Source organism: Jatropha curcas, chromosome 7 (genome assembly GCF_041381405.1).
Source record: "Jatropha curcas cultivar XTBG-Jc1 chromosome 7, XTBG_Jcur_1.0, whole genome shotgun sequence".
In the NCBI taxonomy this organism is placed as follows: Eukaryota; Viridiplantae; Streptophyta; class Magnoliopsida; order Malpighiales; family Euphorbiaceae; genus Jatropha; species Jatropha curcas.
This window is the reverse complement of record NC_143157.1, coordinates 23,219,838-23,344,686: the sequence shown is the minus strand read 5'-3', so window position 1 is coordinate 23,344,686 and position 124,849 is coordinate 23,219,838. Positions and strand designations below refer to the sequence as shown.

At 32.9% G+C, this 124,849-nt stretch overlaps 18 protein-coding genes, 3 long non-coding RNA genes and 2 pseudogenes across 29 annotated transcripts; 16 read left to right on the top strand and 7 right to left on the bottom strand.

Annotated features, from left to right (window-relative positions):
* The first annotated feature begins 3,070 nt into the window (after positions 1-3,070).
* On the top strand, positions 3,071-7,149 carry LOC105632843 (G-type lectin S-receptor-like serine/threonine-protein kinase At4g27290). The gene is made up of 7 exons (XM_012215300.4): positions 3,071-4,333; positions 4,892-4,993; positions 5,209-5,357; positions 5,657-5,867; positions 6,189-6,426; positions 6,517-6,667; positions 6,750-7,149. The coding sequence occupies exons 1-7, from the start codon at positions 3,118-3,120 to the stop codon at positions 7,053-7,055; spliced, it is 2,373 nt and encodes a 790-aa protein (XP_012070690.3). The 5' UTR covers positions 3,071-3,117; the 3' UTR covers positions 7,056-7,149.
* LOC110009340 (uncharacterized) lies at positions 4,469-8,195 on the bottom strand. The gene is made up of 3 exons (XR_002284246.3): positions 7,406-8,195; positions 7,166-7,285; positions 4,469-5,074 (listed from the first exon to the last, which is right to left on the bottom strand). It is a non-coding gene; the product is annotated as an uncharacterized LOC110009340 (long non-coding RNA).
* A 1,654-nt stretch (positions 8,196-9,849) lies between these two features.
* LOC149495008 (G-type lectin S-receptor-like serine/threonine-protein kinase At4g27290) lies at positions 9,850-13,709 on the top strand. 2 transcript variants are annotated; one of them, XM_089723731.1, is made up of 8 exons: positions 9,850-10,140; positions 10,920-11,708; positions 11,857-11,988; positions 12,166-12,311; positions 12,415-12,625; positions 12,763-13,000; positions 13,091-13,241; positions 13,315-13,709. In XM_089723731.1, the coding sequence occupies exons 2-8, from the start codon at positions 10,922-10,924 to the stop codon at positions 13,588-13,590; spliced, it is 1,941 nt and encodes a 646-aa protein (XP_089579857.1). In that variant the 5' UTR covers positions 9,850-10,140; positions 10,920-10,921; the 3' UTR covers positions 13,591-13,709. The 2 variants fall into 2 exon arrangements, with proteins under 2 accessions (XP_089579857.1, XP_089579858.1); XM_089723732.1 differs by lacking the exon at positions 9,850-10,140 and having other exon boundaries at positions 10,498-11,708.
* Positions 13,710-16,899: 3,190 nt separating this feature from the next.
* Positions 16,900-20,267, top strand: LOC110008633 (G-type lectin S-receptor-like serine/threonine-protein kinase At4g27290). Of its 2 annotated transcripts, none has more exons than XM_089723722.1 (7): positions 16,900-18,231; positions 18,381-18,512; positions 18,687-18,832; positions 18,936-19,146; positions 19,284-19,521; positions 19,612-19,762; positions 19,855-20,009. In XM_089723722.1, the coding sequence occupies exons 1-7, from the start codon at positions 16,947-16,949 to the stop codon at positions 19,873-19,875; spliced, it is 2,184 nt and encodes a 727-aa protein (XP_089579848.1). In that variant the 5' UTR covers positions 16,900-16,946; the 3' UTR covers positions 19,876-20,009. The 2 variants fall into 2 exon arrangements, with proteins under 2 accessions (XP_089579848.1, XP_089579847.1); XM_089723721.1 differs by having other exon boundaries at positions 16,904-18,231; positions 19,836-20,267.
* A 994-nt stretch (positions 20,268-21,261) lies between these two features.
* LOC110008713 (G-type lectin S-receptor-like serine/threonine-protein kinase At4g27290) lies at positions 21,262-25,165 on the top strand. Of its 3 annotated transcripts, none has more exons than XM_089723714.1 (7): positions 21,262-22,554; positions 22,668-22,796; positions 23,368-23,525; positions 23,665-23,875; positions 24,193-24,430; positions 24,518-24,668; positions 24,744-25,165. In XM_089723714.1, the coding sequence occupies exons 1-7, from the start codon at positions 21,285-21,287 to the stop codon at positions 25,047-25,049; spliced, it is 2,463 nt and encodes an 820-aa protein (XP_089579840.1). In that variant the 5' UTR covers positions 21,262-21,284; the 3' UTR covers positions 25,050-25,165. The 3 variants fall into 3 exon arrangements, with proteins under 3 accessions (XP_089579840.1, XP_089579839.1, XP_089579841.1); XM_089723713.1 differs by having other exon boundaries at positions 22,665-22,796; XM_089723715.1 differs by having other exon boundaries at positions 22,665-22,796; positions 24,845-25,014.
* A 2,113-nt stretch (positions 25,166-27,278) lies between these two features.
* On the top strand, positions 27,279-30,640 carry LOC105633219 (G-type lectin S-receptor-like serine/threonine-protein kinase At4g27290). Its single transcript, XM_089724294.1, has 7 exons — positions 27,279-28,577; positions 28,719-28,850; positions 28,951-29,108; positions 29,239-29,449; positions 29,707-29,944; positions 30,033-30,183; positions 30,257-30,640. The coding sequence occupies exons 1-7, from the start codon at positions 27,311-27,313 to the stop codon at positions 30,560-30,562; spliced, it is 2,463 nt and encodes an 820-aa protein (XP_089580420.1). The 5' UTR covers positions 27,279-27,310; the 3' UTR covers positions 30,563-30,640.
* Positions 30,641-38,078: 7,438 nt separating this feature from the next.
* Positions 38,079-41,753, top strand: LOC149495007 (G-type lectin S-receptor-like serine/threonine-protein kinase At4g27290; annotated as a pseudogene). The gene is made up of 6 exons (XR_016321836.1): positions 38,079-39,129; positions 40,142-40,299; positions 40,431-40,641; positions 40,895-41,133; positions 41,222-41,372; positions 41,445-41,753. The product of XR_016321836.1 is annotated as a G-type lectin S-receptor-like serine/threonine-protein kinase At4g27290 (transcript).
* A 4,708-nt stretch (positions 41,754-46,461) lies between these two features.
* LOC105633218 (G-type lectin S-receptor-like serine/threonine-protein kinase At4g27290) lies at positions 46,462-50,042 on the top strand. The gene is made up of 7 exons (XM_037637552.2): positions 46,462-47,919; positions 48,071-48,202; positions 48,304-48,461; positions 48,592-48,802; positions 49,055-49,292; positions 49,381-49,531; positions 49,605-50,042. Exons 1-7 carry the CDS (start codon positions 46,617-46,619, stop codon positions 49,908-49,910), a joined length of 2,499 nt encoding a protein of 832 aa, XP_037493480.2. The 5' UTR covers positions 46,462-46,616; the 3' UTR covers positions 49,911-50,042.
* A 657-nt stretch (positions 50,043-50,699) lies between these two features.
* Positions 50,700-54,490, top strand: LOC105632844 (G-type lectin S-receptor-like serine/threonine-protein kinase At4g27290). The gene is made up of 7 exons (XM_012215301.4): positions 50,700-52,074; positions 52,404-52,541; positions 52,718-52,875; positions 52,998-53,208; positions 53,344-53,581; positions 53,675-53,825; positions 53,905-54,490. The coding sequence occupies exons 1-7, from the start codon at positions 50,784-50,786 to the stop codon at positions 54,214-54,216; spliced, it is 2,499 nt and encodes an 832-aa protein (XP_012070691.3). The 5' UTR covers positions 50,700-50,783; the 3' UTR covers positions 54,217-54,490.
* Positions 54,491-55,544: 1,054 nt separating this feature from the next.
* Positions 55,545-59,637, top strand: LOC105632846 (G-type lectin S-receptor-like serine/threonine-protein kinase At4g27290). Its single transcript, XM_012215302.4, has 7 exons — positions 55,545-56,814; positions 57,284-57,424; positions 57,605-57,762; positions 58,023-58,233; positions 58,607-58,844; positions 58,941-59,091; positions 59,168-59,637. Exons 1-7 carry the CDS (start codon positions 55,545-55,547, stop codon positions 59,471-59,473), a joined length of 2,475 nt encoding a protein of 824 aa, XP_012070692.1. The 3' UTR covers positions 59,474-59,637.
* A 3,525-nt stretch (positions 59,638-63,162) lies between these two features.
* LOC149495006 (uncharacterized) lies at positions 63,163-65,010 on the top strand. Its single transcript, XR_016321627.1, has 3 exons — positions 63,163-64,039; positions 64,232-64,394; positions 64,467-65,010. It is a non-coding gene; the product is annotated as an uncharacterized LOC149495006 (long non-coding RNA).
* Positions 65,011-69,521: 4,511 nt separating this feature from the next.
* On the top strand, positions 69,522-72,979 carry LOC149495005 (G-type lectin S-receptor-like serine/threonine-protein kinase At4g27290). 2 transcript variants are annotated; one of them, XM_089723704.1, is made up of 8 exons: positions 69,522-69,679; positions 69,938-70,971; positions 71,174-71,302; positions 71,395-71,552; positions 71,627-71,837; positions 71,928-72,165; positions 72,261-72,411; positions 72,476-72,979. In XM_089723704.1, the coding sequence occupies exons 2-8, from the start codon at positions 69,942-69,944 to the stop codon at positions 72,779-72,781; spliced, it is 2,223 nt and encodes a 740-aa protein (XP_089579830.1). In that variant the 5' UTR covers positions 69,522-69,679; positions 69,938-69,941; the 3' UTR covers positions 72,782-72,979. The 2 variants fall into 2 exon arrangements, with proteins under 2 accessions (XP_089579830.1, XP_089579829.1); XM_089723703.1 differs by having other exon boundaries at positions 69,522-70,971.
* A 31-nt stretch (positions 72,980-73,010) lies between these two features.
* LOC149495004 (G-type lectin S-receptor-like serine/threonine-protein kinase At4g27290) lies at positions 73,011-76,324 on the bottom strand. The gene is made up of 7 exons (XM_089723705.1): positions 74,925-76,324; positions 74,623-74,745; positions 74,353-74,507; positions 74,068-74,278; positions 73,733-73,970; positions 73,496-73,646; positions 73,011-73,425 (listed from the first exon to the last, which is right to left on the bottom strand). Exons 1-7 carry the CDS (start codon positions 76,189-76,191, stop codon positions 73,120-73,122), a joined length of 2,451 nt encoding a protein of 816 aa, XP_089579831.1. The 5' UTR covers positions 76,192-76,324; the 3' UTR covers positions 73,011-73,119.
* Positions 76,325-79,542: 3,218 nt separating this feature from the next.
* LOC149495003 (G-type lectin S-receptor-like serine/threonine-protein kinase At4g27290) lies at positions 79,543-82,890 on the bottom strand. Its single transcript, XM_089723706.1, has 7 exons — positions 81,630-82,890; positions 81,341-81,463; positions 81,071-81,228; positions 80,739-80,949; positions 80,404-80,641; positions 80,174-80,324; positions 79,543-80,093 (listed from the first exon to the last, which is right to left on the bottom strand). The coding sequence occupies exons 1-7, from the start codon at positions 82,888-82,890 to the stop codon at positions 79,788-79,790; spliced, it is 2,448 nt and encodes an 815-aa protein (XP_089579832.1). The 3' UTR covers positions 79,543-79,787.
* A 1,280-nt stretch (positions 82,891-84,170) lies between these two features.
* On the top strand, positions 84,171-85,113 carry LOC149495002 (uncharacterized). Its single transcript, XR_016321625.1, has 2 exons — positions 84,171-84,289; positions 84,862-85,113. It is a non-coding gene; the product is annotated as an uncharacterized LOC149495002 (long non-coding RNA).
* LOC149495001 (G-type lectin S-receptor-like serine/threonine-protein kinase At4g27290) lies at positions 84,454-88,112 on the bottom strand. The gene is made up of 7 exons (XM_089723702.1): positions 86,702-88,112; positions 86,415-86,537; positions 85,972-86,132; positions 85,682-85,892; positions 85,335-85,572; positions 85,103-85,253; positions 84,454-84,934 (listed from the first exon to the last, which is right to left on the bottom strand). Exons 1-7 carry the CDS (start codon positions 88,014-88,016, stop codon positions 84,629-84,631), a joined length of 2,505 nt encoding a protein of 834 aa, XP_089579828.1. The 5' UTR covers positions 88,017-88,112; the 3' UTR covers positions 84,454-84,628.
* A 1,258-nt stretch (positions 88,113-89,370) lies between these two features.
* LOC149495000 (G-type lectin S-receptor-like serine/threonine-protein kinase RKS1 pseudogene) lies at positions 89,371-90,124 on the bottom strand (annotated as a pseudogene).
* A 267-nt stretch (positions 90,125-90,391) lies between these two features.
* Positions 90,392-92,603, bottom strand: LOC149494998 (uncharacterized). The gene has a single exon (XM_089723710.1). The coding sequence runs from the start codon at positions 91,612-91,614 to the stop codon at positions 90,520-90,522; it is 1,095 nt and encodes a 364-aa protein (XP_089579836.1). The 5' UTR covers positions 91,615-92,603; the 3' UTR covers positions 90,392-90,519.
* Positions 92,137-92,581, top strand: LOC149494999 (eukaryotic translation initiation factor 1A-like). Its single transcript, XM_089724479.1, has 2 exons — positions 92,137-92,260; positions 92,388-92,581. Exons 1-2 carry the CDS (start codon positions 92,137-92,139, stop codon positions 92,579-92,581), a joined length of 318 nt encoding a protein of 105 aa, XP_089580605.1.
* Positions 92,604-92,790: 187 nt separating the features above from the next.
* Positions 92,791-93,285, top strand: LOC149494997 (F-box/kelch-repeat protein At3g23880-like). The gene has a single exon (XM_089724478.1). It carries the CDS (start codon positions 92,791-92,793, stop codon positions 93,283-93,285), a length of 495 nt encoding a protein of 164 aa, XP_089580604.1.
* A 493-nt stretch (positions 93,286-93,778) lies between these two features.
* LOC149494996 (G-type lectin S-receptor-like serine/threonine-protein kinase At4g27290) lies at positions 93,779-103,823 on the bottom strand. 3 transcript variants are annotated; one of them, XM_089723708.1, is made up of 8 exons: positions 103,568-103,823; positions 96,545-97,755; positions 96,332-96,466; positions 95,999-96,138; positions 95,714-95,924; positions 95,357-95,594; positions 94,519-94,669; positions 93,779-94,294 (listed from the first exon to the last, which is right to left on the bottom strand). In XM_089723708.1, the coding sequence occupies exons 2-8, from the start codon at positions 97,713-97,715 to the stop codon at positions 93,989-93,991; spliced, it is 2,352 nt and encodes a 783-aa protein (XP_089579834.1). In that variant the 5' UTR covers positions 97,716-97,755; positions 103,568-103,823; the 3' UTR covers positions 93,779-93,988. The 3 variants fall into 3 exon arrangements, with proteins under 3 accessions (XP_089579834.1, XP_089579835.1, XP_089579833.1); XM_089723709.1 differs by lacking the exon at positions 103,568-103,823 and adding an exon at positions 98,341-98,631; XM_089723707.1 differs by lacking the exon at positions 103,568-103,823 and having other exon boundaries at positions 96,545-98,298.
* Positions 103,824-113,467: 9,644 nt separating this feature from the next.
* Positions 113,468-114,242, top strand: LOC149494995 (Calcium-binding EF-hand family protein). Its single transcript, XM_089723686.1, has one exon. The coding sequence runs from the start codon at positions 113,739-113,741 to the stop codon at positions 114,096-114,098; it is 360 nt and encodes a 119-aa protein (XP_089579812.1). The 5' UTR covers positions 113,468-113,738; the 3' UTR covers positions 114,099-114,242.
* Positions 114,243-122,106: 7,864 nt separating this feature from the next.
* On the top strand, positions 122,107-123,354 carry BBX28 (B-box type zinc finger family protein). The gene is made up of 2 exons (XM_089724517.1): positions 122,107-122,772; positions 122,883-123,354. Exons 1-2 carry the CDS (start codon positions 122,242-122,244, stop codon positions 123,165-123,167), a joined length of 816 nt encoding a protein of 271 aa, XP_089580643.1. The 5' UTR covers positions 122,107-122,241; the 3' UTR covers positions 123,168-123,354.
* Positions 123,355-124,849: the final 1,495 nt, after the last annotated feature.

Below are 124,849 nucleotides of genomic sequence, written 5' to 3'. Positions count from 1 at the left end.
GTTTGCTGTCAAGGTTTATGAATTGTGCTAGTAAAGTTCATTTTGTAGCTGCTAAGCGTATTCTAAGATATTTGAAGGGCACAACCGATTATGGCATCAAATATTCTGGCCTTAAAAATTTTCAGCTCCAAGGTTTTTCTGACAGTGATTGGGCTGGTTCTACTGATGATATGAGAAGCACAACTGGTTTTTGTTTTAGCTTTGGCTCAGGTGTTTTCTCATGGAGTTCAAAAAAGCAAGAGGTTGTTGCTCAAAGCACAGCAGAAGCAGAGTTTATTGCAGCAAATGCTACAGTGAATCCAGCAATTTGGATCCGAAAAATACTTGAAGACTTGCAGATAAAGCAAAATGATCCAACAGAGATTTTTGTTGACAACCAAGCTGCTATTGCAATCTCAAAGGACCCTGTTTTTCATGGAAAAACTAAGCACTTTAACATCAGGCTCTATCACTTGAGGGAAAAGCAGAAAGATGGTGAAATCAAGCTAGTATTTTGCAGAACAGAGGAACAGTCTGTAGATATTTTAACCAAAGGACTTCCTAAAGCAAGATTTGAAGAGTTAAGGAACAAGTTAGGTGTATGCAAATACTAAGGCAAGGAGGAGATTGTTAGTAATTGCCTTTAGTATTTGACCAAGTCTTTACAGTTTTTTTTGCTTTTTGAATAAGTCTTTAAGCATGATTTACTTGTTGCTTAATTATAGGAGATTAGTTCAGTTTTTTTCCCGGATTATTAGCAGTAGTTGCTAAGTAGTGATGTCTCTTTTTCTCTATAAATATTCAGCAGTAAATAAGAATGATGTGCTTCCAAGTCCAATATATTCCAGTTTATAAAACATTTTTCATATAGCTTCATATCAGTTTTTTTACTACAGAAATAAACTCAAACATTTCTGGTATATATAAATGAATTATACACAATCATCTGGAATTAGTTTAGAATTTTATGTTTTCACGTTTGGTGTGAAAGAAACTGTTCATCTTCACTGCAATGGGTTCAATATAACTAAACCAAATTACAATGTTTATAGGAATTACACATTTAAAATCATTTGTACCAAATTGGGTGTAAAAGCTGAATTCTTAACTCTGTTTCTAAACCTTTTCGTGCATTATCTGTCAAGAATTCTTCAATTTAACATCTTCAATAAATTAGCCGCAAAACACATTGCAATCCCTTAATACTCCATACGTAGGTGGAAATAATCTTTTGTGCATAATTACTTCACAATTGATACTCCATTTGCAGGTGTAATTCATCTTTTGCTAGATGCAACTTGATCCATAATCAGAAGCTGATGTCATTCACCCCCGAACCTAAGAGAAAAGTGGAAAGGTCTAAAGAGAGAAGAATTAAACAAGAAGTAGAAGCTCCACCAAGTGCTCAAGCAACAAAGACAAGGACTATGAGATGTCACATCTGCAAACAGCTAGGTCATAACAAGGGATCTGTGAGATGGCACCTCCAATATGTAGGGTATAAGAAAGTGAAGCATATAGTGCTCTGAAGACTCATGTTTCTAATTAGTAATTCAACACATGGAAATATATATAAATGCATTTGCAGGGACGTAGCACCACAAGGAACATCTCAGGTCAAGTGCCTGCAATTAGCAGAGGAGGTGGTGGTCTAAGGGTAAACATGGAGCAAGGACAGTCTGCTCAGAGATTTTAGTGATGACTAAATTGAAGGCTTTTGTTTCTAGCTTTTGGTTCTTTTTGGGATTAGAACAAGATGGTAGTTTCATGTTGCAAAATATATTTGCTTCTATATTGTTTGCAAATATATTTTTTTTGGGTTCTTTTTTCGTATAGTGGAAAACAACAGATACTGGGATAGTTGTTTATAATCTGCAAGTTGTACTTTTCTTATAGTTATGTCATTAACATTTTTTATTTGGTAATGATACTTATATTTTATATATTTCACAGATTGTGTTTTTTTTGCCTTTTTTATATTGTTGAGGTAGTCGGCATAAGAATTGCTGCAAGTTCAGTGCATATGCCAGTTGAGCTATGTTGTAGGTTCTGCATTTTTCTTTGCAGATATCGCTAGCAAATATCTCCTCTGATCAACATTTTTTTTCGATATTATTACCATAGTCTCTGCTGTGTTCTGCATTTTTTTAGTTATCAATCTTGGGACATTAGTGTTAAAATTTTATAGGGAAAATTTGCACATATTTGAGAGATTGAGTAGTTCTTCATTGATGAAAATTACTGATTTTTAAGTAGAATATAAAATTATGTAATATTTGCAAATGCAATCTTAAAGCAGAACGCAACTTAGTTCTATACAAATATAGATTCCATTTCAGACTTACATAAACTACACAAACCTTTTCATTTTTTGCCACTCAAACCAAACCTACACCCAAACACATTACTTGAAAATGCAAGAAAAACCGTGACTATACCAGCAAGATACTAGCAATATGAAAATCGAGCACGAAATAACAAATATCTCGAGGCGTCCAATCACAGCATCTAAAACCTCAACCTTACCAACAAGCTTTCTAACTTCATTGTGCAAAAAAACATGCATTTATCTTTCAACTCTTTCAGCTCACACCCATTACTTCTTTCCTTGACTCACAGAATCGTTGGATTCCATTGTATTGTTTGTTGTCAGTTTAAAAAGGAAAAAAAAGTTTAAATTCCACTCACCAAATTAGTGTTTCAAAATTTTGCTGCGTTATTAAATACTTTTATATATTTATTATATAGATGTTGAAATGTCTTGTCGTTTTCAGTAATTTTCAAATGTGAAGTGTTGGAAGAGTTGACTTGTCGTTTTCTGCGTCAACGATACTAAAAAATTAGGCTACTTCCTCTAGCTTATTATTTGACCACGCATGAAAATTAAAATTGTTATACACGGTTTTTCTTTTTAATCCATTTCAGAGGAAAATATAATCTCATTAACTGAGAAGAAAGAAAATGAGGTCTGATACTTGTGGTGGAGACTCCATCTAACATTACAATATCATGATCCAAAATCAAACCCAAGCTTCTGAATAACGAAGAGAGGCTAAACAAAACAAACCATCAATGGAATGCATATCCATACTTTGCTGCTTCCTATTGCTGATCACAATTACCACTGCAGCTGACACCATGAATATAACTCAATCTATCAGAGACAGAGACGGTGAGACGATAGTTTCAGCTGGTGAAAGGTTTAGATTAGGATTTTTCAGTCCAGGCAACTCCAAAAATAGATACTTGGGTATATGGCACAATAAAGTACCTGAAAGTGCAATTAAAGCAGTTTGGGTTGCCAACAGAAAAACCCCCCTCACGGATTTATCAGGGATTTTTAAGATGACTGATCAAGGAATCCTAGTCCTCACTCAAAATGCAACTGTGATTTGGTCAACCAACTCCACAACCCCTGCAAGAAAACCTGTTGCGCAGCTTTTGGATTCAGGAAATCTTATAGTAAGAAATGAAGGGGATAATACAACAGAATATTACTTGTGGCAGAGCTTTGATTATCCATCTGATACATTCTTGTCTGGGATGAAACTCGGAAGGAATAGAGTAACGGGCTTAGATACATACATATCATCATGGAAGACAATTGATGATCCCTTTCCAGGTGATTACACATATGGTCTTGATCCTATTGGTTATCCTCAAATGATTGTGAGAAGGAATTCTACTAAGCTAAATCGTGTTGGGCCTTGGAATGGCGTTCAGTTCAGTGGGATGCCTCAACTAAGACCAAACCCTCTATATAAGTATGAATTTGTTTTGAATGCAGAGGAAATATATTCTAGCTATACTCTTCAAAACAAATCGCTTTTTTCAATGATCACGCTAAATCAACATGGAATACTCGAACAGTTGGCCTGGATTAACGAAGCAAATGATTGGGCGATGATCAGTATCGTGCCTCGCGATAAATGTGATATTTATGCTGTCTGTGGTGCATATGGTGTATGTAATATCAATTACACTCCAATGTGTAGTTGCATAAAAGGATTCGTATCAAAAGTTCCAAAAGAATGGGAAATGGATGATTGGTCCAGCGGTTGTGTTGTAAAGACTCCAGTAAATTGCTCTCAAGAGTTTCGAAAGTACTCTGGAGTGAAATTACCAGAAACAAGAACATCCTGGTTCAATGATGCAAGTTTTGTGATCGCAAGTATGTCTTTGGACGACTGCAAGTTCTTGTGCACAAAGAACTGCTCCTGTTCAGCTTATGCAAATTTGGACATAAGGCAAGGAGGGCATAATTGCTTGCTTTGGTTTAGTGAACTGATTGATATTAGAGAATTAGAGCAAGGTGGGCAAGATATTTACATAAGGATGGCTGCATCAGAGTCAGGTATGAATTTTGCCTGTGACTGGAAACTGGTGCCTAATTCTGAGATTATGGCATCTTGTCATCATGTTATAAATTAAGATTGAGCCAAATTATAATAAATGAAGCCAACATAAGAATATTGAGCAAAATTCAGAAAAAAAAAGTGCATTTTTCTTTTCCTCAGCAAGTTATGATTTAAAAACACCAAGTCATAGGATTTGATAATTAACAAGAATATCCATACATGGATTATGACAGTTCATGTGCAATTGTGCATATGTTTACAAGGCATACTATGTCAATAATTTTGCAGTTTGCACAACTAAATGTTCAATCTGCAAAATTATGGATCAATTTCCCTTACCTGAAGCAGAATTTATGACTTCTAAATCTAGAAACTTAGTTATCTACAGACAATGAACCACTTTACATATGAATTTGGATGCCACGGTGGTGGGACTTCAAAAAGCTTCTAAGTGTCTTCCAGAAAACATATATATAGAGCTTCAACTGGCTGAGTTTTCTATTATTTCAATATCTTAACTCCCAGTTTTCTGCTCTTAACTGCCTGACGTCCAGACTACCACATACGGATCGTTGTAAGCTGTGTGTTATCTGCAGGGCTGCTGTTCTTGGGCCTAGCCTTGGTCTTGTTTTGGAAAAGGAAGTGGCAGAGAAACAGTAAGCTATTCATTCCTTGAAATTCCATCTCCAAACCCCTTGTCCTTTTTTCAGTGAGACAATTATGATTGAATTCAATCTCTGTAAACAAGATAATCACGAAATGGCATAGATATTCTAATTTTGGAAATAACTAAAGGAATAAGAGAGTAGAGACTGGAGACAGATGTGTATTTTTTATTCACCTTATTTCTACTTTGTGGGGAAAACATCAGGTACCCTGGAAACAATTGTACATAACAAGGGCCAGACAAAGGAAGATCTTGAATTAACATTCTTTGATTTGGGCACCATTGCTAGTGCAACCAATAAGTTTTCTCCTACCAATAAACTAGGAGAAGGAGGCTTTGGACCTGTTTATAAGGTACTAGTATGAAAAAAATTGGTGTAATTTTTTGATGGCTGAGTTTGATTATATAGACTCTTGGCACTACTGCATACTTCTCAGATATTAATTCTCTAAAAACTAGCCAACTGATAGTAATTACAATGTTTATAGATAATATAGCAATTACTCAATATTTTGTATGTGTTCGACTTCAAAGATTGAAAAGACAAGTTCTTACGCGAAAAGTTGCAAATAGTATGCAGCATGAAACTAAAACCCTATCAGATTCACAGGTTATGGCATTATTTTGTGTGATATGGTATTATTATCTACAGGGAATACTGAAAGATGGACAAGAAATAGCTGTGAAGAGGCTTTCAAAGAATTCAAGACAAGGACTTGATGAGTTTAGTAATGAAGTCATTTATATTGCAAGACTACAGCATCGAAATCTAGTGAAGATCCTAGGATGCTGCATTCAAGCAAACGAGAGGATGTTGATCTATGAGTTCTTGCCTAACAAAAGCTTGGACTTCTTCATATTTGGTTTGAATCTTGTTTAATGCACATGAAACTACAATACATTTTACCCTGTTTTTTCAGTTTCGTTCATAGCGCATTTGACTTCTTGGTCTTTGACCCCTTCAGGCATTATGAACACCCCTAATCAATTCAATGTCGTGTGTCTATTTATCCATATCATGACTCAAATATGGTTTTCTGAAGAAGCAATTTCCTTACTTCCTATATGTTCCAATCAAAAACAAACCAAAGATTTGAATCGTGCTTTACCTACCTTTTTCTTTTATGCATATTGATGAATCTGATAAAAAAGAGAAATGAATTAATTTGGTTTAAAATTTGCAGATCAAAAACAGAGCATACATCTAGACTGGCCTCAGCGCTACCACATTATCAATGGGATAGCTCGTGGACTCCTTTACCTCCACCAAGATTCAAGACTAAGAATAGTTCATAGAGATCTAAAAGTTGGGAACATTTTATTAGATTATGAAATGAACCCAAAAATTTCAGACTTTGGTCTTGCTAGAAGTTTTGGAGGAAATGAAACTGAAGCAAATACAAATAAAGTGGTAGGAACACAGTAAGTATCTCCCAAAATGGTATACATGTATATATGTTGTACATGTCCACAATCAAATTAGAATTTAATTTAACATTGGAATTCATGCAGTGGTTACATGTCACCAGAGTATGTAATTGATGGTCGTTACTCCATGAAATCTGATATCTTTAGCTTTGGTGTTATGGTGCTAGAGATAGTAAGTGGGAAAAGAAACAGAGGATTCTATCATCCGGAGCACAATGGTAACCTTCTTGGACATGTAAGTATGACATTTTCAATATTTTCAAATTTCTTGGACAGGTGAGAAATTGTCATAGTAAAAATGTTTTCGAATTGTTTAGGCATGGACACTACATAAAGAAGGTAGGACTTTTGAGCTGATTGCTGCATCAGTGACAGAGTCATGCAATCAATCTGAAGTGCAACGATCAATTCAAGTTGGTCTACTTTGTGTGCAGCAAAATCCAGAAGATAGGCCAGCTATGTCAAATGTGGTTCTTATGTTAGGAGGTGAAGGTGCATTGCCTGCGCCTAAAAAACCAGGATTTTTTACTGAAAGAGATCTAAATGACCTCGAGTCTTCATCAAGCAAGCAAAAACCCCCTTCACTTAATTGTCTCACTATTACACTCCCAGAGGCAAGATAAGAACAGCAATGTTTTAAATGTTTTTTTTTTTTGTTGTATCTTCAAAGTTGTGACCTTTTCTCATAAAGTAATATTAGAAATTAAAAAAACTGAAGCTTGAGAGTTATTACCTTGAGCATTTGCTTTCCATATTGACATCCTTGTATTTGGTAGCTAGACTGGTAAAATTTCTGCTGTAAATAAGCGAAGAAAGCAAGTGGGCATTTTTCATTGGGAAATTCGTCGAACACCTGGATGCAAAAGTTAGCATGTTCAGTTTGCGAAGTTTGTATGGCATTTTGAAGGCAATGGCTTTTGTGAATTAGTATAAAACCAAGAAAATGACTTTGAGAGAAGCCTGACAAACATACCAGGTGGCAGGTACTATAGCTTTTGGTCTTATTCAATGAAAATCGTATGAGTTTTTCCCTTTTGCAATGATGTGTAGTCAGACAGAGTTTATCGCAATGGCACTCTCAATGCAAGCGCAATCTTCTCGTTCGGTAAAAGACACAGTTTATCACAATGGCACTCTCAATGCAAGCGCAATCTTCTCGTTCGGTAAATGCCATGCCGCGAGAAGATAGAATAAGAAGAAAACTTTTTTGCCGATCAAACTTCAATAAATCTCGTAAAGATGCAACTCTGCTTCCTCTGGCAAATCGTGATCCCTTTTCTCTCTCGAAACTGTTTTAGGGCTTCGTTTGCCAAGTCCACAATCTTAGAAATAAACGGTAACGAGAACCACCATTTCCTTACTGTTTCGACTTTAAAGATGTATAGCTTTTTTTTCTATTTGAAAACACTTGCTTTGTAACTATGGAACCCGAGCTTTGGTAAACTTACCTGATTCTGATCCTGAGCCAGAACAAAGACCGGCATGATTACAGGACAAAATTGGAAAGCTTAAAGAGTTAAGGTTGTGCATCAGAATATGAGGGTTGATGATGGTGCTGCTTCTCTGTTGGGAGACCTCGTGCCCAAAGTTACATATATGCTGCAGCCTGGTATTTACGCATTTTACTTGAAATTTTCTCAAAGATAGATCATATTACAGAAACTAAGTATAGAACTCTTTAAGATATATGGTAAGAATTTATTTTATTTATTTTAAAAGTTCATTTCATTAATTTGCTTCTCAATTTCTGTAACTTTATAGTAATCAAAAGATAGACTTGCATTGGAGACATGGGTTTTCTTTCAATCTGTCGACGTTTAAGTCAAATTGAAAACCATTCTTTTCAAATGACTATTCTTTCAAATGGAGCTTTCATAATTACTATTAGGCTAGGTATATCGATTATTCATATTGTTCCTTTATGAATATCAGTATGACAGACACCACATAAATTGCAATTACGTTTCAGAAAATAATAAAACTAGGGAAAACAATTAATTCATTTTTAGGTTGGACCAAACTAACTAAGTCGCTCAGCAGTTTGATAATATTAATTAATGGTTTTCGAGGTTTGTCTCCATCAAATCATTTGATAATACCGTCCGTTTTCTCCAGATTTATCCGTTAAAACCTTTAATAAAGACTAAAATACCGTGAAAGTTAAGAAGGGTAAATAATTAATTCGTCCCCGAGGTTTGCCAAACTAACTAAGTCATTATTGCAATTTAACAATATTAATTAATGATCTCCGAGATTTACGTATATCAAACAATTTGGTCATTTTGTCCATTTTCGCCAAATTTTCCATTAAAACCTTCAAAAAAAAAGACTAAAATAGCTTGACATTTAAGAAGAAAAAGACTAAATTAAACTATGTTAGAATTTCCATTTGTCGTAGAGGAAAAAGGAAGAGTCAGAATATACATTTATTATTTGATATTCATAAAAAAAAAAAAAAATTGATCAACATAAAGTGTCACTTTACTGTCTTGAGCCACCAATAAAAAGATGAACAAAAAAAATATACATCGAATTAATTTCAATAAAAATAATAGGCATTTAATTGTAGGTATCAATATTCAAGTGAGCAAGTTATTTTATATATTCCATCACAAACTACAACTAATAAAATGAAGGTAGGACCATAGGAATAGTAAGAATATTTTAGAAAATAAAAAAAAAATTGACCGTTTTTGCAGAATTTCAGTTGTAAATTTGATAAGACTTAATTGTCATTATGTTATAAAGCAAATAATCTAGGTTAGTTTAATCTTATTTCTTGTTAAGTGTAATGATATTTTAATTTTTTTTAAAGATTTTAACAGAAAAATCAAGAGAAAATAAATAGAATAACCAAATGGTTCGATAGAGTTAAACTTCATGGATCATTAATTAATACTATTAAACTGCAAAGATGACATAGTTAGTTTGGCCAAACCTCATGGTTGTATTAATTATTTACCATTCTTAAGTTTCCGGGTATTTTACTCTTTTTTAAAAGTTTTAACGGAAAAATCTGGAGAAAATCGACGAAATGACCAAGTGGTTCCTCGAAAGTAAACCTAGGAGATTATTAATTAATATCGTCAAACTGCTGAGTGACTTAGTTAATTTGGTCAAATCTTAGTGACAAATTAATTATTTTCCCATAAAATTAACAAAAAGGTGGGAAAAAAAAAAAAAGAACAAGATTTTGGTTGTGACATGGTGTGATTATTTACAGGGGAACTTGAAAGATGGACAAGAAACTGTTATAAAATTTGAATTGGCCCAAGCCCAGACCCAGGCCCATTCCGTCAAACAAAGTGAACTGTCACGTTTTCCAGTGTCGTTTACTGAACTTCGTTGACTTAACTGAAAACAATTAAAGAAGTCAATCGCCAATCGTTGAGTTGCTATCCAGCGCGGAGAAATTCAACCCCATGTGCGAATTAGAATTCGCGTGCTTGATTCGAGAATTAAAGCTCAAGAAAAATGGAATTGTTATTTCCCACTTGTCTTGTCAACAAGAAACTAAAATTTCACTGGTTCCAGACGTCAATGGTTACCGTTAGTATACTCGGAGCCGCAGCCTGCTTCTTTTTGGGTTGATGGAGTGGAAAACAAAATGGTTGAAATATGGCTGCTTCCACACGTCAGTGGTTCTTCCTATTCTTTGGTCAACATTGATACGCCATTGATTCTACCGCAATGAGGGAATTAGTTAAGGTAATTTTCCATTCTCATTTCTTTTTTAATTTGTGTTGAATAATTTATTCAAATTTTTGTGACTTTTGAAAGTCATAATGTTGAATTTTTTGTATGATAATTTGAAAATTAAACAATGTTTGATTAATTCTATTGATATGATGAAATGTCAGATGAAAATATCATTGATTACTAATCTATAATTAAGGAACTTCTACAAATTGTCATTCAACTGTAATAATTTGTCATTCAACTGTCATATTACAATAAATTAGAATAAATTTTTCAACGGTATTAAGAAATGCAACAAGATCAGAAGCTGAAAACACCCATGGAAAACTTTACCATACTCCTTTTCTGTGTCTTTTTCACCTCCACCTTCATAATATCCATGCCCTTGGATACTATATATCCAACTGAAAGTATTAGAGACGGTGAGACATTAATTTCAGATGGTGGCAGCTTTGAACTTGGGTTTTTCAGCCCTGGAGCTTCTAAATATCGATACTTGGGTATTTGGTACAAAAAAGTATCCAATGGGACCATTGTTTGGGTTGCCAATCGAGAAACACCACTCACTGATTCCTCTGGCCTTCTGAAGTTAAACGACACTGGACTTCTTGTTCTTCTCAATCAGAATAATACTATCGTATGGTCTTCCGGTACATCAAGTGTAATTAGTAACCCAGTTGTTCAACTGTTGGGATCAGGAAATCTTGTTATTAGAGATGAAAATGATGTTAACCCACAAAATTTCTTGTGGCAAAGTTTTGATTATCCTGATAAAACATTATTGCCAGGAATGAAGATTGGAACTACGGCTAAAGGCTTGGGTATACTTCTATCATCATGGAAGAGCTCAGATGATCCTGCTGTAGGAGATTTTACATATGAGCTTGATCACAGCACATTACAGATAGCTATCAAAGAAAATTCAGTTGTCAAGACTCGATATGGGCCTTGGAATGGTGTTCAATTCAGTGGGCGACCTTATTCAGAACTAGCCTCAATTTTTACTTTTTTTTCTAACCAGAAGGAGGTATACTATAGCTTTGATGGATTTGTAAACAAATCAATTGTTACAAGGATGGTTCTGAATGATAATGGAGTTGCGGAGTGGCTCATATGGATTTATCAAACCAGTGACTGGAGGAGATACATATCTGGACCGACAGACAACTGTGATGCTTATGCATTATGTGGTGCTTACGGTATTTGTGACACTAGAAGATCACCTCTTTGTAGTTGTCTGGATAGATTTGTGCCCAAATACAAAAATGATTGGGACGGAGGAGACTGGTTAAGTGGATGTGATCGAAGAATGCCGTTGGATTGCCAGAAAGGAGACAAGTTCGTTAGGTACTCCAATGTTAAATTGCCTGACATGAAAAATTCGTCAACCAATGCGAGCTTGACGCTAGAGGAATGTAAGATGCTATGCTTGAAAGATTGTTCTTGCATGGCTTATGCTGTTTCAGATATTAAAAGAGGGAGTGGATGCTTCTTTTGGTTTGGTAACCTTCTTGACATCAAACAATTAACTGAGGATGGGCAAGATCTTTACATTAGGATGTCTTCGTCTGAAATAGGTAATTCACAAATAAACGTTTTAACTTGCAACAGGGAAGAATTTGGTTAAAAATGAAAAAGAAAAAGCTATGTGCAAATAAATCTTTTGTGCATCACATTGCCTACATAATTTTTCTCTTTTAATGAATGTGTTACGTTTGTACCAAGATGACGAATATACAAAGATTAACGGGAAGTCAAAAATCAAGATCATAGCGGCCATTCTCTCAGTTACCGGAGCGATCGTCCTAGGCCTAGCATTGGCAATATTTGTTCGGAAAAGAAAGCAGCGGAAGTACAGTATGTCATATTTTCATTCAGTTCTTGTTATTTTAAATTCCAATCCAATGTTCTTTTTCAGCTAGGCCGTTGTGATGCAAATCTAATCGACCTGTGAGTTCAAATGTTCAATGAAATGAAGTTATGACTTGATTCTTTTTATTCTTTATGGTGCTACTTTCTCACGGATAATGATAGGCAATCTGGAAAGAAATGCAAATAACAATAATAAAAATGAAGACCTAGAATTACCGCTCTTTGATCTGGGCATTATTGCTTCTGCAACCAATAACTTCTCCTTCACCAATAAAATCGGAGAAGGGGGTTTTGGACCTGTTTATAAGGTACAATCTGATGCCATCCGCTTATAATAACTGAATTTGTTGTATTTCACTGATATTTGTTCTGTTGCTGACTACGTAGTTATTGGGTATTAACCATTTTCAGGGAGTGCTGAAAAATGGGCAAGAAGTCGCTGTGAAGAGGCTATCAGCAAATTCAGAACAAGGAGTTAATGAATTCAAGAATGAAGTTGTGTATATTGCCAAACTTCAGCATCGGAATCTGGTGAAACTACTTGGATGTTGCATACAGGCAAATGAAATGATGTTGATCTATGAATTTTTACCGAACAAAAGCTTGGACTTCTTTATTTTCGGTTTGTTCCCAAACTAAAGCAAATTGATTTTCCTAAAATTTTTTACCACAGAAACTGATCCAGAGCCAACATATCCTTTTCTGAACTATGCATTTACTAACAGCCAAAATATACTGACTAGTGTATGACATTGATAGATGAAAGAGACAATATGCTGCTAGATTGGCCTAAGCGCTTCCACATTATCAATGGAATTGCCCGTGGCCTGCTTTACCTTCACCAAGATTCCAGACTAAGAATAGTTCATAGAGATTTGAAAGCAAGCAACATCTTACTCGATAACGAAATGAATCCAAAAATTTCAGATTTCGGTCTCGCTAGAAGTTTTGGAGGAAATGAAACGGAAAAAATAACAAAGAAAGTGGCAGGGACATAGTGAGTTTCTCTTATGATGATGCAAATATTTGCGTTTATATCATTTTCTGCGCCTGTAAATTTGTCATAACACTTTGATATTTGCTCCAGTGGTTATATGTCTCCGGAGTATGCAATTGATGGCCTGTACTCGGTAAAATCCGATGTGTTTAGCTTTGGTGTCATGGTGCTAGAGATAGTAAGTGGAAAAAGGAACAGAGGATTCTATCATCCAGACCACAATCTTAACCTTCTTGGGCATGTAAGTCTCACATTTAGTTTTTCTTATTTCATGATGAATAGTCTGTGAGAATAATATGTTTTTAATTGTTTAGGCATGGACACTTCACAAAGAAGGGAGGTCTATTGAAATGATTGACACATTAGCAAGAAATTCTTGCAATCTATCTGAAGTGGTACGGTTGATCCATGTCGGTTTACTTTGCGTTCAACGGAGTTCAGAAGATAGGCCAAGCATGTCAACAGTGGTTTTTATGCTGGGCAGCGAAGGTGCATTGCCGCAGCCTAAGCAACCTGGATTTTTCAATGAGAGGGAAATAACTGAGGCGAATTCCTCATCAGACAAGGATACCTCATTTTCTACTAACTAAAAGTACGATAAATGCATATCATTTCTGATATGTTTTTGTAATTATATTTTTCGGACAAGGATTATAATTTTTTGTCCATAAACAACACACTCGTAAACAGTACTAATTTGTGTATCATATATTGATCTACAAGACAATTTCCTGTTGGTTATTAGTATATTAAGACTAATATAAACTGTTTGAATTGATTAAATGCTAATGGTGAGTATAAAAGAAAAAAAAAAAAAAAAAAGCTACTTGCATCCACAATCCAAAATCCAAAACCCAAGTAGCAAGTCTCTTGTTTGATTGATTCAATATATTACCTAATGGGTTGCTAAAATTTCAAGTGTGAATGAAAAGTAAGCAGTTGGTTCTTTTTTTCAAAGCCTGAGACAAATCCTTAGCTGGGCTTGACTTAATGGGATCGATTTGACGATATAATTTAATAAAAAATTTTAGAAATTCCTTGCTTTTTATTTTTTCATTATTGGTTTTGCTTATGTCTAACTTAGACTTAGAAGGACAATCGAATTAAGACCAATGTTTGATAATAATAAATTAATAATAATGTCGTAACAGTCGTATTAAAATTTGTTTGTCCACGCTTTGTATTTTCATTTGTTATTACAAGTTAAATTCTCAAGAGCTACACACTCCACGTATTCAAGTGGTTCCACCAAGTTTGAAAGTTTGATTTTGTACACGTAAGTTGAAAAGCAAGGGAAAATGAATTTTTATTATATAATATAATTTATTTGTAAATGAAATAAAATTTTATATTTCATCATTTCAAATGAATGTAAGAAACGTAATTCAGACCATAATCTTAACCTTCTTGGGCATGTAAGTGTCATCATATTTATTTATTTATATTTCATGATGAATAATTGAGTAGTCTGTTAGAATAGCATGTTTTTAATTGTCAGGCATGGACACTCTACAGGGAAGGGAGGTCTTTTGAAATGATTGACCCCTCAGTAAGAAATGCTTGCGATCTATCTGAAGTTCTACTGTCAGTCCATATAGGTTTACTTTGCGTTCAACGAAGTCGAGAAGAGAGGCCAAGCATGTCAAGTGTGGTTTTTATGCTGGGTGGTGAAGGTGCATTGTCGGAGCCCAAGTAACCTGGGGTTTTCAATGAAAGGGAAATAAGTGAATTGAATTCCTCGTCAAACAAGGACAGCTCATCGAAACACCCCGTCAAATAAGGGAAATAAGTGAATTGAATAAAATACTATTAAAAAATCCATTTTAATAGTATTTTATTCAAAATTCTAACTAATTTTTATTTTATTTAAAACCCTAACTAATTTTTATTTTAGAGTGAGCTTGGGTTTAATCCAAGCTAATTTGGTGGGATGCATTTCAATAGTATTTTATTTAAAACCCTAACTAATTTTGATTTTAGAACCAGAATATTACAAAATTTTTAAATTGAAGTATTAGGGTATAAAGATTGAAGTGTTTTTACAACAAGCTGCAAATCTCAGGGTTTTTTTATAGATTAAGTCTATCATTTTGTGATATTTGTTTTTGTAATTATATTTTCAGGCTAAGGGATACAATTTTGTTGATAAACTGGACATTAGTACTAATTCACCTCATGTATCAAAATTCCTGCACTTTGCAAGTGTTTACCCTATTTTGATCTTTCAGTCAATTTTATTCTAATTTCAATAGCATCATCAATTGTAATTAATGGTGGAATTACTAATAAAAAAGAATTTACATCATTTTTTAAAAAAAGTTAATAATAAAAATAAAGTTTACATGTTTTTAGGACATTTAATTATATTCATATTTAGTGAGTGGCATATATATAAATTTAAAAAGATGATATTTGAGACATGTGTAATTAAAATATTTAAGAAATTATTTATTTTTTATTAAATGATTGATAATTTGACTATATTATCAATAAAAGAATTAAAAAATTTTTATCGTAAAATATAGATAATATGAAAACAAAATATGTAATTAAAAATTTATATCCCATTAAATTAATTTTATACCATACTTTGAGATTTTTTAGGAATATAATTTTATAGTATTAAATTATTAATTAACACATTTATTTTAAAAATTAAAATTTTTCTATGCTACAATAGCTAGGTAGACTAGTGGAATCTTTTTTTAATTTTAATTTTTAAAATTTTTATAAATTTCACACAATGATTTAAAAAATGATAAAAATAATAAAGATAGCTAAGCCCAAACTCCCTTCTATTTCCATTTTATTGGATATTTGCATCAATTTCTTTCACCTTCGTTGACCTAATAACAATCAAACTTTTACTTTGGTGGAACAAATAATTTCATGTTTCAATGCCTTTTCTCGATCTTCATTGACCTTATAAAACTGGAATAGTTATATATTGGTTAAATTACTATTTAATCCATTTAGTTTGGTGAAATTAACTTTTTAATCCTGTCTTTTTAAAGATATATTAATGCATTTGCAGTTATTGTGAAAATTCCACTTTCTCTATGATCAGAAAGGGCCCAAGCTTCCCATAGTCCCCTTTCCTTCGCCTTATCAAAGTCTATTTCTTCTTCACATTGTGTGTAAAAATTGAAATTGCCGCTTCTATTTTGTGCTGAAGCACACTTTGATTTACTTGTTCAATTGATTGATTCCTTTGTAACTTGGAAGGCATGTGATGTGACTGCGGACAATAGTTTTTCAATTTCATGGATACATTTAGATTTTGTTTATTAGATGAGCATTGACTAATGATGTCAAAATTTCATGTCTTTTTCACGTTAATGTCAATCTTTACACATTATTATAATATTAATAAATGGGTGTAGAATCTTCAACGTTGGACTTGGTCCAAACTACTTGGATTTTCAAATGTGTAGTAGTTGTTATCAATCATCGTCTTTGAATAATTCAGATATAAGGATACGACAAAAATATATTGGATTAAGTGCTAATTATAGTAATCCTTAGAGTTGCTATAGTAATTAGTAATTAACCCGCAATTGAGATAAGAGTCCTCATATGCCATCAATGAATTCCACATAATGTGGATTCATTTCGGGTTTATATATGTTTACATGTTCGATACGAAATAAAAAAAAAAAAAAGTTGATTTTATTATTAGGATTCAATTCATGAAATTCAACGAATAAATAAAATTTTATTATACGTTAAATTGGGTACGGAGATCAGCAAAAAGAGCCGCTCAGAGAAATTTTATTATATATTAAATTTTATTAAATCGGGTTTATAATAAAATTTTATTATAAAATTTTTTTATGAGAAAGTTCCTAGACAATTAGGACCGTTTTCTTCTCCCAGTTTCACTCACATTATTCGTAACGTAATTTAGTTGTGTGTCCATTGTAATATCAAAAAGAAATCCAACAAGATGGGGCTGAAGATAGTACCGATGGAAAACTATATAACAGTACTCCTTTTCTGCTTTTCTTTTACTTCCATCTTCATAATATCCGTGTCCTTGGACACTATATCTCCAAATGAAACTATTAAAGATGGTGAGACAATAGTTTCAGCTAATGGCAACTTTGAACTTGGGTTTTTCCGCCCAGGAGCTTCTAAATATCGATACTTGGGTGTGTGGTACAGAAAGGTATCCAACGGGACCGTTGTTTGGGTTGCTAATCGGGAAACCCCGCTCACTGATTCATCGGGCCTTCTAAAGTTAAACGAGAAGGGACTTCTTGTTCTTCTCAATCAAAAAAATACAACCATTTGGTTTTCCAATACATCAAGTGTGATGCGTAACCCAGTTGTGCAGCTTTTGGATTCAGGAAATCTTGTTATTAGAGCTGAAAATGATCTTGACCCACAAAATTTCATATGGCAAAGTTTTGATTATCCTGACAAAACACTTCTACCAGGAATGAAGATCGGAACTACAGCTAAAGGCTTGGATATACGTATATCATCGTGGAAGAGCGAAGATGATCCTTCTCCAGGAAATTTTACATATCAGCTTGATCCCAGCGTCTTACAGATAGTTGTCAAAGAAAATTCAGATGTCAAGTATCGATATGGGCCTTGGAATGGTGTTCAATTTAGTGGGCTACCATATTCAGGAGCAGAGTCTTTAAATTACACTTTTGTTTTTAACCAGAAGGAGGCATACTATAGTTTTGATGAGCTTGTTAACCAATCAATTGTTACAAGGCTGGTTCTGAATGATGATGGTAAGAGTGAGCGGTTCATATGGATTGATCGAACTAGTGCTTGGAGTAGATACATATCTGGACCAACAGACATCTGTGACGATTATGCATTATGCGGTGCTTACGGTATTTGTGACACCAGAAAATCACCTCTTTGTAGTTGTTTGGATAGATTTATGCCAAAATACAGAAGCAATTGGAACGGAGGAGACTGGTTAGGTGGATGTGATCGAAGAATGCAGTTGGATTGCCAAAAAGGAGACAAGTTCATAAGGTACTTCAATGTTAAATTGCCTGACATGAAAAATTCATCAACCAATGCGAGCTTGACGCTAGAGGAATGTAAGATGCTATGCTTGAAAGATTGTTCTTGCATGGCTTATGCTGTTTCAGATATAAAAAGAGGGAGAGGATGCTTCTTTTGGTTTGGTGACCTTCTTGACATCAAACAATTAACTGAGGATGGGCAAGATCTTTACATTAGGATGTCTTCGTCTGAAATAGGTAATTCACAAATAAACGTTTTAACTTGCAACAGGGAAGAATTTGGTTAAAAATGAAAAAGAAAAAGCTATTGTGCAAATAAATCTTTTGTGAATCACATTGCCTACATAATTTTTTCCTTTTAATGAATGTGTTACGTTTGTACCAAGATGACGAAGATACAAAGATTAATGGGAAGTCAAAAATCAAGATCATAACGGCCATTCTCTCAGTTACCGGAGCGATCATCCTAGGCCTAGCATTGGCAATATTTGTTCGGAAAAGAAAGCAGCGGAAGTACAGTATGTCATATTTTCATTCAGTTCTTATTTTAAATTCCAATCCAATGTTCTTTTTCAGCTAGGCCATTGTGATGCAAATCTAATCGATATGTGAGTTCAAATTTTCAATGAAATGAAGTTATGACTTGATTCTTTTTATTCTTTGTGGTGCTACTTTCTCACGGATAATGATAGGAAATCTGGAAAGAAGTGCAAATAACAATAATAAAAATGAAGACCTAGAATTACCGCTCTTTGATCTGGGCACTATTGCTTCTGCAACCAATAACTTCTCCTTCACCAATAAAATCGGAAAAGGGGGTTTTGGACCTGTTTATATGGTACAATCTGATGCCATCCGCTTATAATAACTGAATTTGTTGTATTTCTCTGATATTTGTTCTGTTGCTGACTACGTACTTATTGGGTATTAACCATTTTCAGGGAGTGCTGAAAAATGGGCAAGAAGTCGCTGTGAAGAGGCTATCAGCAAATTCAGAACAAGGAGTTAATGAATTCAAGAATGAAGTTGTGTATATTGCCAAACTTCAGCATCGGAATCTGGTGAAACTACTTGGATGTTGCATACAGGCAAATGAAATGATGTTGATCTATGAATTTTTACCGAACAAAAGCTTGGACTTCTTTATTTTCGGTTTGTTCCCAAACTAAAGCAAATTGATTTTCCTAAAATTTTTTACCACAGAAACTGATCCAGAGCCAACATATCCTTTTCTGAACTATGCATTTACTAACAGCCAAAATATACTGACTAGTGTATGACATTGATAGATGAAAGAGACAATATGCTGCTAGATTGGCCTAAGCGCTTCCACATTATCAATGGAATTGCCCGTGGCCTGCTTTACCTTCACCAAGATTCCAGACTAAGAATAGTTCATAGAGATTTGAAAGCAAGCAACATCTTACTCGATAACGAAATGAATCCAAAAATTTCAGATTTCGGTCTCGCTAGAAGTTTTGGAGGAAATGAAACGGAAAAAATAACAAAGAAAGTGGCAGGGACATAGTGAGTTTCTCTTATGATGATGCAAATATTTGTGTTTATATCATTTTCTGCACCTGTAAATTTGTCATAACACTTTGATATTTGCTCCAGTGGTTATATGTCTCCGGAGTATGCAATTGATGGCCTGTACTCGGTAAAATCCGATGTGTTTAGCTTTGGTGTCATGGTGCTAGAGATAGTAAGTGGAAAAAGGAACAGAGGATTCTATCATCCAGACCACAATCTTAACCTTCTTGGGCATGTAAGTCTCACATTTAGTTTTTCTTATTTCATGATGAATAGTCTATGAGAATAATATGTTTTTAATTGTTTAGGCATGGACACTCCACAAAGAAGGGAGGTCTATTGAAATGATTGACACATTAGCAAGAAATTCTTGCAATCTATCTGAAGTGGTACGGTCTATCCATGTCGGTTTACTTTGCGTTCAACGGAGTTCAGAAGATAGGCCAAGCATGTCAACAGTGGTTTTTATGCTGGGCAGCGAAGGTGCATTGCCGCAGCCTAAGCAACCTGGATTTTTCAATGAGAGGGAAATAACTGAGGCGAATTCCTCATCAGACAAGGATACCTCATTTTCTACTAACTAAAAGCACGATAAATGCATATCATTTCTGATATGTTTTTTTAATTATATTTTTCGGACAAGGATTACAATTTTTTGTCCATAAACAACACACTCGTAAACAGTACTAATTTGTGTATCATATATTGATCTACAAGACAATTTCCTGTTAGTTATTAGTATATTAAGACTAATATAAACTGTTTGAATTGATGAAATGCTAATGGTGAGTATAAAAGAAAAAAAAAAAAAATGCTACTGTCATCCACAATCCAAAATTCAAAACCCAAGTAGCAAGTCTCTTGTTTGATTGATTCAATATATTACTATATGGGTTGCTAAAATTTCAAATGTGAATGAGAAATAAGCAATTGGTTCTTTTTTTCAAAGCCTGAGACAAATCCGTAGCTGGGCTTGACTTAATGGGATCGATTTGACGATATAATTTAATAAAAAATTTTTAGAAATTCCTTGCTTTTTTTTTTTCATTATTGGTTTTGCTTATGTCTAACTTAGACTTAGAAGGATGATCGAATTAAGACCAATGTTTGATAATAATAAATTAATAATAATGTCGTAATAGTCGTATTGAAATTTGTTTGTCCACGCGTTGTATTTTCATTTGTTATTACATGTTAAATTCTCAAGAGCTACACACTCCACGTATGCAAGTGGTTCCACCAAGTTTGAAAGTTTGATTTGTAAACGTAAGTTGAAAAGCAAGGGAAAATGAATTTTTATTATATAATATAATTTATTTGTAAATGAAATAAATTTTATATTTCATCATTTCAAATGAATGTAAGAGACGTAATTCTTTAGCTTCTATCTTTAGAAGCCTGAGTTTTTGCTGGCTAAGAAAGCTAAGCTTGGACCAACCCATTCTCATCCTCCGCTTCATTGGACATCTGCTTTCAATTTCTTCGCCTTCATTGACCTAATAATAAAACTTTGTTTTGTGGAACAAACAACTTCAAGTTTCAATGCCTTTTATAGAGCGTCATTGACCTCATAAAATATGATAATTATATAATTAATTTTAAACTTTACTAGCATTTCAAACGGTGGATCAAACCACTTGGTATTCCAATGTAGTCTTCTTGCTTACATTAATTTATAAATATGTTAGTTGTGTAAATTTTCATCCAACTGTAAGAAACTAATAATATGAAGAAATGAAACAAGAGGAAACGGAGTAATGGAAAAATATGCAACTGTACTCCTTTTCTGCATTTCTTTTACCTCCATCTTCATAGTATCCCTTTCCTTGGACACTATATCTCCAAATGAAACTATTAGAGATGGTCAAACAATAGATTCAGCTAATGGCAGCTATGAACTTGTGTTTTTTAGCCCAGGAGCTTCTAAATATCGATACTTGGGTATTCGTTACAGAAAGGTGCCCGAAAGAACAGTTGTTTGGGTTGCCAATCGAGAAATTCCACTCACTGATTCATCTGGCCTTTTAAAGTTAAACGACAATGGGCTTCTTGTTCTTCTCAATCAGAATAATACAATCATTTGGTCTTCCAATACATCGCATGTGCTGCATAACCCAGTTGTGCAACTTTTGGATTCAGGCAATCTTGTTATTAGAGCTCAAAATGATCTAAACCCAGAAAATTTCTTGTGGCAAAGTTTCGAACATCCTGACAAAACATTTCTACCAGGAATGAAGATCGGAACTACAGCTAAAGGCTTGGATATACGTCTATCATCATGGACGAGCGAAGATGATCCTTCTCCAGGAAAGTTTACATATCAGATTGTTTCCAGCGCCTTACAGTTAGTTCTCAAAGAAAATTCAGCTATCAAGTATCGATATGGGCCTTGGAATGGCGTTCAATTTAGTGGGATAATGTATTTGGAACCAGGCTCACTTTTCACGTATGCTATTGTTTTAAACCCAGAGAAGGGGGAATGCTATACTATTGATGAATTTGTTGACAAATCAGTTTTTACAAGCCTCGTTCTGACTGAAGATGGTGAGACAAAGAGGTTCCTATGGATTGATCGAACTGGTGAATGGAGAGTGCAATCATCTATACCAATAGACAAGTGTGATTCTTATGCATCATGTGGTGCATACGGCATTTGTGACATTAGAAAAACGACTATTTGTGGTTGTCTGGATAGATTCGTGCCAAAATACAAAGAAGATTGGGACGGAGGTGACTGGTTAGGTGGATGTGTTCGAAGAAAACCGTTGGATTGCCGCAAAGGAGACAAGTTTATAAAGTACTCCAATGTCAAATTGCCTGACGTGAAAAATTGGACAGCCAATGCAAGCTTGACGCTAGAGGAATGTAAGATGACATGCTTGAAAGATTGTTTGTGCATGGCTTATGCTGTTTCAGATATAAAAAGAGGGAGTGGATGCTTCTTTTGGTCTGGTGACCTTCTTGACATCAAACAATTAACTGAGGATGAGCAAGATCTTTACATTAGGATGTCTTCTTCTGAAATAGGTAAACTCAAATAAGCATTCAACTTTTGACACGGAAGAATTAAAAAAACAATGGAAAAGATATTCAAATTTAACATTGTCTATCTCACAAATTTTCCCTTTTTCATGAAGAAGATGAGGATACAAAGATTAATGGGAAGTCAAAAAAGAAGATCATAGCGGCCATTTTGTCAGTTGCTGGAGCGATCTTCCTAAGCCTAGCGTTGGCACTGTTTGTGCGGAAAAGGAACCAGCGGAAAAAAGGTATTTCATATTTGTATTTGTTTCTTATTCTTTTAATTTCTAAATTCCTATATCCAATTAGATAAAACTTTGCTAGATCCAGTCTAGGGTCCACCCGTTGACCAAACAAATTACATTAAAATTTTTTAAAAAATTGTTCCCATTTTATTTTTTTTTTATTCATTTATGGATACCTATCTATTGGCCTACTCATAGACCTAACCAATGAAAAAAGATATTTTATTAAACAGATGGTATTTCTTACCATACACTCGTAAAAAAAAAAAAGATAAAATAAAAATACCTTTTTAAAATTTTTATTTTTTATTGATTTGATCTATGGATGAGACTATAGACCGGTCTAGATAAATCTAATCCGGTTTTGTTTTAGTAAATGGTTAGAAATACATTTGTCTCCAGAAAAAAATACTTTCTGGTTTGATCTATGAGCGTGCCTATAGACAGGGTTTAGGTGAGTCCATTCTCTATGCATTGTTCCTTTTCTGCTAGGCTGTTATAATGCAAATCTCATGAACATGGGAGTTCAATGGAAGAAGAGATGGTTTGATTCTTTATGGTTCTACTTTTGCAGGGCTAATTGTAGGCAATCTCGAGAGAAGTGCAAATAACAAGAATAAAAAAGACGACCTAGAATTACCACTTTTTGATCTGCGCACTATTGCTTGTGCAACCAACAATTTCTCCTTCATCAATAAACTTGGAGAAGGAGGATTTGGACCTGTTTTTAAGGTTACAATCTGATGCTATCCACATAGAATACAAAGTCTTTAATGTTGTATTTTTTTTTTTTTTTTTTTTTTTGTCATTTTTTCTTTCAGGACTATCAGCACCATATGATTCTGCTTATTTATCGGTTAATCATTCTTAGGGAGTGTTGAAAAACGGGCAAGAAGTGGCTGTGAAGAGGCTATCAACAAATTCAAAACAAGGAGTTGATGAATTCAAGAATGAAGTTGTGTATATTGCCAAGCTTCAGCATCGGAATCTGGTGAAACTACTCGGGTGTTGCATGCAAGCAAATGAAATGATGTTGATCTATGAGTTTATGCCCAACAAAAGCTTGGACTTCTTTATTTTCGGTATCTTCCCAAACAAACACAAATTAAATTTACTTCAAATTTTTATCATAGAAACTCCAGAGCCTCGTTACTCAGTTGGGAGAATAATGTTCTGACCGAATACTTGAAATTAAGTTTTGATAGAAAGATCACTTAGCAAAACATGTATCAAGATAGAGGGGAAGAAAAGAATAAAAATTTTCCCATTTGAAATTGCTCGGTGAGGAAAAAGTTTATCTGTTTTCATTCGAATTTATGCTACCATGTTAAGTTTTGAAGTGTTAAACATGCATTTCCTAACTGGCAAAATGTGCTGAGCTGGTTATAATATTGGGCAGATAAAACACACAGCATGGCGCTAGATTGGCCTAAGCGCTTCCACATTATCAAAGGCATCGCTCGCGGACTACTTTACCTTCATCAAGATTCAAGACTAAGAATAATTCATAGAGATTTGAAGGCCAGCAACATTTTATTAGATAATGAAATGAATCCTAAAATTTCAGATTTTGGCCTTGCAAGAAGTTTTGGAGGAAATGAAACTGAAGCCAATACAAATAAAGTGGTGGGAACATAGTAAGCATTTTTAAAATTATATATATGCAATATCTATTTATGCTTTTGTTCCATGAACATGATTTAATATTTAGGAATTTCCTGCAGTGGTTACATGTCACCAGAGTATGCAATTAATGGCCTCTACTCGGTAAAATCTGATGTATTTAGCTTTGGAGTAATAGTCCTAGAGATAGTAAGCGGGGAAAGGAACAGAGGATTCAGTCGTCCAGAGCACAGTCTTAACCTTCTTGGGCATGTAGGTGTTACATTATTAATCTTCTGTTTCTGTCAAGGAATAATCTATTATACTAAAATGTATTTAACTGTTCAGGCATGGAGACTCCACATGGAAGGGAGGTCTATTGAAATAATTGATGCGTTAATAAAAAATTCCTGTAACCTAACTGAAATGTTACGTTCAATTCATATCAGTTTACTTTGCGTTCAACGTAGTCCAGAAGATAGGCCAAGCATGTCAAGTGTGGTTTTTATGTTGGGTGGTGAAGGTACATTGCCTGAGCCTAAGCAACCTGGTTTCTTCTTCACCGAAAGGGAAATTGCAGCGAATTCCTCGTCAAACAAGCACGACTCATCTTCTGCTAATAGTCTCACACTTACATTGATAGAAGGGCGTTAGATGCATATCATGTTTATGGAAGTATATTGGACGTGGTTCCGTATTTTAATTGAATTGATTCGATGTATAGATGAATTTAAATTGTAAGTTAAACTGATAAATGAATATATCACTAAACTTTGTGCAATTATTGAAGTTTAATATTTTCTTTTTACAAATTATTGAACATCAATTTAAAATAAGAGAATCAATTAATGTTCTCATTTTAGTAAAATTACTATTGCTTTTAATGCAATGTTGATCAAACTGCACTCAACTCTTCATATTTTGATTCAACCAAAGTTGTATTTTGATTCCATCTTTAATTCAATGTAATAATAATAATTATTAACCTAAACCATGATTCCCAAACTTGGAACAGATGGAGTGGTTCAATCGAATGAAAAGAGAACTAGCTAGATTTTCAATTTCGATTTGTCATTTGGATTTATCATTTACTCGGAAATTGTCAAATATGGTAGTTGACCGAGTTGATCAGCCACGTTTGACTATCAAAAAGATGTCCCATAATAAAAACTTTGTTTTGTGGAATAAAGAATTTCAAGTTTCAATGCCTCTAGCACAATAACACATAATTTAATGATAAGTATATATATATCTGATAATAAATTTACATTCCAATCACTTTTTTCTGTACTCTAAAAAAAAAAATTTCAATGCCTTTTATAGACCATTATTAAACCTTATAAAACATGATGATTATATACATTAAGATTTTGCTAGTATTTTATTTTAATATTCTATTTTATTTCGAATTAATTATATTTGTAGTATCTATATTTTTTGATTTTTTTTCCATTTTAATGTTTGAATAGATTACATATGAATTAATAATTTTGATACAATTACGTGCATTAATTGGAATTTCTCACTGAAATATTAAATTTTTTTTGAGAAATAAAAATAAAAATTAATTATTTTACAATTTAGATCATTGCATCAATTTATTATTTTCTAGATTATGACCTTTCGATCTCTCTCTCTCTCTCTCTCTCTCTCTCTCTCTCTCTCTCTATATATATATATATATATATACTTTTAGAATTGAAGGAAAATTAGAAGAAATTTTAGAGATCTGTTTTAGAATAGATATAATTAACCATTTTATTTTTTTATTGATATTAAGTAATTTTAATAGATATTTTTTTTTTCAATCAAATAATCATGTTATTCTTAATTATGGACGTAATTAACTTAACCTCCTTAATTATGGATATAAAGTGCCACATATAATGCTATCTAACTCGCTTCGTCAGGCATATATTTTCAGTTTTTCTTTTTTGTATTTTATATATTCAGCCTAATAATATTTGAATTCAAATTCACTCTCTTTTTAGACAGGACACTATTTTAGATTCTATTCTTAAAAAAAAAAAAAAAAAAACAGTTAAAGGAGGAATGTTATATCATGTTCTCAAATTTTTATGCTTAGAATACTTAACCTTAAAAGGAACTAAATTTTTTTTAATGATCTCTGATCTATGTTTTTACAAGACATCCTTTTTCTAACAGTAGTTTAAACAGTAATGCTAAGTACACTCTTTATTTCATAAAAAATATTATCAGAAAATTGCAAACAACAAATCTTGTAAAACAATTGCAAAATTAGTTAATTGCAAACAAAAATATACTCTTAATTGTCATGGTTTTGATAAAAAGTGTTTTTTCTCATAAAAAATAAAGACAGTCTACTTAAAAAACTGAAAATCTTACAAATTTATAAGGCTGGACAAAGCATACATTGAACTGTTTCGTCCCATAGGACACTTTCATTCACCTGATCAAATTGATTGATTTCTCTGCGACAATTGATTGATTTCATTTAACTATTCTTTGCTTGACAATTAGACAATAGCTTTTCAATTTCGTATTCAAGGTAGATATAATTGGAGAAAGAATGGATGAATTATGAATATTAAATGATGATGTCAATGTCATATCTTTCCGGTTGAAATGGTAGACCAAATTTCTTGGATTTCCAATATATAGTCTTCTTGCCTACATTAATTTAAACACGTGGCCTATATAATATTACAAGGTTCCTGCATTTTGGCCAAGTACGCCAAATTTGAAAATAAAATTATTCTAGATTATTGGTTTTATTGATGACGAAGTTCTTAGACAATTAGGATAGTTTCTTGGCTCTTTCCCATTTTCATACTGAGATGATTCATAAAATTTGTTGCTTGTGATTTTGTCATTCAACTGTAATAAACTAATAATATAAAGAAATGCAAACAGGGAAGAAGTAGAAAGTGCCAATGGAAAACTATGTAACAGTACTCTTCTGTTTTTCTTTTACCTCCACCTTCATAATATCCATGTCCGTGGACACTATATCTCCAAATGAAACTATTAGAGATAATCAGACAAGAGTTTCAGCTAATGGCAGTTATGAACTTGCGTTTTTCAGCCCAGGAGCTTCTAAATATCGATACTTGGGGGTGCGTTACAGAAAGGTATCCGAAAGGACTGTTGTTTGGGTTGCCAATCGAGAAATCCCACTCACTGATTCATCTGGCCTTTTAAAGTTAAACGACAATGGGCTTCTGGTTCTTCTCAATCAGAATAATACAATCATTTGGTCTTCTAATACATCGAGTGTGATGCGTAATCCAGTTGTGCAGCTTTTGGATTCAGGAAATCTTGTTATTAGAGCTCAAAATGATCTAAATCCAGAAAATTTCTTCTGGCAAAGTTTCGATCATCCTGACAGAACATTTATACCAGGAATGAAGATCGGAACTATAGCTGAAGGCTTGCATATACGTCTATCATCATGGAAAAGCGAAGATGATCCTTCTCCAGGAAAATTTACTTATCAGATTGATCCCAGTGTGTTACAGTTAGTTGTAAAAGATAATTCAGCTCTCAAGAATCGATATGGGCCATGGAATGGTGTTCAATTTAGTGGGCTAACTTACTCAGAACCCGGCTCATTGTTTACGTATAAATTTGTTTTGAACCCGGAGAAGGGGGAATGCTATGCTATTGATGAACTTGTTGATAGATCAGTTTTTACAAGGCTGGTTCTGACTGAAGATGGTGGAACAAAGCGGTTCATATGGATTGAACGAACCAGTGATTGGAGAGTGTATGTATCTACACCAATAGATGAGTGTGATTCTTATGCATCATGTGGTGCTTACGGTATTTGTGACATTAGAAAAACGACTATTTGTAGTTGTCTGGATAGATTTGTGCCAAAATACGAACAAGATTGGGACGGAGGTGACTGGTTAGGTGGATGTGTTCGAAGAATACCGTTGGATTGCAAGAAAGGAGACAAGTTCATAAGGTACTCCAATGTTAAATTGCCTGACATGATAAATTCGTCAACCAATGCAAGCTTGACGCTAGAAGAATGTAAGATGATCTGCTTGAAAGATTGTTCTTGCATGGGTTACGCTGTTTCAGATATAAAAAGTGGTAGTGGATGCTTCTTTTGGTTTGGTAACCTTCTTGACATCAAACAATTAACTGAGGATGGGCAAGATCTTTACATTAGGATGTCTTCTTCTGAAATAGGTAAATTCACAAATAAGCATTCAGTTTTGGACGGAAGAATTTCAAAAAAAAAAAAAAAAAAAGAAATTGCAAATTTTATGAATCACAGTATGCATCTAACAACTTTTTCCCTTTTCATGAATGCGTTTTTTTTATATGAAGATGATAAGGATACAAACGCTAATGGGAAGTCAAAAACGAAGGTCATAGCGGCCATATTTTCAGTTGCTGGAGTGATCTTCGTAGGCCTGGCGTTCGCAATATTTGTTAGGAAAAGGAAGCAGCGGAAATACAGTAAGTTCCTTTTCTGCTAAGCTGTTATAATGCAAATCTCACGGACATGGAAAGAAGAGATGGCTTGATTATTTGTATTTTTTGTGGTCTACTTTTTCAGGGACAATGATGGCCAATCTGGAAAGAAGTGCAAATAACAATAATAAAAAGGAAGACCTAGAATTACCACTCTTTGATCTGGGCACTATTGCTTCTGCCACCAATAATTTCTCCTTCTCCAGTAAACTCGGGGAAGGAGGGTTTGGACCAGTTTATAAGGTACAATCTGATGCGATCCACTTACAATACGAAGTCTTGAAATTGTTGTATTATTTTGTTATTTGTTCTCTTAGGAGTAGGACTGTCAGCACTGTATGACTCTATTTATTTATTTGTTAATCATTTTCAGGGAGTGCTGAAAAACGGGCAAGAAGTGGCTGTGAAGAGGCTATCAACAAATTCAAAACAAGGAGTTGATGAATTCAAGAATGAAGTTGTGTATATTGCTAAACTTCAACACCGAAATCTGGTGAAACTACTTGGATGTTGCATACAAAAAGATGAAATGATGTTGATCTATGAGTTCATGCCTAACAAAAGCTTGGATTTCTTTATTTTCGGTTTGTTCCAAAAACTTACACAAAATTTTTATTACCTAAAATTTTTATAACAGGAGCTCCAAATCCTCATAAGCCATTTCTGACAGTAATGGTCTCAGCAAAGGACAAAAGTCAATTTTGACAGCCAGATCAATTGTCATTTTGAAATGGCTTGATGAGCACAGGGTTTCTCTGTTTTCATTCGAATTATGCTACCTTTTGTTATTATGCGTTTGTTAATAGGCAAAATGTGGTGAGCTGGTTATAATATTGGGCAGATAAAACACACAGCATGGCGCTAGATTGGCCTAAGCGCTTCCACATTATCAATGGCATCGCTCGCGGACTGCTTTACCTTCATCAAGATTCAAGACTAAGAATAATTCACAGAGATTTGAAGGCCAGTAACATTTTATTAGATAATGAAATGAATCCTAAAATTTCAGATTTTGGCCTTGCAAGAAGTTTTGGAGGCAGTGAAACTGAAGCCAATACAAATAAAGTAGTGGGAACATAGTAAGCATTTCCTAAATGATATATATACGTTATTTATTTATGACTTTGATCCCATGAATATGATTTAATGTTCAGGAATTTCCTGCAGTGGTTACATGTCACCAGAGTATGCAGTTGATGGTCTCTACTCAACAAAATCTGATGTGTATAGCTTCGGAGTAATAGTCCTAGAGATCGTAAGTGGGAAAAGAAACAGAGGATTCAGTCATCCGGAACACAACCTTAACCTTCTTGGGCATGTAGGTGGTAACATTAATAATATGTTTTTGTCAACGAATAATCTATTATGGTAACATGTATTTAATTGTTCAGGCATGGAGACTGCACATGGAAGGAAGATCCGTTGAAATGATTGACGCTTTAATAAAAAATTCTTGTAATCTAAATGAAGTATTACGTTCAATTCATATCGGTTTACTTTGTGTTCAACGGAGTCCAGAAGACAGGCCGAGCATGTCAAGTGTGGTTTTTATGTTGGGTGGTGAAGGTGCTTTGCCTGAGCCTAAGCAACCTGGTTTCTTCACCGAAAGGGAGATAAGTGCAGCAAATTATTCATCAAACAATCACGACTCATCTTCTGCTAATGGTCTCACAGTTACATTATTAGAGGCGCGATAGATATATACCATGTCATGATTATGGAAATACTTTATCGATCTTCTTCCTTTTAAATGAATTTTATTGGTTGCTACTGAAGTTTAATTACAATATCTCATCAGGAAAAATTTTACTTAGACCAGGTTCATAGCCCCACTCATGGACCAAACCAATGAAAATAAGGTTTTTTTTTTTTTTTATTATTATTGAAACAAGAGTACTTCTGACTATATATCAGAAAAAAAGGGAATAAAATCAAAATACTTTTCAAAAAAAAAAAAAAACTTATTCTCGTTGGTTATGCTCACGAGTGGGACCATGGACCAAATCTAGGCAAGTAATTTCCATCTCACCATTTTATTTAATCTCTTGCAATTTATTGAAGTTCAATTTTTTTTTAAATTATTGAACTTCAATTAAAATTAAAGGATCAACTAATTTTGTTTTCAGTTTAGTAAAATTACTATTGCTAAATGGAAATGTTGATGAAAGTTATATCTAGATTCCATCTTTAACTCAAAATAATTATATTATTGGACTGAACCATGATTTCCAAACAAATTGAGTGGTTGAACCGGATGAAAAGAGAACCAGTTAGACTTTCAATTTGGATTAGTCACGGTCAAATCTGATAGTTTGCAATCAATTGGCTATATCTATGAGGATTTAGCAGTACGGAAGATGTTTACTATTGTCATACTCATACAAGAAAAACCAATAAGACAAGTCAAAGGATATATATATTCTTATTAATTTTTATCAAAAGATAATAATAAATATTAAATTTAACTTAATCATAACAAGCAAAACTGATATATTAATAATTTGATGGAGCACATTAATTACAAATCATAACAATTTAACAATATTGTATATTATTCTAATAACACATTCTATCTATCTTTGTTAAATACCTACGGCTACAACCCTAACACTCAGAAAATGCCATCGAAGAAGCATGAAGAAAAAATAAAATAAAATAATTAATGGATAAAGAACAGATAAACATATAGTCACACGTGTCAAAATCTAGAAGCGAGAAAAAAAAAAAAAGAGTCAACAGTCAATTGTTATTTTTATTTTTTTGTCTTCCAAATAATGTTTCTTTTCGTCTACGTTGAAGCAATCAAGCCAATAGCAATTCAGTACTAATTAAGTAGCTAATTGAACAATTTTTTTTTTATGGAATACTTCTAATTTAAAGTGTTATATAAACAGCTATTAACAGCTATCAGCTAAAAGCTAATAGCTAACAGCTAATTAGAGGTGTGCAAAACAATTGACCGAATCCAACCAAAAATTGAAGCGATCCATTTCAATTCGATTCGGTCTAGCTATTCAAAAGAGGTTCGGCTGGTTAGTTCATTTGGCTTGAATTGATTTCTAGAAATTCATCGGTCAGGTTTAAATCGAACCTACATGGCAAAAATTGACTAAAATCAGTCGAACCTATTGGTTCGATTCAAATGTCAAATTCGATCCAGTTTAGTCCATTGTCTAAAAATTTTGATTTGCATTTTTTGGCTTTGGTTCGGTTTGAACTGAACCAACTGTTTGCTCACCCCTACATCTACTAAAATAATTAACCGCTACTAAAACAGTTAATATAATGTTGTTTAAGAGACCCTTACTGTTTTTAGTTTTAAGCTTTTAGTCTTCTTGCAGATGGATGGATGGGTTTTGTTTAATAATGGTGGACAAAGCATACATTGCAACTGTTTGTGCCAAAGACCAATTTCATTTCTTGGTCAATTGCTTTGATTTGTTTGTGACTTTGAGGCTGAGGTTCCCAGAATATGCCTTTGCTAACCCTATTTTGACTACTCAGGCATTTAACTGTTCTTTGCTTGACAATTGCACAATAGCTTTTCAATTTCATCGTTATGGTAGACACAATTAGATAAAGAATGGATGACCGAGTAAATTAATATTAATTATATAATGATTTCTTTGTGACTTTCAAGTCATTTAATTATTAGTTGTTTGACAATTAGACAATAATTTTTCAATTTCATTGTTACGAATAGATAATTATAGTATTAATTAAATAATGGTCTTAATGTTACCATCTTTTCATTTTAATGTCATTCTGATTATTTACATATTATTATCATATTAATATTAATGAATATTAATTAAATACTTATATGATTCCTTTAATACGGCCAAACATACCGCATTTCAAAAGAAAAGTATCTTTTCTAGATTAATTGTTCACATCTCTTCTTGTGTTTTTGAAGAGAAAGTTCTTCATATCATTTATGTAATAATATAAAGCAATGCAACAAGATGAAAAGAAGCAAGAACCAATGGGAAACTGTATAATTATAGTACTCATTTTCTGCCTTTCTCTCACCTCCACCTTCATACTATCCGTTTGCTTGGACACTATATATCCAAATGAAACTATTAGAGATGATGAGACAATAGTTTCAGCTAATGGCAACTTTGAACTTGGGTTTTTCCGCCCAGGAGCTTCTTGAACAGGATAAGGCAAACTTGAGAAAACAATGGACAATCTCAATCATGGAGAACCGAAAAGTAGAAAGAATGAAAAGAAAGCAGCAGAGTTTTTAATTCTCAACCTCTGCTCTGAACTGTTATTTTCTTCATCTTGTTCTAGAACTGTTTTACACAAAAGTATATATGATCTATCTTTCGTAACTAACTGTAGGTTTTGGCTAAGTGTACTTGGCTGTGATGGTTATTTGTTAATGGTGCTGTGATGTTTTAATGTGTGAAGGTTGTGACTGAAGTAACGCTTATACCCCCTCCTCAAGCTGGCGTTGGGGAGAAGTCAACCAACCCAAGCTTGGAAGAAAAAGACTGGAATATGGTTGTGGAGAGAGGTTTAGTGAAAACATCCGCTAGTTGCATTGTTGAAGGTAGGTAAGGAGTGCTAATGAAGCCGGAAAGAACATGGGATCTGACAACATGACAATCAATGTCAATGTGTTTAGTCCTTTCATGAAAAACTGGGTTGGCAGCGATATGAATTGCCGCTTTGTTGTCACAGTGAAGAGGTATTGGTTTTGGAATTTCAACGTGAAAGTCAGAAAGAAGAGAATGCAGCCATTTGATCTCACAAACTGTTGTTGCCATGGATCGGTATTCAGATTCTACAGAAGATCTGCTTACGGTGGGTTGTTTCTTTGATTTCCAGGACACTAAAGCAGTGCCTAGGAAAATACAGTAGCCGGTGGTAGATTTTCTGGTATCAGTACATGACGCCCAGTCTGCATCAGAAAAGGCCCTTAACTTCATGTCATTTTGGGATGGCAGGAATAGACCTCTATAACTAGTGCCCTTCAAATACTTGATTACTTGTAAGGCAGCCTTAAGGTGTTGTGGAGCAGGTGTTTGCATGAACTGACTTAGCTGCTGGACAGCGAAGCTAATATCAGGTCTAGTTAGTGATAAATAGAGAAGTCTACCAACAAGTCTTCAGAAAACATCTGGAGTTTGAAGAGGGGATCCCATGTCGGAACTGAGCTTCAGTCCTTGAATGAAAGGACTAGGGCTTGGTTTTGCATTCTGCAATCCAGAATCTGTGATAATATCTGTGATGAACTTGTGTTGAGTGAGAAGAATGCCTTCATGTGATCTGGCAATTTCAATGCCAAGAAAATATTTCGCGTATCCCAAGTCTTTTATAGTAAATTTATGGTGAAGATAGTCTTTGAGGTCCTGAATGAGCTTTTCGGATGGTCCTGTTATAATGCAATCATCAACATAGACCAGAATAGCAAGAAAAAAATTCTCCTTTGCCCTTTGTGAACAGGCAGTTATCAAACATGGACTGTTGGAAACCTTGAGAAAGTAAGCTGGCAGAAAGTTCCTTATTCCATTGTCTCCCTGCTTGCTTCAATCTATAGAGAGACCTCTGTAATTTGCATACTTGACCTTTGTGAGCTTTGTTATAACCTGGAGGTACTTGCATATAAATAGTTTCATCAATGGATCCATGCAAGTAGGCATTGTTGATATCCAGTTGGTGAACAGGCCAGGTTTTAGTTGCTGCCACAGTTAAGAATACTCTGACAGTTACTAACTTGGCCACAGGAGAGAAGGTCTGGTTGTAATCGAGACCCAGCAGTTGGTTGTAACCCTTCGCCACAAGTCCGGCCTTGTATCTGTCAATGCTTCCATCTGATTTATACTTTATCCTGTATATCCACTTACATCCCACAGGTTTTACATGAGGTGGTAAATCAGTTAGTGTCCATGTATTATTGTTTTCAAGAGTAGTTAACTCTATATGCATGGCATCTACCCAATTTTTATCATTTTTAGCTTGATTATAGCTGCTAGGTTCCTTGATTTTAGAAACATGTGCAACAAAAGTTTGATGTGAGGGTGTGAAATAAATGGAAGCTGGTGTTTGACGGGAGGAGAGGTGAGAAACCACAAAGTCTTGTAGCCAGGTTGGTGTATGTTTGGTCCTTATGCTTCTTCTTAAAACAGGAGTTGGAATGTTGGGGTGCGTATTGGCTGGGTTGATTTGTTGATTTGGCTGTGATGGGTCTTGTGGGGACAGAATAGATGTTCTAGAATCTGAAGATGGCGGATTTGGAACATGTTCAGTGATTTGTGAAGTGTGTTGGAGTGAGTTGTGTGGAGAAACATCAAGTGTTGTTGTAGGAAATGAAATTGGAGATAGATATGCATCAGAAATACAAGCTGGCAGTGTGAAATTTGTTATGGTTTCAGGTGTTTTGTGATGAAAAGGGAAGGTGGTTTCAATAAAAATCACATCTCTGGAATGGAATAAGGTTTGGGTACTGAGATTGTACAATTTATACCCTTTATGTTGTTGAGAATAACCAAGGAAGACACAAGGATGTGCTCGGGGCTCAAACTTCAGTTTGTGTGGCAGGGTATTGGTTGAGTAACATAAACAGCCAATTACTCTAAAGTGAGAATAATCGGGTGGTTTATGATATAATTTTTCATAGGGTGTTTTCCATTCAAGATTTTCAGAAGGGACTCTATTGGATATGTAGGTGGAAGATAACAAGGTTTCAGACCAGAAATGGGTTGGGAATTTGGCTTGGTGAAATATAGCTCTAGCAATATTCATTAAGGTTCTGTGTTTCCTTTCCACTACTCCATTCTGCTGAGGGGTATACACACAAGTTCTTTGGTGAATAATGCCTTTGTCAAGAAAAAACTTCTGACATTCAGAATTTGTGAATTCTGAGCCATTATCAGATCTGAAGATCTTGATATGTTGTTGAAATTGGGTAAGAATTAGTTGGTAAAAGGATTTTAAGGCATATGGTACTTGAATCTTTGTTGTTAGCATGTAGGTCCAGCAATATCTGTTGTAATCATCCACCAAGGTCAACATATACACTGCATTTGTAACAGATTTAACTCTATATGGTCCCCATAAATCTATATGCACAATCTCAAAAGGCTTTAAGGTGGAAATTTGGCTAGTGGAAAAAGGTAATTTGGTTTGTTTAGCAATAGGACAAACAGGACATGCCATATCCACAAAATCACAGTCATGTACATCACTCACATTTTTCAATCTCTTATTAGAGATATGGCCTAATCTAGCGTGCCACAACATTGCTAGATGTTTATTGTGGCTATTACATTAAGCTGTCATGTTTTGGTTCTTATTTGGAATGAAAGAGTCTTTTGTCATGTAGTATAGGTCTTCATACACTTTTCCCACTGCCAGTAATTCCTCAGTCTGTAAATCCTGGAATAAGCAATAGTCAGGAAATGAGTGCACAGACAGATGACATGTTTTGGTGAGTAAGTTGACTGAGATGAGGTTACAGCTGAAAGAGGGAACATACAATACATTGTACAGAGTAATTCTATTGTTCAATTTGATGTTTCCAATGTGAGTAACTTGTCTGGTAGAGTTGTCAGGTAGTCTAATGGTTTTGGGAGGGTTCAGTTTATGTACAATATCAAAGAATGATAGATTGGCAGTGATGTGGTCTGTTGCACCTGAGTCTATTATCCAGTTACTTTTACAGTTAAAATCAATGCTATGAATGACAGAATTGAGTAAGGTACCTGCAAAGTGAACACTCCTGATGTCGGCATTAATTGGTTCCATCTGATAATCAGTTTGCTGCTGCAGAGGTGAGGGCTGCTGCTGCTGTAAAGGCGTATCATCCATATGAACTGCATTCGCCGTTTTTATTCCAGTCATATTGGCTCCTTTTTTCTTTTGTAATTCAATAAACCAGTCCGGATATCCATGGATTTTGAAGCAGTTGTCTATGGTGTGACCATTTATTTTGCATTTGGAGCAATACTTGTCTCTCTTATCTTCTTTTTGGTTGTAGTATGGTCTCCTGTTACCAATTGCGCCTAAGCTGTTGTAATTTTCGTTATAGTTCCTTCTAGCCAATAGTATTGTTGAATTTTCACTGGATTCCACATTCAATGTGTTTACCTCTCTTTGTTTCTCAACACTCAAAATCATGGAGTAAGCTTTATTAATTGAAGGAAACGTATCCATTAAAAGGATCTGATTTTTTACATTGTCATATTCATCACCTAGTCCCATTAGAAACTGCATTAGCCTTCTATTGTTGTCATACTCTGTAATTGCATTTGTTTGGCCACAACATGTAGGCAGAGGTGCCAAACACAATAATTCATCCCATTTCCTTTAGAGATTTGTATAAAAACTTGTTACGGACTCGTTTCCTTGCTTGTAACTTGCAATTTCTCTCTCAATCTTATATATCATCGGGCCATTACACTCTCCATATCTCTGTTTTAGCTCATCCCAAAGTATTTTTGTAGTTTTGCAAAATACAAATGCATCTGATATTTCTTTGGACACAGCGTTAATTATCCACGAGGCTACCATGCTGTCTGCTTGTAACCATCTCTCGAACTCCTCTGACTGTGGATTAGGTTGAGCTATGGTTCCATTAATGAACCCTAGCTTGTTCTTTGCCCTGAGAGCTACCATTACTGATCTGTTCCACGAAAGATAGTTCTCTGGTCCTTTTAATGGAGAGTTCACCAACCGGAATCCGGGAGATTCTGAGTTGTTTGCGTGTAAAGGATCACAATCATGATTCTTGCTAGTAACTGCAGCGATAAGCCTTGCCACATCTTCTGGAGTCATCATATTGATGTTCAACCAAATCTAAAAAAAAAATTGCTCTTGAATTGTAGAAATCCAAGGACAAGTCAATTTACCTGATACCGTGAACAGGATAAGGCAAACTTGAGAAAACAATGGACAATCTCAATCATGGAGAACCGAAAAGTAGAAAGAATGAAAAGAAAGCAGCAGAGTTTTTAATTCTCAACCTCTGCTCTGAACTGTTATTTTCTTCATCTTGTTCTAGAACTGTTTTACACAAAAGTATATATGATCTATCTTTCGTAACTAACTGTAGGTTTTGGCTAAGTGTACTTGGCTGTGATGGTTATTTGTTAATGGTGCTGTGATGTTTTAATGTGTGAAGGCTGTGACTGAAGTAACGCTTATACTTCTAAATATCGATTCTTGGGGGTGTGGTATAGAAAGGTATCCAACGGTACCGTTGTTTGGGTTGCAAATAGACAAACCCCACTCACCGATTCATCTGGCCTTTTAAAGTTAAAAGACAATGGGCTTCTCGTTCTGCTCAATCAGAATAATACAATAATTTGGTCTTCCAATTCATCGAGGGTGATAACTAATCCAGTTGTGCAGCTTTTAGATTCAGGAAATCTTGTTATTGGAGCTCAAAATGATCTAAATCCAGAAAATTTCTTATGGCAAAGTTTCGAGCATCCTGACAGAACATTTCTACCAGGAATGAAGATCAGAACTATAGCTAAAGGCTGGGATATACGTCTATCATCATGGAAGAGCGAAGATGATCCTTCTCCAGGAAAGTTTACATATCAGATTGATCCCAGAGCCTTAGAGTGGGTTATCAAAGAAAATTCAGCTGTCAAGAATCGATATGGGCCTTGGAATGGTGTTCAATTTAGTGGAATAAATTATTTGGAACCAGGCACGCTTTTTAAGTATACTTTTGTTTTAAACCAGAACGAGGGAGAATGCTATGTTATTGATGACCCTGTTAACAGATCAGATTTTACAAGGCTGGTTCTGGATGTTAATGGTAAGACAAGCCGGTTCATATGGCTTGATCGAGCTGGTAATTGGAGTGCGTACGGATCTACACCGATAGACGACTGTGATGCTTATGCATTATGTGGTGTTTATGGCATTTGTGACATTAGAAAAACACCTACTTGTAGTTGTCTGGATAGATTTGTGCCTAAATATGAAAAAGATTGGGATGGAGGTGACTGGATAGGTGGATGTGTTCGAAGAATACCGTTGGACTGCAAGAAAGGAGACAAGTTCATAACGTACTCCAATGTTAAATTGCCTGACACGAAAAATTGGTCAACCAATGCAAGCTTAACGCTAGAAGAATGTAAGACGTCATGCTTGAAAGATTGTTCTTGCATGGCTTATGCAGTTTCAGATATAAAAAGAGGGAGTGGATGCTTCTTTTGGTATGGTGACCTTCTTGACATCAAACAATTAACTAAGGATGGGCAAGATCTTTACATTAGGATGGCTTCTTCTGAAACAGGTAATTGATTCACAAATAAGCACTCAACTTTGGACAGGAAAGAATTTAAAAAACAATTGAATAAGATATTGCAATTAGATCTTCTGTGAATCAAAATGTCTATCTCACAATTTTTTCCCCTTTTCATGAATGCGTTATTTTTATATGAAGATGATAAGTTTACAAAGACTAATGGGAAGTCATAGCCGAAGATCATAGCGGCCATTTTGTCAGTTGCTGGAGTGATCTTCCTAAGCCTAGCGTTGGTAATATTTATTCGGAAAAGGAAGCAGCGGAAGTACAATATGTCGTATTTTCATCCATTGCCTTTTGTTTTAAATTCCTGTATAATGTCTCTTTTCAGCTACGCTGTTGTAATGCAAATCTCATGGACATGGGAGTTTGTTGGAGAAAGAAACAAAGTTGATGGAGCTTAACATGAGGCTCAATAAAAAAACAAACACAGCAGATTTTTACTAAGAAAATCTTGAACCACAGTCCAACAAAGATCATTTAAAATGTGATACCATTTGTTGGAGATTGAGAGGAGGAGATAAAACAGAGAAAGCAATATAGCAGAGTTTAATGAAGTAAAAAACAAAGTTGATGTAAATACAAATCTTTTTTTTTCTTCTTTCTTTTCTTCTTCATTTTTTCTACATAAATTAATATTCTTACAAAGCTCTCTCCTCTCAAACTCTCAGCTTTCACCTTTTTCTTTCTTACACTTTCATTAACAAGGGTTGCTTTATATAGCAAATTACACTAGCTTTCCACAAAGAAGTCAATACTAACTTCCCATGATTTAAAGAAGTTTGTCTCTTTGTTTGTGGCTAAATTTAAGCTCTATCACAAATTCATTCAACATTCAAATATTCTTGAGTTTTCATACAAAAAACGATTCATGAGAAATAAGAAAGCTAAGCTGACAGCACTTAGCATCACAGCACCAAGGGAATTACTGTCAACAGAGTTCAATGGAAAGAAGACATGGGCTTGATTCTTTGCATTCTTTGTGGTTCTAATTTTTCAGGGATAATGATAGGCACTCTGGAAAGAAACGCAAATAACAAGAATAAAAAAGACGACCTAGAACTACCACTTTTTGATCTGGGCACTATTGTTTGTGCAACCAACAACTTCTCCTTCATCAATAAACTTGGAGAAGGAGGGTTTGGACCTGTTTATAAGGTACAATCTGATGCGATCCACTTACAATACGAAGTCTTGAATTTGTTGTATTATTTTGTTATTTGTTCTCTTAGGAGTTAGGACTATCAGCATTGTATGATTCTGCTTATTTATTGGTAAATCATTTTCAGGGAGTGCTGAAAAACGGGCAAGAAGTGGCTGTGAAGAGGCTATCAACAAATTCAAAACAAGGTGTTGATGAATTCAAGAATGAAGTTGTGTATATTGCTAAACTTCAACACCGAAATCTGGTGAAACTACTTGGATGTTGCATACAAAAAGATGAAATGATGTTGATCTATGAGTTCATGCCTAACAAAAGCTTGGACTTCTTTATTTTCGGTTTGTTTCAAAAACACACAAATTTTTATTACCTAAAATTTTTATAACAGGAGCTCCAAATCCTCATAAGCCATTCTGACAGTAATGGTCTCAGCAAAGGACAAAAGTCAATTTTGACAGCCAGATCAATTGTCATTTTGAAATGGCTTGATGAGCACAGGGTTTCTCTGTTTTCATTCGAATTATGCTACCTTTTGTTATTATGCGTTTGTTAATAGGCAAAATGTGGTGAGCTGGTTATAATATTGGGCAGATAAAACACACAGCATGGCGCTAGATTGGCCTAAGCGCTTCCACATTATCAATGGCATCGCTCGCGGACTGCTTTACCTTCATCAAGATTCAAGACTAAGAATAATTCACAGAGATTTGAAGGCCAGTAACATTTTATTAGATAATGAAATGAATCCTAAAATTTCAGATTTTGGCCTTGCAAGAAGTTTTGGGGGGCAATGAAACTGAAGCCAATACAAATAAAGTAGTGGGAACATAGTAAGCATTTCCTAAATGATATCTATACGTTATCTATTTATGACTTTGATCCCATGAATATGATTTAATGTTCAGGAATTTCCTGCAGCGGTTACATGTCACCAGAGTATGCAGTTGATGGTCTCTACTCAACAAAATCTGATGTGTATAGCTTCGGAGTAATAGTCCCAGAGATCGTAAGTGGGAAAAGGAACAGAGGATTCAGTCATCCCGAGCACAACCTTAACCTTCTTGGGCATGTAGGTGTTACATTAATATCTTGTTTTTGCAGACGAATAATCTATTATAGTAACATGTATTTAATTGTTCAGGCATGGAGACTGCACATGGAAGGGAGATCGCATGAAATGATTGACGCGTTAATAGAAAATTCTTGTAATCTAATTGAAGTATTACGTTCAATTCATATCGGTTTACTATGTGTTCAACGGAGTCCAGAAGACAGGCCGAGCATGTCAAGTGTGGTTTTTATGTTGGGTGGGGAAGGTGCTTTGCCTGAGCCTAAGCAACCTGGTTTCTTCAACGAAAGGGAGATAAGTGCAGCAAATTATTCATCAAACAATCACGACTCATCTTCTGCTAATGGTCTCACAGTTACATTATTAGAGGCGCGATAGATATATACCATGTCATGATTATGGAAATACTTTATCGATCTTTTTCCTTTTAAATGAATTGTATCGGTTACTACTAAAGTTTAATTAAATATCTTATCAGGAAAAATTTGATTTAGACCAGGTATATGGCCTCACTTACAGGCCAAACATTGAGAATAAGGTTTTTTATTGAAACGAAGGTATTTCTTACTATACACCGAAAAAAAAAAAAGAATAAAATCGAAATACTTTTTAAAAAAACTTTATTCTTATTGATTTGGTCCATGAATAGAGCCATGGATCAAATCTAGGTAAGTAATTTCCATTTCACCATTTCATTTAACATCGTGCAATTTATTGAAGTTCAATTTTTTTTTTCTTTTTTTCAAATTATTGAACTTCAATTAAAATTGAAGGATCAACTAATTTTGTTTTCAGTTTAGTAAAATTACTATTGCTAAATGGAAATGTTGATGAAAGTCCACTCAGCTCTTCAGATTTTGATTCAACTACAGTTATATCTAGATTCTATCTTTAACTCAAAATAATTATTTTTGATAAAGAAGAGACAAACATATAAGTCACACGAGTCAAAATCAATCTAGAAGCGAGACAAAAAAAAAATGCCAAAAGTCAATTGCTATTTTTATTTTTTGTCTTCCAAATAATGTTTCTTTTCGTCTACGTTGAAGCAATCAAGCCAATAGCAATCGCAATTAGGTATTTAAAGTCTTTATTTGTTCTATTAAAATAATAATCGGTTTGTAATTTCTTTCCTCATTCAATTGTCTTTCTTTTTCTTAATTGCTATGTCATCCATTTCAATTTGGATTAAATCTGAATTTTAATTTTTTTATTATTGAAGAAGCACGTGTGAAATTGGGGGAAGGAGAAATTTGGACTGAACTAAAAATAACTTTTATGAAGAAAGGACTAAATTATAATTTTATAAAGAAGAGAGACTGAATAGTAATCCTTCAAAATTACTATCATTCACACAGCAAACACTCCACACTCACGGAGACACACAACATTGAACTTCCATGGCTATTTATAGCCAATACAGTGAAGAACAAAACAAGCATTTTTTTTTTTTTTCTTTCGTCAAATGGTTGGTATAGGCGGTTATGGTTCTAAAATCGGACCGAATGATCAGTTTAATCGGAAATCGGACAGTGGTCTGGTTCAGATTACATAAAAAAATGAGCACCTTTAAAAATCGGTCTAAATCGGTAATATAATAGCACCTTCAAAGTGCTATTATATTAATTAAAACAATTAAATTTCTCGACTTTAAAGCCAAATGTTAAAATTAATATTATATTTTATTGTAATTAATTAATTTTTTTAGTATTAAATTTAGTCATATTTTCTCTTTTTTTAAATTATTTATTAATTTTTTAATGCTTTTTTATAAAAACCAAATTTGAGAATTTTTTTTTATTTGATATCAAGTTTTTTTTTTCTATACTTTCAATTTTATTTAAAAATATTATACATAAAAATCCGGTTGAACCGTGTTGAATCCGGTTGAACTCTCCAATTTAGTACACTCCTATCTTCACTGGTTCATTGATCAGTACAGTTTTCAGAATACCCATACCAACCATTGAAGTTTTCTTTTCACATTTTATTTATTTCCTTGACTTATTTTTTTATTTCTTTTGTCCATTTTGTGGGATCCACCATGTTGGCAGGATCTCTATTTTTGACTAATAAAAATTTTTTTTTTTTTTTATTTTTTGTTGAATTTAATATCACATGTTGGATTTATGTAAGAACGTTCAATTTGCGTAATGTTAAATTTTCTCAAAAATCAACTTTTTTTTATGGTTTACCGTTCAACTTGCAATAAAAGAACAAAAAAGTCCATTTTTTAAAGAAAGACAATTTTTAATATTTTTTAATTAATAAATTTATTCAAAAATTTTTAATTTACAAGAGAAAAAATTCTTTTAAAAAATAATTACAAAAATTTATAGTGTAATTAAATAAATATTTCATTTAAAAAATTATAAATCATATATTGAATATTTGGTTTGAAAAATATTTATTATCTTTTAATTATATTTTATTTTAATCAAATATTCCATTATTTAATTGATTTCAATTAAAATATTTATTTTATTTAAAAATAAAGTTTTTTAGAAAATGAGTTTTTTATTTTTTTTTTTTACAAATTTAAGGAGTAAAGCGAATAAAAAATTAATTGTTGAGTAAATTGTATATTACTTCTAAATTTAAGGGAAAATGAGCTTAATTCCTTAATGAAATGAGCCTGAATTATTTGGTAACATCCATTTGTCATATCAGAAATATTTCGACATGTGTAAACTTGCTTGGCATTTCCTTGCAATGCATCATATTAATATGGTACTAATTAGTAATAATATTGTTATTTGTAGGAATAAAGCTTAATTTATCGTCTAAACTTAAAAATAATATTCAATTTACCTAGGAATTAATTTTTTTATAATTTATTTTTTTAATTTGCACTAAAAGAATAAAAAGCTAATTTTTCATAAAAATTAATTTTAAATATTTTTTACTAATAAAAATTATTTTAAAGTTTAAAATTAGGGAAAAATTATTTTAAAATGTAACAATAATTATAAAAAAAATTATAGTGTCTTGTCTTTGATTTAAAAAATAAAAAAATTTAATTTAAAAATTATAAAATTAGAAAAATATTTGACTATATGATTGGTATAAAAAATATTTATTATTTATCATTTAAATACTTCTTAATTGTATTTGATCTAAATCAAATATTTAATTATTTTTAATTTAAATTAAATATTTACTTTATTTTAAGTAAAAAATTGGATTATTTATTTTTTTATTTTTAAATTCAGGGGATAAATCGTACGAAAAGTTGATTTTTTGATGATTTTTAGACAAATTGAATATTGCTCTTAAGTTCAGGAAACAAATTGAACTTCATACCTTATTTGCATTTATTTCATTTTTATAAAGAAATAAACCATATATAATATTTAATTTTATTTATTATTTGATATAAAGCTGATTTTATGAATTAAAAAAACTCAATTCAAAATTTTCAAGAGTATAACTTAAGGATATTAATTTCTTCCGATTAAGGAAATAAATCTAATTCTTAGTTTTCTCTTTAATATTATACTATTAAAAGATTGTTGGAAAGCCCATTAAAATTTTCTTATCTCACATGGGAACCTTTTATATTTATCACCCTTTAACAACAGTGTGGTCATAAAAAAAAAAATTGCAAGATTGTAACTATTACTAAGGCTGTTCGGCAATAACTTTTAATTAATTTTTAGCATTTTGATAAAGTTTAAACTCTATTTTTGTTAATTGTAGCGTTTGGTAACAAAGTGTTTATTCTAGTAACTTTTAGAGGTTTGTTAAATACTCTAACATTTAGCCTTTAACATTTAACATTTATCTTTTGCATTTAATATTTAGCTTTTAATTAATTTTTTTTGACAATCATACTATTGTTTTTTTTTCTTTCGAATTCAGCTAATTAAACAACTAATTTTTTTTTTGTTATTTTAAGTTAAATAGCTAATTGAACAGTTATTTTTTTATCGAATACTTCTAATTTAAACTGTTATATAAAAAGCTGCCAATTAAAAAGCTAATAGCTAACAACTAACCCCTAATTAGGGGTGTGCAAAACAACCGATCGAACTGAACCAAAAATTCAAGCGATCCATTTCGATTTGATTCGGTCAGCTATTCAAGAGAGGTTCGGATGGTTAATTCATTCGGCTTGAATCGATTTTTTAGAAATTCATCGGTCGGGTTTAAATCGAATCAACATGACAAAAGTTGACTAAAATCAGTCGAATCTACTGGTTCGATTCAAATGTCAAATTCGATCCAATTTGGTCCATTGTCTAAAAATTTCGATTTGCATTTTCTGACTCCGGTCGGTTTGAATTGAACTGATTGTTTGCATACCCCTACATCTAATAAAATAATTAACATATACTACAACAACTAACAGCTGTTAAAACAGTTAATATAATATTGTTGAATAGACCCTTAATCTTTTTATTTTTATGCTTTTAGTCTTCTTGCAGATGGATGAATGGGTTTTGTTTAATAATGGTGGACAAAGCATACATTGCAACTGTTTGTGCCAAGACCACTTTCATTTCTTGGTCAATTGCTTTGATTTCTTTGCGACTTTGAGGCTCAGGTTCCCAGAATTTGCCTTTGCTAACCCTATTTTGGCTACTCTGGCATTTAACTGTTCTTTGCTTGCCAATTGCACAATAGCTTTTCAATTTCATCGTTATGGTAGACACAATTAGATAAAGAATGAATGACTGAGTAAATTAATATTAATTATATAATGATTTCTTTGTGCCTTTCAAGTCATTTAATTATTAGTAGCTTGAAAATTAGACAATAGTTTTTCAATTTCATTGTTACGAATAGATAATTATAGTATTAATTAAATAATGGTGTTAATGTTACCATCTTTTCATTTTTAATGTCATTCTGATTATTTACATATTATTATCATATTAATATTAATGAATATTAATTAAATACTTATTTCCAATGTAGTTGTCATGGATCATGGTGACATGGTCTTTGAATAAAATATATATAGACAACCAACGAAGAGAAAAGTAAAAAAAAGAGAGAAATAGAGAGAAATATGAAGAACCACGCTAAATATTTTATTCAGTAAATACAAATTGTTCAACCAGCATTGCTTTCGTTGTTCAAGTCAGTCTTGCCTTCATCAATATTATATGATTCCTGTATTACGGCCAAAAATACCACATTTCAAAAGAAAAGTATTCTTTTCTAGATTAATTGTTCACATCTCTTCTAGTTTTTTTGATGACAAAGTTCTTCATATCATTTATGTAATAATATAAAGCAATGCAACAAGATGAAAAGAAGCAAGAACCAATGGGAAACTATATAATTATAGTACTCATTTTCTGCCTTTCTCTCACCTCCACCTTCATAATATCCGTTTCCTTGGACACTATATATCCAAATGAAACTATTAGAGATGATGAAACAATAGTTTCAGCTAATGGCAACTTTGAACTTGGGTTTTTCCGCCCAGGAGCATCTAAATATCGATTCTTGGGGGTGTGGTATAGAAAGGTATCCAATGGTACCGTTGTTTGGGTTGCAAATAGACAAACCCCACTCACCGATTCATCTGGCCTTTTAAAGTTAAACGACAATGGGCTTCTCGTTCTGCTCAATCAGAATAATACAATAATTTGGTCTTCCAATTCATCGAGGGTGATAACTAACTCAGTTGTGCAGCTTTTAGATTCAGGAAATCTTGTTATCAGAGCCGAAAATGATCTAAACCCAGAAAATTTCTTGTGGCAAAGTTTCGATTATCCTGACAGAACATTTCTACCAGGAATGAAGATCGGAACTATAGCAAAAGGCTTGGATATACGTCTATCATCATGGAAGAGCGAAGATGATCCTTCTCCAGGTAAGTTTACATATCAGATTGATCCCAGAGTCTTAGAGTTAGTTATCAAAGAAAATTCAGCTGTCAAGAATCGATATGGGCCTTGGAATGGTGTTCAATTTAGTGGGCTAAATTATTTGGAACCAGGCACGCTTTTTAAATATACTTTAGTTTTAAACCAGAACGAGGGAGAATACTATGTTATTGATGACCCTGTTAACAGATCAGATTTTACAAGGCTGGTTCTGAATGTTGATGGTAAGACAAGCCGGTTCATATGGATTGATCGAACTGGCGATTGGAGTGTGTACGGATCTACACCAATAGACGACTGTGATGCTTATGCATTTTGTGGTGTTTATGGCAGTTGTGACAGTAGAAAAACACCTATTTGTAGTTGTCTGGATAGATTTGTGCCCAAATATGAAAAAGATTGGGATGGAGGTGACTGGATAGGTGGATGTGTTCGAAGAATACCGTTGGATTGCAAGAAAGGAGACAAGTTTATAACGTACTCCAATGTTAAACTGCCTGACACGAAAAATTGGTCAACCAATGCAAGCTTGACGCTAGAAGAATGTAAGACGTTATGCTTGAAAGATTGTTCTTGCATGGCCTATGCAGTTTCAGATATAAAAAGAGGGAGTGGATGCTTCTTTTGGTATGGTGACCTTCTTGACATTAAACAATTAACTAAGGATGGGCAAGATCTTTACATTAGGATGGCTTCTTCTGAAACAGGTAATTGATTCACAAATAAGCATTCAACTTTGGACAGGAAAGAATTTAAGAAACAATTGAATAAGATATTGCAATTAGATCTTCTGTGAATCAAAATGTCTATCTCACAATTTTTTTCCCTTTTTCATGAATGCGTTATTTTTATACGAAGATGATAAGGATCCAAACGCTAATGGGAAGTCAAAAACGAAGGTCATAGCGGCCATTTTTTCAGTTGCTGGAGTGATCTTCCTAGGCCTGGCGTTCGCAATATTTGTTAGGAAAAGGAAGCAGCGGAAATACAGTAAGTTCCTTTTCTGCTAAGCTGTTATAATGCAAATCTCACGGACATGGAAAGAAGAGATGGTTTGATTATTTGTATTTTTTGTGGTTCTACTTTTTCAGGGACAATGATAGCCAATCTGGAAAGAAGTGCAAATAACAATAATAAAAGGGAAGACCTAGAATTACCACTCTTTGATCTGGGCACTATTGCTTCTGCCACCAATAATTTCTCCTTCTCCAGTAAACTCGGGGAAGGAGGGTTTGGACCAGTTTATAAGGTACAATCTGATGCGATCCACTTACAATACGAAGTCTTGAAATTGTTGTATTATTTTGTTATTTGTTCTCTTAGGAGTAGGACTGTCAGCACTGTATGACTCTATTTATTTATTTGTTAATCATTTTCAGGGAGTGCTGAAAAACGGGCAAGAAGTGGCTGTGAAGAGGCTATCAACAAATTCAAAACAAGGAGTTGATGAATTCAAGAATGAAGTTGTGTATATTGCTAAACTTCAACACCGAAATCTGGTGAAACTACTTGGATGTTGCATACAAAAAGATGAAATGATGTTGATCTATGAGTTCATGCCTAACAAAAGCTTGGACTTCTTTATTTTCGGTTTGTTCCAAAAACTAACACAAATTTTTATTACCTAAAATTTTTATAACAGGAGCTCCAAATCCTCATAAGCCATTTCTGACAGTAATGGTCTCAGCAAAGGACAAATTTTGACAGCCAGATCAATTGTCATTTTGAAATGGCTTGATGAGCACAGGGTTTCTCTGTTTTCATTCGAATTATGCTACCTTTTTTTTTATTATGCGTTTGTTAATAGGCAAAATGTGCTGAGTTGGTTATGATATTGGGCAGATAAAACACACAAAATGGCGCTAGATTGGCCTAAGCGCTTCCACATTATCAATGGCATCGCTCGCGGACTGCTTTACCTTCATCAAGATTCAAGACTAAGAATAATTCACAGAGATTTGAAGGCCAGTAACATTTTATTAGATAATGAAATGAACCCTAAAATTTCAGATTTTGGCCTTGCAAGAAGTTTTGGAGGCAGTGAAACTGAAGCCAATACAAATAAAGTAGTGGGAACATAGTAAGCATTTCCTAAATGATATATATACGTTATTTACTTATGACTTTGATCCCATGAATATGATTTAATGTTCAGGAATTTCCTGCAGTGGTTACATGTCACCAGAGTATGCAGTTGATGGTCTCTACTCAACAAAATCTGATGTGTATAGCTTCGGAGTAATAGTCCTAGAGATCGTAAGCGGGAAAAGAAACAGAGGATTCAGTCATCCGGAACACAACCTTAACCTTCTTGGGCATGTAGGTGGTAACATTAATAATATGTTTTTGTCAACGAATAATCTATTATGGTAACATGTATTTAATTGTTCAGGCATGGAGACTGCACATGGAAGGAAGATCCGTTGAAATGATTGACGCGTTAATAAAAAATTCTTGTAACCTAAATGAAGTATTACGTTCAATTCATATCGGTTTACTTTGTGTTCAACGGAGTCCAGAAGACAGGCCGAGCATGTCAAGTGTGGTTTTTATGTTGGGTGGTGAAGGTGCTTTGCCTGAGCCTAAGCAACCTGGTTTCTTCACCGAAAGGGAGATAAGTGCAGCAAATTATTCATCAAACAATCACGACTCATCTTCTGCTAATGGTCTCACAGTAACATTATTAGACGCGCGATAGATATATATCATGTCATGTCTACAGCAAGTGAAATACGTTATGGATGTCCTTGTTCTTTAATTGAATTAATTAATTAAACCATAAAACTTCATTTATGAATGAAGATATCACTGGATTTCGTGCAATTATTGAAATTCAATTTTTCCGTCTCTTTCTTTTTTTTTTTATTTTACAAATTATTGGACTTCAATTTAAAATAAAAGAATCAATTAATTTTTTCTTCATTTTAATAACATTATTGTCGCAAAATAAAAGAATCAAATAATTTAAAATACATAATTCATTCATTAGATATGCCGTTTTATGTAGTGAAAATATGCTTCTAAGAATTGTGGTTCATAACTACTGCATCAACCTAATATATTTTTTTTATACCAAATCTCCTTGAACAAAGGCAGGACACATTTTCACCTAACCGCTGCGGAAACGGCTACTATCTTTCTAGAATTTTAACAAATATTTTTCACTAATAATTTTTTTTAAAAGAAAAAAAAAATATTGGGTTTCTTATTTTTGCCCTTCCGATAAATGCCTGCCTGAAGCCTTATTCTATTTCGAATATCAGATGTAGAGTTTTATTAGAACTGAATTGGGCCGGGATCGGCCCATACTCATACTCCCATACTAAAAACGTCAACCAAAATCAACCTAACACCACAATTATGCAATAATGTCAAAGACGCCAGATTTGAATCTTGACTTGACTCTGATGGGTCCCATCAGAATGAGAAGTCCGATCCCCCTTCCCTTTTCTAACGGGAAAAGACTTAAACAAAGTCAAGTAAACACAGATACTCCTTTCCAGCTCCATTAAGCTGGAAATATGGTAATATATAAGAAATTAATTCATTTCATTAAACTAACAAAGGTGCAATGAAAGAAAAATCAATGGAGAGACTCTGCAAATTTCTTACTTTTTGCTTCTATCTATTGCTTATCACAGCAATATCCACTGTAGCTGACACCTTGAATATAACTCGATCTATTAGAGATGATGATGGCCTAGTTTCAGCCGGTGGAAGCTTTAGACTGGGATTTTTCAGCCCACTTGGCACCTCCAAAAATAAGTACTTAGGCATATGGTACAACAACTTACCTGGCCAAACTGTAGTTTGGGTTGCTAACAGAGAAATCCCCATCACTGATTCGTCCGGCGTTCTTCGGATCAGTGATCAAGGAATGTTGGTACTTACTGTTGGTAACGGGAGCATAATTTGGTCTTCTAACTCCACAAGAGCTTCAAGAAATCCCATCGCACAGCTTTTGGATTCAGGAAATCTTGTTGTTAAAAATGAGGGTGATGATAACCCAGAAAATTACTTGTGGCAGAGTTTTGATTACCCAACTGATACATTTTTGCCAGGAATGAAGCTTGGATGGAATAGAGAAAAAGGCTTGGGTCGATACCTTACACCATGGAAGACATCCGATAATCCTGCTCGAGGTAATTTTAGTTGTGGGGTTGATGCTGCTGGTTATCCTCAACTGGTTGTAAGAAAGAATTCAAAACTGGTTTTTCGAGCTGGATCATGGAATGGTCTTCGGTTTAGTGGCGCACCTGGATTAAAGCCAAACTCTATTTATACATTTGGGTTTGTTCTAAACGAGAAGGAGTTGTATTACCATTATGAGCTTCGTAACAGCTCTTTACTTTCAAGATCGATGATAAATAATGTCAATGGCCTTTTCCAACGCTTTCTTTGGAATGAGCAGACACGAGAATGGCGACTTTATTCTACAGTACAAATGGATAATTGTGATCAATATGCTTTGTGCGGTTCATATGGTAGCTGCAATATTAACAACTCACCCACCTGTAGTTGCTTGGAAGGATTTGAACCAAAAGTTCCAAAAGAATGGGACACGGTGGATTGGTCAAGTGGTTGCGTTAGAAAGATTCCACTGAATTGCGCCGGAGATGGGTTTCGGAGGTACTCTGCTGTGAAGTTGCCAGACACACAGAAATCCTGGTATAACAAGAGTATGAATCTTGAGGAGTGCAGAACCATGTGCTTGAAGAATTGCTCCTGCATAGCATACACAAATTTGGACATTAGAGGAGGAGGAAGTGGCTGCTTGATCTGGTATGATGATCTCCTTGATACTAGACACTTGGATGAAAATGGCCAAGATATTTACATAAGGATGGCTGCATCAGAAATAGGTAAGAATTCATCCTCAGTCCTAATATTCCACTGCCTGATTCAAAGATTCTAATAAATAGTTAAAATGTCACATATTATGTAGATCAACCACCTTAATTATACAATAAATTGCAACTATTTGCATTTGATTGTGTATATATTTCAGAAATTCTGTCGTATTAATTTGCTTAGTTAAATTGTTAATCTAAACTCATATATCTGTACCTATGGATGATCATCCTGGAAACTAAATAGACAAGATGCATATAAAATGAATGTTATTTTAAAAATCAATATTATGTCATTGATATATTCCTTATCTGTTTGCTTGTGACTCTGTTATGTGCAGCTTTTGATGAAAATATGAAGACAAAGAGTAAATCCAATAAAACAAGGATCATCTTGAGCACAGTGTTACCTGCAGGAATGCTGCTCCTGGGCCTAACTATGCTTGTTTGTCTTTGGAAAAAGAAGCAGCAGAAACATAGTATGTTGTTCACTCCTTAAAATTCTACCTCCTAACTAATGAAAAGTTCCGGCATAATGATTTTAGAGAACCATGAGTCAGGAAACTTTACATTACACTGGAAATCATAAGGAAATAAGAGAAATGGAGATAATTTGTCTTTTTAAATTCTTAACCACTTCCGCTCCAATCTGCAGGAATAAAAACAGGCATTGTGGACAGAAATGCATATGACAATACCAAGGAGGAGGAGCTAGAATTACCGTTGTTTGATTTTAACACAATTGCTTCTGCAACCGATAACTTCTCAATTAACAATAAACTCGGAGAAGGGGGATTTGGACCTGTTTTCAAGGTAGAAATCCTTTTAAAACCAATATTTTTAACATTGCATTGTGAAATTCTTGGCGTTTACTGCATCTCTCCAGTATATTTTCAAAAACAAAGTGACTCCATTTATGATATGGTGTGATACAGGGAACGTTGAAAGATGGACAAGAAATAGCTGTGAAGAGGCTCTCAAAGAATTCAAACCAGGGACTCAATGAGTTCAAGAACGAAGTCATGCATATTGCCAAACTTCAGCACCGGAATCTGGTGAAGCTTCTAGGATGCTGCATTGAATCAGAAGAGAAGATGTTAGTCTATGAGTTTATGCCTAACACGAGCTTGGACTGCTTCCTTTTTGGTTTGAATCTTCCCAAGACCTCATATACTAATTAGTTCACTATTATGATAAATTCTGAAGCCCTAGATTGAGCATTTATTTAGCATTGTTTTGCTAAATATTGTATATCTGATAAAAGGGTAAAATGTTGTCCAGATGAAAAACAGAGCAAGCTACTAGATTGGCCTGCGCGCTACCAAATTATCAATGGGATTGCTCGTGGACTCCTCTATCTTCACCAAGATTCAAGGCTAAGAATAATTCATAGAGATCTGAAAGCAGGGAACATTTTATTGGATTATGAAATGAATCCAAAAATTTCAGACTTTGGCCTTGCTAGAAGTTTTGGAGGAAATGAAACTGAAGCCAATACAAATAAAGTGGTGGGAACATAGTAAGTGGTACCTAAAATTGTATAACATTAAACACATGTCTATATCATGCTTTATCCCTGCAAGTTTGATTTAATATTTACAATATTATGCAGTGGTTACATGTCTCCAGAATATGCAATTGAAGGCATATACTCTGTGAAGTCCGATGTGTTTAGCTTTGGTGTTATAGTGCTAGAGATAGTTAGTGGGAAGAGGAACAGAGGATTCTCCCATGAAGACCATGATCTTAACCTTCTGGGACATGTAAGTATCAGTTCACATCAATATTTTCTTTCAATTCAATCAGAAAGCTACTATAACAACAATGGTATATATTGTATAGGCTTGGCAACTACATAAAGAAGGGAGGTCTATTGAACTGATTGACACATCATTAAGAAACTCATACAATCTATCTGAAGTGCTACGATCAGTTCATGTTGGTTTACTCTGTGTGCAAGGAAGTATAGAAGATAGGCCAAGCATGTCAGCTGTGGTCTATATGTTGGGTAGTGAAGGTGCATTGCCTGAGCCTAAGCTGCCTGGATTCTTCACAGAAAGGGATCTAATTGAACTTGAAGCCAATTCCACCACAAGAAAGCACACAGCTTCTTCTACTAATGGTCTTACCATTACAGTACTAGATGCAAGATAGATGGATACATATCTTGTTGGAGCGCTTGCTGTGATACTACTGCTGTCACATTAGCTAATAGTCTCATTAGATTTTAAATTATCTAATGTGTATTTTGCCTAAAAGTCTAGAGTTTCCACTAACTCAGAGGCGTGCTGCTTATATATATATATATATATATATATATATCAGATAAGGTTAGGTGTTGATTGTAAAAAAGAAAAAACCTCTACCTTTTTTGTAACTGATGTATATATATTATATGTTAATCAATAAAATATCAGTGTTTGAGCTCCTTCTCCTTACTTTCAATTTCATGCTCTGTATTCTTAGAGCAAATGAAATACTTTACTGATCTCTTTGTTTGGCATTTGAACTGTTTATAACATTTTTGATTGTAAAATTCAATTACAACAGGTTTGCAAAATATATCAAAATATAAATAAAAAATAAAGGACAATTCCTATGCATAATGGAACATGATGTAACGTGATCAAAAGTATTTGTTTATAAATATACACTATATGTAACTCAGTTGAATTACAATTTATTAAATCGCAGGAGTAATTTCATTTTTATTTTAATAAAATCACTATTCCTAAATGAAATATTAACAAGCTTTTCATATTTTGATTCAACCTCAAGCTATATTTAGATCACTTCTAACAATTAATTGCCTGAATTAAAGTCAACAAATTAAAGGAAATATATTTGGTTAGATTTATTTATAATAAAACTAAAATAATAAATTTTCTTCTATCTCAATCAATGGCAGCCATCCCACTCATAGCCGACTCTTATTTCTACCCACAGATTTTGATATCATTAGAACTGAATTGGGCCAGGACAAGCCCATCCCAAAAGTCAAACAAAATCAACCGAACACCAGTACCACCACCAGGCGCCATGAATATTAAACACGTCAGGACAGGCAGATAATGGGATATGGACTTGACTCCAAGTGGGTCCCATCAGAATGAGAAGCCACCCGAATTAGCTGTCAAGTGTCAAGTGTGAAAGCATTTAAAATTAAACAATGTACAATTATTTCTCTGCATGTGGTCCCATTATCTGGAAACTATCAACATTTACATAAAGGCCGCTAATAAATTGCTTGTTTGGTCGGTCATAAAAAGGCATGTTGCTAGGAAGGAAAGTCATGTCTCTATCACATGATTTTTTACGGTACTAACAGTTTCTCTTCCAGAAGTTGATATCGAAAAAAAAAAAAAAAAAAAAAAAGGGAGAAAGGGATTTTAATATGTCAAGCTCTGAAATGTTGCAATTTTTTCTAACGGCTCCTTTAGCTGGTCAGATTATGCTTACAAAGTTGTGTGAATGAAGAATCTATGGAGGGAATCGTCAAACTTCTTGCTTTTTGCTTCTATCTATTGCTAATTACAGCAATATCCACTTCAGCTGACACCATCAATACAATTCAATCAATTAGAGATGCAGACGCCATAGTTTCAGCCGGTGGAAGCTTTAAACTGGGATTTTTCAGTCCGGATAACTCGGCAACTAAATACTTGGGCATATGGTACAACAAAATAGCTGACCCAACTGTAGTTTGGGTTGCTAACAGAGAAATCGCCATCAACGATTCGTCGGGTGTTCTTCGGGTCAGTGATCAAGGAATTCTAGTCCTTGTCAATGGTAACGGGAGCATAATTTGGTCTTCTAACTCCACGAGACCTTCGAGGAAGCCTATCGCACAGCTATTGGATTCAGGAAACCTTATTGTTAAAAACGAGGGTGATGATAACCCAGAAAATTACTTGTGGCAGAGTTTTGATTACCCAGCTGATACATTGTTGCCCGGAATGAAGCTTGGATGGAATAGAGCAACGGGCTTCAGTCGATACATTTCATCATGGAAGACTCCCAATGATCCTGCTCGAGGTAATTTTACTAGTGGGATTGATCCCGGTGGTTATCCTGAGCTGATTGTAAGAGAGGGTTCAACTTTGCATTTTCGAGCTGGATCATGGAATGGTCTTCAGTTTACCGGCACACCTGGGTTAAGGCCAAACTCTATTTATACATATGAGTTTGTTATAAACGAGAAGGAGTGGTATTATATTTATCAGCTTCTTTCCAGCTCATTACTTTCAAGAATGGTGATAAATCAGAATGGCATTCTGCAACAGTTTACTTGGAATGAGCGAACAAAAAACTGGGGGATTTACCTTCAATTAGAAAATGATGATTGTGATCGATATGCTCTGTGTGGTGCATATGGTAGCTGCAATCTTAGTAATTCACCCAAATGCAGTTGCTTGACAGGATTTGAACCAAAAGTTCCAAAAGAATGGGGCACAGCGGATTGGTCAAGTGGTTGTGTTAGAAAGACTGCATTAAATTGCTCTGCAGATGGATTTCGAAAGTACACTCCAGGGAAGTTACCAGAAACACGAAATTCCTGGTTTGACAAGAGTATGAGTCTTGCGGAGTGCAGAATCACGTGCATGAAGAATTGCTCCTGCACAGCTTACGCAAATTTGGACATTAGAGGAGGAGGACGTGGTTGCTTGCTGTGGTTCAGTGGTCTGATTGATATGAGAGATTTTGGTGACAATGGCCAAGATATTTATATAAGGATGGCTGCATCAGAAATAGGTAAGAATTTATCGTCAGACCTAATAGTCTAGTGCCTGATTAAAAGTTTCTAATAAATAGTCAAAATGTCACATACTATGCAGATTAATCACCTAAATTAATTAAGTTGCATATTCTAAATAACTGAAGCCGAAGTAAGAAGGCAAAACATGAAAGTAACAAAAATTTCTTTATTCTTTTAGCCAGCAAAAAACAGTCTTAAGAACAGGAACGAATATACAATAAATAGCAACTATGTGTCATTTGGTTGGCGTATATATTTCAGAATTTCTGTCATATTAATTTGCTAGCATAAAGCAGTGTTAGTTACTTCTGGCAGTGGTATTGTTATTCTAGAATCATATCTACCATAGATGATCATCCTGGAAACTAAATAGACAAGATGCATGGAGAAAATGTTATTTTAAAAATGAATTTCATGTCATTGATCTATTCCTTGTTTGTCTGCCTGTGGCTATGGTATGTGCAGCTCTTGATGAAGATATGAAGACAAAGAGTAAATCCAACAAAATGAGGATCATTTTGAGCTCAGTGTTACCTGCAGCAGTGCTGATCCTGGGCCTAATTATCCTTTTGCGTGTTTGGAAAAAGAAGAAGCAGCAGAAACATAGTATGTTGTTCACTCCTTGAAACTCTTGAGTCCCAAATAATGAAAAGTTCAGGCATAATGATTTCAGAGAATCATGTATGAATAAACATCACTTTACACTGGAAATCACAAGGAAAATAAGAGAAGTAGAGATATTTTGTGTCTTTTCAATTTCTTATCCGTTTCGGCTCCAATCTGCAGGAATAAAAACAGGCATGGTGGAAAGAAATGCAAATGACAATACTGACACGGAGGACCTAGAATTACCATTGTTTGATTTTGCCACCATTGCTTCTGCAACCAATGACTTCTCGATTAACAATAAACTCGGAGAAGGAGGATTTGGACCTGTTTTCAGGGTAAAAACCAACATTTTTTACGGTTGCATTGTGAAATTCGAGGCATTTACTCTATTTCTCCATTTAGTTTTGTCAATAATAGTCAACCACCCAGATTTAGCCTCATCATGGATAAATTACTGATGGTTTAGGAAGTGTTCCACCAACTTTGGATGCTAAACAGATAAAGGCTGAGTAGTATTCAGTAATAAACCAAAAAACTCTGAATTTTGAAAAATGAAATTATGACTTTACTTATGTTATGGTGTGATTACTTACAGGGAATGTTGAAAGATGGGCAAGAAATAGCTGTGAAGAGGCTCTCAAAAGATTCTAACCAGGGACTCAATGAGTTCAAGAATGAAGTCATACATATTGCCAAACTTCAGCACCGGAATCTGGTGAAGCTTCTGGGATGCTGCATTCAATCAGATGAGAAGATGTTAATCTATGAGTTTATGCCTAACAAAAGCTTGGACTTCTTTATATTTGGTTTGAATCTTCTCAAGACCTTACATTTCAATTACTTTACAATTGCGACAGAAATTGCATAGCCCTATTGAGCAATTCTTTTAGTATTGTCTTGCCTCTTTTGCACCAGTGATATATTTTTTTCACTAAATGTCTTTAAGGCAATCTCAGTGGAAAGACCAATTGATAAATGCATCAACAGAATGGAGCATTTTATAGTACCTAAATTTGCACCAGTGTCTGGTTTCTTAAATGCCAACTGATAATGGCTTGTAGGGCTTCAGAGATTTTATCGTAGCAGATGTATCATACCAGTCTATTTTCAGGAATAGTCAGTCAATTGTTTATCAGAAGAACTTGTATATTTGATAACAAGGGTAAAACTGTTGGGCAGATCGAAGACAGAGCAAGATCCTAGATTGGCCTAAGCGCCACCATATTATCAATGGGATTGCTCGTGGACTCCTTTATCTTCACCAAGATTCAAGGCTAAGAATAATTCATAGAGATCTGAAAGCAGGGAACATTTTATTGGATTATGAAATGAATCCAAAAATTTCAGACTTTGGCCTCGCTAGAAGTTTTGGAGGAAATGAAACACAAGCCAACACAAGTAAGGTGGTGGGAACATAGTAAGTGTTACCTAAAATTGCATACACTACACGCATATGCTTACATAATGCCTTTGTTCCTGCAAGTTTGATTTAATGTTTGCAAATTTTCTGCAGTGGTTATATGTCACCAGAGTATGCGATTGATGGCGTCTACTCTGTGAAGTCCGATGTGTTTAGTTTTGGTGTTATAATGCTAGAGATAGTGAGTGGGAAGAGGAATAGAGGATTCACTCATGAAGACCATCACCTTAACCTTCTTGGACATGTAAGTATCACATCAATATCTTTCTTATGATTCCATTAGGAATTTACTGTAACAACAAATGATACCAATTGTATAGGCTTGGAGACTACATAAAGAAGGGAGGTCTATTGAACTGATTGATCCATCATTGAGAGGCTCGTGCAATCTATCTGAAGTGCTACGGTCAATTCACATTGGTTTACTTTGTGTGCAACGAAGTCTAAAACATAGGCCAAGCATGTCAGCTGTGGTTCTTATGTTGTGCGGTGATGATTCATTACCTGAGCCTCAGCTGCCTGGTTTCTTCGCTGAAAGGGATCTATTTGAAGGGAGTTCTTCGTCAAACCCGCAAAGCTCATCTTCTGCTAATTTTCTCACGGTTACGTTAGTAGAGGCACGATAGATGCATATCACGTTTACTAATCTGTTTGTTTGACAACTGAATTGGTTACAACAATTTTGCTTGTAAAATTCATGTACAGCAGGCTTGGGGGAAAAATAAAAATAATGGAGAGACCCAACTATAAAATTCTTCAAATCTCTAATATTACGACTTTTACACTAAAATTCTTCAATTTTAATGAGAATGATTGAGGTTAGAGGAACTCCCACTAGTGATTATCGTGGAAGTTTTTGGATATTGTTCTGGGCTGCGATTCTTACAGAGATGGCATTTGACATGTGGGTATACATATATTCTCTTTCATTTTCACCCCATTTAAAAAAAAAAAAAAAAAGAAAAAGAAAAAGAAAAAGAAATTCCTCCTTTACCTATCAAAGCTAACATCAAGAAGGGCTTTATTTTTTATAATTAATTAAAAGAAATTTATATAATTATTATCTCAACCTCCTCCTAAATTAAATCTTGTTTAACACAACTTAATTGCAATCTCTTGATTAAAATTGTTAAACACTAATTCTCAACAAAAAAAAAAAAAAAAAGTTAAACAGTAAGTTAAAGAAAGCTTGTACTGTGTGTGTATATATATATGATTATCCAATTGTGCTTAGCTTCCAAGCGTGAAAGCCATTACAAAATGCAGATATTTCCTTGAACGTGGTCACTTCATTTTGGAACTAGTTCCCACAATTTAAATGCAAATACCTAATTTGGAAGACTAGAAATGGCATGTCTCCGTCACATTCGATTGGTGTTGCACGAAAATTATTTCTTTCAGCAATGTTGATGGCAGAAAAAACAAAAAGGAGCTTTACAATGTTGCAACTAGGATTAATTGCAATTTGCAACAAGTCTCAATTTGCCTCTACATTTGTGCACAATATACAAAATGTCCAATTTTTATCCTAAAAATAAATTATTTAATATAAATAATATATGATTAAAAAGTAATTAAATATTTATTCTCAATCAAATATAATTAGAAAAAATAATCAAAAATAATAATAATAAATATTTTTCTAACCAAATATTTCAATATAGTCAAAATTTTTTCTAATTCCATAAATTTTTTTTAAATCAAATATTTGCTAAATTATTTATAAATCAAATGCTGTAAATTTTTATAATTTTTATTATATTTTGAAATATTTTTTATTTCCAGTTTTAAATTTTTTAGGTAATTTTAATGAGTTAAACTATAAAAGAATTTTTTTAAAAAAATTGAGCATTTTGTCTTTTTGGTGCAAATTTAGGGAAAAAATTGTAAAAAAAAAATTAATTTTGGTAAATTATACATTGTATCCAAATTCAGACCTTTTTAAAAGAATCTATTTTGATGTATGAACAGAAAAAGTTTATAATAAATTTATAATTAAGTGGTTGAACTATCAATAATTTTACAATCAAGTGAAATTCACATATGTAGACAGTCAGATTTCATTGTAGGATAGCAGAGTCTCGTATTATCATTTTTGTGTTGTTGAATGGGGCGCCAACTAATAAGCCACGTCAAATCTTAAGTGAATTAAGAAAATAGAGGGTATGAAAGATAGGAGCATCAAAACGGGTTGGCATGTCGAGTTCAATACGGATTTGTTAACACGCAATACAACTAGGGGCACTATGAATACGACCCATTTAGTAATCATATCAAATTTATCAACACGAACACGATATAAAAATTAAACAGGTGACACGAACACGACATGTGCAACTCAACTAATATCATAAACACAGAAATGGGTGCTTGCTTTGGATTGATGACCTTACTGACATTCGACAATTAGATGAAAGCGGCCAAGATATTTACATAAGGATGGCTACATCAGAGTTGGGTATGAAATTATCTTCAGACTTCAAAGCCATTATCCAGTAATGAGATTATATTCATAACAACTTGTTAATATGTCATATAACATGAAAAACATAGATGATTAAGTCAAATTCAATGCAGGTAAGATAGGAAAAAAGATGCAAAAGAAGATACATAAATAACAATGTATTTAGTGGATCAGCCTGCATGAGAATGTTAATGTCAATCCAAGTCAAAGGCATAATCACTTGGCATACAAAACTTGGCATAAAAGAAAATAAATGTAATCAACTGAATATCCCAGCATACCTCCAGGACATAGCAATCCAAGCGGCACCAAGGCACAAAGAGCTGCTGGAGCCTAGATGTGTGCCGAGTAAGGGATATATAAAAAAATTTATAACACACAAGTCTGACAATTATATTTAAAGATATCAGAAAAAAAATCAAAAAGAAAACATGAAAAATTAAACAAACGCAAATCAGAAAAAAATAAAATCCCAGCACAACAGCCTATATTTTAATTGGAGTTCAAGAGAGAAGAGAATCGGACAAGAACATGGAAAACAAAAAAAGAAGAAAAAGAAAATAGGAGCCTTATATAGGAAGAGAAATGGAGACAGAGGCATATCTGGATAGCTGAATGGCTGCTAGATAGAGGCTGGATTGTAGGAAGTGACCAGGATGCAGCAGCTGGATGGAGGAGAGGAGGCTGGATCAGAGCACAACAATAGTTGGGTTCTGTTACTTTCATTTATTTATGTATTTATTTTATGTAAACAGGTGCTAGTTGTGTGGGGTCCCTCCAACGTGTGGGACCCACACACATTTGAAAAGAAAAAAATTAAAACAACACATTTTTGTTGTGGCAGTCAAAGTACCGAACAAAGAAGAAAAAAATTTTTTTGTTGAAATTTTAGACGCGTGATTAACGTATCCATTCGGTGTATGCGTTAATGACCGTTATAGGAGAAGGATTTTCCTAAATTACATACAAAAACATAAAATAAATATTATAATTTTAGGAAAGGGTTCCTAAAATTGGGAAAGAGAGAAAATATTGAGGATTGTAATTTTTTGGGGTGTTTTTTTTAAACACTTAGAGTGCCACTATTTTTGTAATCTCTTTTGTACCTACTATTTTTTAGTAGAAGAATTATTCGGAGTTTTTGTCCCGTGGATATAGCCCATAACAGTTGAAGGGTGAACCACGTAAATCTCAGTGTTCTTATTTTTCATCTGGCATTTACGGTAATTATTTAATTTTTACCATGGTTATTATTTCTGGTGGATTCGATCGTCAATATCCAATACGAAATTATTGGAGGTACATATGATAATAGTAATTTTATTTTACTTTTACCACCGGTATTTTTTACAGGCCCACTCAGAATCAGTTATAATCCCAACAAGTTGAACAGCTTTCTATTCAAAGAAAACCCTAGGTGGGAACAAAAAGAAAGAAAGGTATGCTGTTCTTGCAGGCTAGGCGAAAGAAAATGGGGCACACCTTAGTGAGTTCACCTGCCTCTGGGCATCATAGGGGCAAGCCCTTGCACCCTTAGTAAGGCATACTTGAGATGAGTCTTTAATAACTATGCTCCAGGAAGATTGCAGACCAATTTGCTTTGCCATGCCAAAGTTATATTTGTCACTTCTATATGCACCAGTTCCCTCCAGTTAATGATGGATTAAACTGCAAGGTAACCAGATGGTCCTTGGTAATAACAAAATAGACAAGATATCCAGTCATCCATATTAATGAATCAACAGCTGTGGCAATAGGCGCATGATTTGGTAATACGCCAATTTGTCCACTATTAGTAGATAAAATGATTTCTTTCACTTCTGAATCCCAAACAATTCGATTTGGGGTCAGTACACAAAGATTTAAGGTCATTTGTTCTCCATTTCTAAGTTTGTAGCCTTCGCAGTAGCTTCATCAATATTACTTACCACATAAAAGGCCTGTTCAGGGAGACTATCTAATTCTCCGGAAAGGATCAATTTAAACCCTCTAATAGTTTCTGCTAGACCGACATATTTACCCGGAGAAATAGGACTAAACAATTCGATTTGGGGTCAGTACACAAAGATTTAAGGTCATTTGTTCTCCATTTCTAAGTTTGTAGCCTTCGCAGTAGCTCATCAATATTACCTACCACATAAAAGGTCTGTTCAGGGAGACTATCTAACTCTCCGAAAAAGATCAATTTAAACCCTCTAATAGTTTCTGCTAGACCGACATATTTAGCCGGAGAAATAGGGCTAATTCCGAATTGACCTCTTGGAAATAGGGCTAATGCTGCTCCGTCCAGTGAAAAAAGCTTCCCCCGCCCCCTGAAAACGTTGCCAATACCTCCTACAGCAGCACCCTATGATATTGAGTTGTTTTTGTTGGCTTGGAAGTCTGCTCCTATTTTTCGTCTACCGGCTCACCTAGTCTTCTAAATAAAATGGAGCACCTAACAACGTATCTTCACAGACCAAGAACTACGAGATCGCCCAATGCAATAGTCATTAGACTGTCCTATTATAAATTTCTTTATTTGGTATGTTCCTTGATTTCTAATTACCTGGTGTTTATTATGATTTTAACACCCTCACGAACAATGGTGAAGGTATGAAGTTAAATGATAAATCAGAAGGGACAAAACAAGTCAGGATCATTGTCATGACAGTGACATCAGTTGGAATTCTCATCATATGCATAGCCTTAGCCAGATATGGTTGGCAAAAGAAGCAACAGAAAGAAAGTACGTTATTCATTCTCAGAAATTCTAAACAATTTCAATTACGAAGTATATAATTAATTTGATATTTGTAAAATCATTGGATAAGCTAATTGGGTAAGAATTCCTTATATCTGAGAACTTAAGGAAATTGTTATTCAATAGAAAATAGAGTAAGCTTGTTTGCATTGCATTTACTTGAGTTCCACTTTGCAGGAAAATTCAAATGTATTTGGGAAATTAGAGCAAATTATAAGGGCGAGAAGGAAGATACAGAATTAACATTGTTTGATTTGGATACCATTGCTCATGCAATGCAACCAATAAATTTTCTGCTAGCAATAAACTAGGAGAAGGGGGCTTCGGATCTGTTTTCAAGGTAATAACTCCATAAACAGATGAGATTTTTTGGGATCTGTTTACGGAAATGAGATGGTGGAATTATTTACAGGGAATGTTGAAGGATGGACAAGAAATAGCTGTGAAAAGACTCTCAGGAAATTCCAATCAAGGGTTTGATGAGTTCAAGAATGAAGTCATGCATATTGCCAAACTTCAGCGCCGGAATCTTGTGATGATTTTAGGATACTGCATTCAAGCTGATGAAAAGATGTTGATATATGAATTTATGCCCAACAAAAGCCTGGACTTCTTTATTTTTGGTTAGGTCTTCTCAAATCCCATATAAATTTAATTTAGTAGGTGCAGCTTTTTTTATGATAAATCGAAACATATTTTGTTAGAGTTATGTTTATCCTAGGTTCAGAAGCAACTAGCTATATCAATTGGCTAGAAAGGAGAAACTATGTACCTGAATTTTGTCCCATTCTTCTTCCTCAGAGACGTACAATGGCTTGCAGGAGAACAGGTTTCTCTGCATTAATAGAAACAAGTACTTGTCAACTTGTTTCAATTGAGAATTTACCAAAATGTACAATCATGCATTATAAACATTTAATATTTTTGGAAAAGGCTAAAATGAACTGACTTGGGGAAAGGCAGAGTAAGCTACTGAATTGGCCTATGCGCTGCCACATTATCAATGGGATTGCCCGTGGACTTCTTTATCTTGATCAAGATTCAAGGCTGCGAATAATCCATAGAGACTTGAAAGCAGGGAACATTTTATTAGATTATGAAATGAACCCAAAAATTTCAGACTTTGGCCTGGCTAGAAGTTTTGGAGGAAATGAAACTAAAGCAAACACAAAAAAGATGGTGGGAACTTAGTAAGTATCTCCAAGAATGCTATACATAAGTTTATATGAACTTATTTGTGTGTGTGTAAATGTAGTGAAATTTCGATTTAATGTTAAAAATTTCCTACAGTGGTTACATGTCAGCAGAGTATGCAATTGATGGACTCTACTCAGAAAAATCTTATGTTTTTAGCTTTGGTGTAATGGTGCTAGAGATTGTGAGCGGAGATCATTGAACTCGTTTCGTTTGATACTTGAATTTGGGACATAGTTTCTAGCATTTGCTCGGTAATTGTCAGCATAAGAATTTGCAGCACAATTTCTCGCTGAGGAATAGAATGCTGACTCGTATATGGTCGTGCAAACAATTCCAAAGGCATAGACGAAAGGTTCTGAAATTTGAAAAAACCTCAGGTTACTTATACAACTGTGGATGGATGAGATGTTTCTATTTTTAGCTCCTCTTTGTCAGGACCGCCATTATGCCATGAATGCATCATGCATCACCATTCACCAATTTAAGCACTACATAGAACACACTTGAGGAAAAGAAAATCACATGATGTCTTGATGCTTAAATTGGACCACCAATTTAGCAGAAGAGAAAATGGCAGTGAATGGTTACCGGTTGAGTTGGTAGTGGCGCTGTGGCGACTGTATGGCGGAGATCATTAACTAGTTCTTGGTGGGAAAGACCGGCTCCCACTCTTCAATTTTATTTGTTCATCTGCTGAGAGGGGAAAGTTTCCCTTGTTATTTGGAGACAAGGAAAAGTTCTTTGTCATTAGGAATGTTCATCAACGATCAATTGCTCAAACAACCTAATCAAATCAAAATCAAAGTTTTGAAAAATTTAATAGTTTGATTTGATTTGAGAAATATTCAAGACCAAAAAGTTGATTTGGTTTATGATTTTAACTATCGTTTTCAATTTTGCAAGCCGTCGTCCCTTGCTCATTGTTCGAAGTAATCAATTTCTCAGGAATTATTACGTTGAACGCAAATGGGAAACAAAAATCTGACTGTTGGAAATCGTAATCCCCCTTCTTCCCGCATTTACAATTACAATTGCTAACTAGGCTTAGAAAAAACTCAATTGAATGGAAGTGGGACACAAAGATTAACCTGAAAATATATTTCCCCCACAATGGGCATTTAAGTATCCTACCTACCAATATTTTCATATTGCAGGATCCCAAGTCTAATGTTCTCAATTATTTAAAATTTAAACATGGAGACCGTATGAACTTGATTTGCTAATGTATTAAGGTGCAAGTACAGCGACATAGTTGATTTTTCGTATTTGGTAATATAACCAGACCGGCATCTATTCATCAACATAACAAGCGGTCGAACAATTTCTCGCTGAGGAATAATGTGGAACACTTGGTGACGTGCGTAATATGTCAGCATCAAAAGCTGTCAAACCACATGCCTTTTCAAATTTCAAAATTGAACATCTCGCAGCAATTAATCCAAGTGGGGATTGGTGAACTGTACTTTTCTTTGGCATCAATGGTAGAAATAAAAATAGAATTTGTGGATGGAATCATTTTGATTTGATACACTTTTCTAAAATAAAAGGTGGATTTTGGACTGTACATAGCAAAAAAATCCAACCGCAGAGTGGACTTTACAAGAAAAATTTCCCATTCCAATTAGTGCAAATCATGTCCTGTGTAAAGAAAGGCAACGGTAATATCACACTATTGACTTGTTAGTGGGCCACAAATGAAAGCAGATTGTAATGGCTCTACCACTACTCTCTCGGTCGCTTCTAATATACCAAAACCATTATTTATACTCCAAACTTTTACCGCCGTGTCCTATTTTGATTTCTTTTTCAAAATGGATATTTTAATTTGTTAAAATTGAGTGCAATTGTACCCTTAAATTAAATTAAGACTAAGATCTGGAATTAACATTCTAAATGATGAGACCTCAGCTAAACTTGGGTCACACACACCATTGCCAAAAATAGAACAGTTAAAACTTTGTAATTTACAAGTTCTATATGATGAAAAATATAAAAACTTGAACTTTCTAGTCTTTCCCGAGTCATATATAATTTCCAAGGAAGCAATTTAAAAATTAAGAAAAAATATAAAATAAAAATAAACAAAAATTTAAAACTAGATATCAAATAGAGTTCAAGCGCCGAGGATGGCACTCAATCAGTTTGATTGAAATAAAATGAATCAAATTTAATTTAATAAACTAAATTTTTTTATAAAAAGGATAAAAAATCGAATCAAAATTATGAAAAAATTGAATTGAACCAAACTTTTCACATTTAGTTCAATTCTATAACTAGAATGGCACGTTTCAAGTTTTCTCTGTAGCAAAAGTAGAACCTAAGCCGAAATTATTGATTGAGATTTTGGCTTTGATCTTATTTAATAAGTTTTATATTCATTTCAGTTTTGACAAAGGGCTTGCTTGTTCAATAAAGATTAAGTTTAGACGAAAATAACTAAAAGATCCATAAAATTCTATGCAGGTACAAAAAATAAAGAGAATAAAAGCTGGAGTTATGTTCTAGAATAACACTATGGCCAAAATCGGTTCAGGGTTACATAAACTACTGCCAAGAAAACTTACACTACAAGATTGAAATATTTTCTAATGTACCTTCCAGAAGAAAAGGAAATATATCAGGACCCGTCGGCATGACGTGGGCTTGAGCTTCCCCTTCCGACCCGCTGGCAAAAATTTTTTTTTACAACCTTAATTTGGGCCGGATCTCTAATGAGCCCAATTTGATCCGTGATGTTATTTAATAATACCAGTGGATAATTAAAACAAAAAAAAGTGAATTGTATGTTGAACTGAACTTTACTACTTAACAAGACACGAGAAATTCAAAATCTGAAATTAGAGTTGTATGATCTTTTATTCTCCTTTGAAACTTTCTTCATGATGTGGAGTAGTAATTATTTGTTTTAGGATATTTTAAATGGTTTTAGAGATAATGAAATCATTAATTAAAAAAAAAAGTTGAAAATGTCTAGGTTTAGAATGTGAAAAGGTTGTAAAATAAGGGAAAGGAATATACGCGTGTGTATCTCATCCAACATGTGTTGAAGACTTTGGCCGGTCTAATTATTTTTTGGCCTTTATTTAAGAAGAAAAACTAACTTAAAATTTACTTAATAAGAAGACTTTGGCCGGTCTAATTATTTTTTGGCCTTTATTTAAGAAGAAAAACTAACTTAAAATTTACTTAATAAGCATAGTGGGTTAACTCCTTCAATATTATAAATTTAGCTGGATTTGGTATAACTGTTCTTAATGTGATAGACTTTGATAGATTCAAGTATTTTCTTGTTGTTTTTTGGGCCTAAAAAATTAAAAATTAGCAATAAAATAAACGTAATGGGTAGATACAAAATTTTTAAATGTATAGCTTGATAATCAACGTGTATATTTACCGAGAAATATATAATATTGGGGTTTTGGTGGGTGGGTGAAAATCATTTTACTACTAAAAAATTCAAGTCAATTTTTTTTTACGTAAACCACCGATATTCGGACTTCGGCCTAATCCAGTTCAGACCTTATTTATAGTTAAGACTTTTCATCATTTTCTTTAGATGTGTTTAGTATGGATCGAATTCGAGAACTCTTCACGCATGTTCAGCCTGCATTTCCAACTAAACCACAATCTGTAGATAAAATTTAATATATATATATAAATAAATAATTGAATTCCATGAAACACTTTCCTTTAATTTGATGGATTTAAATCAATCTAAGAAAGATACATGTGATAAACTAGGATACCGTATGTTTTTATTTTGAGAAATAAAATGATTGTATTTTATACGATAAAATATAAATATTTATAAGAGACTAATTTATAATTTTTATATAAAACTCCAATAACTATGAAGACTGAATTGATATTTGGCATGAACGTTTAAACAACAAAGTATGTATTTTTTTAAAGGAATACTAATTTAGAGTCTAATGGAAAAATGACAATGTATCGTTCAGTGTTTGAAAGATATTATTCACCCTCTTAAATTGCTAGAAAAATAAGATAAGTACTCACTTAAAATAATGGAATATGAAATTTTAAGATTTCACAGTCTATTAATTATGACTTTCAAACGAGCCATCGTCATATGACCTGATCTTGAAATCGAAAATAGACTCTCAGTCACATCTTTGAATCAAACATGACTACGCTGATGGCTCTTAAAAACTAAAATTGAACTGAGCCACCTTCCATAAGTCCGAAATCTGCAGCTCAAATCAAAAGGTTAAATTATTCTTTAGTTGTTCATTTCATATTCCTTCGTCAACGGATTCTAGATCATTTGGCCCACCATTCATTTAACACAAGTTAACTGACTCCTAATACCCAATACATTAATTACGAGATAAAAGAGAAAGATGTTTATCCACTTCTTTCTACAACTTCAATCTTGAAACATTTTCTTAAACGCAAAACTCAGTTTTGGTAAGCAATGAAGTTGAGCATTTCAATGAAAAGTTTTGAACTTTTTTCTTTTTGCTCTGTTTTCTTCTCTTTCTTTCTTATACCCATCATTGCTGTAGACTTCATAGCTCTTAATCAAACAATCAAAGATGGAGAAACTATAGTTTCTTCTAGTGGAAGATTTGAACTGGGTTTTTTTAGCCCTAGTGGTTCAACTAATAGATATGTAGGGATTTGGTACCCTTTCTCTAATTCTACTCTTGTTTGGGTTGCTAACAGAGAAATGCCACTCAATGATTCATCAGGAGTTCTGCAACTTACAAGCAGAGGAATTCTTGTTCTTCACAATTCAACAAACGTCGTGGTTTGGTCCACCAACGCATCAAAAGAGGCAGAAACTCCAGTTGCTCAGCTTTTAAATTCGGGAAATCTTGTTATTAGAGAAGCAAATGATACTGATGAAGATAATTACTTGTGGCAAAGTTTTGATTACTTAACGGATACTTTTTTACCAGGTGTCAAGTTTGGAAGGAATTTGTTAACTGGGCATGATAGATTTCTCGTTTCTTGGAAAAGTTCTAATGATCCTTCATTAGGTGATGCTACCACTAAGCTTGATCCAAGTGGGTATCCTCAAATTTATATAAGAAAAGGTGAGAATATATCTTTTAGGTCTGGCCCTTGGAATGGTCTTAGATTTAGTGGGATGCCAAATTTAAGACCAAACCCAATTTATACTTACGAGTTTGTTTATAATCAAAAGGAGATATATTATAGATATGATCTTATAGGTAATTCGGTTGTTTCAATGATGGTGTTGAATAATGAAGGTGTTTTTCAACGGTTTACATGGTCTAATAGTACCAAGACTTGGAATTTGTACTTAACAGCACAAATGGATAATTGTGATAGATATGCAACTTGTGGTGCTTATGGTACTTGTAATATTAACAATTCACCACCTTGTGCTTGTTTGAATGGATTCGTACCGCAAAACGAGCAAGCTTGGGATTCTGGGGATTGGTCTGCTGGATGTGTTAGGAAAAATGCATCAATTTGTGGAGCAGGAGAAGGGTTTCAAATAATGTCGAGTGTTAAATTGCCTGATACAAGAAATTCTTGGTATAATAGGACCATGGACCTTAGAGAATGTGAGAGAGTTTGCTTAAGGAATTGTTCTTGTACGGCTTATTCCACCCTGAATATCACTGATGGTACTGGATGCTTGCTTTGGTTTGATGAACTCATTGATATCAGAGAGTATAACGAAAATGGCCAAGATTTTTACATTAGGCTCTCAGCCTCTGATTTGGGTATGAATTCTTTCACCTAACATTTTCTGTCATTCACATGTGCTTAAAGATTAGGATATTTTTCGATTTTTGTTCGCTTATGTTCACTTGAGCTGTGAGAAACTTACACATTATATATGCTTTTAGCAAAAATTCATTTGATTTATACTTAAAATCTAATCTAATTAAGCTAATTCAAGGCATTGTTATATTGGTTATACAGTTTCAAGTGGAGGGTCTAAGAAGGGAACAAGAGTGTGGCTCATAGCCGTCTGTGTATTGGTTGCGGTAGCTGCCCTGCTAGGCCTATTCTTGATTTTGCGTTTCAGAAGGAAGAGGATTGAGAGACAAGGTAAGTGGGTGAATTGACTGAAAAAAGAAATAGCTTGAAAAGGAAACTTCATTTTCTACATTGATAATGAAGTTCATTTTCCTCAATTGCAGAAAGCATAGTCATGATGCAAGAAAGAGGCTATATGGATGAAAGTAGCCAAAAAGATTTAGAATTACCACTGTTTGACTTCTCAACTATAGCAACTGCCACAGACAACTTCTCCGACTATAATAAACTCGGAGAAGGTGGATTTGGACCTGTTTACAAGGTGTGTTAGGTACTGCAGCCGACAGAATTAATGATAATAAGGGAATTTAGTGACTAATGCAAGTGATTTTTTAGGGTACGTTAAATGATGGACACGAAATAGCTGTAAAGAGGCTTTCGAAGGATTCAACGCAAGGACTTGATGAATTCAAGAATGAAGTCATCTTAATTGCAAAACTTCAACACCGAAATCTTGTGAAGCTTTTAGGATGTTGTATTCAGCTAGAAGAAAAAATGCTGATCTATGAATACATGCCAAACAAAAGCTTGGATGCCTTCATTTTTGGTATTCCCTCTTTCAAATCTTTCTATTTTCATTAGGACAAATTCAAATTTATGTTCATTTTCATGAATTAACTTTGATAAATGTTGTTAGACCAAAAGCAGCGAAAACTGTTGGATTGGCCAATGAGATTCCACATTATAAATGGGATTGCTCGTGGACTTCTTTATCTTCATCAAGATTCCAGGCTGAGAATCATCCATAGAGACTTAAAAGCTAGCAATATATTGCTAGACTTTGAAATGAACCCGAAAATTTCAGATTTTGGCATGGCTAGAAGTTTTGGGGGAAATGAAATTCAAGGAAACACAAAAAGAGTTGTTGGAACATAGTGAGTCTGTTTAGTCTTTGGACTTAAACACATAATCAACCTTTCAGTGCCTACAAATTGCAAATTACTAACTTTTCTTACACAACTCCTTGCAGTGGTTACATGTCTCCGGAGTATGCAATTGACGGTCTATTTTCAATAAAATCCGATGTATTTAGTTTTGGTGTCTTAGTTTTAGAGATAATAAGTGGGAGGAGAAACAGAGGATTTTATCATCCAGACCACAAGCACAACCTTCTTGGACATGTAAGTTTTAAGTGTTATTTTACTTTCCCCATGGTGAACCTGTAAATAACATTGCATTGTTCAGGCATGGAGACTCTATCTAGAAGAGAAGTCGCTGGAGTTGATCGATGAAACTTTAAAGGAATCTTGCATTTTATCTCAAGTGATGCGTTCGATTCAGGTGGGCTTACTATGCGTGCAACAAAGTCCAGATGATAGGCCTAATATGGCAACTGTCGTGCTGATGTTAACTAGTGACATTGCATTGCCTCAACCTAAAGAACCTGGCTTTTTCACTGAAAGGAAAGTATTCGAGCAAGAATCTTCATCTAGCAAAGTTGATACATGTTCAGCAAATGAAATTACAATTACATTGTTAGCTGCAAGATAGCGAACGCCTTTTTTCTCTTCTCTGTAATTGATTTTTTTCTTTAAATTATTGAGCAAATATTTGTTCGTTTCTCTGTTTAATCCTTCTAAACCTAGGAGACTGAAAAAGAGGAAATGTAATTGCTTTGTACATATTCAACCTGAAACAACTGTAGTTGGGGTTAGGTAAATGAGATGATTAAGTAGTCTTTGATTTGAATTTTGAAGTATGATAGAATGATGTGTGAATGTTGAAGAACAGCTTAACATTACAATCCCCATTATGCAAAAAGTAAAAACGACATGCTTTCATGCTCGTTTGATCATAACAATCCCCTTTGAATTTTATGAAATGATAGGTTACCGAGCTTCTAATAATGTTATACTAACTTCATTAGCAGAATAAGACTGATCTTTGTTTGCTGAATTATCTGCTTCAGATGGATTCCATTCCATATAAAAGCCAGGTTGTTTTGGCTCGGCCAATGGATTGTCACTGCTTAACATTACAACCACTGACGACATGGTTGGCCTATCTTCTGGTCGTCCTTGCACACATAATAGAGCAAGATTAATACATCTTACCACTTCAGATTGAGTGTTCGAATCCTTTATATTTTCATCAACCAATTCCAATGGTGTCCCTTTAGTCCACAGCATCCAAGCCTGCAATAAATCAAAACCACATTAATACTGTGTGTGTGCAATTGGAAATGCTTAGAACCAGTGAGCTTACATGTCCTAAAAGGTTAAGGTTGGAATCTGGATGACAAAATCCTCTGTTCCTCTTTCCACTCACAATTTCCAAAACCAAAACGCCATAGCTGAAAACATCAGATTTCGTAGAGAAGAGTCCGTGGATGGCATACTCAGGAGACATATACCCACTGCAAAATTTCATCAACAGAGAGAAGTTGTCAAAAGATATTGATGGTAAAGACAATAATTTTAAAGATATATATAGTTAACTTACTGTGTTCCGACCACTCTATTTGTATTTGCTTCAGTTTGATCTGCCCTAAACATTCTTGCAAGACCGAAGTCTGAAATTTTCGGCTTCATGTCGCTGTCTAGTAAAATGTTGCTGGCTTTTAGATCTCTATGGATTATTCTTAGTCTTGAATCTTGATGAAGATAAACAAGTCCTCGAGCGATTCCCTCAATAATGTGTCGGCGTTTATGCCAATCTAGCAATTTGCTTCGCGTTCGATCTAGTCCATTTTCCACATTTGTTAGCATGTATCAAAAACTAACTGCTTGCAAACTGAAAAGATTTTAAAAAGTTGTTAATTTAGTTGAGATTCAAACCGAAAATGAAGAAGTCCAAGCTCTTGTTAGGCATGTATTCATATATTAACATTTTCTCATCTCCATCTGTGCAACAACCAAGAAGCTTTACGAGATTCCGGTGCTGTAGATTAGCAATTAAGATCACTTCATTTTTGAACTCAACCAAACCTTGACTAGAAGAACTTGAAAGTCTCTTCACTGCTATTTCTTGCCCCTCAACCAATGTCCCCTAAATCACATCATCATTTATAGAGATTAGGTAGATGTGCCATTTTTTTGAATTATTTCAACCGTTTTTGTTACCTTATATACAGGTCCAAAACCACCTTCTCCAAGTTTATTGCTGAATGAAAAGCCATCAGTGGCTTCGGATATTGTGGTCAAGTCAAACAATGCCATATCCATGTCTTCTTTCCCACCATCGGAGTCATTCCAACAACACATGTTCTTTGCCATCCCTGAAATTAGACACAGATGCATTTCAAAGCTGCAATTTAAATTCTGGCCTAGAAATCATATACTCTATCCAGCAGCATAAATTATATTTATGGCAATTATTATTTTCAAAGTTACCATTTTTCCTAATATTTCTCCGGCGGATGTAGAAGAACAAAATCATGACGATGCCTAATATGACAGAGCCAGCAATTAGTCCTGCTTTCCAATTACCATTTGCCTTTTTCTTTTCAATTTTATCTGTAAGCAAGAAAATAAGAAGGGTCCGACCAGGGTGAGAAATAAGGCTGTGATATGTAAATGAGCTACTCAACCTGCAAGCTCAAGCTTGGAGACACTACAAATAGTTTCATAATTTTTAGATATATATGCAATAAAAATGAATGGCTAATATTTTAATCAAGCAGTGCTTAACGTACCAAATTCTGAAGCGGCCACCCGTACATAGAAGTTTTGTGTACCCTGATCTAATTCTCTTATATCTATCAATTCACCAAACCAAAGCAAGCAGCCACTCCCGCCTCTTGTAACATCTAAATTTGCATATGCAGTGCAATTACAGTTTTTAATGCACAATCTCTCACATTCTTTGAGATCAATGTTCTTGTCAAACCAAGAAGATGATGTGTCGGGCAGTTTAATCCCTTCATATGTCCAAAACTTATCTTTATCATTGCATTCCAATTGAGTCCTTCGAACGCATCCATTTGTTGAATTTTCAGATTGGGGGATGAAGCCGTCTAAGCAGACACATACTGCCGGAGACTGATTAATATTACACTTGGAAAATGCACCGCATAAGTTATAATTTTCGCACTGATCTAGTCTTGATGTTACAAAAATCCTCCAATCTTTTGCTTGATCATTCCATGTTAATAGTTGGACAAGACCTGATGGATTTAATACCAACCTTGAAATAACTTTACTGTTCTGCGGCTTATAGCTGTAGTAAACACCATTTTCATTCATGTCATATTCATACGAAATAATCGGATTAGTTTTTAGTGAAGGATCGCCTGTAAAGCTTTCGCCATTCCATGAGCCTGGTCTGAAAATTATATTACTTTCTTTCCACATAACCAGCTGTGGATACCCTGCATTAGGATCAAAACCAAATGAAAGTTGACCTGGAGCAGGATCATCTGCGCTCGTCCAAGATGTCAAAAACCAGTTAACACCAGATTCTAAGCTGCCTCCTATTTTCATTCCCGGTAGCTGTGTGTCTGCAGGATGATCAAAACTCTGCCACAAAAACTTGTCATTTTCATCTCTATCTCTCACAACAAAATTTCCCGAATCCAAAAGCTGAGCAACTGGATTCTTTGCAGTAGTTGACGTATTTGATGACCAGAGAATATGGTTTGTGCCATTGACAAGAACAAGATTGCCTTGGCTGGTGATATTTAGAGTTATTACAGCGTCTGAAATCGGACTCTCTCTGTTGGCTACCCATATAATTATCCGCGGAGATATTTCCCTGTACCATAATCCTAGGTATCGGATTTTTGGATCTGAAAGATTGAAAAATCCAAGTTCATAAATTTGGTTAGCTGAAACAAGAGTTTCTCGTTCTTTTAAGAATTGGGTTTGGTTGATAGTGTCTGATGCTGCAGTGCATGTTCTTGTTAAGACGGAGAAGACGATAAAACAGTAGAATAAAAGCTGTTCAAAATTTACCGTGGTCATTCTATTTCTCTATGAAGTCTCTAATTGTGACAGAAATCACTTATTCCATCGACATTAATTTCTGCAATGCCGTATCGGTTAGAGGCTAGAGACCGGCAAGTTTTGAAACGAGGAAAATTGACTTATACACCCAAGTCTTCGGATGAAAAGAAAATTGACCAGTCTTTGATTTGAATTAAATGTAATAGACAAAGATAATGAGTGAAGTTTGGAAAAATAGCATACTAATAAAAAATTTGTCTCTGCAGAATTTAGAAGTCCGAATGTATATTTAGGCTTTTTTTCTATAAAATTAGTTGTTTTTATGGATGGTTTGGTTGAGTTGTTCAAACCAATTAGTTAACTAGTTTCTGATAATTAGTAGCTGATGACTGATAGTGGTTAGCTTAATGTTTCGTAAAATTTACTAACAATTATTGTATAAAATGTAAAATGACCATTAAGAATATATATTTTTATATATTATGATGAACAAGATATATTTTTTAATTTTTATGTTAAATATATATTTTATCTTAACGTATTATACAAATAAAAAATACTTATTAAAATGTTTTGATATAATATTTAATAGAAATTTTTTATTTTTAAATGACTATAATGAAATTAATAATTAAAAAAATACTAATTTTAAAAAATAATTGCATTAGTAGCTAATTATAAGGTTAATAGAGACCAAATATAATATAAATATGGATTATCTATTAACTCATACAAAAAACCTTCAAAACAGAATTGATGGATTACAATGTAATTATTCGATATAAATCAAATATTAATTGTATGAATAAGCTCAACAAATACCCCAGTAGGTGTTGTTTTCTTAGAACTTCAAAATCTAAACAATATTATAAACAATAGCCACCAAATAGAGCTACATTTGAAACACTAAAAATTGCATTAAAAGTTGTTTTCGAAGAGAACTTTAAACTTCTAAATTTATTGAATTTTTGCCCATTAAAAATATAAATTTTTATTTATTTTCATTGAGATTTTGAACTTTTATTTTTATTAGACTTAAACTTTTATTAACTAAAAGTAAACGGAAATCCAATGTACTAATAATAATAATAAAAAAAGATCCAACAATAATGTGATACGTAAAAATTTCAATTTCCATAAGGATATTGAAATTAAGGTAATTAAAAACTAAAGTGCACAAGAAAAAGATGTCGGATTTCTCATTCCCTGAGAAAAAAAAAAATTAAGGTTTATTCAGCAAATTTAGTTGTTTTAGTATCTGTTAATTGTTTTAATAGCTGTCAATTGTTTTATTAGTAGTAAGCTGTTAAATATTAACAGTTAATGGTTAACAATTATATAATTTTAGAATAAAAGTGTTCCGTGCAAATAATTATTTAATTAGCTGTTTAATATAAAATGACAAAAAAAAGTATGAAAATGAAGAATAAGATAAAGACAAGTGATGGATATATATGTCATAAAAAAATTATAAAACGCTAAACGTTAATGAAAATATCGTTTTGTAAAAGACTATCTCAAACTCTAAACGCTAGAATGAATATCATATTTAGTGTTTCAATTTTATCAAAACGCTAAACACTAAGACAGTGTTTCAAATGTTGTTCACGAGCAGGGTCTTAGCCTCCTTTTGTCATTATCTTCCTTCTCCCATATGAATAAAATTTAATCTAAGAGTATGTTCAGCATAAATTAGTTGTTTTGGTAGTTTTAATAGAGTTTAGTTGTTAGCTGATGTAGTGGCTTTTCATAAAACACTAAAAAGCTAAACACAATATGTATTAATTTTTTATAAAACGCTACCTTAACTTTTAAAAGTTAATTCAAACGCATGGTTACCGAACATTACAAAAAATAACATTTAACTTTTTGACAAAAGTTAACTTTTTGACAAAAGTTAACTTTTTGACAAAAGTTATTTAAAAAGTTGTCGGCGAAAAATCTAAATTAAGTAATCACGACCAATTTCTAAACTCTTAAATGAGTTTTTAATTTTAATTAAAATAAAAGTTGAAGGATAATGCTCACAAATTCAAGGGTTTAAATATGTGTTTTGTAGAATTTAAAATGTGAACATGTTTACCTTGGAATCATTTAACAATTCACGAGATTTGACATTTTGATCTTATGATGAATTTAATATCATTATGTAATTAATTATATCTTCGAAGTCGCATCTCCTTACTTGTAATAGGACGATGGCATTCATTGACCGACTTCAAATTTGAAAATTAGAAATCTTGAAAATTCAATTTTTATCATTTTAAGGATCTTACAAAATGTCAAATTTTTACAGAGTATTTAAGGTGGAAGGTCACCTAACTTATTAGTTAATATTTTTTTTCTTTTTGAAAAGAACTTATTGGTTAATATTAATAATTTATTAAAGATTAAATATTTACATCCTCAATTAAAGTATATTAATATTTAGTTCCCTCCACGTTTGAAAAATTATTTTAAAGAATTTAAATTATGCTGTCGTCTAATAATTACCTCTTACCATCTAAAAATCAAACCTTCCGTATGGGTGAAAAAGACTATATAATAACCTTTATTTAACCCTTGCCCTCCAGAGACAGCAAATCATCAAATTATAGTCCTAATGGAGCAATTGAAGCAAAAGGAATCTGAGATTGAAGATAAACATCGTTATAATCGGAGAAGCAAATTGTTGGTGATGCAATTAGCTTCAGAAGGAAGAGAGTTAGAAGAAGCGTCTGCTTCGGTTTTCAAAGGAATTTTAAGTGAGGAGACAAGGAATTTCGATATGAAGTTGCAACAATCGCTAATGTCCAACATGTGAATCAGAAACGTTAAATTGGATACTTTATTGTACAAGGATGACCTAGATTTCTTACTTGTGATTTTATCCCAAATGAATCTTTAGATCATTGGATTTTCCCCAACAAAAAGAAATCGAAATCTTCCTGGAAGTTGCCTGTCTTGGGAATTAAGGTATAGAGTTGCCATTGATGTGGCTAAAGCACTTCCTTATCTACATAATGATTGTAGATCAAGAGCATTGCATCCTGATGTAAAAACCAGAGAATATTCTCCTTGATGAGAATTGTAAAGCAATTATTGCATATTTTGGTCGTATTATCTACAATTAGATAATAACAGTGTAACCCATTTGTTACTAATAGTTTTAGTTAAATTTCATTGTTAAATTTCAAAATAGAGTATAGTTAATTTTTAAATTTAATTTGCAAATGATCTCATATGGTAGGGGTGATACCCTGGGACTTCTTAGTCCCAGGTTCACTCCCTGATGTTGTAATAATTAATTTCAATTTGTATTCTTTTTCTTTAATGCATTCTATTACCCTTGATGGGTTGTGAATTATTGTAATTGCTGGCAATACTGTCCCCTGATTGGTTGTGAATTATTATAATTATTGTCAATAGTACAGATTCATTGTATATAATATAGAATGGTAAAAAAAAAAAGAAATTTTTAAGTTTAATTTAATTGCAGTGCAAATCCCAAATTACAGTACTTATTTAGATTTCGACTACCACTGTGCAAAAGTAAAAACGACATGCCGTCAGTGATTGAATCTCATGTTTGATTGATCACCAATTTTCCCCTTTGAAATTCAAGAAATGATAGGTTACCGAGCTTCTAATAACGTTATACTAACTTCATTAGCAGAGTAAGACTGATCTTTGTTTGTTGAACTATCTGCTTCAGGTGGATTCCTTTCCATGAAATAGCCGGGCTGTTTCGGCTCAGCCAATGGGTTGTTACTGCTCAGCATTACAACCACCGACGACATGCTTGGCCTATCTTCTGGTCGTCGTTGCACACATAATAGAGCAAGATTAATGCATCTCACCATTTCAGATTCATTGTCTGAATCTCTTATATTCTCATCAATCAACTCCAATTGCGTCCCTCTAGTCCATTGCACCCAAGCCTGCAACAAAAATCAAAACTAAGGTAGGCCTTAAGTTCAAACACTTCTAACCAAAAGAACGAAAATTTGTAGGTGCTTACATGTCCTAAAAGGTTAAGATCATGCTCTGGATGAGAAAATCCTCTGTTTCTCTTTCCACTCACGATCTCCAAAACCAAAACTCCATAGCTGAAAACATCAGATTTTACGGAGAAGAGTCCTTCCATTGCATACTCAGGAGACATATACCCACTGCAAAAATGTCATCAACAAGGAAAAGTTGTCAAAAGCATTTATGGTAATGAAAATAATTCCAGAGATATATACTTACTATGTTCCAACCACTCTTTTTGTATTTGCCTCAGTTTGATCTGCCCCAAACATTCTTGCAAGACCAAAGTCTGAAATTTTTGGTTTCATGTTGCTATCCAGTAAAATATTGCTGGCTTTTAGATCTCTATGGATTATTCTTAGTCTTGAATCTTGATGAAGATAAACAAGTCCTCGAGCGATTCCCTCAATAATGTGTAGGCGCTTCTGCCAATCTAGCAATTTGCTTCTTGATTGATCTAACCAATTTTCCATTTTTGTTAATACATGTCAAAAACTAACTACTTACAAAAATGAAAAGATTTTAAAAGTTGTTAATTTAGTTGAGATTCAAACCGAAAATGAAGAAGTCTAAGCTCTTGTTTGGCATGTATTCATATATTAACATTTTCTCATCTCCATCTGTGCAGCAACCAAGAAGCTTCACAAGATTGCGATGCTGTAGTTTAGCAATTAATATCACTTCATTTTTGAACTCGGTCATTCCTTGTCCAGAACTTTTTGACAGCCTCTTCACTGCTACTTCTTGCCCCTCCGCCAATGTCCCCTAGACCATCATCATTTGTAGAGCTTAGGCAGGTGAGCCTTTTATGAAACGTAATTAACTTTATTTTTAGCTGGTATTTGGGGATGGAGACTAAACTCTAAGTAGTTAACTAGGACATTACCTTGTATACAGGTCCAAAACCACCTTCTCCAAGTTTGTTGCTGCTTGAAAAGCCATTAGTGGCTTCAGATATTGTGGTCAACTGAAATAATGGCAAATCCATGTCTTCCTTCCCATCACTAGAGTCATTTCCGAAACAACATATGCTTTTTGCCATCCCTAAAATTAGACATAGGTGCATTTAAAAGCTGCAACTTTATGTCTAGCTTAGACATATATACATCAGCAACAGAAATTATTAGTTATGGCTAATTACTATGTTCGGAATTACCATTTTTTCTAAGAGTTCTCCTGCAGATGTAAAAGAACAAAATCATGGTGATGCCTAATATGACAGAGCCAGCAATTAGTCCTGCTTTCGTATTAACTGATGCCTTTTTCTTCTGAAATTTATCTGCAACAAAGAAAATAAGATGGGGTGGCCAGGATGAGAACTTGAAAGACTCCGGTACAATGTAAATAAGCTACTCAACCTAAAAGCTCAAGCTTGTAAACGATGGTCGAAAAATAATTTATAATTGTAAGATGTATAATAGAAAGGAAGTGCATGATTAACGTACCAAATTCTGAAGCAGCCACCCGTACATAGAATTTTTGAGTAGCCTCAGCTAATACTCTTATATCAATCAAGTCATTAAACCAAAGCAAGCAGCCACTTCCACCTCCTGTAATATCCAAATTTGCATATGCACTGCAAGAACAGTTTTTAAGGCACAATCTTTCACATTCTTTGACACTAATATTCTTGTCGAACCAAGAAGAGGATGTGTCAGGCAGCTTGACCCCTGAATACTCCAGAAACCTATCCTTATTATTACATTCCAACGGTGTTTTTCGAACACATCCATTTGTTGAATTTGGAGACTTGGTAATGAAACCATCTAAGCACACACACACAGCTGGTGACTGGTCAATATTACAATTCGTATAAGCACCACAAAGATTATAATTCTCACATTGATCTTGCCTTGCTGAAGCAAAAATCATCCAATCATTTGTTTTATCACTCCACGTAGAGTGTTGTACAACACCAGAAGGGTTTAATACAAATCTTGAAATAGCTGAATTATTGTTTTTAGGCTTATATTTAAAATAAACCTCATTTTGATTTACTACAAATTCAAATGAGAAAATTGGATTGGACTTTAGCGTAGGAGAACCTGTAAAGCTTTCACCATTCCAAGATCCTGCTCTAAATAGTATTTTACTTCCTTTTCTAATAAGTAGCTGTGGGTACCCGTTAAGATCTACGTGTAATGAAAATTGACCCAGAGAAGGGTCCTCGGTGCTTTTCCAAGATGACAGAAACCATTTAAGACCAGTTACTAAGTTGCCTCCTAATTTCATTCCTGGTAATTGTGTGTCTACAGGATAATCAAAACTCTGCCACAAAAAATTATCACCATCATCTCTTTCTCTTATAACAAAATTGCCAGTATCCAAAAGCCGAGCAACGGGAGACTTTGCAATTGCTGATGTATTTGACGACCAGAAAATATGGTTTGTGCTATTGACAAGGACAAGATTTCCATTGCCGGTCATATTTAGACTTCCAGAAACATTGGAAAGTGGAGTTTCTCTGTTGGCTACCCATACAATTATACGAGGAGATATTTTCTGGTACCATAACCCTAAGTATCGGATTTTTGGATCTGAAAGACTGAAAAATCCAAGTTCGTAAATTTGGTTAGCTGAAACAAGAGTATCTCCGTCTTTTAAGAATTGGGTTGAGTTGATAGTCTCTAGTGTGGTGCAGGTTTTTGTTAAGATGCAGAAGAGAATAAAAGATGAGTAAAACAGAACCTCTCCAAATCCTATCATGCTTAATTATATCTCTCTGCAATTGTTACAGAATTACTCCATTGTTTATTAGTAAAAGAAATGTTCAGTTCCAAAAAAAAAAAAAAAAAAAAAGAGGGAAAGTTAGTGGAAATGTGACAGTCACGAGAAAGATCTAACACAGACAGACACATCAATTTCGTCAATAGCGTATACTTATCCACAGTCAACGGAGGAAATTGATTTTCTGCTGTAGTTATTGTCGAGAAAGTCCATCGATGAAGGAATTGCATGGCGTCGCTGTAAAGTATTGCCTTGCAGGATAAACAAGTCTCAGGTTGTTCTTTTACGGTTGCCAGAACTGAAGGGGTGCTTGTATATGTATTGACTTATTGCATCAATGAAAAATAAATAAGAAATTTTAAAATGATTAAACGAATTTTTTTTGCAGGAGAAACATATTTTGATTTGTAATATTGTTATTTTTTTCTTATTTAAATTTCTAAATGAATTTTTTTAGCATCTTTTTTACTTATTTTTTAGTATTTTTTAAATATTATTATTTCATATATACAGTTTAAACTCATAATCTTTTAAATTGCTAACATGGTTTTTTTTTTTTTTTTAAGGGCTAACATAGTTATTAGAATAAGCGAACTCATTTTTTATACAAATGGGTTTCAACATCCACTTGCTTATAAGCTCATGTCAGTCACATGAATTTTAACATGATATTAGCAAATTGCAGAAAATTAATGATATTTATCAGTGAATATATAATTTTAACCCCAATTTGATAAAAGAAAATGTATCATTTTGAATTTTAAAATGTTTCATTTTAGTCTAAAAACAACATTTTTTTAAGGTTTTTGGTTGTTATAAGAAAAATATTTATAGTTAACGCTATTTGTAGAATAATAATTTTACTTTTTTTTAATTATTCAATAAATATTTAATCGATCTAATTTTATAAATTAAGTTATTTAATAGATCAAATAAAATATATTTTATAAGTTAAAGCATTAAATGAGTTAACGTATATGTCATTGAAGATTATATTTATTGGTATGCGATTTTTGTATATGATCTATAGGTTTTCAATATTTAAATTTTTAATATTTGAAATATCATTGAAGATTATATTTATTTTGGTCAAAATATGTCTCTGGATAAGAAAAATATATAAAACAAATTAATTAATGATGTAAATTTGCAAATGCTCTGCCGTTGTATTGTACACGCGGTTGTTAGACGAGTACTCGAATGCTTGTCGTATATTACAAAAGTACCATAATTCACACAGGAAACGCCATGTCGTCCCTTTGTAAAAGGCCGCCGATAAGAAACGTACTATCCATTCCAGTGCCAACTTCGAAACTGAATCAGGGCCACAAACAAGTCACAGAGAACAGCAGTTTTTCATTTTCACGGAAGTTGCTGGGTACGCAATAAAACTAATTTTCCTTCATTTCTATTGTTTCCTTTGCTGTCTGTTAAACTATGGTTCTTCTCTCTCAATTTCTTCCTCAATTCTCCAATTGAGCAATAGAGTATAGACATTGTTATGCTTAACAAATTGTACATTTAGTAAAGTAGAATTCAAAGTGAGATCACAAAATCATTGCGTAATTACAATTATTGTCTGATTAATTCTGCAATGAGTACACAAATACTTGCTCTACTGCTCTACTTTCAATATGATCTTCACTAAAATGAAACTCAAATTGCTGTGAAAACTACAATGGCTGAATTTTCCCTTTCAACTTCAAGAAATGAAACCCTACCTAGCATCTAATTCTGTTATAGTAATTTCATTAGCAGAGTAAGAATGATTCTTGCTTGATGAAGTGTCTTTGTCAAATGGAGTCCTTTCCATGAAAAAGCCAGGTTGTTTGGGTTGAGCCAATGGATTCTCACTGTTTAACATTACTACCACTGATGACATGTTTGGCCTATCTTCTGGTTTTTGTTGCACACATAACAGAGCTATATTAATGCATCTTACTATTTCAGATAGAACGTATGAATCTGCTAAATTTTCATCAATTAATTCCAATGGTGTCCCTTTTGTCCACAGCACCCATGCCTGCAACAAATCAAAACTATGTAAGTAAAGGGTTTCGTCCATTTAAACAATAAAAACATCTTATGCTAATGTGCTTTGGCTTACTGGTACCGGAGTTGTCCCCGGTGCTGTGAATTTGTATGTTCATTTGATTTATGGAACTGGTGTTATGGAATTGTAAATGCTTACATGTCCTAGAAGGTTGAGGTTGTGGTCTGGATGAGAAAATGCTCTATTTCTTTTTCCACTCAATATCTCCAAAACCAAAACGCCAAAGCTGAAAACATCAGATTTCACAGAGAAAAGTCCATCCACTGCATACTCCGGAGACATGTAGCCACTGTGAAATTATATCAATTAGGAAAAAGTTGTTGAGACATGAAAATATCAATTAGAGAACAAGCAAAGTTTGGATACTAACTATGTCCCAACCACTTTTTGTGTATTTGCTGAGGTTTGATCTAGTCCAAATGTTCTTGCGAGTCCAAAGTCTGAAATTTTTGGATTCAAGTCACTGTCTAGTAAAATGTTGCTGGCTTTTAGGTCTCTGTGAATGATTCTCAGTCTAGAATCTTGATGAAGATAAAGAAGTCCTCGAGCAATTCCACTAATAATGTGCATCCTCTTATTCCAGTCTAATAATTTGCTTCTTGTTTGATCTGATCAAATTTCTCACACATGTTAGTGTAATTAATAAGTGATAGGCTGTTAGAAAATTTTTTTTTTTTTTTTTTTTTTTTTTTTTTTTTTATGTTGATAGGTTCATACCGAAAATAAAGCAGTCCAAGCTTTTGTTGTGCATGTATTCATAGATTAACATTTTTTCATCGTCGTCAATGCAACAACCAAGAAGTTTTACAAGATTACGATGCTGAAGTTTAGCAATTAATATCACTTCATTTTTGAACTCGTTCAATCCTTGGCCAGAACTTTTTGAAAGCCTCTTCACTGCTATTTCTTGCCCCTCTAACAATGTACCCTAGATCATTATCGTAGAGCTTGAGTATGTAGTTTTTATGTTAGAAAATATAAATATGCACGAAATTAATTTATATTACCCTGTACACAGGTCCAAAACCGCCTTCTCCCAGCTTGTTGCTATGTGAAAAGTCATTAGTGGCATTTGCTATTGTGGTCAAATCAAACATTGGCAACTCCATATCATCATCTTTCTTGCCTTGACTCGTCTCGTTTCTCATGCCTCTTTTCTTTTCAATCCCTGAAATGATACAAGATAGTCAATAGGACTTGAATAAAAATGGGTAAGGTCACGTTACTCCCTTGCCGGAAAAAAAAAAATCTCATTCCATCTCAAACATAAATAAATAAATAAAATAACATAATATAACATAACATAAATAAACAAAGTACTTATGAGCTAAGTAGTTGTATTCTATACTAATATTATTATGAGCTTTGATAATTCTGCAGTAAAATATAAGAAATGGGATGTATTAATATTTGTATATCAACTTTAATGGTGTATGATCAGTTTGCTTACTGCGATTTCTCTGATTTCTCCACCATAGGCAATAGGCTGTTATCAGGCTAATGATAAATATCACGGCTCCAGCAATAACTCCTGCTACCTTCTTAGCAGAGGAATTTTTCTTATCAAAATTATCTGGAAAGCATGTAGGTATATATAGTCAAGGGAAAGATTTCCGAGTTTCAGACAGATAGCTATTGAATTAGAACATTTCATATATAGATCTTTAGCAGATATAACTGGTCCAAAACTAGAGAAGGCAAAACTCAGGAAGGAGGAAGAATTATTTAATGACATACCTAGTTCTGAAGCTGCCACCTTTATGTAGAGGTCTTGCCCTCCAACTGGTAGTTCTCTTATATCAATTAATTCATTAAGCCAAATCAAGCAGCCACTTCCGCCTCCTCTTATATCTAAAGTTGCATATGCGGTGCACGAGCAGTTTCTTAGACACACGTCCGCACATTCTTTAAGGCCGATAGTCCTGTTGTACCAAGTAGAAGATGTGTCTGGCAGTTTAATCCCTGGATGCCTTACAAACCCATCGTTGTTACTGCAATTGAGTGGAGTCCTTCGAACACATCCATCTGACCAAAGTAGCATGTTCCAATCTTTTGGAGTCTTGGGTATAAACCCTTCCAGACATGAACATACTGGATTGTTATTTATCTCACAAGTAGCATATGCACCACAAAAGCCATAATTTTCACACTGATCTGTCTGTGCTGTAGCTATAATCACCCAATCATTTATGCGATCACTCCAGGAGAAACGTTGCAATAAGCCTGATGGACTTATTGTATATCTTGCAAAAAGTGATCTGTTTAGAACATCATACCGGAAATATACCTCTCTCTCATTCATTTCAAATTCATATGTGAAGATAGGATCAGGTCTTAATACGGGTGTACCTGTGAAACGCAGGCCATTCCACGATCCTGATCTGTACTGTATATCATTATCTTTTCTAATTAACATTTGTGGATACCCATGAAGATCTAAATGCACAGAAAATTGTCCCTGTGCAGGATCATCACTGCTTTTCCAAGACGACTGAAATGACTCATGTCCCGTTACTAAGTTGGTACCAAATTTCATTCCTGGTAATACTGTTTGTGTAGGATAATCGTAACTCTGCCATAAAAAATTCTCCGAGTTACTATCATTTGCTTCTCTTACGACAAAATTTCCATTGTCGAATAGCTCTGCAACTGGACTTTTGGCTATTGCTGACGTGTTTGATGACCAGACAACATGGTTTGTGCCATTAACAAGGATAAGATTTCCTTGGCCAGTGATATTTAGAGTCCCTACAGTATCAGAAATTGGAGTTTCTCTATTTGCCACCCAAACAATTGTTCCTGAAGATATCTTCTTGTACCATAAACCCAAGTATCGAACTTTTGGATCTGTAAGACTAAAAAATCCAAGTTCAAAAGTTTGGTTAGGTGAAAGAAGAGTATTTCCATCTCTTAAAGGTTTGTTTGGAGTAATAGTGTCTAGTACAGTACCAGTACAGGTTCTAGTTAAGATGGAGAAGAATAAAAGTATGGCAAAGCTTGAACTTGCCATTACTAATGAATTTGATTTTCTGGTTCTAAAACCCAGGAACATATAATAAATGAAGAAGTGGGTAAGCAAAGAAAATGAGACCAGAAACCAGTTACTAATTTCTCCATTGACGATTAGTCTTTGTTGAAAAGGAAGTAACTACGAAAGCTATAGTCAGTAGGGATATCAAATTGGTCAGCAAGACTTAAACTTTTCTTGTCGGTCATCACACGAAATAACTGGTGCTTTGACATTGTACACGAAATAATAATTATTTGCAGCATATGACCCTCCATCTATAATTTCACCTTACCAGAGGAAGCTTCGAAGGTGCGTTGACTTTTCTTTCCTCCTTTTATTTCACTTTGAGATTTTAATTCTTAGGTATTTCATTTTTTTTAGGATTAAAGTTTATCTTCATATCAAATGATTGGCATACAGAATTTATTTATGATTTTTAATTTTTAAAACAAGCTAACATATAAAATATAAAACCATTCAAAAAAAAATGATATGAGGGTTTAGATATATAGATAATCATTTGAAATGAATATGGGTTTGGATTTGAGTTTCAAGTAAATTATCAAAATTTATTGTGTAAATAATTTTTTTTTTTCAAAGGGACTAATATCCAAATGTATCTTGATATATTTTTTTTGCTATCAAGTAAACTAAATTTCGTTTATGTTAATTTCATATACCATCAAAGTGAACCAAAATACGTTAATGTTGATCAAATATAGTCAATTGATAGCAAGTCTAGTTTTAAAATAATTGGTGTTTTAATATTTACTTTATTGTGAATTTATTGCTTAATCATTAGATAAATAGATAACTGATCTATTTTTTATTTAATTAAGAAGCTCGATAGATTGAAAAAACACTATAACCTATAAATCAAGAATAACTTTCTCTCACTCATGAAATTAGTGGAAAAGAACTCGAATTAATAGAAAGATCCGTTAAATCACACGTGATTAGCACATAACAAGCCTATTTGGAAAAAGCAAATAAAACACAATCAATAAATCACACATCATTAGCACATAATCAGTGGAGTAATCTTTTCGCAAATGCTTCTTGGATCAAGTAGATTCACATTTATTGTGAGTCAATGTGTTTTCAACAAGATTAAAAATCTTTAATACCTTTAACTATTTTTGGAAGTAAAATCTTTTTTTTTTTTTCTCTCATTTCATTTTCATTTCTCTCACCTTATCTAGTTGGCGAACAATTTTCTTAGATGGAGTAATCATATGGTGAAACTTCATCAAAGAGCCAGTGGCCCATTAGTCTTACTTGTGGTGCCCAAGAAACGTTCAGTGGATTTGACCAAACTTGGCTATGTTCGCAACAAGATAAAATCGTTGACTTGACTTATATGAACCTTTGTTTGCCTCCGGAGTACAGCGAGGATCTAATGAGTAGAGACCGACGTAACTTCATTTGTTTTGCCTTGGTTTGGCCACAGCAAATGTTTAAAATCTGAAATTTTAGGGTTCATGTCCTTGTCCAATAACAAATTACTTGCTTTGAGATCTCTATGAATAATCCTTACCCTAGAGTCTTGATGGAGGTAAAGAAGCCCTCTAGCAATTCTATCAATAATGTGAATGCGCTCAGGCCAGTCGAGAAGTTTGCTCCTTGTTTGATCTAATCCATTCTTTATCAAAGTTGGTAAAATGTCTAACTAAATAAACATATAAGAAGGAATAAAATAGTGAATGAAAATAAAATGTGTGGTTAAAAGAGAGAGAGAGAGAGAGAGAGAAACCAAAAATGAAATAATCTAAGCTCTTGTTAGCCATGAATTCATAGATCAACATTTTCTCTTCATTTTGAATGCAGCAACCAGGAAGTTTACAAGATTTCTGTGCTGAAGTTTAGAGGCCAAAATCACTTTATTTTTGAACTCTGTCATCCCTTGTCCCCAACCTTTTAAAATTCTTTTCACTGCTATTTCTTTCCCATCAGTCAACATACCCTGCAAAACCATTATTTACAGAAATTAAGATGCTGGAGACATGTAAATAGTGAATTTATCTTACACATGCAAATATTAATGTTACCTTGTAGACAGGTCCAAAACCACATTCCCCCAGCTTGTTATTGCTTGAAAAGTTGTCTGTAGATCTGACTGTGGTAGTCAAATCAAATATGAGCAGCTCCATGTCCTCTTTTCCCTTCATATTTTCTATTTCCTGCATTTGACTGCCTTTCTTGTTTTCTGAAATAGTTATAATCATTGATGATTGAATATATTTTCTTTAGTTAATGCTTTTTTTTATGAGAAAAAAATTTTTTTTATGATTAAAATCCGAGAAAAACTTAACATAGCTAAATATTAAAATTTAGGGCATTAGGTCTCTCTAATACATTCATCCTAGCTCAGAAATGTCTGATGGCCCCTCTAATACGCTCATTCTAACTCGGAAATATTAAATGAAAAAATCTGGTAAACTATACATCAGTTTTTTGCTATATTACATTGAACCTCAAGATATAATTACAATTTTAGCTGTAAGGTACAGTTGAACAAGATAGTCTCGAGTAATATTTATCCTTCTTATAATTGGTGAGTAGTTGTTCCTGCCAACAGTTGCAATGAATAGGCTCGAGATCGTCTATCCAACTTCTTTTCACTAGATCTTTTTTCTTCTGCTTCTCGCCTCCTTTTCTGCTGCACAAAGGCTGTGTATCCAGCACCAACATTAGCAGCAGATACAATTGCTGCATGGGCTGCTGCTGTAGCTAAAGAATCCTGCCCATTAGTTGGCAGAGGATTTCTCCCATCACCATCCACCTTATCCCATTTTGACTTCTTGTTCTGTCTAACATCCCGAGCAGCAGCATCAGCTGCAGTTGATGCAGAATGTAACCCGCTAGCAGCAACTACTGGAATAGGCAAGTTAAACTTTGTTGGGGGAATGACCTGTCCAAGCTGAGTTCCTCCGGAAATAAATTCAACCTTAGGACACTTCTTTAGCTCTTGCTCCTTCCTCTCCTTTTCACGTCTCATATCAGCTTCTATTTCATCGTAGAAGTCGCTTTTGTCATATCCATGAGGGTCAAACACATCTTTACTGAAGCAGGATCCTGTCTGATCGATATCTTGATACCTCACTGCATGCAACAAGAAATCAGGGTTCCTGTAATCCTTTCTATTTCGAACTTCTGCATTGAAGCTTCTCCCAGTCCTTTTTAATTGAAAAAATTTACATATTTTCCTCTGAAGCTCATCTGGACACTTGTCTATTGGTGGTGGGGGAAGAAATTTATCCAATGGATCAACATTTTTAGTAGGAACATCAGTAGTATCATCATTTTCCACAGCTTCTGATTGATCAGCAATAGTATTCATTTCATCAGGTTGTTCTAGGTGCTCAGATGATTGAGGAGTTGCTTGAACACTAAGTGTTAAAACCTGGACACTTCCTAGAGGTGTTCTTTCTTGGCTATCACCATTAGCAGTTTGAATCTCCTCAACAAATTCCTCTTCATCGGATTCAGGAGACATGGCAACTTCATCATGAGCATAATCTACAATGGTAACCATTGCATCGCTCACTGAATCATCAAGATCCTCCATATCTTCATCGTCTTCATCGAAGTACATGGAAAGTAAAGCAATTCCTTCGTATGGTTTCTTCATCGACGCCATATCTTCACCGTTGATCTTTGGGCAAACTTGTGGAAATTTTATTAAAAACTAGTCCGATCCGATTACAATTACCAAAGCACCACCCAAATCCGACTAACAAGCCGTTAATTAAACGAAAACAAGTATACCCGGATAGAGTTTCAGAGTTTTGCTCGATAAGGAGGTATTTCAGACAGAACAGGGATGGCGGCTAGGGTTTCAGAGAGAAGAGAGAGAGACGAAGAAGAAGAAAAAGAGACGGTGGGGGCGGGGCGGGCCGCGCCTTTTAATACTGATTCTATGCACATACAAACATGAACAGAGAATATATATATCAACCATTATATATACCAAAGGGAGCTTGGATTAGTACGTGAGGTTGGATTAATGTTAACAGTTCAACTCCTTTTTGAGGTTGGATTAATGTAAATTAATTCCCAATTGGAGTAGGATAATAAGATTGATTTCTATATGAAGAAAAACATGTAATCACTTCTACGTATTGCCTAGTTTTAGATTACACAAGCAGAAAACAAAGAGAAGATGCCAAAGAATAAAGGAAAAGGAGGCAAGAACTGCAAGAAGGGAAAGAAGTCGAACAAGGAGAAGGATGATAAGCGAGAGCTGATATTCAGAGAGGACGGTCAAGAATACACTCAAGATCTCCGTATGTTAGGCAACCGTCGACTGGAAGCCCTGTGTGATGATGGCATCAAACGGCTCTGTCACATTCGAGGCAAAATGCACAAGAAGGTTTGGATAAACGCCGGTAATATCATTCTTGTTGGCCTTAGGGATTACCAGGACGATAAAGCTGACGTCATCCTCAAATATATTGGCTGATGAGGCTCGTCTCCTGAAGGCTTATGGTGAGTTGTCTGATAATGTCAAGTTGAACGCTGGGATTGATGATAAGGATGGCGATGCCGGCGACGATTACTTCAAATTTGCGCTTGAAGATGATGAACAGAATATTGACAAGATTTAAGGGTTTTTTTTTTAATTAGTGGTTCACCTTTTTAATTTAGATTTAAAAGTAATTAATAGTTTTTATAAAGAGGATGTATTAAACTAAACTATAAATGACTTTGACTTGTAGAAATCCTGAAACAAAAGGACTTCTTGAATCCTAACCAACCTGCAAATAAACGAAAGCTATAAAAGCATCATACAGGACCTCGATCAAACGCATAGACTATGGAACAAAAGCAACCAAAGAGGTGTCTAATGACGACAACAAACGTACCTGAGAGTTTGATCATGGAAGATATACTAACAAAATTACCAGTCAAGTCCTTGTTGAGATTCAAGACTGTATGCAAATCATGGCAATCAACGATCAACGGTTCAAGATTGCTGATTACTCACTTACTTACGAACGAATTTAAATTTATGGAGGATGAAACTCTGGTGATAGAGAATATAAATTCGATGAATTTGGAAGAATTAAGAGATTCTGATTTATATGGGTCATGCAATGGTTTAATATTTGGGGGTCGTGAAGAGAAGAAGTTTTATGTATGCAATCCTGCAACCAGAGAATATAGAGAATTGCCTAAACCTAGCATTGATATTATACTGGACTTTGGCTTTGCTTATGATGAAGCCATTGACGATTACAAGGTCATACTAATATCCTGGGCGAGGGCGAATGAGCTTTCAATCTGTTGCTGTTGCTCCCTCAAGCTTTGACCTCCAGGTTCACATTTTTTCTCTCAAAACAAACACTTGGAGAACTAAAATTCAGAAGTTCAAAGATAAATTTCGTACTCTGAGAAAGGGGTTTTTTTGAATGGGGCTATTCATTGGCTAGCACGCCCTTATTCTTCTGAATTAAGGCGCTCAATTTTGGCCTTTGATTTGTCAGAGGAGAAATTTGCAGAGTCTGTTTGCATTATATGAGGCATGTGGGTACTGAGAAAATAGTGATGAAGGAGGCTTCCTGGACTAAATTCTTGACAGTTTCACGTAAAACAATTTGTGGTGAACCATACCTCTGCCTTAAAAATTTTTTAAACCAGTTTGCTTTCTAAGAGATGGTGAAATATTAGGGATGTTTAATACAGGCGAATTATTGAAGTATAACATTGAAGAACAAAGTTTCAAGGTTATCTCTACCAGTGAGAGTGTGTATCTTCAGGCTCTTCTTTACGATGAGAGTTGTGTTTCACCTTATTGATGACCATGTAATTCTCTCTTTTTATTACTATTTTGTGTATTAGAACATCATACTCAATTCTTTTTCTTTTTTTTTTTTTTACTGTTACAAGTGAAATTTTCAACAATGTATATGTCAAAAGACAGAAAAGATAGAAAATTTAGATTTGGTTAGCAAGGTTACAGAGCTTAGATTTGGTTCAGCAAGGTTACCGACCTTATTGATGTCTACTTCCATCTATCTAGGCTCTATCAATGTAGTAGAGATTTCATTCCTTGACCATTTACCTTCTTTGCTTGAGGAAGATTCTGCTTCAAATGAATTTCTTTCTGTATAAAAACCAGGTTGCTTTGGCTCAGGTAGAGAACTCTCACTCCCTAACATTACGACTACAGCTGACATGTCTGGCCTGTCTGCTGGTGATCTTTGCACGCATAAAAGACCGATATTTATGCACCTTAGGACTTGAGATTCCGAAAAAGAGCTTTGCAACAATGAATCAACCAGTTCTAAAGGCCTTTCTTCCATCCATAATCTCCATCCCTAAAACATTTAGAAGAGTATATGTTAGTCCCAAATACAGCAGTAGTTGGATGCCATTAGATCATTAACTCACAATTCTATATGTCTGCCTGTACGTTGAGTGTCTATAGAAACGCAATGATGATGACAAAAACTTCATTTTCTTGTTACATTGACACAACATTTTATATGGTGCTAGATGAGATGAACTTGAGTTTATTATCATCTTTTTTCTGATTACTTACATGTCCAAGAAGGTTGTGGCCATGATCTGAATGGCAAAATCCTCGGTTTCTCTTTCCGCTAACTATTTCTAGTACTAAAACACCAAAGCTGAAAACATCAGATTTTACTGAGAAATGACCATCAACTGCATACTCCGGCGACATGTAACCGCTGCAATATCATTAGAGATTACAAGAATTAATGTTACACAATGTTAAAATTTAAATCACATCAAGGCAAAAACTAAAAATTCTGAAATAAGGACGTGAAATATGATATTCAGCCTATAGTTTATATTAATGGATACAGAATGATAAAATAATTCAGAGTAATTAGGTATAAGAGAATGGCAGTGGCTCTATATACTTTGTTTTTTGAATAAACAGATCAAATACTTCCACAGTTTCACTAGAACCCACATTCACTTCAGTTCTATCGGAAACATCAAAATCATGAGACTATTTCTAGGCATGCAACATTTATTAGCATCTACTTTAACTATAAGGCAAGGTGCACCTATATCATTATTTTCTGAAACATAAAAATATCCGGGACAGATCCTAAATATTATATGTGGCATCCATAAAAGATTTATGAATCCAAAACTTTAACTACTCCAGTTATTGGAAGGATCCCATTCCTAGACTGGAATTTCAAACGTGAATCAGAAACCAGGTTCAGAGCCAGAGAAAAAATCAACACATAAATTGAATTCTCTAAATACGTAAGGTCAGAGTGGGGGAAGGGGGGGTGCAACCTTATTGCCTCCCACATACACCCATTTGTTGAGGCACTAAACAAAAATGTAAGGTTGATATTAAAGAATAGCTCAAGACACCTATAGAATAGCACACTTACTATGTTCCAACTACTCTTTTTGTTTTCGCCACAGTTTGATCTTTTCCAAATGTTCTAGCCAAGCCAAAGTCTGAAATTTTTGGATTCATATCACTATCTAGTAAAACATTGCTGGCTTTTAAATCTCTATGGATGATTCTCAATCTGGAATCTTGATGGAGATAAAGAAGCCCTCGTGCAATTCCAGCTATAATGTGGAAGCGCATATGCCAATCTAGTAACTTACCCCTCGTTTCACCTATCAGTTTCAAAATTACAGTTAGTTCATTCAGTTATTCAAACCTTAAAAAAGTAAAGAAATTCAGGAACTGATGAAAATAAAATCAAAAAAGAACCATCTCAGTAAAGAGACCTAACCAAAAATAAAAGAATCCAAACTTTTATTGGGCATGTATTCATAGATTAACATTTTTTCATCTCCTTCAATGCAGCAGCCTAGAAGCTTCACAAGATTCCTGTGCTGAAGCTTTGCGATCAATATAACTTCATTTTTGAATTCTTTTCTTCCTTGCCCAGATGTTTCTGAAAGTCTCTTCACTGCTACTTCTTGCCCGTCCAACAGTATACCCTGGAAATCATCACTTGCAAATGTTAGGGTGGCTTTTCTAAGAAGAAAGCACATGTTATGAGCATATTTCTTACCTTGTATACAGGCCCAAAACCACCTTCTCCCAGTTTATTGTTGCTTGAAAAGTTATTTGTGGCATTTTTTATTGTGGTTAAGTCAAAGGTATGTAATTCATTATCACCATGATCTTCTATATCAGTCTGTTCTGTGAATCCTGAAATGATGTGAGAGGTGGATTATGAATTACCACAGTAGTAAACAAAAGGATCAACTTCCTAAAATTCTCAAAATTTTTCATTTCAAAGAAAACACAAATTTATATATTTGGCAACAGAATTTAGCGGCAACAGAATTTAGCGGCATCATGCTGGAGAAAAACAATAGCAGAGATACATAGATTAGTCTACCTTCCTGCAAAAGTTGTTGGTTTCGCATATAGAAGAACAATCCTAATGATAGCATTCCCATGGCTAAAGTGAGGCTGCTGACAATTATTGCAATTTTCCTCTTCTTATTTGATTGTCCTTTTGCCTCAACGGGAGCTGAAAGAACAAGAATGGTTTCACTGCATATACCATAGCTTTATATGCCAAAATTGCAACTCAGGAAAAAGAAACTACCTAGTTCTGAAGCAGCCAATCGTATATACAGGTCTTGCCCACCTTCAGTGAATTCCCTCATGTCAATGAGATTATCAAACCAAAGCAAACAGCCTGATCCTCTAATATCTGAATTTGCATATGCCAAGCATGAGCAATTTCTTCGGCACAATTCCTCACATTCCATCAGGCCTATGCTCTTATCAACCCAGGAAGAAGACGTGTCAGGTAATTTCATTTCTGCATGCTTCTGAAATCCATCACTATGGCAGTCCAGTTGAGTCCTTCTGACGCACCCATCCGACCAATCTGATGCTTTCCAATCTGTTGGAGATTTGGGTACAAACCCTTCCAAGCACGCACATACAGGATAGTTATTGATGTTGCAGCTTGCATATGGACCACACAATTGGTAAGTGTCACATTGATCTGTTGGCACTCCAAAGAATAGTGTCCAACTCTGTGTTCGATCAATCCAAACATACCGGTTGAGACCACCTTGTTCACTCAGTATCAGCCTTGAAACAATTGAGCTATTTTTAAGCTCATAGGAATAATATATCTCGTGTTCATTGGATACATACATAAAATTAAACAACGGATTTGGTTTCAGCTGAGGACTCCCGGTAAACTGAAGGCCATTCCATGATCCACTTCTAGTGTGTACTGTATCTCCCTTCATGATAAAAAGCTGAGGAACGCCACCAAGTTTTATCAAACATGAAAAATCACCCATAGATGGATCATCTATGCTCTTCCAAGAAGTTAAAAATCTATTCATACGTGTATCAAGATTCCATCCAAGTTTCATATCCGGTAACAAGGTGTCATATGGAAAATCAAAACTCTGCCATAATATATTCTCAGGGTTGCTACCATTACCATCTTTGACGACAAGATTTCCTGAATCTAAGAGCTTTGCAACTGGATTCTGTGTACTTCTCGATGAATTAGATGACCAAACTGTACCATTTGTGCTGTTCAGAACGATGATGGATCCTTCTTCATTGACTTGTAGAACTCCTGATGTGCTCAAAAATGGAGTTGCTCTGTTAGCTACCCATATAACTGTCCTGATTGGTATTCTCCTATACCAAATTCCCAAGTATATCCTGCTACTTGAATTATCTGGGCTGAAGAATCCGAGCTCAAAGGTTCCATCTGCTGAAATCAGAGTGTCACCATCCTTCATGGCTTGACCTGGGATTATACTGTCTTGTGCGAGGGAGATTCTTAAGATGGACAACAAAAAGTAGAATAAAGACTTTGTAAAACCCATTACCAAGTCGTAGAAATTGCATCAAGAATGAGGGAAATGCTGTAAAATAATACCTATGGTCCATAAAAAGGCATCCTTTTTAATCTCAAATTGAACATACGAGGACAAAGAAGTATAAATATTCATAGGTGATGCACAAATTGAGAAAACAGAGCATTTATACTTTTTTTTTTTTTTTTGAGCCAATATAGTAAAATAATTAATGATATCAAATAGATTTTACTTGTTCTTGCAGTGTATTTTACTAAGAAGGGAGAAGAAGTAGTTTTTTTTGCTATTACTATATTACAAGTAGCGTTCTTGTGTATATATATATATATATATAACTGCACAGAACATTTGCATCTTATGTAAACAGACAAAATGTCGCTACAAGACTTACGACTATAAGACCGAGTAATACCCACAAGCCCTTTGGAGCAATTTATCGAACATTTGGTCGGTATCATATAATCAATCACAAAGGCAATTCGACACCCTTAAATTGACCAATATCATAAACATCATTTAGCATGAGCAATAATCACAAGTAAATTACCATGAATCCTCTGATTATTTTTTGGGCTTATCTTCTTTTTTTAACTTTAGTCCATTTTATTCTTTCATGCGTGGAGATTTCAGATAGTATCAAAAAATCGAAAGATCTTAAATATTTCTGCCTCAGAATTAATTCTTAAAGCAACAAACCCAATTCCATTTGACGACTACGTCTAGAAATTAGGCAATCAAAAGTCAAGGAAACTTTAGCTGAAAGGTAATCATTTTTGCTTGGTTGGTTGACTTTTGGCGCCAATGACAAAGACCAACGGAAAAAACGTCCTTTTACTTGGGCGTTTGATGCTGGGGCCCACTAAACTCTCTGTTTTTCTTTTTCACATTGTGAAATTTATATTTTTTTTTTCATTTTAATTGTTTATCTTTTTAAATTCATTTTAATTTTTTTAGGGTAAATACTTCTTTTCATTTTAAATAATTCTATTATAAATAATCAAGTCAATTTGATATAATGTCTGTAAGAGTGATTTAGTGGCATAAATATACACTTAAATTTATTATAATATTTTGAAAGAACCGAGTTTATAAAAAAAAATCCATAAATGTTTGATAAAAAATTCTAAAAAATTTAAAATTTTAGAAGTCAATCACCTCAGCCAATTTCTCTTTGGCAGCGTTCGATACAACTTTTTAAGTAGTTTTATTTTTTATAATGTTTGATAATATGGAGTTTGAACTAATTTTTACATGTTAAGGTAGTGTTTTATAAAGCACTAACTTGTAATTAGTAGAAACCATTAAACATTGCAAAAAAAGAAAAAAAAATACAATTAGTAGAATCTAAAATTAAACATCATAGTGTAGAAAAGAATAGCTTATTTGTTTTTACTTAGCTTTTAAGGTTTTCACCAGTTCAAAACTCTATTTTTATTGAAGTCTATGACAACTATTAATCACCCTCTCTTTGAAAACCTAAAATCTTGCTTCTCTTCTTTTACTGGAAGCCACCAGTGAGCTCTCACTAATGGTCACCCCTTTTTTTTTCTTTGGCTTTTTTTACAAATAATGCTCAGATCTGTTCACAGATTTGAGTTATTGTCACTCATATATTGAGATTTTGTATTTAGATCTAGTTCTGAGTTATTATTATTACTATTATGGTGGTTTTTTTCTAGCGTATTTTATTATTTGGATAGTTATGCAGAAAGAAGTTCATATCTCATTTCCAATAAAAGGAAGAAATTTGAAGGTAATCATATCGGACTTATAAAAAAACCATGGAGTCGACCAGTGGCCATGAATAGCCACCAAGTGAAGCAAACGATTACCTATGGCACAAATATTATATTCTGTCAATTTGATCAGATACTTCAAATCAAAATTGTGTTTTTTTATTTTTTGTATAATTGATTTATTATTAGGCTTCTTATACAAAAATATAGAAACGTATTGATCTGTATTCTAATTTCCAATTAATGAAATTCTAATTTGATTTTTCTCAAAAAAAAAAAAAAAAAATTAAACATCATAGATGAAACTCCAACACTGGCTTGTAACTTCTTCAATTTGAATTCTTGTCTTCCAGACAAGAAATTAAGGATTATAATTCGAATAGTATGCTTCCATTCCAAAATTTTCTTAACCAAACCAAAGTACGAAGTAATTGCAATTGTTATATCACCCTTGCTTTGTAGAATTTATTTATAAATTTAAATTTGTGTTTGGAATTAAAAATCAATTCTACAAACTCAATTTTATATAACTGAATATGACTAAACTAAATTCTATTAAAATGGATAGAATTCAAATAAATTTCACTAACACTTAAATATCTAAAATTGAGTTGCATATTTAAAATTTTTATACACTTTTGTTAAATTTAATTCAATTATATATTATTCTATAGAATTAAATTTATAAAATTAGATCTCTATTTTTTCATTTTAAATTAAAAAATAAATTATATAAAATTTTATGTATTCCAAAAAGGGAGGTAACATATTGTATATAATTTGACTATAAGTAAGGCATTTGGAGAAATGGACAAGGAAAATCAGAGTAGAAAGGGTCTAAATTGTCACGCTTGACAAATAAATTATATTTTGAATTTATAGTGATTCAATTAAAAATTCTCCAATTAGAAGATTAAAGTAGACTTACGAAAAATTTTATTTTAAAGCATACAAAACATAATTGCGAGAATGCGTTTCACATTTCTCAATCTCATTAACATTATATTTTCTGTTGCTATTTTGATGACTTTTAACTTGATTGTGATTAATTATTTTATTAATAGGTAAGAAAAAGTGATTACAAATCATTGCCCTAAACTTCTAAAATTTTTATTCAATAAAAAAAATCATAATTTTGTGAGTCATAGATTGAAATGACACAGTTCAAGCTAGAATTTTTTTTTTTAAATTGTTATTTAAATTAATTAAACAACGTAAGCTATATATATATAATTAATTTGATAAAATAAAAAAATGGCTAAAATTCTAAAAATAGGTAAGGTACAAAATTTTCACTATCGTCTAAGCTGATTTTTATGAGTCTAAAGGTTATTTTGCGAAAAGTTTTGTAAATATCATTGTTTTTTAAAATTAGTTTTAGATTTATAAAAATAAAATCATTTAAAAATTATATACATTACCTAAAATCGACTGTTAATAATAGTAATGTGGAATGAGCCATTGATCTCTATATATAGATGTACAAGCTACTCGAGTATTCTCTAACAGATTTGAACAGAGGAAAAAAAAAATTTTCAACCTGTTTTTCTTTTTATAAATTGATTTTGAAATAATTAAATAATAAATTTTAATATGTGATATATCTTGCATTGAACGGTTTAAATTTAAGATTCAATTATCTTAATTACAATTCATATTCTAATTATTGTTGATAGAAATCCCACATATGAGTTTGCTCCACTCAGTTGATAGATTCATATTTAAGTTTGTGACACATACAAAAAAAGAATATGTAAATAATTTTATTTATCCATATAAAAGTGCATTTCAATAAAAAAAAAGATTAATACTAATTAAATATGAAACCTAGATCTAAAAATATTTAAATGACTTTTTACATATGAAATAAATTAATTATGTTTGCTTGTTATAATGAACAATTGAAAAATAAAATACATAACTTATTTTCACCATGCATTAGATTTAAATAATTTAACTATTAGGTTAATGCATTTAATAAAAATTTCAAAAATATCAATTCTTACTTCAAAACAAACCATTTCAAATTTAACAAATAATTAATTTTATTTTAAATTCATAAAAAATTTTTATAATTCTGAAATTTTAATCATCAAAGTTGTAAATCTCTCTTTCTATATATTCATATTTCTATTTTTATTTCACTCAATGTAACACCCGCCGCCCAGTTCCGAGAGACCCGACAGCGGATGCCACATTTGGTACCGGAAACACTGTCTTAACTTAACTTATAAATCATAAAATTAAATTATGAATTATAAGTAATTGAGTATTCACAAGATTAGCGAGTAATAATAATTTTTTTTATATATAATCATTTCATTTCATTTTTCTCATTCGTTTAAAATATTTTCCAAGGGATTGCATATACTTAGGAGAAAAAGAAGTAGATAGGTTTTCATAACTTATTCATAATGGCCTTAGGTCGCCAACCTTTTCATACATATAGAGCGCGTCCGCCTTAACATAAGACACCCACGTGCCTAGCATATGATCATAGCTCTTATCATAATTGCATCAAATGCCGAGCATGATCATCATACATAATAAATTCAAATCACGCATTAAATTCACACCAAGTATATTAGAGCCCAAAATCCTTGTTTTAATTCTTAATTCATAATACTTCTCATAAAACTTGTCTTATTCTTTAGTCTTCTTAAATTCATAATGTAAGCTTACTTTAGAACGTAATTCATAAAAATTTTATACTTAAACATAATTACTTAACATAGAAAATTTCTTATCATATGAAATCATACATGTAAGCTTACTTTAGAACTTAAGTGACTCATGAAAATTTCATACTTAAACATAATTACTTAATATAGGAAATTTCTCATAAATTATTTTTCTTTTAAAAGTTTCGTAAAGTCATAATGAAATTTATCATAAGAAATTTCTTATCATATAAAATCATACTTTCCTTATTCAAAATTCAAAGCACATACACCTTAAATACCCATTTATATCCATTTAAACATATCCACAATAATTATGTCTTATTTTTATCAAATAAATCCTAAAAAAATAAAAATAATCAAGAGAAACTTCCTCACACCCGATTCTTACGTACTTTTATCTAAATAAATCTATGATTCAAGGCATAGGGAATTTCCAGCATTAAAATAATCTTGACCTTTGCTGAGTTTATAAGACATAACTTGAGTTATAGGTCTCCAAATTGAATGAAATTAGATTCATTAGAAAGCTAAGACAAAATTTTACAAATGTTATAAAAGGACCACAGCCCAGATCAATCTGTAAGATGGTAAAAAAGGCTAGGAACACAGACCAACAGTCCAGACCCGATTCAGCAGAACCAAGTCCAATGTTTATTAAATTCCTACTTAACCAGACACTCAAATTAAACCAATCCAAAACCAGGGAAGTCTAAAGACACAGGACAACAACTCTCTTGAAGAACTCAGAACATAATCTTGTCATTATAGTGGTCAAAATGGACACTCAATTTAGTGATGCATGTGGCCCGACATGACAGAGTCAGTTTGGGTGTTTCAGCCATAAGTTGAGTTATATCTATCCAAATTGGACACAAGAGGATGGGTTGGAAAGCTAAGAAGTAGACCTACATCTTTCATGAAGGACTCAGACACAAATGGAAAATAGAAATGGTTGAAAACTAGTCCTTAATCTCACCCAATAACACTTTTTCCCAAATTCAGCTTAATTTAACCATGAAAAGAACATGAAAGACAAAGATACAAGGTAGAGATTTCTACCACATACTAAATACTCATCAAACATCATCCTAAGAGCATAAACCAACAAAGAATAACAAGAAAATTTAGGGCCTTATTCATCAATAGATTCTGCCACTCTTGGAAGATGAAGAAGAAAATGTTTTCCTCATCAATTCAACATATAGGCATGCTTAGAAATCTCCCAAGAACACATTTATACCACCAAAGTTCAATAATCAAATCATTTCATATAAAATTTCCAATTTTCACAAAATAGTATAAACTTTACAAAATCAAAAATTTTAACAAAGTAATTGTGTTTATGAACACTAACCTTAAACATAAGCTCTAACAAGCTTAATAAAACTCTTGAAGCCTTTCTTTTTGGTAGAAAGTTCTCCACCCTTTGGCTTAAGTGGTAACTCTCCAAATTACTTGAAATTATTCACCAAAAATTACTTCTCAAGCTTTAATCTCAAAGATTAATTAATTAAATCAAGTTTAATGGTGTAAATTTGGTGAATTTAGTAAGTAGAAGTGAAGAAAAAACAAAAAAGAGAAGAAGAGAGGAAGTTGGCGTTGGAAATGGAGGAGAAGAAGAAGAGAAAGTGGTTGCTCAATAATTGGAGTTGACTTATAAAGCAACTAAAGTCTTTTCCCATAATTGGATGGCTAAGATTAAGTCAAAAGTGATCTCATCTAATGGCTAAAAATATTCTCCAATTAAATTCCTTCAAAATATTATTTATCTCCATAAAATTCTCAAATTTAATCCTTAAAAATAATTCCTCAAATTTCCTTACTTAATATAACACCATAATTCACTATTCACTAATTATCTAAATTCTCCAAAAATATTCCTTTCTTACTTTCTACCCATAAAAACCATGCATACATGCTCCAAAAATATTAAAGAAAATATAAAACATATATAGTAATTTTTTCGGACCAAAATAATATTGACTCTCGGACCGGTGGTACTATTCACAGACCGGTAAAACTACTATTTCAAACACAGAAAAATATGGGCGTTACACTCAATATATAAACTCACTCCTGTATTTTTGACTAAATATCTCGTGGTATTCTCAACTTTCACTTTAACATATTCAACACTTCAACTTATAAAATTAGATTAATTAAACATTTATTAGATAGTTGAAAAATATGAAAATTATTATTTCAAAAGTTATATTAATCACATATGAAATCAATATTTTATACATGAAAGCCAAAATCTTAAAAATTTATTGTTTCTGACTATGTGTGAGATTATTACAAAAGGATATATAAAGGGTGTTACAAGATCAATTTTAAAATTTAGAGTGTCATAAAATTTTTTCTTTTTGTTAAATTTCAGGAATTAAATCTTGTATTTAGTCATTTTTATTTTGTTTAATCTATCCTAAAACCATCATATCCTATGGTATGTAGATTCAATTTATCGTAATCATCTATCTTTGAAGTGAAATAATGTTTTTATACGTGAGTATATAATTTTAGAGTATTGAATAATCTCATTTTTAATTTGTATACATATAACAACAATGGTTTATTGCACATATGATTTTTTTTTTTTAAGTATAAACTTAGAATTATATGGAACCTTTTTCGGTATAAAGAAAAGTTATCGTAAAAAAGATAAAAGAAAAATAAAATGAAATGAAATGAAATACTCATCTAATGGGTAAACTGATATATCATTACACAGAATATGTTAATTAATAGCAGTACAAGCCCATCTCCAGAAGAAAAAAAAAAGGGAAAGCCCATCTACAAAAGAAGGCCCATAACAATGGAAATCCAAAGAGATCGTTAATTTATCGCATCTCTATTGTTTAGCAAAATCAATAATTTATCTCTGAGATTTAGCCGAATTAAATTATTTAGTTTTTTCATTTAAAAGTGTTATTTCACTATTAAATATTTTATAATATTTTAACTATTTGGTCATTCACATCTAACACAATATTAATTTTTTATTATTAGATAATGAAGATTCGAACTTAGATCTATTGTCAAGTTCTATATACACTTATCACTAGTAATATAAGCCCATCTCCAAAAGAAGGCCCAAAACAAAGGAAATCCAAAGAGATTTTTAATTTGTTAAGCATAATTAACTATCCAATTCTTGAGTATTATTGGAAATTGCTATCACATCTCTATTGTTTAGCAAAATCAATAATTTATCTCTAAAATTCAATCAAGTTAAATTATTTAGTTCTTTCGTCTAAAAGTATTATTTCACTATTAAATATCATATAATATTTAACTATTTGGTCCTTCACATCTAATACAATACTAAATTTTTAGTACTAGAGAATGAAGATTCGCACTTAGATCTATTGTAAGGTCCTATATGCACTTACTATTAGGATTATGTTGATGTATAATATAATATTATTATTTAGTTTCTTATATTTACTATTGAATTATTATTTAGTATTGCATTTAATGGCAAAAGTAACACTTTTGGATGGAAGGATTAAATAGTTTAATTGAACTAAATCACAAAGCCTGTTTGGTTTAGCTAATGAATATCAATATTTGATATAATTTTCGTGGCAGTTATTATTAAAATTTAAAATTACCGTACTGAATATAATAGAAAATTATTATTTTTAAATAATTACAAACAAAATGATAAAAAAATATTAATTTTAAAAAATTATTAGTAATTATTTTATGATGTTAATGAAGTTAAAAAATAATATAAATACAAATCGCCTAAGAGCTGATAGCATGATATGAGAAAAGCTTCAAAACGTATACGAGGGAATTATCGCTTCAAAACGTATATAAGGGAATTAGCAAGTGATTGGACTTCTATCAGCTATCAACTGTTAATTAAAAAAATTACTAAACACGTAAAACTTAGAGTATCTCCGATGCTTATGTGGATTATAGATGATGTATCATATAAAATAGAGGATGTGAAGTTAATGTGGTTGAAAGTCTATATGTAGAGGTTGAATTTTAACAATCTCTCTCTAATGCACTTCTTTTAAATTATCTTCCATCCTCTTTTTTTCTTTTCTTTTTTTTTTTTTTTTCTGGGACCACAATTCAATATACTACTAATCACTATAAAGCAATAATTGTCCATAACACATTGTTTGAGATACTCTCTAGAAATAAAAGATTGTGGTAGACGATGTATATTTATTTTTTTGACATCTCAAATGGATATACCAAATAGAAATTAATATCGAAGAACATTTAAAAAAAAAAAATCTTTCCATATTTCTAATGTGGAAAGTAAATAAGAGAAATTCACATTAATATTAAAGATGCTCTTAGACGTTGCAAAAGCTTATCATAAATCAACTAAAGCAAACACCATATCAAGCACAAATCAATAATTTTAGTAAACAGTATAATTAATTTTGATAACTAAGGGAACAAATAATTGATTTCCCTCAAGATAATAACCGATTGACCAAAGACCTCCAACACTCAATTGTTGCAAATAATTAAGCAAAGAAGAAACTTATAGATTTGACACAACTAATTTTTGGCAGTAACTTATCTGATTTTATAAGGATTGAAGGAAACTTGTGTTTGTCAAATTGAGTTCCAGCAAAATATTAAAGTTTTGAGAGCTATTGTAATGCGCACATGATGTTTGTTAAAATGTCCCCAGTAATGTTTATGTTGCTCAAAAAGTAGTCTACAACATCAGTAAAGATATAGTCTAAAGGAAACCAGCTTGAAACTTCCTTCTCGAGACATAACTCAGTTGACAATTTGTGGAGGACACAGACAATTTATTAGCTACTTTTTTTGTATGTAGTCCATTATTAATCGGACCGCAAAACTTAAGCTAATATGAATGGCTGGTCGGGTTTAACAATTTATACTAGTTGATAGCAGTTGCTCATAGCCGATAGCTGGTGGTTAATAGCTATTACAATCTAAACTGAATGTAAAGATACATCAAATCCCATATAATATCAATTTTAATGCACAGGATGTATAGCAATAAATCCAGATGTCAATAAAATCTAATTTTGGTTCTTTATTTATCAAATAAAACTACATTTTGCATATATAAGTGAGCTTGATAAGTGATAACAGCAAATTCTGTTCAGACATGAGCTTCCTTTTTGAATTATTAGAGCTAAATAATGTCTCGGTTCCTAACCAGGAAGCCTACTGAAAGACACTTCTAAATTCTAATATTCTAATGATGCCAAGGGACGAGGGTGGTCCAGACCCATCTGTTATTTTGTTTTCCACTGCCCCACCTTTATTTGTTTTTCTAGTCCATTACCTGGTTAATTTGGATTCGCCGGCTAAATCCACGAAGGGATAAAGTGCTCTTATCAATTGGATTTCCGGAGTAAATTTACAAAGGAGAAAACCTTTCCTTACCAAATTTTAAATATAAATTTTAAATATATTTAATCAATATTAATTTTTCTTTAATAATTCAATCAATAATGTTCAAGACAAACAAAGCTTCATATGATTTAGTTTGTGTTTGGTTTAAAGAGACCATAAAATGGAAGGAAGGAAATTGAAAATTTGAATTGAATAAACTTAGTTCAATTTTTCGGTTTTGTTATTTAGATTGAACAGTTTGGTTCGGTACTTTAGATAACTTTTATTTTGCGATTTTTGGTTCAGTTGCAGAAAATAAATTAAATTTGTCAAAAACCAAATAGAACCAAAACCAAAATAATTCAGATTCGATTCAGTTTAAAAAATATAATTTGATTTTCATTTTTATTGGGTTGATTCGATTCAACTAATTATAAGGGTGAGCAAATTAGACCAGAAAACCGAGTTACTAATTCTTTTGGTTTTGAACCAAAAAATTAAAAAACCTAAGTCGATATGTTGATATAATTTAAAATGGTTTAATGTAATACTTTCAATTTATAAATTCAGCAATTAAGAATGTTAATTGATAGATATTTCTTATAATATTTTCGATTTTCAATAGTAATTTCTTTTACAATAATATTTATAATTAATAGCAAATGATCAGCATTAATTTTTTTATTGGTGAGCTTTAAGTTTAAATTTATTAATATTAACTAAATTATGGATATGTGGTTAATTAATGAATCATATTGGTAAAAAGTTAAAAAAAAAAACACCCATAAAAATTGTTTGCCAATAATAAAATTCAATCAATTTACTAAAATATATATGGTTGAGCCAATTAGACGTGATCTGGTTCGTATTCTCACTTATACGAGAAATGAAAAGTCTTAAGTTTGAGTCCTCTCAACTACAATAGTTTTCACTGATTTGATGAATGACGAGAAATAATATTCCTATTGTTGTAGCCATAAATGGACTATACACACCTCAAATTAGACCTTAAGAACTCAAATAACTTTAGGCATTTTATTTTAATTAAATTAATAATTAATTGGCTTTGAAATATTATTTTCTCCATTTTATTTATTAAACATTACAAACTACTTTAGAATTTTAAAGTCTAAAAACATTTTCTCTAAAGAAAACTAATTAACAAGAAACTTATAGTTCAAATCACTTAAACTAATAAATACACGTTCTTGAACTTGTGTACAAGATCAAAAGAGAGTACAAAGTTAGCTCAACAATGCAAATTATTTTTGGATCTCTATCAAAAAAACACGTCTTTCTGTAACCAAAGGCAGTCAAAATGCAATTATGATATTTGATATTATTAATTGGAAGAGACAATATCAAAATTGGAAAAGTTTCAAATATTACTATACCTTACATGATTGCTCGTGGACAATATGTTATTTTTGTGCCTTATCTAAAATTTACTACTCAATTGCTGTAAATTTTTCTTTGCCTACCAAATTATAATTATTGTGATAACGGCATACGGAATCTTGAATAACATCGTACCAACTTGCAAAGATAAATTTTCATCATTCTATTTCGTTGAAAATCCAAAATGATTTGGATTTTTCAAAATGACTGTATCCATATCGTAGAGGTGTAAACCAATCGAGTCAAATTATTGAAGTTTAATGTGTGAAACATTAATAAAAATTCGAGTTGGATTCGAACTCGCATTTTAAAACTCTAACTTGACTCGTTTAAAAAAATATTAAACTCGAGCTCAATTTAAATTTGGCTTGTTTAAAATTTAAATTAAATTAACTCGAGTTTAAGTTTAAATTTAATCTCAATAAATGTTCCAGTTTAAACTCATGTTTAGACTTGTCAAGAGTTAGTTTCTAAATTTTTTTATTATTACTTTTAATAATTATTTTATTATTTATAAATATATTTTTTTATTATACATATAAAAATAAATATTTATAAAAAAAAATAATTGCTACAACCTGTTTTTGCTAGAGATTTTACGATACCTGAGCCCTGAATGTCCTGCAGAAATACACATCAAACATCGAAAGAAAAGCCATATAACTTCTCAATAACGAACATGAAATATAATATCAAACAAGTTAAAGGTAAAGTAATTCAAATGAATCAGTAAAACCAGAAAATAAATTTCATATGGTTATTGGAAATTGAAACAAATTACCCAAACAGATTAACCACGAAGAATCTATATATAACTGTGAAGGCCAGTGGAGATCTTTTTGATCTACAAAACGATTACAAATGATAGAAGTACATGTAAAAAATTTGCTTTATGAGTACTTGAGGGAGAGATTTGATAAAAGTGTTATATACTGTAACATCACATTCAATTTCAAATTTCAAATTCCAACTAATTCTAGCTAAAAGCTAGGTTTTAGCTAGAGTTATACTCCTCTGTCCCAAACGTTTTTGAGTGATTATTTTATCTCAAAATATAAGTCTTTTTGAGTATTTTAATGTGTAATAAATGAAGATAGTGGATTTATTTCTGTCTTTTATTGAATCTTTTCATGGTTGTTTGATAATAATAAGGAATATCCGTCTTTCTATTAAACATGATGTATTGAATGTCAACTAAGTATCGTAAATAAATACTTTTATAAGTAACTATTAGTTTTGAGATATCTGATAATTTGGTCAAATTACATTAGTTTTGTTATAATATAGGAAAATTAATTGTTTTCTTGATCCTTCTGCAAATACCTTAAACGACTTATATTTCAAGACAAAGAGAGTAATTAATTGAAACACTGTTAAGAATATTTTTTTAAAAGAATTGGATATTATTACGTATAATTGTAAATTGATAATGTTTATTATGCATTGTACCTATTACACATATGGATATTTACTGTGAGTTAGCCTTATTTCCTCATAACCTAATATTATGTTGAGCTCCCATGGTCCATTTCCATTACCTTTTATGTATTAAATATTGAAATAATATATTAATGATTAACTTAGTAACTCAACTGATTCAAAGTAAAAAAATTTTCAAAAAAAACTTAATCATTGAATGATCTTAACCTCATTCGAAACTGTATGCATTAGGATTTGGTATAAAATTTAATTATTCTAAGCATTCGAAAGAATTTAATTCAAACCCTAGAACTAAATAATATTTTTGACTCTTCAATTTTATTCAATGCAAAATTAATAAATTATTGGATTAAACTTGATTAGAAAAATACTTCAAAATGAATAATTATTAGTTGTTCAATCTTTCAAAACTTAATCTCATAAACGTAATCAATGGGATAGATGATTAGATAACGATAGAAACTTCGCTTTCTCCTTAACTGAAATTTGATTTTATTGGAGAAGACTCAAGAAATAATATTCTGCAATATACTTAATCAATGCGACAAAGATATCAATTCTTATATATAAAGGTCCGAGGGAAAATTTTTTCCTTTTTTCTTTTTTTTTTTTTTTGGAAAGAAGGAAAAAACTTATTGTTACTGCATATAAATTTACCGAATTCTAATAATTTCTATATGTATTAATCAAAGATGATCCATAAATCAATTGGATATATTAACTAGTAATTATAAGAATATAATTAAAGATTTTATTTTATTTTATTTTTAGTTTTAATCATTCAATGAACCAAGCCCACTGTCTAGATTATAATCCGAATTTGCAGCGGGCAGACCCACAAAGGAGTGCAAAGCTTTCTCTCTCCAGTATTCAAAGGAACTTCACACTCAAAACATATAAATTGACCGATTTCTAATAATTTTATATGTGTTAATCAAAGATGATCCATAAATGAATTTGATATATTAACCGGTAACTATAAGAGTGTAATTAATGATTTATTGCAGCCCCTTATCAAGTGCAGGACTTGTTGAAATTTGAATTTCATTACTTTGCCATTAATAGTACTTTACGTAAGAGAGACTTCCACGTTTACATTTTACCTAATTGATATTACACTCCTATTTTTACACTTATCAACGAGATTGTGTGTGTATATATATATACATATTAAAATCAGAATATCACATCAAAACATAGTTTTTTATATTTTTATTATACCATGAACACTTCCATCAGACTATTCTCGTTTTGGGATTTGCGAATACCTCTCCCATCTCCATTAGATTTAAAGAAAAAAAAAATTGAACAGTTAATTTTATAGAGATCATCCGTTGAAAGTGTATCTTGTCCCTTTAAGCCATTTCTTATAGTTTTTTTGCTTTTTAAAGAAATCGTCGGGTATTTGAAATCACTGATCCAACTAATTTGGATTCACGCTAAATAAACCTATAAAGAAATAAAACCTTTCATATCAAAGTTAAAGATGTTTCATAACTAGGACTTAAATCCAAGACATCTGATTATATATGTAATATCTATGAGTAAGGCTAACTGTACTATTTTCATCTCGTCATCCTATGTGGTGCTCGAAATGTCTAATAAGTTGGTACCATTTCTTATCACCTTCTCTGAAGCTGACTATAATATCTACAAGATTTTTATTCCCATCTCTGAAGCTGCTATCACCTTCTCTTCATTTCTTAAAACAATTCAAGCAGAATTACTTATTTTTCCAGTCAAGAACAGAGGAACCGATTTCTATTTCGTTATAAAGAAAACATCACATACAGTTGATACCTTGCTGCGATATATATGTATTCTAACTATTGGAGGAGATAAAAAGCCATGTTCTAATAACAAGTGTACATAAAGAAAGTGAGTAAGGAAACTGCATTGAAATTTCCATTATGTTGGAGCTGTGCAACAAATTAACTAAAAAAAAAAAAAGAGGTTTCACTTTGAATTTGCATGTCTTAATCAAACTAACTTAATTATTAGACTCTACACTGTTGATCGATCAATCCATCGGCCGTATCAGCTTCATCTCCTTTTCATTTCACCCTCTAAAGAGGTACACAGTCCGGACATTGAAGGACACCAAGGGCATCATACAGGTAAGCCCAAAGTCACTAATAAAAACACTAATGCATTGTCTTAAAGCGACTAATGAAAACTTGTATTTATAGGGCTCCACATTTTGGAATGTATCTAGTGCACTGATTGCGATCTAGTTGTATTATTTATACGGAAGATGGATCTCTCTACATGATAAACTTTTGGAACTTGTTTAGGGCCACATATTTATATATATATATATATATATATATAGCAAAGGGTTGAATTGTTACTTCAGTCATGTCTTTCGATTATGAAATTTGAAAATCCCATTTCAGAACTAAAACCAATTGCCACATTATATGTGGTCTTGACAATCCTATTTAAATTTTATTAACTTTCCAAAATTGAAGTATTTGGTTTTCTTATTAAAGTTTCTTATTATAACTTCAAGAGATCACTAATTATTAATTAAATTAGTTAACTATTTTAATCAATGTTGAATTTACAACTATTGATTAAACTAAAAAAAAGTATATCAATTTTAATGGGGATTAATTTGAGTGAGAAAGACCTAAATTTTTTAAAAGGTCGAGTATTCAATTTTTGTGAATGAAGAAAATCTCGCTGTGGTCTGATACAACACGAGCAGAATTAACATTTATAACTAAAATTTCATTTTCCTTTAATCACTTAATTCTAAATAGTTTGCCTTTACTCCAGCCAAGAAAATGATTTATAGTACATATATAGTAAATAAACGATAATGATGAGACAGTAAGGAAAATGTAATGCACATGTTAATAACTTTTTATATAAATTAATTGTGTTTTAAGCAAAGTCTAGTTTAATTTAAAATTATTAAAAGAAAAAACCTAGTTAAAGTAGCTATGAACAGAAAATAGATAGATCTTGAGATCCCATGCAGCAGCTTCCAGGAAGAAGGGCTTTCACGTAATCAAGCAAACAAAAGAAATCTACAGGAAACCTCATACTCACAACTAACAATAAAACTTTATCTTCTCCCTTATTTTTTATTTTTTTAATTTTTTGTACCCTAGTTATACTTGGCTTCAATGGCCACTCTTTCCTCGAAAACCTGTTTCTGTCTTGCTCTCCTTCCTCCTCTTCTATAAATCCCCTCTCTTTTCTTCCATTTTAGCCATTCTTCTTTGCTCATATACCTCTCAGCCTTCACTGTTCACTTCCATTACCTTAAAGTTACCAAGTCTACTCGCTAATCATCTTCTTTTTATTACTTTTTTTTCCGAGCTTCGATTTCAATGGCTTTCGATCATCATGGATTTGATTTTGAAGACTACTTTCCATCAATGATGGAGCGACTAGGAGCTGAAGGATTTATTATGGAATTATGCAATGGGTTTCGCTTGCTAATGGATGGTGAGAAAGGATTGATCACTTTTGAAAGCTTGAAAAGAAACAGTATTTTGTTGGGTTTGCAGGATTTAAGAGATGATGAGCTTGTTTGCATGTTAATGGAAGGTGATTTGGATGGTGACGGAGCTATTAATCAAATGGAATTTTGCATTCTCATGTTCAGATTGAGTCCTGGAATGGTGCTTGGACCTAAACAGTGGATGGATTACGACTATGATATTGTAAGCGAAACGTATCCATTTTAAAAGCAACAATTATTATGTTTACTCTTCCAATTCCTGTTATTTCTTTTCTGTTTAATCATGTAATTTGAATGAAATAAACTTTGCCTATAAATATGTGTATGTATCTACGCTTATCGTGCTATGAAATTAATCAAACTTCCAGTATATTTTTGTTTTAATATTACTGTAACTTTAATATAACGGTAAAATTACTTCAATAGTGACCTGGAAGTCATAGATGCGACCTATAAAAATGGTCTCTCTGCAAAATCAGGGGGAAAGGGTCACCTAATGTTACACTGAGTTCCTGTTCAAGCATGTAAAATGAGATAGAGAGTGCGAGCTCAACTGTGAGAGAAGAAAGCCATGCAGGAGTTATATTGTTTTTAGCACATAAATGAAGTTAAGGTGACCTTTTCTCCCGTCTCTTGCGAAAAATTAATGATTAGGAGTGGGAATGCAGCTTCTAGGAAATTACCTCATAAATAACGTGCGTACAAAATAGCCATAAAAGAATTATTAGTATTGTCCATTCACGGGCACAATTTTCACCTAACTTAACAACCAAAGGACTTGATAATTGATTTGGTTACTGACATGCATACACGGCTCCATTTTACTGTCCTGATCCTGAACTTCTACACTTAGTACAATCAAGAAGATCAAGACGAACTTGTCATTTGTGATTAATGTGCAATCGTTGTTTTTAAACCTATTATTTAGCAGGCAAGTACAACGAGTTAGAAACCATCGAGGAAAAGAGATAAAAAAAAAAAAAGAAAAGTTAAAACGAAGTTAGAATGCATTTAATGTATGATCATTAAAAAAAATAGTACTTTCTACAGTTCTTTTTGTTTGCATGGTTTGACAAAATACACATTTTAAAAATTAAGTCAACAAAAATTATTCTATCATCTTTTATTCTTAACTCATTAAGATATTAATAAAAATCTTTCATTTAACGAATAATCATAAATATTATTATGGAAAAAATAATTATTTAAACATATAGATTTAGAAACTTGAATTAGCATGCATGATAACAGGTGTGTTTATCACGTCAACTATAGACCCACTTTGAAATAAAGCCGAGTCCACCTAAAAATTTCTCCTAATTTCGACTCTAATGAGGATTGAACCCGAAAATTCTTTCCACATGTCCAACCTTCATTACTAACTAAGTCATGATCCATAGGTGCTATCTCTTTTATTTATAGTATAGTGTGTATACTAATGTATAAGGTTGAAGTGGTGGATTATGAAACATTAATCTCGTATCATTTAACTAACAACTTATGAAAGTCAATATCGTAGAACAAGATCATCAAAACTTCTTTTTTTTTTTCAATTTAATATTTTTGCGAGATCATTTTATTTTATAATTATTTTAAATTTAATTAATATTTTAAAATAAAAAATTTATGATATATTCACCTCAATCTGTACATAAACACACTCTAATTTTACCAAACAATTATCATTCAATGGCTAACAGCTATCAATAACAGCCATATAAGTTATTAGTAACCATATCATCATCTATTTAGCTAACACAAACAATTAAATCAAACAAATCTTGAATCATAATGGACCAAAATGGCAATCAATTCAGAAAGTTTTTGATTTTATAAGAATTGAAATCGAGATAGTAAACCTCCTAGTTTTGATTCTGATTCTAAACAGACATTTTGGCTGCAATTTTTTAAATTTTTTAACAAAAAAATTAAAAGAAATCTAAATCCCTATTATAATTTCTTAAGAATTACTTACATGCAATCCAATAATTTAATTTAACTTGTTTCCTCTTAAAAAAAAAATAAGCATGTAATATAACAACAAAGAGTAATAAATTTAAAATATTAGAATAATTATTAGTTTAAAGATGGATATTTATGTTTAATTGATTCTGATCGACTTATTCTCATTACCAACTTGTTTATTTATCTTATTGAAAACTTAATAATTCTTAAAGAGTTTTGTTGAAATTTAAAAAAAGAAAAAGAAAAAGAAAAAAACTGTTAGCCTACTTGATGAAGGCTCCAAAATATATATATGTATAAAAAATTTCCGCTAAACATATGCTATTATAAGTTATTTACATATCACAGTATGAATTTTTTCTTTCATTTAATATAATCATACGAAGTTCAAATATATATATATATATATATATATAATCAACCATATCCATTGATAGAACTCTTGAATTTCCATCAGAAAATTTCTCTCGCTCTTTTGTTACACGTGTCTCTAATGGTGGACCTTCTCAAGGGCTAGAGTGGGCCATGTCCCCAAAAAAAGACTTTCTTTCTAAATTTGTAGTCTCAAAATTGTCTCTTTTTGTTTAATCTCACAGCATGGTCTCTCCCAAATGTCCCTTCAAATAATTTTGCTCCCTCAAAAGTCCGCCGTGTTCCCACGCTCCGGGTGGAAATGATGTTTAAAATAATATATCGCTCTCAAACTCTAATTTTTAAATCTTTAACCTTATAAATAAAATTCAATCAGAATTGCAGTAGACATGACTGCTAATCCAATTATCTATGGGTTCCATTGCAAAATTTTTCTGAAGTTGCTGAAGAATGTACCTCAAGAAGTACTCGTAAACTTGGCTTCATTTTTAAAATTGAATAAACTAGCTATTATAACTAGTATCTTCTTTCTTGTTCACTTTTTTGTTAGTTGCAGTGAATTGCATTTAGTTTTGGAGATTAGGCAGTCATAATCGATACTTAAGTTCCATTTATTGATAGCTTTGGGTGTGACTTAAGTGCTGCGATATGTAATGTCTCAATTGATACTTATAACTCTTTAAAGCTATAGTATTTTGTTTTTTTTTTTTTCTTTTTTTTATTTCTTGTGATAAATCTTGTCAAACATCCTTATCTAATATACAGATTGTGGCTCAATTGGTAACACATGCTAGACATGTGGAAAGAGCTCTCGAATTTGATCTCCACTAAATGCACTTGCAGTGACGATGAGCCTTAACTGTGAATAAGCTTTAAATTAGATTAGGCAATCCCTGATGATAGGGTTCGAATACCAGTGGTTTATAAGGAAAAAAAAAAAAAAACACCCTTACCTAACATCACTGTGCTTAATGATCTTAGCATTTAGGTATGTCTCAGGGGAGGATGCTCTTAAAAAATAATAAACATATTTTAGTTTATCTAATATTGTTACTTTTGGTAGTTGAGACTTGAGAAATAATTGGTATCATCAAGAATAAAAATTCCTTCATATTTTAGATAAGATTATCTAATAATCTCCTTTTTTTATTTCCTTCATTAAGTTTTTTTTAATAAGTTTTTCTCAAAGTATAATCATGATAGATTATTCCGGTGCTGCTTGTATTTTTGATTAGTAATTTCAATAGTTAATTTTTTTACCTGTAATATAAGAAATTTACATTTCAACTCTATAAATAGTTTCTTTTAAAAAAATTTTAATGTGCTAAAAATAAACCGTTATGAAAAATTTGATTAAATAAACCTTAGTCATTTGATCCTAAAAAGGTCCAATCATCCAAATTTAAATACAAGATATTCATGATCATGTCCCTGACATAGAAGATGGTAAAATTTAGCAAGTATAAAAGGATAGAGACTGCCTCTCTGGGCCCCCAGTTTATGAGCATAGGAGCAGTTTGGGCCACCATGTCCACCCGCATAATGGGCCAATCAACTCTTTCACTATATATAAAGATTTCTTTTATATGTTTTTCTATTTTTTATTTTTTTATCTTTTAGTTCTTACCATAAAGATTAAAGAGAATTCTTGGATCGATTTACGCCTATCAAAATATACTTTCCTCTCAGATGGTTTTGACAATACTCTCTTAAATTGACATAGTGCATGTAGAATTTTTCTTTTTCAAATAATTTTAAACAGTTCTTCAACATAATTTAACCTATTCGATAAGAGAGGAAACACCCATCTTTATTAACTGGATTAATACAGTTGCTTTTTTTTTTTTTTTTTCTTTTTTGGTTCAAGGCAAATCAGAGTTAAGAGTAGTAATGTAATTGAATAAAATTAGGATATCAAAATGGGTTAGCGTGTTGTGTTTGATATGAGTTCATCTAATACGCAATATGATTAAAGTTAACAAACACAATTCATTAAGTAATCGTATTATAATATGAAAATTAAGTAAGTGACGTGGAAACGATGCGTATAGCAGATTTAATTAAATGAATTATATACGAATCAGAAAAAGTTCAATCAGTTTAATTAAATGAGTAGTATATGGATTAAAATATTCAATATATTTAACCAGCTTGGTATATATATTATATATGAAGCTACCTTTTTACCCTTAAATAAATGAGTTAAACAAGCTAAACGAGCCAATTTGTAACTCGACCTGTTTAGATTCATATCACAATGAATCGCTCGTTTATTACATGAATTTATTTAGACTCAATTTTAAATCACTTATTTCATGTTAGATGAATCGTATCTCATATCATAACTTATTTTGACATCTTTAAATAAAACTATTTAACAAGTGGAATAAATGAGAAATTAACAATTTTTTTAAGAAAATATTTAGAAAAATAGGGGTAAAATATAAAACAAATATTTTAAAAATTATCAATAGAAACGATTTGTGTTTTTCCATATTATAATCAATCATAATGAGAACCGTATATTCATAATTTGAAGGAGAAAAAGGCCCTAATTTTGGTCGTTTGAAATGGAAAGTAATAGAAGCACAATTTGAATTATCATTCTCATCATATATAACTTTAATAAGTCTGAGGAGGGACGAACGCGTGTTGATAAATGATACTGGATTAGAGTGTGGGGACCCGCACCGCATCACCATAGGCTTTAGCCCATGAGCAGTCGCCCTCTATTCTATCTACCTTCATTATCCTGATTATCTGATACAGGAAAGAGAAAGTCTTGGTGCAGAGAACCTTTTTATAATTTATAATATATCTTTTCTATGTGTTGCACCACACAATCATTTCTCTTTCTTCCACATATTCGCACATTAGTGGCTCCAATCAACCAAAAAGCAACCTTCATTTCCCTCCACCTCCATTTGCCACCTAGGATATTTCACGTGATTCTTGCCACCTCACCGTATTACTTCTTTTTATTGTTTTTTCATTTTTAGGAAAGATTTAACAACCCCCAAACTAATTAAAAATATATTTTTAATTGAATTTAAGTATTTTTATTTTTCATTAAAAACCGAATGTAAATAAGTCAGTGTTACACTACCTTACACTTTCCATTTTATCTATAAATTTTCAAAAGTTATGAACTTTTTTTTTTTTATATTAAAATCATTCAATATCTAGAAGAAGTTCGATTAATTTAAAAGAAAATAAATCACTTCACCCAAGTATTTAAAATAATTTTATATTTAAAATTCAAATTTAAATCTGCGGATTAAGAAAAAAAAGAGTCTTTCTTTTTAAAAAACAAGCCTTATTTTTAAAACTATTTTAAAAATACTTTCAAATTATAAAAATCTAATGTTCTATAATTATTTTTAATAAAATTATATAAATTTATCATAAACTCAAATTTTATGTCTTATAAGATAAAATCTAGAACCAACTTTACATGCGGTAGAAATTTAAAGTTGCAAGTATTTCTCCAAAAAATGCCAAGTTATATTTATTTCATGCACTTATGAAAGCTAACTTGAGATAATCCGACAGACAAAGAAAGAAAAATATTAAAAATAAATTCTTTGTATATACAATACATTTATCTAAACGGCATCAAAATGACTTCACGAGAGAGGTTGATGGCAGCGGGTTGCACCACGACCATCAACCACGTCCTATAAAATCATGCCCTGCCCATACCTTCCTTCTGCTGCTGGGGCCTCTCTGCCAGCACGCATAATTTTATACTAAAAGATTCGTCACCATCATGCGCGGCTGGCCCGTCTAGAATTTTTAGGGTTATAATCGTCATTGATTATTTTAATATTAATTTAAAATTTAATGAATGACGCCTAAATCGTAAATCCTATTAATTCTAATCCCATCACCAAAATGACGCCTTCGGCCTTCCCATTCTTTTACTTGGCTTTTTTTTTTTAATTATTATTTCTTTCACAGATGATTTTTACAACTAAGAAAAATAGCTATAAAAAGGAAATTATTTCACTAAAATAATCAATTGTTATTTCATGATATTCATCGTATAAACATACAGAGTTTAAAAATCGAAATCTCAACTGTTTTATTTTATTATAGATCTATTAGACATAAGTCCAAATATTAATTTTCTGATACCTTTATATTATCCCCGAGTCTATGCTTTATCAACCGTTTTCAAAGCCTTATTGTGTAATACTGGTTAGAATAGTATAATAAAAAAAACAAGTAAAATCACGCTGGAGAAATTATTTTAAAATAATAAAATAAAGAATTTATATAGTCGATCCATTGAGACTAATGCTTAATATTATGTAATTCTAATTTAATATATATAAATATATATAGACAGAAAAATTTTTATAAAAGAAATATTGGTTTTAAAATTTAATTTTTGAATACCTAACATTAACAATGTATACCATCCGACGATCCTGTAATCACCAAGCCGAGATTTCCTGCCCTTCAACCAATTACTCAACTAATCCAAACTATTTTGGATTATTATATTATTAATAATAATTTGTTATTATTTTGAAGTGAAGCTTATCAATGGAAAAGATAGGGAAAGCAGAGCCGAGGCATGGATAAATGGTACAATAGGGTCCCGCATGACACGTAAGACAGCAACGAAAAGTCATGTGGTCATCACATGGGCTTAATCCCTATAGTGGACCAAATTTGTCCACGTAGGATAGATTGGAATCTGCCGCCTCCAACAGGGCTACTGACCCATAATCACTTCAAATCCTAGATAAATATCTCGCTCGCCAAACCAAGCATGTAAATCACCTTCTACACCCAGACGGCATTGGCTCCATAATCCGTGGGACACGTGGCGAAAAAATGACCGCAATTATAATTAACTCCATAAATGAAAAAAAATCAGATTACTAGCCGTTAAGAAAAGATCTCACATATACCATCTATATGTCCAACAAATTTAATAATGATAATGCAATAATCAAGTTATCGGTTGGTATATGAGCAATTAATATACATTCTAAATATGCAATTATTAAAATGCATTTTATGGTTTGATATATTTCTTATCAAAATCAAAATAACCACATATAGTAGATGCTTTACTATTATTTTCTAATGTAAAAAAATTCACCAAATACGTATTTTTTATGCTTTGTTTATATGGTTGTAAAACATGGTGGATAGAAAACATACGGTAAAAATTTTTTAAATTATTAAAATCTTTTATTTGATTTGGGCGAAAATATAGAAGAATCTCAGTTTCACTTGTACTTCATCCTTCTTCCCAAACATAGCATTAATTTTACATTTGAAAAGTATATTGTTGGTATTTGAATTTTCATTTGTTTAATTTAATTAAATATTGGCTACTATTTTTAATTTTAGTTTAATGATTATAACTTCGATTTTGTATAAGAATAAGTTTATCAATCACTAAATTATAAAATTACACTAGAAACATTTGTGATTATTATTTGTTTATGCTGATAATTTCATTTTTATATAAACTTGAGGGTGTTTCATCCTTAAAATTTTGTGATTCTAAAATAAATTAAGAAAAATATTATTATTAATAACTATTTAGTAAAGCTTTAGGGATTTAACTATTTACATATGCATTTGGATTTGGTAACTAAAAGATAAGAAATCTATCAATTTCAAATATAATTATTATCAAAAAAAGGAAAAAAAATATATGGATAGGCAGGTGGCAGATAATTAGTGGATTAAAAATAAGTGATTAGCAATTTCGATTTATAAAAGCAAGAGTTGTTTGGTAGAGGGTAAAAGTTAAAGCAGCCAGCCGGTAAAAGGCAAAGCGAAATTCCGAAAAACACCTTCTTCCGTCTCAGGACTCAAAGCCCACCACTCATAAGCACACAAAATATCACGTAATTAAATGCGCAAAACTAGGGTTGTTTCCATAAATCCCTGCAACCTGAACATCTTCCTCCTTCCTTCATTTTTTTCTTTTCTTCTTCCAAAACCCCAAGTGAAAGAGAGAGAGAGAGAAAAAAAAAAAAAAAAAAAGGTAGAACTAAGAAAATATGAAAGGGTGCGAGCTCTGCGGTGGCGCAGCCAGAATGTATTGTGAATCGGACCAAGCTTGCTTGTGTTGGGACTGCGACGAGAAGGTTCACCGCGCCAACTTTCTTGTTGCGAAGCATTATAGAAGCCTTCTTTGTCAAGTTTGCCAATCGCCGACGCCGTGGAAAGCCTCAGGTCCTAAGCTTGGACCTACTGTCTCTATCTGTGAATCCTGTTTTGCTTTGCATGATAGGAATAAAGTTGAAATTTGTGAGGATCGGGAAGAGAGCCATGGCGGAAATGAATTTTTAGATGGAGATGGAGATGGCGATGGCGATGGCGATGATGAAGATTACAGTGATGATGAGGAGGACGAGGAAGAGGAAGGTAATGAAGAGGATGGAGAGAATCAGGTTGTTCCATGGTCGGTTACGTCACCGTCACCGCCGTTGGCGAGTTCTTCGAGCAGTGAAGAGTCGAGTAGATGTTATGGTACCGGTGCGGCCACGTTAAAGCCGATGCGAGAAAATAATGCTGATCTTGATTCCGACGTATGTTCTCCTTCAATTTGATGTCGTTGAGATGCAGAAATCGGTGGATCTAATTGAAATTTTAATTTAATTTAGAAATTATTCTGAAATTTTGATGATTTCTAATGCAGGATGAGATTGGATGTTCATCTTTTCATTTAGGCTCCGGCAGATTAAGCAACGATGAAGGGACTTCAATGGCTTCATTTAAACCATTAAAGCGAGCAAGAATAGATAGCGGTGTTGGTGATCAAATAGACGACGATGATCATAATCTTGGTCAACCAGAGTCAAGATCGACGGCCATTATTGACTCTCTCAAGAGACTCCAAAGCGGAATGGTATCAAACAGAGAAAGTGCTTCTGCAACCATTCTTGGGATTTGCAGATTGAGCAGAGATCATCACAGCCGTTGATTTCAAATCAAACTAACCCCTCTCCTGTATTCTCTTCCTTTCCCCATTTCATTATAACCATTAGTTATTGAAATCATTAATTTGCTATGGTCATTTGAGATTACATGCTAATTCAACTTTTAAATTTTCTCCTTTTAATACTTTGTATGAAACCGTGTGTAAATGAGAGTGAATCTGTTTATACTGCCTTCTACTGTGTCAGTGTGTTCATATGGCACCAGAGTTGTGTTGTTAGTGTTAAATTTTTCTTTATTCAAATAATTTTCCCTCGAATCCAAAATCTAGGAAATTTGTCTGCTTATTAGAGTTCGATGGGTTAAATGCATGAATTTGTACGTTTATGCATTTTGCTTTGTGTCTCTTTATAACAATTCCATATTTTCACATTTCAGGAATAACAATGTCTTTTGTCAAAATGAAGTCAGTAGTTGAACTCCTACCAACGTCTAAAGTTTATGAATGAATAAATTTATACATTAAGCCCAGTTTGATATGTTATTTGGGCATGTAGTTGAACAATAATCACAATAACAAGGAGGGAGGACCCATTACCTTGAGTCACTCACTTGTACCGCAAAGCTGAGTAAATGGCTAGAAAATATGGTGACTTGTGTAATATATATATGGTCACTAAGATATCAAATTGCATAAACAGCACTACAGGTTACCATATTTGATAATAAATGACATTTCAGCTATAAATGGAATGAATTTTAAGCAGAGAGGGAGGCCAAAAAGAAGTAAACGTGTTTAGACGGAGGAAGGCATCGAATGGACCAAAATTTTTGAGGTTAAAAATGTGTGGTAGGAAGCAAGCTATGAAAATGGGAATGGCGTGTATGGTTGATAGAAAACAGAACCCCGCTAGAACTAGTATAAAATATTTGTGAAAAGAAAGTCCACTTGCGTCACTCCACGTGGTTCTATAGACTTTTTCTTTCGTTTTTTTCCTTTACTTGGTACAAAAATAATTGATTCATGTTTCCTTTTCTTTTTTATTTTTTCCTCTTGATATGATTGATTTAGGCAAAGCTTTGATTTTGGTTTCTTATTTTTTCTGCTTTATAAGATATTTTGAGTTTTACTGATTGCTTAGAAGAATATCAACCACCAAATTATGATAAGACAAGACAGATTAGGGAATTCTTCTGCAATGTTAGGTGTTAGTATTGACTGTTTAATGTAAAGTACTTTTAAAAATAATTTAATTAATTAAGTATGATATAAATCTTCAAATGCTATCATCGATATTATATTATTAAACAGTATAATTAATTATTTAATTTCTTACATTTAATTGTAATTATAATTTTATTTATCTACACTAATTAAATTATTTAATCTTCCATTAAATATGAAACATTCAGTGCCAACAGTATTATGAAATGTGGAGAATTAAATAATTAAATATTACATAATATTTAACACATAAAATGATACTTTTCAAAAAAGATAAATAATTTAATGGAACTAAAATTTAAAAGACTAGTTAATATATTTTTAAATGAAATTATAATTATGATGAATTTTTAGAGAGTATAAAGATATTTGGCTAAGAAAATAAGAATATATTTATAGATGGGGCATCATATCAAGTTGTATTTTAGAAATAGAAAGTGAAAGCATTGGGTTCCTAACCATTTGGTTGATTGACCAATTACATATTTTGAGGTAAAAAAGTT

What these genes read in the sequence shown, in the direction of transcription:
- LOC110008713 (XM_089723713.1), top strand. Translation starts at nt 21,285, where the DNA reads ATGGAAAAATATGCAACTGTACTCCTTTTCTGCATTTCTTTTACCTCC. An exon ending in CTTGGACTTCTTTATTTTCG is followed by an intron (nt 23,876 to 24,192) that starts GTATCTTCCCAA and finishes AATATTGGGCAG; the next exon opens with ATAAAACACACAGCATGGCG. An exon ending in AATAAAGTGGTGGGAACATA is followed by an intron (nt 24,431 to 24,517) that starts GTAAGCATTTTT and finishes AATTTCCTGCAG; the next exon opens with TGGTTACATGTCACCAGAGT.
- LOC105633219 (XM_089724294.1), top strand. Translation starts at nt 27,311, where the DNA reads ATGGAAAACTATGTAACAGTACTCTTCTGTTTTTCTTTTACCTCCACC. An exon ending in GATGTCTTCTTCTGAAATAG is followed by an intron (nt 28,578 to 28,718) that starts GTAAATTCACAA and finishes TTTTATATGAAG; the next exon opens with ATGATAAGGATACAAACGCT. An exon ending in AATAAAGTAGTGGGAACATA is followed by an intron (nt 29,945 to 30,032) that starts GTAAGCATTTCC and finishes AATTTCCTGCAG; the next exon opens with TGGTTACATGTCACCAGAGT.
- LOC105633218 (XM_037637552.2), top strand. Translation starts at nt 46,617, where the DNA reads ATGCAACAAGATGAAAAGAAGCAAGAACCAATGGGAAACTATATAATT. An exon ending in GGTTTGGACCAGTTTATAAG is followed by an intron (nt 48,462 to 48,591) that starts GTACAATCTGAT and finishes AATCATTTTCAG; the next exon opens with GGAGTGCTGAAAAACGGGCA. An exon ending in ACCTTAACCTTCTTGGGCAT is followed by an intron (nt 49,532 to 49,604) that starts GTAGGTGGTAAC and finishes TTAATTGTTCAG; the next exon opens with GCATGGAGACTGCACATGGA.
- LOC149495003 (XM_089723706.1), bottom strand. Translation starts at nt 82,890, where the DNA reads ATGATAGGATTTGGAGAGGTTCTGTTTTACTCATCTTTTATTCTCTTC. An exon ending in GGTGGCTGCTTCAGAATTTG is followed by an intron (nt 81,464 to 81,629) that starts GTACGTTAATCA and finishes TCTTTGTTGCAG; the next exon opens with ATAAATTTCAGAAGAAAAAG. An exon ending in GTTTTGGACCTGTATACAAG is followed by an intron (nt 80,950 to 81,070) that starts GTAATGTCCTAG and finishes ATGATGGTCTAG; the next exon opens with GGGACATTGGCGGAGGGGCA.
- LOC105632844 (XM_012215301.4), top strand. Translation starts at nt 50,784, where the DNA reads ATGAAAGAAAAATCAATGGAGAGACTCTGCAAATTTCTTACTTTTTGC. An exon ending in GATGGCTGCATCAGAAATAG is followed by an intron (nt 52,075 to 52,403) that starts GTAAGAATTCAT and finishes TGTTATGTGCAG; the next exon opens with CTTTTGATGAAAATATGAAG. An exon ending in ATCTTAACCTTCTGGGACAT is followed by an intron (nt 53,826 to 53,904) that starts GTAAGTATCAGT and finishes TATATTGTATAG; the next exon opens with GCTTGGCAACTACATAAAGA.
- LOC149494998 (XM_089723710.1), bottom strand. Translation starts at nt 91,614, where the DNA reads ATGGCGTCGATGAAGAAACCATACGAAGGAATTGCTTTACTTTCCATG.
- LOC149495008 (XM_089723732.1), top strand. Translation starts at nt 10,511, where the DNA reads ATGCCCTTGGATACTATATATCCAACTGAAAGTATTAGAGACGGTGAG. An exon ending in AAGAAAGTGGCAGGGACATA is followed by an intron (nt 13,001 to 13,090) that starts GTGAGTTTCTCT and finishes TATTTGCTCCAG; the next exon opens with TGGTTATATGTCTCCGGAGT. An exon ending in ATCTTAACCTTCTTGGGCAT is followed by an intron (nt 13,242 to 13,314) that starts GTAAGTCTCACA and finishes TTAATTGTTTAG; the next exon opens with GCATGGACACTTCACAAAGA.
- LOC149494997 (XM_089724478.1), top strand. Translation starts at nt 92,791, where the DNA reads ATGGAACAAAAGCAACCAAAGAGGTGTCTAATGACGACAACAAACGTA.
- BBX28 (XM_089724517.1), top strand. Translation starts at nt 122,242, where the DNA reads ATGAAAGGGTGCGAGCTCTGCGGTGGCGCAGCCAGAATGTATTGTGAA. An exon ending in ATGCTGATCTTGATTCCGAC is followed by an intron (nt 122,773 to 122,882) that starts GTATGTTCTCCT and finishes TTTCTAATGCAG; the next exon opens with GATGAGATTGGATGTTCATC.
- LOC110008633 (XM_089723721.1), top strand. Translation starts at nt 16,947, where the DNA reads ATGGGGCTGAAGATAGTACCGATGGAAAACTATATAACAGTACTCCTT. An exon ending in AAGAAAGTGGCAGGGACATA is followed by an intron (nt 19,522 to 19,611) that starts GTGAGTTTCTCT and finishes TATTTGCTCCAG; the next exon opens with TGGTTATATGTCTCCGGAGT. An exon ending in ATCTTAACCTTCTTGGGCAT is followed by an intron (nt 19,763 to 19,835) that starts GTAAGTCTCACA and finishes TTAATTGTTTAG; the next exon opens with GCATGGACACTCCACAAAGA.
- LOC149495005 (XM_089723703.1), top strand. Translation starts at nt 69,687, where the DNA reads ATGAAGTTGAGCATTTCAATGAAAAGTTTTGAACTTTTTTCTTTTTGC. An exon ending in GAAGAGGATTGAGAGACAAG is followed by an intron (nt 71,303 to 71,394) that starts GTAAGTGGGTGA and finishes CCTCAATTGCAG; the next exon opens with AAAGCATAGTCATGATGCAA. An exon ending in GATTTGGACCTGTTTACAAG is followed by an intron (nt 71,553 to 71,626) that starts GTGTGTTAGGTA and finishes GTGATTTTTTAG; the next exon opens with GGTACGTTAAATGATGGACA.
- LOC149494999 (XM_089724479.1), top strand. Translation starts at nt 92,137, where the DNA reads ATGCCAAAGAATAAAGGAAAAGGAGGCAAGAACTGCAAGAAGGGAAAG. An exon ending in AGAATACACTCAAGATCTCC is followed by an intron (nt 92,261 to 92,387) that starts GTATGTTAGGCA and finishes TGTTGGCCTTAG; the next exon opens with GGATTACCAGGACGATAAAG.
- LOC149495001 (XM_089723702.1), bottom strand. Translation starts at nt 88,016, where the DNA reads ATGTTCCTGGGTTTTAGAACCAGAAAATCAAATTCATTAGTAATGGCA. An exon ending in GAGAAATCAGAGAAATCGCA is followed by an intron (nt 86,133 to 86,414) that starts GTAAGCAAACTG and finishes GTATCATTTCAG; the next exon opens with GGATTGAAAAGAAAAGAGGC. An exon ending in CTTGGACTGCTTTATTTTCG is followed by an intron (nt 85,573 to 85,681) that starts GTATGAACCTAT and finishes AAATTTGATCAG; the next exon opens with ATCAAACAAGAAGCAAATTA.
- LOC149494996 (XM_089723707.1), bottom strand. Translation starts at nt 97,802, where the DNA reads ATGGGTTTTACAAAGTCTTTATTCTACTTTTTGTTGTCCATCTTAAGA. An exon ending in TTTGGATTCTTTTATTTTTG is followed by an intron (nt 95,595 to 95,713) that starts GTTAGGTCTCTT and finishes TGAAACTGATAG; the next exon opens with GTGAAACGAGGGGTAAGTTA. An exon ending in AAAAGAGTAGTTGGAACATA is followed by an intron (nt 94,670 to 95,356) that starts GTAAGTGTGCTA and finishes ATGATATTGCAG; the next exon opens with CGGTTACATGTCGCCGGAGT.
- LOC105632843 (XM_012215300.4), top strand. Translation starts at nt 3,118, where the DNA reads ATGAATATAACTCAATCTATCAGAGACAGAGACGGTGAGACGATAGTT. An exon ending in GCTTTGGACCTGTTTATAAG is followed by an intron (nt 5,358 to 5,656) that starts GTACTAGTATGA and finishes TATTATCTACAG; the next exon opens with GGAATACTGAAAGATGGACA. An exon ending in AATAAAGTGGTAGGAACACA is followed by an intron (nt 6,427 to 6,516) that starts GTAAGTATCTCC and finishes GAATTCATGCAG; the next exon opens with TGGTTACATGTCACCAGAGT.
- LOC149494995 (XM_089723686.1), top strand. Translation starts at nt 113,739, where the DNA reads ATGGCTTTCGATCATCATGGATTTGATTTTGAAGACTACTTTCCATCA.
- LOC149495004 (XM_089723705.1), bottom strand. Translation starts at nt 76,191, where the DNA reads ATGACCACGGTAAATTTTGAACAGCTTTTATTCTACTGTTTTATCGTC. An exon ending in GGTGGCCGCTTCAGAATTTG is followed by an intron (nt 74,746 to 74,924) that starts GTACGTTAAGCA and finishes TCTTGCTTACAG; the next exon opens with ATAAAATTGAAAAGAAAAAG. An exon ending in ACCTTAACCTTTTAGGACAT is followed by an intron (nt 73,426 to 73,495) that starts GTAAGCTCACTG and finishes GATTTATTGCAG; the next exon opens with GCTTGGATGCTGTGGACTAA.
- LOC105632846 (XM_012215302.4), top strand. Translation starts at nt 55,545, where the DNA reads ATGGAGGGAATCGTCAAACTTCTTGCTTTTTGCTTCTATCTATTGCTA. An exon ending in GATTTGGACCTGTTTTCAGG is followed by an intron (nt 57,763 to 58,022) that starts GTAAAAACCAAC and finishes GATTACTTACAG; the next exon opens with GGAATGTTGAAAGATGGGCA. An exon ending in ACCTTAACCTTCTTGGACAT is followed by an intron (nt 59,092 to 59,167) that starts GTAAGTATCACA and finishes CCAATTGTATAG; the next exon opens with GCTTGGAGACTACATAAAGA.